The sequence below is a fragment of the Geosmithia morbida genome (assembly GCF_012550715.1).
Source record: "Geosmithia morbida isolate 1262 chromosome Unknown scaffold_11, whole genome shotgun sequence".
In the NCBI taxonomy this organism is placed as follows: domain Eukaryota; kingdom Fungi; phylum Ascomycota; class Sordariomycetes; order Hypocreales; family Bionectriaceae; genus Geosmithia; species Geosmithia morbida.
In genome coordinates this window covers 613106-746328 of record NW_023336198.1, presented here as the reverse complement: position 1 = coordinate 746328, position 133223 = coordinate 613106, and the positions used below count along the sequence as shown (strand labels likewise).

The window sequence follows — 133223 nt, the reverse complement described above, 5'->3', positions numbered from 1 at the left end:
GTTAGCAAAGGTGGAAGGTATCATGCTGCCCATTAAATCGGGTGACATGGAGGTGTAGCCCGAGCCATCGGTCATGTAGGTAGGCATCTGGTTCGGCATGCCGAGGTGTGCGTTGTCGACAGTTGGGAAACCTGGGGGCATGGGGGGCTGGGCGCCGAAGTGGTAGCTAGATAGGTTACCGACGTTTCCGCCGAAAGTCATGGTGTCGCCAGAGGTGGCAGTAGACATGCGACGCGGTATGGGCGGGGCGCCATCAGCGTATGCGTGTGGCATGCTCCTCCGCCTCATTATGGAGCTCTGGTTCATGTCGTTGATGGACTCGGCAGTCATGGACGATGCATTGTCGGGTATGGCAGGCGGCGGGGTCGATGCGTGAGAAGAAGAGAAGTCCATATGATCGGCAAAGGGCAACTGCTGCTGCTGTTGGTGTTGTTGCTGCTGCTGCTGCTGCTGTTGTTGTTGTTGTTGCTGTTGTTGTTGTTGTTGTTGTTGTTGTTGTTGTTGTTGTTGTTGTTGCTGCTGCTGCTGCTGCTGCTGCTGCTGTTGTTGTTGTTGTTGCTGCTGCTGCTGCTGCTGCTGTTGCTGTTGTTGTTGTTGTTGCTGCTGCTGCTGCTGCTGTTGTTGTCGTTGTTGCTGCTGGCGCAAAAATTGGCGCTGCAGCCGGCTTTGTGCGTAGAAGCCATCCATGACTGAAGCACTTGGCCAAGAAGGCCGGATGGGGAGTACGCGAGTCTGTATGAGATCTCACCCAGAGTGAGGGGTGGAGAGTTGTCGTCTTGTGTCAGGTTCGCGTGATCATGGAGCTTGAGTGTGGTCGTTTGGATATGACGATGATGGCATGTGATGGTGGCAAAGGTGTCTGTACGTGCGTCGTTTCGGGTCAGTGAGGGGCGGCACAGCAGGGGAAAGCGATGGCTTTCGTTCGATATGAGGACAAATGAGATGGTCAGGGGAGACAAGAAGAGATGATTGTACCGCTCACAAGAATATCGTAGCAGTAAAATGTACGGGTTGCAGGAAGAGTTCAGTACAGTCCGGGTGAGCAAGATGGGATGGGCGGGCCAAGGATTCCCGGGACAGCAAAATCAGGATCGAATTATTGGAAGGGGAAAAAGGGGGGGGGGGGGGGGGGGGGGAGGGATGGATATCAACGATGACGTGAGTGGAATAAAGGTGAGTGCCAGTTGTATTGTGTGGCTGATGCCGTTGAGTTCCCGCAACGGATTAAAAAGATTGGAAGGCTAGAGGAAAGCAAGGGTGGGGAACCCGACGACTTCTGTGCGACTGAGGGAGGTAGAGGCACAAAAAGGAGGGGGTGGTCCCGGGCAAAAAGGTACGTGCCGTCAGCCAGTCTGGGTCAGGGTCAGAAACCAATCTTGGTGGCAACAAATTTTTCACAATTCGTTGACAAAGAGATGGGGAAAAGAAAAAGTCGCTGCTGCTGACTTTGGTGATGGCAATGGCCCGGATTGTTCGCAATGTGGTTCCGAGGATCAAGGTGGGGAAGAAAGCGCCAGAAGATGAGGGGGGGGTGGGGAGGAAGTTGGTGGGACCTTTTCTTGTCGTTCTCGTGGCGATGGAAGCTAAGCAAAATCTTTTCTTTTCCTTCTCTTTCTTCTCTCTCTTTCTCATTCCTCTCTCCGTCTCTGTGTCTCTTTTCTCTTCGCCCTCTCTTTCTCTTACCCTCTCTACGATGGATTATCTGGTTTTCGTACTCTAGGCGGGGAAGGGGTTTCTTTTAGCAGCACGACTTTTCCACACTAGCGGGCATATTCCCGTATTATATTCGTCCATATTACGGTCGACCACTACGTCCATAACACTGACGTGGTATTCTAACTTGAACCACTGGTGACGCTCGTCTATTCTAGACATGGACGCCTAGCACACCTAAACACTGCTCGGGTCCTACGAATACTCCATACTAGTAACCTGAATTGGTCCATTCTGTCGAGTGTGGACTGCTACGGCTAGTATTATAGCGCTCACAGGCCTATTACTGTAGTGATAATCGCTTATGCTTAGTGCCCGGCCACTCTGCTGTTAGCCTATCACCGAGGTCTGGCTGCCATTACATACTGCATGTACGGAGTACGAATTCTTGCAAGGTGGTACTGTAGGTAATTCTAATGGAAAGCCTCCACCACCGATTTCCCCGCCTACAAGGACTACAGTCGATATCACCGCATGTACGGGTAGTCCATATCACTGTCTATATATATACCTATATTAAATATTTCGCCCCCGACTATATATGTTGGCACTTTTCGAATGACATTTTGAACGGCTTTTGCCTCTTTCCCTTTTTCTTCCCTTTCAAATCACACGCCACATATTATGACATCGAACATTTACCGTTGAGGCAGATGTCTATGGAGATGAATCCTGAGACCTCCGTACGCCCCCACCCAACCATCAAACACCATCTAGGCGTTGGGTACTGTAGAGTAGATAGACGGTCTTCCGTCAACAAGCTCTACAACCACATACTACCAACAGGTCTGTCGGCACACAACCTAGTATTTGCAAGTATAAATCTTACTAATCGATATCCCTACACTTTGAATTCACACTTTCTAGTATACATATATTGTTAGCTCATCATATTACTGCACACATAAAAATGGATAAGAGAGAGAGAGGGGGGGATGATGTCGAAAAAGAGAAGAACAAGAGAAGGAATGGAGAAAAAAGGCGGGTTTCTCCTAATAAGTCCCCTTTCTTAAGATCTATCCATCTAACCATCTGAGGCGGGAGATATTATCGACCTGAGAACTGAAGTGAAGGGAAAGGAAGGGCCCGGCTCTGTGACGTCGTTTTTCTCTCCTCTTTCTTCTCGCTAAGCCTCTCCAAGGAAAGAATGTGGCCAAAAGGAAAGAGAGAGAAGAAAGAGTAATAATATAAAACGGCCAGAAGACATGTACTAGGTGGGACTAGTTTCCATATATAATATCCACACACTCGCTTCGGTACACAACATGTTGACTTTCTCGGGTCCGTATTTTCTACAGATGACCACTGGGTCATGGATAGTAGCAGTACTGTCACTACTACAGGTAGTATGCCCTTACCATCCTCGTATCATTTCGTGTTGTGGTAATATTTCAAAAAGGTTTCCAAGCTGTGACTGAGAAAGGAGAGGAGAAAGATGGTGAACATAAATGTCTTGATTGGTCGCTACAAATACCTCAAGCCACATCCAGATAACCTACCTATCTCGACTAGCCTCGACTTATCCCATCATCCTGTCTTTTTTTTTTCTTTCGCGTCTTTTTTTATATATCTCGTTCTGTTTCCTACCAAAATACCCTTTTCCCGTTCCTCCTGCTTCCCAAGAAACAAAAGGAGGGAGGAGGGGTAGAGGTAATCTAAATTTCATAGTTCATACTGCCGTTCGTCATTACGCCGTGTGTGCTGTCCATCGTGGTCGATGTTGCCCAAGATTTGATTGCATCGTACTCTACTTTTATGCAAAGTATCCCATAATAGTCTGTTGCGCCTCAGGTGAAAATTGCCTCAGAAGAGGCGTCGGATCCGTGCTGGACGTCTGCAGGAGCGTCTTGGTGGCGGCGGCAACACGAGTCGCCGTCTGGCCCTGTAGTGCCTCGGTCTCAAGAGCCTGGGCGACAAAGACGAAGACCTTGCTGGCCTCGTTGACGACGGACGCGTGGCGCCTGCGATTCTGTGTAAGCATCTGCGGAGTAGGGGGGAAGCGATAAAGGAGCAGCTTACTGGTTCATCAATTCCGCCAGGTACGCATACGCGTAGGGGGCAGCCTCCTCATCGTTAGTGACAGGAAGGGTAGCCAGCCACTGCGGGACAATTTGCTGAGCGTCACCCACGCTGGAAGCGTTGAAGTGCAGGATCTTGGCAATAGCCGCGCAGGCATTCTCCGTCGCGTACACATTGTCGTCGTTGCGCGCGTCAGGCACCTGCGTCACCTGGAACAGGAACGGCATCGAGCTGCTCAAGAACTCCGACCAGGGGGCGCCACCTCGGTGAGCGGCGACACCGATGCCATAGGCCGCCGCCTGGCGGATGGCCGGCGAGGGGTCCCTGCAGCCGTCGACAAGGGGCTGGCTGATGTAGTTGGCGTACCGGATACTCTCGGGTCCGCAGTACTCGAGGACATCGTCCATGATGCACAGGCCCCACTGTCGCTGCGTCGGGTCGGGCGATCGCAGAAAGCTCTCGTACGTCGGCATCAGACGCTCCCAGGCGGGCAGGAATGCCACACCGTGGTACTTGAAGACTGAGTGGAAGGCCTTGTTCATATCCGAGAGAAGAGTCTGGTCGTCCTCGATAGCCATGAGGGTCTCCTCCGTCTCGTCCTCGGCGTCCTCGGCGCCAGCACCTTCCTTGTCCTCGGCACGTTGGTTCACGCGGTCCTTGTAGTCCTCAAGTGCTGAGTTAACAGAGTCGATGAACCGAGACATGCGGTCAGCGTTGAGGCAGTCCTTGCCGAGAACCTCGACCGACTCGTAGAAGCACTGGTACATCTCGGCAAGCGTATCAATAGCGGGCTCAGCGGAGAGAACCTCGAGGAGCTTGTCGACAGACGCCACCCACAGGCCTACAAGCTCATTCGACGGCGATCCGTACGCCTTCTTGTAGCAGCTCAGGAGCTGAGGCACCAGCTTGGCAGAGATGTACCGCACGGGATCGTGGAAGAAGAAGGCAAGTCCAGGCAAGGCAACCTTCTCCATGATGTTGGCAACGTAGGGCGCAAAGGTTCCCTCGAGAACCTGGGCGTAAACGACAAGGAGCTCAATGGCCATGTGCTTGTCATCCATGGTACTCGTGCGGATACCGATCATCTTGCCCTTGAGTGGGACCAGCTCCCAGCCCTCCTCGTTGTGCATCGCCTCAACCTGCTCATCGTCATCGAGAAGCTGGATGTCAGCCTTGGCCGTTGCGAGCTCAAGCAGCGGCGGCATGACATTGTCCAGGAAGGGAAGGAAGTCGGTTCCCAGAACACGGCACATGCGGCCCCAGCAGTGCATGAGGTACTGCGCCTGGGGGTCATCAGAGTCAGTGATGTTGGCCTGGATGCTGGCAAGGAGGTTAACCAGAGTCATAGCATCCTGGCCGAGACGCTCCTTCCCGACGGCAAGGGCAATCAAAGTCGCACACTCCATGGCCTTGGCACGCAGGAGCCTGTACTCCTTCTCGCCCTGGTTCTGCAGGACGTTGACAAGGAGGGGCATCAACGTGTCATAGTACTTGGAGAAGGCAGCTTCGGCGGCGTCGGCAATCGTTGCAATGGTGGACAGAGCCTGCTCCTGGACGTAGCGCTGCTCGCTCTGGAGGAGCTGGAAGAGATGGGACAGGAGATCGTCGAGGTACGGCTCCAGAACCGATTTCTCGGCTTCCTCGCAGAAGTTGACCAGCGCAGCCGCGGCGTGGGATTTAACACGGCCCTCGGGGGATCCGAGGACGGGGATGATGGCCTTGAGGACGCGGTCGTAGTAGTCAGTCTGCATCTTGGGTGCGAAGTCGGTGCTCATCTGGCCCAGGGCGTTGCAGCCAGCCCACCGCACGCGAGGGTGGGGGTCGCCCAGGGCAGGAATTACAAGGTCCAGGACCTGGCTGAGCTCGCCAATCATAAGATCGCGGCAGCCCTCCGAAATGGCAGAGATGGCCATGAGTGCTGCGTGGCGGTCGCGCCAGGCCATGGACGTCATCATCCTAGGAAGCCAGTTGAAGGTAGGAGCGAGGATGGTCTGACCACCCAATTTGTTGGCCAGTCTGTCCATGGTCTGCTCTCCAGCCACGTGGTTCTGGTCGCTCTCGTCCTGATCGAGCTGTGGGAATAACTCTTTGTCAGTAAATTCGCTTGAGTAGTCCGGGGTGTTCTTCTCCACTCACATCGTCAGATTCCAGCCATTCGGTGGCATCGTCATCGTCCTCGCCCAGATCAGTCATAAGGCTAAGACATTGTGTAATCATATCGTTCGTGTAAGAACTATCCTTGCGGCACATGGATGGCGCATAGTCGGCAAATGTGGCCATAAGCTCGAGTGCATTCTGCCTGCAGACATTGTCCAGCTCCTTGTCCTGGATGACGGAGATACTGAACTGCACAAGATTGGAGAACATGGGCTTGAACATCTTGGGGGCGGCTTCGGCAAGGTCGATAAGGGCAACAAGAGCCTTACTCAAGTCATCTGAGTCTTGGGAGTCTTTGATAGGCGGCAGGATGTTGAGGACGCTCGGGATAAGGTCGTAGTACTTGGCCTGTGCCTTCTTTCCGAGAGTGCGGAAGAAGGCAGCGAAAGCCTCCATGGCGGCAAGACGGACCTAGCGAGAACAAAAGGTGTGAGTAACCATGACGATCATTACAACACAAGTTATTGATACGTACAAGCACGGCATCATCATTGAAGCCCTTCTGGAAAGCCTCGAGGACCATGCTCTCATGTTGTTTCTCGATGATGGCGGGCGTCGTTGCGAAGACACGGAACGCGCAGTCTCGCTTCTCGGGATCGGCTGCCTGGCTAAGTTGAAAGAGAGCGCTGAGCAGCTCAGGCCAGGGGTCGTCTAAGTGGTGGAGCATCCATGTCAGTACTGCTTTACGCCATTTCGGTTCAACCCTTCAAGACTGACTATTCTCTGTGTACTGGCGTGCGACCTCTGCCACAGCATGGCTGATCTTGTTGCGGACATTGCGGTCAGTCTCGAGCCCGAGCGTCTCGAGGAGCTTCTGACGGATGGCGTGGGCCTGCTCAGCGGACAAGGAAATGAACATGTCCAGGTTGGCCCCGGATTCTACTTTTCGGGTTTTCGAGGCAATTCGACGGAAGAGAACGGCGGAGAATGTCCGTGTCTAGCACAAAAAAGAAGGCCTGGTTAGTCTCACGGCTTGCCAAGGCAGAGGGGAGGGGTAGAAAGAGAGGCAGGAGACAAAGGTCGGGTTCAGCACTCACGCCAGCATCTTGGATGACCTGGGTCTGCTCTGCGAGTCCCATGAGAAGAACCTCCGGGCGGGTGTTTGTCCAGTTGTTCTGGAGATGCTCCTCAGCCTGCGAACGGATGGCATTTTCGGGGGACTGGAGAGCCTGCAGGAGCTGGGTGAGCTCTGCGTGGATCTCGGGCGACAAGAGCGACATGGTTGCGGGTTCGGTGGTGTTCCGGTAAAGAAGGACCTGGAACAGCCGGTGCTCAAGGCCCTCGCAGGATTTGTGATTTCTTGTTGCTGCCGTATGGATCGAGAGAGTGCCGGACGCCTGCTTTGGGGGGGAGGGCAAGTCTGTCGGTCTTTGCGGTTGTTGTTTTTTTTTAGGTGGGGGAGGGGGATGGATGTAGCCACACAAACAAAACGATGCGACAGGGAGGGCTGGCCCGTGTTCGCCTTGTGAGTTTGCAACTGGTTCAGTGTTGTTGTGAGGGCGGTGGTATCGAGAAAGTAAAGAATGGCCCCTTGTAGAAATAGGAAGAGAGACCAGGCAGCTGGGATCTGTTGTGTGTCGTAAAGTTCTACAAGCCCATTGCTTTTATTTTTATTCTAGTATTATTTTAGGCCAGAGGGATAAGCGTATTGTAATAGCGGATTTGTTTTTGTTGTTTATGAGGGCCGAGAAGAGGGGGTCAGTGCTAGCCTCTAGGTCGCCATTTTCCAGGGTCAATTAAATTTTGCCCCTCCATTCAACTGGGCGCCCACGGCCATGGGCCATGCAACGCAGCAACGGGGGGCATACGGAGTATTATATTTACTATAGTGGCTTTTACGCTGATCTTGCATGTAATTACCCACTTGATCAGACATTTCCGACATTTATCGTGGCTTCTAAATTCCGAAAATTGTAGGAAAGTATAGCCTTTTTACTCGATCATACATTTCTCCTTTGTTTATGTCGTTATTTTTCTTTCTTTCTATCCTCTTCCCTGATACACTGCACTATCAGATATACATTAAGTCCCCGCATCGCCAGCATAGATACCTGCGTACATGTGTTTAGCATGGCTGGAGTTTCCCCCGCGTGCATGTGAAATTTGCTATCCTCAGAGCATAACTCCATCCCATTGCGTTAATCATTGAACCGAGCTTTCACTACTAGCACTACCGGGCAACTGGCGTCACGATGTGATTGCAGCTCAAGTTAATGACAACAGATCACCACAAGCATCGATTCCTCCCTCCAGAGAAACGTCGCTATGCCGCATGCATGGACAAGAAGCCCTTGCCAATCGTTTGCGACGCTGCGTCTTACACTCCAGGGTAACCACACGTGCAATATGCCAACAGCCATGCAATATTAAGGGAGTCCCAAAACAACAGGAAGCAGGGGGAGGCAGTAGATGCATTTCATCCTAAAAAAATAACTTGTTGATGTGCACGAGAAACGAGGTGGGTTTCATGGCTCGGAGACTGCCAGCAAGCTGGTATCATTAGTAGAAGATACTCTGTATGTATGTATACTGATAAGACTCCGTAGTAGAGTATGTAGCTTGGCATGGAGACACTACTTGGACTGACAATCATGGGTTGCGACCCCGCCGCCTCTTTAGCTTCGTGGGGTTGGCAATTGTCTGACGTATCGATCCTGACAGACAAGCGGAACCAACTGCTTGTAATGAACTGCACGACAAACGACACACAGCCTTGTCCGCAGCACACGCATTCTTCCGACCCAAGAACTTGCACCGTTTCCTTATAGTAATTGGTATGTAAGAATGACCCCCTCTCTGGGCCGGACCCCCTCCGGGTGGGTTGATGTTTCCAGGTGGCGGTTCCACCTTGGTCGTGCAACCTTCGACCCCAAATGCGAGGGCACACCGCTGCGTTGGGTCCTGGTTCATGGAACCGTAGAAAAATTTCTCTCTATTCTGACAGTGTCCGTCAATTCCCAGATAGAAGAAGCCCTCAGCCCCCAGGCTCTTCTCCCCATTGCCCCTCATGGAGCCCTCGCTCTCGGCCGCTGGTGCCTCCGGCGACAGGAAGACGTCTCAGGATTCCCGGCCGGTAAGTGGCATCAGCATCGGCTCCTCGACTAGCCGTACCGATAGAAGATCCCCCTCGGTATCGAGCATCAACCGGTCCAGCCACCGTCAGAGTTTCGCCGAGAACCTGCGCAATATCCCGCCCTCCCCGAGGCAGCGCCAGCACTCACTGACCCAATCCGCCGTCCAAGACTTGCTCAACAACCCGCCGCCCGCGCACAGACACCTCAACCCCCAGTTTGCAAACCGAGAATGGCAGGATATAACCGTGGGCGAGCTCGTCTCCCCCGGCGATGTCAAGTGGATGAGCATGGATAGCACTGTCGAGGAGGCGACAATGGTGAGCATTCCTTCCACGCCATAGAGAATACACGCTTGGGCTGGCTGGCTGACCTTTGTGTGTGTGTACCATCATTAGTTGCTCATCAAGGGGAGGCCCGATGTTGTCTTCATTCGAGAAAATACTGCCTCGAATATCGCCCTCTCCACCTTTGACTTCAAGGACTTGACTGCCTACCTTCTCGTCGTCATCGGCCTGGCTAGGCCCGAAGAGGATCAGGCCGAGGCTTTCAACACTGTTGCTACTAAGTCTCGCAACGGGGAACCCATTACGCTGCGGGAGATCCAAGGCCTTCGGCAGAAAGAGGGTTTGGTCACACTGCCCGGGACGAGCCCGCTTTCCCAAGTTGTCGAAACGCTTGGGAGCGGGGTCCATCGATTCCTGGTTACGGATCAGGAAGGGGACGCTGTGGGCATCATGAGCCAGCTGCGCATGGTTGAATTCTTCTGGAACGAGGGAGTCAACTTCCTCTCGATAGACCAGCTATATCCATCTATTCTGAGAGACCTCGGTATCGGCACCAAGGATACCATCTCGGTCAAGTAAGCAGAACCCCTCCCCCACTCCCTATGCCGGGTTCCCATTCTTTCTAACTAAAGCACGGCAGCTCCGACGCTCCCCTTTCCGAAGCTCTCGTCCTGATGCACAACGAAGGCTTGACGAGCGTAGCTGTGGTCGACAACGGGCACAACGTTGTGGGAAACATATCGACCCGGGACGTCCGCCACTTGACGACTGCGTCCAACGCACCGCTCCTCAGTGGCTCCTGCATGCACTTCATCTCTTTTATCCTGACGGAGCGCGGCGTCGAGAACGGCAGGGATACCTTCCCCGTATTCTACGTGAGCCCGTACTCGACACTCGCCCACACGGTGGCTAAGCTTGTTGCCACGGGATCCCACCGCATGTGGATGGTTGAATCGGCGTCACCTTCGCCCAGTGGCCCCGCTACACCGCTGGCCGGTCCGGGAAGCTTCGTCGGTGGCCCTCCACCCCCGAATGGCGCCCCGCCCTCGCCCCAGACAGCGCCGGCCGTGCCCGCGTCGGCCATGATGGGCGCGCGCATGTCCGGCAGGCTGACGGGCGTCATCTCCCTCACGGACATACTGAATCTCTTTGCTAGAGCTACGGGGCTGAGGCCCATGGAGCCTTCTTCGCAGCGCGAGAGAAGGCGGAAGAGTTCGACTAGCTCCATGAGAGCCAGCATCGACTCCTTTCGGGGGAGCAACATGGAGCTCAGGAGGTGATGGGCCGTGACGTGGCACTACTCTAGAAGAATTACTTCTTTTCCCTTCTTTCCTGGTACTCTGCTTCCTTGCCAGTTTCTTGTTCTGTCGGAGTCGAGATGGGGGATTGGTAACCTTTTTTTTTTTTTGTGGGAGAATAGGGGATAATACATGCGAAGAAAGAAAACGACATGAAAGAGCCATGGGTTGACGGTTCCATCCATCTACGGCACTGCCGAAATCAAAAGTTTGCCGCTATAAACGGGCATAAGCATCAACATTGTTGATTTCATATCGATCGCCCGAGAATCCTAGGTGATGGTACCATCAAAGCGCGGAGCGATACTTGTACTACAGTACTACTACAGTACTACTACAAGTAGTGCATATGACAGACAGCCTTTAGGTATCTATGCTGGCAGGTCGTGTCGAAAGAACAACAATGAAGAAGAGTGGTTGGTCCTGCACAACAATCTCTGTACCACATATTAATACCATACTAGGCACCCTACTGTGAGATGGACCCAATTAAAACCAATTGGCAGGGACCGCGCACGAACCTCTGTGTGATGCCGCCTTGTACCTCGATGAATGGACCGACAACGTAGCGGAGTGTCGCCTTTGGGTATTACATGGTCACCGCGCATAAGGGCCCAACGGGCACCGTGTAGTCAGATATTATACCACAAGTATCAGGATGCATTATTTTGTACCTTGGTTGAATATTTATTATGCATCGGTACTAGTAGCCTATGCAGCATTGCACCGCAATCATACTTGCAATAGTAGCATTAATCTCTTGTGCCTACCTACTACATGGACTAGGAATAGTACGAGATGTGCGTAGACGTAGCATTACGTGACTCGCCAGTTGAATCGACACTAGCTGTATTCCGTACAACGCTTTGGATTATTTCATCTGAGCCCCATCATCCCCTCGAGTCTAGCCCTCGAGTCTAGCAATGCCGAACGACACCGGCATATACTCTTAGTGAACTGGAGTCCACGCAGCTGGACGAGTATCCTTATTTACCCACGGATCTACACCTTGCCCGTTGTATAGTGCATTGACGTCTTGACTTCATCGTCATTCCGTTCCCAATTCTCCACCTCGACGTGGTTTGGCGTCCTGCTGCTGCCCTTCTTCCCCGCTGGTCACATTACTGTCAGTCAGGGCCCATCACGACCCCAAGCTAATATTGGAGCCCAAATGCTGCCGTCGGGCGTAGGGCTTGTTCCTATTACTGCCCGTGGTAGCCTGCATCAGACAACGCATTCGTCTAGAGACTCATATCTTTCCGAAAAACGCCTGTTCTCTTGCGTTGCAAGACATTGAGTTGGACCTTTTGTGTGTGCTGCGTGTGTGTCCCGCTAGCCGTCCTGACTCGACTCTTGCCACAACGCCATCACCACTACTCCTATCTTTCTCCCACCAACACCGCAGAACTTGTTCCCTTTATATACCTCGCTTCTCGTCACACGCAATCAACCACGGCTGAACCATCATCTGGTCTATCGGCAGCGTCTACCTCGATCCTGTGTTGTGGGCATCTCATCACCTCCTTAGCCTAGGGCTGCCCGGGCATTGAGCGAGCCTCATCGTCCTTTATGCTCTCGCCATAAGAACGCAAAGGAACGTCAAGGATATACCCTCAAACCTTCCAATGTGCCATAAAGCACATGATGTGCTTTTCGACGAACAGAGTTTCTCCACGATGTTCGACTATATAAAGCCCCCGTCTCTCCCTAAGGGGCCCCAGGACTCTTTCCCTCCTACATCGTACAAATCAACACCAGATCGAGCAGCTTTGTTCCAAGCGTCTCCAACACGCACTTACGCTTCAGGAAACAGTCAGCGGAAGCTTGGTGACTTTTCCAGTCTTAAATTTGACAACACGCCAAACAACTCGCGCGGATCACCTCCTTTTGCCACCGCCTGTACCAGATCTGATCCCGAGAGAGCTGTCAACAAACAAGATCAACATCATCATCAACAACTACCACCCAGCTCCCTGGGCGACTTCACGAAGGTGTTCGCACAGCTTGGACGACCTTCGTCATCACAGAGCACTCCAGCGGCAGAGAAGAATCTTCTGGAAGCACAGATTTCGACGCAACACGAAGACATCCTGCCCGAGCTTGAAGTTACTCTGAGAGAGCATAAACATACTCTACCCGAGCTCGGAGCTACTTCGAGGGAGCCCAAAGGCAAAAACATGGCCTTGGAGGCACTCCGACCTGTGGATCCGTTCCACAAGGAAGATATCATCTCACTCGTCCAGCAATTCATTATGGATGACTCTTCCGAAACTTCGTACCAACCTATCAGCGAATACAAGCTCAGTCAGAAGCCCTACGATGCCTCTGTCGGCGGGCGTACCGAAACCACAGCTACTAAGGACTCGACAGACTCCGAGTCGGGTTCTGAAGCCTCAGCCACCTACAGCACCCCAAAGACCAGCCTCGCACCCTCGTCACCTCGGAGGCGCTCGAGCAGCGACAAAGACGCTTTCCTTCTCAGTTACCAACTTCACGCCAATGGGCCGATTCTCTCCATCTCAGAGAAAGACAGGCGCCGGGCCTATCTGCCCACTAACATCTCTCAACTGTACGGAAAGGTGCTTCAAACCGACTCGTTGGTTCACGCCAAGTGCCAGGATTTCAAGACCAACGGTATTCACATCTTTCTCGACATGTCCAACGTCTACATCAGCTTCCTCAACACCATCAAGGAGAGGCTCCAGCTGCCTCCCGGGGCTCGATTCCCCAAGAACCCACACCTCAACCTCCGACGCCTAACCAAGCTTATTACCCGGAGTCGCCTCGTGGCCACGCGCGTTGCCGGCTGTTCCGTCATTCCGGACCGCTCGGAGCCCGTATTCGTCGAGCACCTTCGCAACTACGACTACCGCGTCGACGTCCGGGAGCGCAAGGCCGTCCAGAGCTCCAACCAAACAGGTGCCAGCCCTCCCAAGAGGAGCTACTCGCCCAAGGGTGTCCGCTATGTTGAGGACCTCGTCGATGAGACTCTCCAGACTCGCATCGGAGAGACTTTCATGAAGAGCGGCCACAAGAAGGCCACGCTCATCCTCGTCACGGGCGATGCTAAGCCCGCCCCCTACGCCGACGGGTTCGGCGAGTGCGCCAAGCGAGCCCTAGGCTGGGGATGGAACGTCGAGGTCGTGAACTGGAGCACCAGCTGCTCGTCCATATGGAGGGACATGGCTCGCGACGAATCTTACGGCAATCAGTTCCGTCTCATCGACCTTGACCATTACCTCAAGTACCTTTGGACCGACGAAGAGTAGCTTTACTCTCAAATTCTCAAAAATGATAAACAAGGCCTCCGAAGCTCCTCAGGCGACGATAAAAAAACCACGATTTCAACAAATAATCCGCCATTTTGGCTTCGATAGCGACAACAGCATATACTTTTTTTGTGCTTACAAGCACACACCACACCCCACGACAGCAATACTCAGTTCGATTCCCCCCTTTGCTTGTTCGGCATTCACCCACCGTCTATCTGGATATGGACGGTCTTGGTTTTATTTTGTCTCGTGTTTGTCCCGTTGGGACTATCATCACATCGAATCTGGATTTCAACTACATTACTGGAATTATCATGACGGAAGCATGTTAAAAACAATTGGCATACTGAAAAGGCCTGGAATGGCCCCTCATTTGTATTTGTAACTTTTTTTTCTTGTTTGGAGCTATCATATCATTCTGGGGCCGTGGATTTGGAGGGTTTTGTTTTTGTTCCTTTCTTCCTTCGGGAACTTTGAACACGCAGCAATGTCAGTCATCATACTCTGTACACATTAGCGGAATTAGCGACATTTCTGTTCTGTCTATATGTCTGATACACATAACTTGGCCATACTCGAACATCGCCGTGTCTTTTGAAGTAAATGAGTGCTTGTCTATGTACCTGAAATCTAGAGTGTCCGGAAGTCCGTAAACTTATGTACGTAGCATCATATTTGCTGCCTTGCCTGCTCGCATGATCAAAGCAGGGGGCTTCCAAAAGTATTGGAAATCATTTCAATTCGTATATTGCCAAATGTCATAACTATGGAGACTATAACCCCTTTTATATGATACTAAGAAGTTGGAACCGTTTGGAACCGTCACACATGTATGGTCGTCCTTTCCCTGGTCCTTGTTTTTTCCCATACAAGCCACCCTTCTAACCAGCAAACGCCGCCAATAATGGAACAATGGATAAGGTAAAGAAAAATGAATATCCGAAAAGGCATATAATCCTGTAGAAGTTAAATCAAAAGGAGCGGACGAACAACTGCGGTCCAGCCGTAGCTTGTTCGAGCAGATATATGCATACCGCTTTGGTTGTAGGTCCAGCGCCCTTAGCAACCCGCAAACGGAGAGAAAAGGAGGGAAAAGGAAAAGGATGGAAGAAAAGAGAAATAGGAGGTCCAGAATTGTCCTCAGTGCCGGAGTGTGGACAGGTGAAAAAAGAAAAGCAGAAAAAGAAAGCTCAAACGAAAGCAGCGTCGCAGGCGGAGACAGCCCCGTCGATACCCCAGTGCTGGTCGTTGGGGGCATCCTTCTTCCAGAGGTCGTCAAAGGCGGTAAACAGGACGATCTCGGCGAGGCTATCGGCAAAGGCAGCGCGGATGGATTGTATGGCCTTTTCCTGGTTGGCCCTGCCGGGAACGGCTTTGCCGTTGGTAGCGCCGACGGTCGGCCACCCGGTCTCGGTGATCATGACGCGCATGTCTCTGCTGAGCGCGGCCTTGACGGCTTTGACCTCACGGCGCAACCAGGTGCCCGCCTGGTCGGCGGTCATGGTGCTGTCGAAGTAAGGGTGGGCGTTGACGGCGCAGAAGTCGGAGCACTCGCACAGTTCGGGATTGGACTTGGTGGCGATGAAGGTGTCGACGGCGACGACGGGGCCTCTGAACCCGGCAGCGCGGAGCTTCTTGCGCGCCGCGACCACGGCGGCCTTGACCTGCGCCGTGCTAGCTTGCCCGTTGTTGACCAGCTCGTTGCCCACGCTGACCGAGTGCACGCGCGCCCAGTCGCCCGCCACACCCGCCACGATGAGGGCCGCCTCCGCGTCCACCTGGTTGATGTCGTAGATGCCCAGCATGACCTTGGCGCCGATCGTCTTGGCCGCATTCTTGATCTTGGGCACCTGACCGCAGTCAGTGCCGTACGCGCGCAGCAGCCCGTACTTTCCCTTTAGCCGCGAAATGTCGTCCACAACTTCCGCTTGGCTCTTGCAGTTGCCGTCGGCTCGGTACGGCGAGTACGAAACGCCAAATTGGTTGACTGAGCCTCGGGATTCGAGATCGGTCTCGCTCCCATCGTCATCCTCATCCCCGTCCTCGGAATAGATAGAACTCTGCCCTTCTTCTGACCCCGCACCGGTTGTCTTCGCCTCCGCAGCAGTGGTGTCCCGAACGGCTATGCTTGCCGCAATATCCGTAGAGGTTGCATCGTGGACGACGAGTGGCTTACCGTCTAAGAGGTGAGATTAGCAACGCGATATCCTCGTGATCGTGATATCACACCTTAACTTACCTCCTCCCACCATGGGCTGGCAGATGCCTGGAGCAACTAGGGCCAATGCGCCCAGCAAGAGTCTATATTGCACCATGTTGTCTAGCCCGTTCCGAGAAGTCAATGGAAAGAGAGCAGTGTAATCCGGCTTAATGAATGAATGAATGTAAGTTGGTAAGTACCACAGTAGTGGAGAGGGACCGACGGCGATGGTTTATAGACGTCTATACACACACACGGACACACATACGCATAAAGGAAGAGAATAAACAAAAGAGGGGAGAGAGAGAAAAAGAGGGAAGAAAGAAGGACAATCCTTTGACTAGACTGGTATCGGAGTTGACATTGACATCTGAACAAGACTCGGGGGGATGAGGAGAAAGAGGGCTAGGTATATCATTCAACTTACATTCACCTACTTACACACGCCAGAAACGTGCTAATGTGTAATTTCCCGCTATCCCCTCTCTCTTCTAGGAATGTTTCGCTTCCCAATCTCTCTGGAATGCTTGAATGCTTCAGGACCTTATGGTGAGACAAAATATTCAGGTTGAGAGACAGACAGTGCTCTTTTCCTCTTCTTCCCTTCCTTCCTGTCTACCACGAACGGTGCCTCTTCGACTCACTTACCCTCAGCTTCTTCAAGGACCTGCCTTTGTATAAAGGCACTTTACTTTGCTGGCCTAGCAACCGGACAACAGAAAAGAGATGTCATCTACAAATTCAGCCCTCAAAGATCCCGCCTCCCTCCCTTTCGCCATGTTACCTTGGGAACAATTGGCATGACCGGCAATACTCACTTGGGATTTGGGGGTTTACAAAAGGGATGGGCCTTTCCCCAGCCCCCCTTGTTTATATATCTCTTTCTTTTATTCCAACTTTTCCCTTTTCTCTTCTTTTCTCTTCTTTTCCTTCTATGCCCTTGCATGTACGGTCACATGGATTGCCTGCAGCCTTGTCTTACAATGTCACTCGGACCCTTAGTGTAGCTGATACAGCAACTCTTCTCTCCAGCTGGCGCTTTTGGGTTCTGGACCTACGCAACATTCGGCCTGGACCTTACGGGGCCCGTCACTGGATCATACTTCAAAGTGGCTGGAAGTAGCATCGCCAGACTTCACATCACGTACCTTGGCCACCGTGGCCTCAAACCCTCAATGTTCTCTCCCCCTCTCTCTCTCCCTCCTTTTCTTCTATTATTTTCCGCTCGAGGCACTAAGGTGGAGCATTCATATGATGATCGGGTCTGTCGCAGAGACAAACATGGCCGAGCACCCGATGCTGCTAATGTGACCACCCAGTGTCCATGTGTGCGTGGTGCGACTCGAGGGTTGATTTAAGCAGACCTGAGACTCAATGACTTCACTCTTATTACTCATTAATTATCTGTAGTGTAGACCTATTCAATAGCCACATGCATCCTCGTAACCCAGTTACCCCCCCGAAAGAAAAGTGTAAGGTTTCCAGCAGCTTAGGGCATGCTAGAGGATGAAACAATTCAATACACAGAAAAACAGAAAGAAAAAGCAAAACCTGCCACCATAACAGTGCCCCTATGGTGAGAAAAACATGAGTCTAGGAAGACTTGCTGGTTGATTTGCGCGTCATGACCTTGGTTATGGCGTGTCTGATGGTCGTTCCGGCCTTCTCAATATCCTTCTTAGATAGAGCAGTGGTGATGCAGACCTTCAGAGCGGGTTGGGGAATCGTGCCGTTACCGCCCTTGTCCTTAATAGAATCAAAGGGCTGTGTCTTCAACCTAGTAATAAGGACACCGTTGACCAGTGACTGTGTCGTCTCCATGTTAGCAGATGAGTTCATTACAGGGGGAGTGCAAAGGGAATTGTTGAAATTTTACCTCTTCAATGCAGTCTATGATAATCTTCTCCTGGTCCTCGAGGTCGAGTTTGCGCGAGCTGACAACGTCGGGCTTCAGGACGAGGAGCATGACGGGGTTCTCGGGGCTGCTGGTGCAGATGACCCAGTCGCTGCGAGGGTCGAGCTGGGCCCTCATGGCCTTGATGTTGTCGCGGCACTGGGTGAGGATGTCGGGGTTGGATTGGAGCAGGCTGACCGTCTCGCTAGCCGTGACAGCCAGCATGGCGGGGAGGGCGGCCGAAAAGGTGTAGGCGGTGGACGTGATGCGCTGGTGGACGACGACATCCTGGGCTCCAGCGCAGAAGCCGCCTCCAGCACAGAGAGGCCCAGCGAGGGATCCGATAATCATGTCGACCTGCTGGGGGTCCACATTCTGAGCCTCGGTGAGACCGCGGCCGGTACGGCCCAGCACGCCAAATGACCAGGTCTCGTCGAGGATGATGCGGAACTTGTACCTTTCCTTGAGCTCAATGAGGCGCGGCAGGTCTGTGGCGTCGCCGACAGTCTCAAAGAGTCCCTCAGTCACGATGAAACGGCGCGTCAGCTTCTTAGCCTTGGCCTGCTCCTTGACTACGTTTGCCATCACCTTCTCCAGATCCTCCATGTCGCCGTGGTCGAACCAACGAATATTGCAGCGGGAAGCCTCGAGGCCTTTACGGATAGAGTAGTTGACGGCGCGGTCGGCGACAATGACGTCGCCACGCTTGCAGAAGGAGGGGATCACACTGGAGATGGTCGAGAAGGCCTGAGCGTACACAATGCAGCTTTCTGTGCCTAGGTACGCGGCAATGTCGGCCTCAGCCTTGACATGGACGTCCTGGGTACCGTAGAACTGGGGAGGACCGCACGGCCCAACACCATAGGTGCGGAGCGTCTGGACAGCCTTCTCCTTGATCTGCTCATTGGCATTGAAGTTGTAAAAGTTGTACGAGGCAAGGTTCGTGACGGTACGGCCGTTGGCGAGTTTAGTCTTGGGTCCAGTAGGGCTGTGGGTACAAGGGGTCATGTCAGACAACGCATTTGGTGGGGGAGGGGAAAGGGGGTAAAAGGATGTGGAGGGAAGCGACGCACCCGACAATGACAGGTGTCCTCTCACTCTCGAGGAGCTCGGTTGGAGTCTGGTCTGCGAGAAGGGGCTCGGGAGTCCACTCATCAATTAACTCGTCGATTTCCTTTTGCAACGCATATTAGCATTCACGTGTCCGTATGGGGGAAGAGGAGGGCCACGGAAATGTCCAGCCAAGCCGGCCAACGAAAGGGAGGGATAGGACAATATATACATCTTCGCTGAGCTTGACAAAATTCTGCTTGTCGGTGGAATACGACGGCGATAGTAGGTAGCGGATGAAAAAGAGCACGAGGACCAGCTCGATGGCAGAGCGCACCGGGTCATTCTGGTAGCTCGACTGTATGTATCGTATCAGCACGGCCGAGCCGGGAACCTTGCGGAAGGCAACAGATGCTTGGTCGGCCAAATCACCCATCAGAGTCTGTATCGCATCTAGATCCATTGTGATGCGGTCGTTTAGTCAGTCACTCAAAGTTGTGCGTCCTCTTAAGCGCTTCTTTCTCTCTTCTGCCCTAAGGGGTGTGGTTGGGATATGCGTCGGGAGAGGGAGAAGATCATTCAACTTTTGGCGCCAGGGTGTAGAGATTACATCAAGGCACACAAAGCCCCCTAAAAGCCACATGAAATTTTGCACCGCCACATTCAAATGTCAGCCATAGAATGCCAAGGTCACCCTTTTCTCTCATCCCGGACGCGACCTTGAAACACGTCAAATGATAATTATCTGGCCATATAATCTTACCATGCATAACACTTCTCTACGAGTACGTGTACCAATACCGACGCATCCGAGAAGCATATTACAGAAGTTACCAGGACGTTTGAAAAAAAGAGCATTCTATTTATTTCCGTCTGTGCACCTCCAACTAATAAAAAAATAAATAATTGACTAACTATGCGTTCGTTTGAATCAGACACACAAGTTTGGTGGCAAAAGCACCAACAAATTAATACATGTATCGCTGCTATCCTCCTCGTCGGCAAGAATAACATTCAACGAGATTCCACAACCTCCGTACTACTTGTACAACAACAATCCCAACTTAGAAGAGCCTGACCTTGCCTGTGGATCCAGAGCCGCCAGAGGTGGAGGCCTGGTATATGCCTGTGTAGTCAGGGTTGCCAGTACCCGTCTGTGACGTTCCGTTGGTGTTGTCATGGTCCTGGCCGTTGGGCTGGACAAGACGGAAGCCGAAGCCGTCAATTGTGTCCGAGAGCGAGGTCATGTCAAGCTTTTTGCCGGCAACAGAGGGCCCGACTACAAGCGCGAGGAAGACAACAAGCATGACATAGTAGAGTATGGCGAAACGGATGACACGACGACGCCTCAGCTTCGACTGCTTCATTGTGTAAATAGGAGGTCGGATTTGACGGCTGCAAAGAATGCGGTGTTAGTTAAAGACTCTTTTTTTCATTAAGTCTCAACAGGAAGGGAGGATGGTTAAGCGTACCTGGGGCGAAGCCAAAAGAGCATAATAGAGTGCAGCATGTCCATCTTTGGGAAAGAGACAAACGGCATCATCATAAACAGCAGCCAGTGGCCAAGGATGAAGTCGCCAGCAAACATGCTAAGCTCCGAAATCTTGCAGAGGAATTCACGAGCGGGCTGCGAGACCGAATGCCAACCCATCGAGTACCATTTACCGGTCCAGAAGGCAATGTTGGACTGATCCGTCTTCATCTCACGCGTGAGTGTGAGCGACACGATGAGCTTGAAGATAAATCTCTGGATAGCGACGACAGCAATCATGCCGGACAGTGTTCTAGCGAAGCTGAAGCTTTCCAGGACAAACATAACCTCAAAGAAGATGAGCATGCAGACGACAGCAACACCGTGAGCAATACCGGCGAGAACGCTACCAAACTTCTTGCAGCACATCGACAGGAGAGGGCCCATAAAGCAAGCCATGAAGAACATCATGCCGAGGCAGCCAGCGTTGATGGCGATAGGAGCACAGGCAACAACGAGAAGACGGACCAGGCTGGCCGTTGGAGAAATCTCTTCATCGTCGTTGTTCTCCGGAAGCACGCCAGTTTGGGCGTTGATGAAGAGATAAGGGAGACCAGTGGCAACAACCATGAAGAGAGGGGCAAAGATCTCGCTGAAGAAAAGGTTGGTGATGGCAGCGCGGGGCACATCAGCACCCATCTTGGCCGAGGGGTCACCGAGGGCCTTGCGTTTGTATCCAGTGATGCGGGTACGCGATAGGCGGCAGAACCCGATCCACGAGGAGCTGTGCGACCTCGAATTACCACGAGACAGCCAACGAAGGAAGTCGCGGTAGTCGATGAAGAAGTCACTCCAGGCAAACTGATGAGGGTTGTACAAGAAGGGCGAGATTGTAAGACCAAGCAGAGTAATCCAGAAATAAGTCAGCGCAGCCTGCCAGATTGTGACGGTGGCAAAAAGGAGCATCATCAGAAGACGAGCGCCAAAGTAGATCGACGGACCAGCAAAGCGCGAGTACAGGACACCGAAGGGGATGCGGGCTGTGGCGAAGCCACGACCGGTACCAATGTAGCGGGCACCACCAAAAGACAGATCCTGCTGGACAGAGTTCGCGTAGATCTGACAGACGAACACCTCGAAGAAAGGTGACATAGAGCAAAGCTGCTTTGCAAACCGAGTGGCCGCACGCATGACTCCACGCTCCATGAGCTCCTGGACAATCAAGGGCACGAAAGACAGGAAGAAGACGAAGAAAATGGACATGATAGAGCGATAGACCCAATCCATGAGAGCCGGGGTATTGACGCAGCCAGTGGGGAAGATGGGATCAGTGATAGGTACCTTTCGGTCGTAGTCGCACTTGACCGTCTCGTGACGAAGCGCACCAAGGTTGATCAAGACAATCATGAACATTTGGACAGACAGGATAATGAACATGTTGTTGATGTGGAAGCCGGCGTGTGCATAGTAAAAAGAAAGGAAACGGTCGAGAGGGAGCTGGGTACCGAGGTAGTAGTACTCACGAGAGAGCATCTGCTCACCCATACCCGTACCAATCTTGGTGGTGAAGTTGAGGATGGAACCGAAACCAAGATCACGACCCTTACCGCACTGGTAGTACTCGCAATGCTTGATGCGACCACCACGGAGAAGAGCAGTCATACCAGCGAAAATATCCTCATTCAGGTGCAGACCCTTCTGAGCCTTGGATACGCCACCACGAGTAGTCATGAAGATACCGTTGAGGAAATCAGGATGACCGTAATGGAGCTTGCCACCAATTTGAGCCATGGTACGGGCGAATAGAGTACCGAATGTCTGTTCCTTTCCTGCAGCAACGTCACCAAGGATACCGATGTTCTCCGAGAAAATGTACTCGCGAGCACCGAGGATAGCGACGGGGGCATCACCCTCGTACTTGACACCAGGCGTATAGGGGTTGAGATTGTCGTTCTTCATCTCCTCGAACTCAGCGAGAACACTGCGAATTTTCAAGCACTCCTCGAGGTAATTGTCCTGGTTGGCATCGATGAGCTGGATGTACTCTCCACGATAGAAGATGATGGAGTGGTTCTGGTTATCCGATTTGCCGTCACCAAGGACAGGGTTTCCAGAGAGCTGGATCCGGAACTTGGGGCGACGCATGCCGTTCTCCATGAGTTCAGAGTGGCCGTCGATAATGGCAGAATACAGACGAGGTTCTTCACCCTCGGCGACAGGAGGCTCCTCGTCGAGGTAGGCAATTTGCAAGTCAGGGTAGGCACGGAGGAGGAACTCGGCATTCTCCATCTCCTCCTTCTTGAACTTGGAGTATCGCTGCATGGAGACAACAAGCTTAAACTTGCGACGGGCCATACGTTCGAGCTCGCGCTCGAGTTTGTCAGAGTTACCACCAAACATCTGGACGACTTCGGGGTTCTCGACACGGTAGAGGAGCTTGATGGCACGGCTGTAGTTCATAAAACCAGAAATGGTACGGTACAGGGTCTGAGAGCGGAGAGAAGCCCAGATACGCGTCCTGAGGGTGTACTCCGGAGCAGAAGACTTGAAACCGATGCAGTAAAATGGGAGGTCGTCAATCTTGCTCTTGGCAGTACCCTTCTCATTGGCATCAGGTTCGCCATTCATCTGAGACGTCTCATCAGCGAGAATCTTCGTGTCTTTGACAAAGCAGTCCCACTCATGGGGGTGGAGCTGCTTCAGGTATTCCAAGAGGGTAACACGAGAATAGGGCTCGTCCTCGCGAATGATCTCACGCAGAGAGAGGAGAATCTTCTCACTGTAGTGAGGGATCATGACAGTGAATGTCGGCATGTTGTCGACGGGCAGAGGCTCAGGAATGGGTGTCGACAGCGACTGGGCGAAGAAGGAGAGACGGCGCTCAGCCTCGCTGTGGCTGGGAAAGAACTCAGTCTTGAATGAGTGGTCTTCCTGCGAGACGAAGAAAGTGGGAGCACGGAGCGTTCGCTTGCCCTCCTGCTCAGAAGGAACCTGGTGGTAGAGAAGCTTCTGGACGTGGTCAATGGCCAGGAGATGCTCGCGGTACATGGAGATGACGATAGCGTTCCAAATCTGAGAGATGAGGACCTTGGGCTTGTACTTGATCTCCATGTCCGTAGTCGCAAGGATCTTGGAGTAAATTCGCTTAGGGAGACGCGAGAAGACGTTACGCCAGGGCGTAAGAATCGACGAACCCAGATAGAACGAGCGAGCCAGAGAGAAGGCAGTGTTGAGCAGGACGTAGAAGAGGTAGGTGTCCAGGAAGAAAAAGATGACATCGGTGATACCCATGAAGACGAGCAGGATAGCGGGCTGCCATTTGCAGAGGGAGTTGCCCATTAGCGTCTCATCGCCCTGGCAGCTGTCGACATTGGCTATCTGGAGGTATCGCATGGAGTCACGGAAGGACAACGTCAAATAGACGTATGACTCGCCAAACTTCAGACCAAAAACCACGACCCAGAGACCATAAGACATAGCGATGTCGCTTCCGCGAAGCTTAGGCCAGCTAGCAGTGAAAGTCTGGCTAGCCACGTACTGCCTGGAGTTCTTGGTCAGGTAGCTACCAAAGAGACCACCAAGAGGCATGACGGAGAAGAAGGCAAATGTTATGAGAGCAATGACGAAGTGGATAATGGAGATGATCAAGTCAATGTTAGGTCCATCCTTGATCTTCGTCGGCGCAGCGAACACCTTAATGCCGGGGGCAAAGTTGAGGACGAAGACGAAAAGCAGGAAGAGCAGTCGCTTAGTCAGATGCTGGGCACCGGCCCAGCGACGGGGGACGTACGCCCACTCCGCGAGTGTGGCTGTAATTTGGATGAAAGAGGCGAATGCACCACCAAAGGCGACAATGGAGAACATCTGGTAAGATGGGGGCTGATTGTTGACTTGCTGCTCGTACTTGCCCCAGAGGAGCAGGGTCGGAGCGTTGTAGGCCGTGTAGAACCAGAACATTGTCAGATGGATGACCCAGATACGGTTGAAGTTGACAAGAAGGTGGAACCAAGAACGAGACTCTTTGTATGTCTTGAAGAAACACTTCTTCCAGTTGACTTCGTTCAGCTTTAGGTAACGCTCAGCGGGTGGGAAGTCAATGAGCTTGGTTTTGTCATTGAGGACGATGCGCTCAATACCCTCCGGGTACCAGAAAAGTTGATTGCAGTCGTCGTAGCCAATAATGTCCTTGTGGTCACGCTCGCGACGAACGTAGTGTCCATCAAGGATCTCATAACACTCGTCACGAACGAACTGGTAGAGAGGAGTGATGACATTGTTGAGGAATGTGAATTCGTCGACAGGTTCCGTGAGGGCCTGGCAGGCAGGTGAAACGAGGTAGTCATGGGCGCACTTGAAGATGAAGCACAGGAGCTCGGGCATGAATCGGACCTGGTTGGCCTCACCCCAGCACAGAAGATATAGAGCGATCTGACGTACACGCTCATGCTGGGTCATCTTGTTCATGCGGGTTTTCCATCGGTACTCGGCAGCCTCGAGACTCTCGTCACCCTCAAGGTCCTGCAGAGTCTCCTCTTCGTTACTGCCCTCTTGGTTTGCTCCCTTCTTCTTCTTACTCTTCTTCTTGCGCTTGGAGAATGCGCCTGACTTGTTGGCGAAGCCAACAGAATCATCCAAATCCAGGTGAGCGGCGAAGTACCACTTGCGGTAGTTTGCATTCTCGCCACCAATGTAGTCGGCATGGAGGGACAGCAGAGCCTGGTTAGGGGTCATTCGTGACGACCTGGAGTCAAGAAGAGTCATCAAATGGTCGTACATATTGCGCATGCTGTCGCGCTGGAAGCCGAGCTTGGCGGTGAGGTCCATGAAGATATCCTCAATCTCCTCCTTCGACATGGGGATCTGAGCATCCGCAGTCCAGGCCGGGTAGGGTTCACGAGACCGCTGACCGGCGGGCAGGACATTTCCGTAGTCCATGCCATAGTTGGGGGTGGAGGCACCTGAAGAACGATTGCCACCATATGAGAACTGGGAGGAGGGAGGACGGTAGCCACGGCCACCGCCTTGACCATCGCCTTGGCCATCTCCATAGGCGTACTGTTCGTCACCACGACCGTAGTAGTCCATCTCAGCAGCTCGGGCCATGTCAGACCTCATAGTGAAATCGCTGAAGGTCTCAGAGTCCTCCTCAGATCCATGGCGACCGCGCTGGCCTTGCTGGTTGTACTCGTCGTAGTAGCCACCACCAGGAGCGCCACCTTGCTGTCCATCGTAGTAGTCGTCGCGGTACTGGTCGTGGCCGTCGTAGTAGCCACCGTCCTGGTGGTAAGGGTTGTTGGGGTCGGCGTTGTAGTAGCCACTGTAAATCAGTTAGCATGAATACCAAAGCCATGGCAATGGGTCGTGAAGGAGTACACCTACGATTCGTCGTAGTAGCCATCGTGGCCACGGGCAGCACCATCTTGCTGGTGTCCATAGTCTTGGTACTGCTGGTCGTCCTGGTAGTAGCCATCGCCGTGGGCATCAGGATGGCCTTGGGCATCCTGATGGCCGTAGCCATCTTCGTAATGCCCGGCGCCACCGCCTGGGTATCCCGACATGGTTGAAGTTGATGTTGTTTACCTGTAAATTTTCGACCGTTAGTTGAAATGCCCCAACGGAAAACCGTCGATTCCCAAACGTCTAAGCAACAAGGTTTGAGCAAAAAAAGCCACGGATAAATGGGCCTAAACGTACACGACAGGTTTCATGGAACCAATGTTGACCGTGGAGCGTAAACCGATGGCAAATTCAAAGAATGGAGGAAACTCCAACTGTTGTTGGATGCAAGAAATCCGTTCAGAATGGTTTGGAACGAAGGTGAGTGAGAGTCGTGTCAACACTGTGGTCTGGATTTCTCGATGGCCTATGCCTCAGTTGGAAAGAATGCTGTAAAAGGTTGACGTGGGGGGGAGGGAAGGGTCCTGGAAAGACTAAGGCTCTCCCGTAGCCAGCCGGACGTGGGAAAAAAAGAAAAGATGGTCGAGTGAACAGGAGTAATGAAGAAAGAAAACAGTGACAGCGAGTGGAAAAAAGTAAAAAGTCAAGCAAGGACGTGATGCACAGCAATTAGGCTCCCCCCTTGGCGAGATAAAACAAGAGAGGAATACGATTTCAAGGAGAGGAAGGGAGAGAAGGAGAGAGAAAAGAAGTCTGAGAGGGGAGGAGCAGCAGCAGTGGCCGAAGGGGGTTGGTTGGGTGGTGGGTGGTGGAACAGGGAAGTGCAGCATAGCACAAGTATTACAGCGCAACGCAGTTCCAGGAGGTGGCTGCGAGTAATGCCCCTGAGCATCAAGACCGCGTTGTGGGTACTTTGGGTCGTGGTAGTATGAAAATGTGGTACGTAGCGCTCTATCGAGGGCGAGCTGACATCTGGCTGCCTCTATTCTTGACCTTTTGCTTCCTTCTTACTCCTTACCTTCTCAAGGCAAGAAGCGAAATGGTAATGCGTGAGTGGAACCGGACCTGGAACGAGTCCCCACTCACTTCTCTTTCTTCCTTCTTCCCATGTACTCGTACGAGTACTCATACTTGCTTGTTAATACTCCCAGCTCCGTCGGCGTCCATGCAAAACCTGCGCACACAAGCTATTACTGCTGCTACCTGATATCATCATCACCCATATAGTCACGTTGTTTCCGTTTGACAACACACCATAACAACTAGGAAGCGCCTATTGTTTACTTTTCGATGCGGGGGGCTGGGAGCGAACATGTGCTCGAGGCATGTCAACAGTCGGAGCATATGGAAGAGGAGGCCTCGCCACGCCACACACACGAGTACATGGCAAGTACCCTTCTAACGCACAGTCAGGACAAGCCTTTTTTATCAGGACTAGTCCGAGGACGCGTTGCTGCTCTGTCCTGCAAGATCAGGGGTGGGGAGAGGAGGGGGCGAGAGCGCGGGAGGGCAAGGCCTCTGCACCAGTTAGGGGGCATCTTTCCAGAAGGCAAGGGGGTACCGTGGAGTACTGTATACCGGGGTGTTGGGAAGCACTGTAACGCACGTCCTGCTCTCAAGCAGGACTGGTAACAGCAAGACAAATAATCTGGAGGTATGTATACCCATGTACACATTGTCAGTCACTCTGTATCAATAATCTCCGTATTCGAAAAGTTGATGGCAAATCGCGGCAACACAGCAGCCTCACTAGTCGGATTCGTACTGGATGCGGTCGGCATTATTGGTTCAGTGTCATCTTGGTGCGTGGGGCTGTGCCCAACAAGTACAACGATACGAACGGAGCAACGGGGAAATCCTGCGGTTTAACGTATGTACAATGTACGACACGCTACTGTACAAGAGTTATAGGTAGGCTGTAGCTGTACTCGTCATTGCTGCTATTAATACGACCGCGTTGGTATTTGCCCACTGTCGGCATGGCGATACCACCACCATCGGTTCTATAATCCGTATCCAAGGGCAAGTAGTACAGTGACAAACAATCACTACTACTACCACCATTAACTCCTGGTATGAGTACGACGTATGTATGCTCGGGCATACGAGCACCAAGCCATATCAACCGTCGTACTATTGATACGTACGCAGTAACAGATCGCATTCGATAGAGTGCACTACGCCACCGCTGCTGCTGACGTCGCCAACCCTGCATTCGCAGCGGACTCATAGGAAGAAGCTTAGAAGTCCTTTAGCGCTCTCTCAACAGAAGTGGCTGTCGATTCCTTTCCCCAAACAAACATACACATATGCTGAGCTCTATGTATAGGGCCGGAGACGAGTAGAGGGGGAGAGAGAAGAGAATCCCTGAGGGGGGCCTCATGTGTCTGGCTTTCTGCTTTTGGGTCCAGCAATGCATGGCGCCCATGAAAGGATTTTGACTGGCGGCTCCCTACAACAAATATTCTGTAATACAATACAGATACTTAAGCCTCAAACCATATTTTGTACCAGCATTGACCCGGCGCAGCCGGCCCTGCTTCGATCGGAGTTGACCCCAGTTTTACAAAGGGAATAGTGCCATGATGTACGGAGTAAGTTACTCGTACCTGTACTTGTAGTGACCAGTTTGGCGTAGTCCTTCGTGTCCCACTTCGCGATCCCTGATGGACCGTGGTTAATTCGCCTCCCACTCTCCTGGCGTCGCTCGCCCACCATCTCTTATGGACGCGAACATGGTGCGTAACTTATTATTATCCCTCTTTTCTTTCTTTCTTTCTTTCTTTTTCTTATCAGCTTATTCCTCCCTTTTTCCCATCTTTTCCTCCCCCCCCCCCATAGTCTGGCCTAGCACAGCAACGTCGTCTGCCAAACGACGAACATATTCAATCCACTAGCCCAATTAAACATTCCAGGACTCTCTAGAAGGGGAAGATACAGAGGACCGGTATGAGAAATGGTAGAGATACATAATGCCCCTAAGCCCCATAAGCAATTGCAACGCTAACAGAGCAGTTGCCACACTCTTGTGATCGAAAGGCTGCCCCCCTGATGACCCCTACTCTTTCATTATTTCATACTTGAGACGGGCGGTGCCGTCACATCAATGCAGGTCTGTGCAAGCCAGTGCAAGGGGGAGGAGCCTTCCAACATTAGTTTGCCGTAGGTCATCAAACCGTCGATAGAATACGCCCCACGTACAAACTATATCACGTAATCAGTGGGAACAGGGTGGCAAATCCCATCATCATCCATTGGGCTGCGGCAGGCTCGCACACTTCGTTCGCTAACCCAACTGCCAATCCATCCTCTGTATCTACTCGTACCTACATGGTGTTAGCATTCCAACAACAGTTTGCACCACATCTCGTCAAATAATTCATCCTCGTCAAGCAGTACGGGTCTACGAGTAGTCGTGTTTTCACTACTGCTACAAATGGTCACATGTGCGACCATTACGGAGTATCTGCTGCAACCTATTAATTGAGCCGAATACCAGTCGCGATGTTTACTTGCGGAACAGTGTCCTTACTGCAAGGGTTTGTAGGATATGAATATAGCGATTGGATTATATAATACAAAATGCACCAAACCATTACTAGCGATGACGGACAGCCAGCATTTATTTCTATACAGTGATAATATCATTATATGCTCCCGTTACCCTGCCAACCACTAAACGAAGGGCTATTATTGTCTTCAACCCAACCGTTGTACCCCTTCCCACCGCTTGTCCTATACTGCGCAGCTCCAGCAACCCTCTATCTTCCTCTAACAGGACGGTGGAATACGACGCAGGCAATATACCCTCTGAACACCATACTTCCCATCGTTCATCTACCGGCTTCATATTCAACCATCCATCTACCTATACACTATTCCTCCATACCCAGTTCGCATCTTATTCCCATCCTTTCACCATGGCCAGAGTGGTCGACTTCTGCCCGGGCAGCGATGATGAGCTCCCGGAAATCAGCACGATTCTACGCAAACCCGGCGACAAGAGCACAAAGGCCACACTCAACCTGGTCTCTCCCAAGAAGGAAATGCTTGTGCCCAAATCAGCATCCAAGTCGGTGAGCCGCAGAGTTCGCCGTCTCGAAACCAACAGCAACATTACCGGAAATCTTCTCTTCCAGAGGTGCGACCCGGAGGACGCCCGAGAGATTAATAGGGGAGACAACAGCATCTTCCAGGGTTCCCCACGTAAGACGCCAATGAGGGCAAGAGAGCCCAAGCACCCAGACTCCGTCTTTTCTAATGAGTCTATCTTTGATGACTCGCCTCCTCAGACGGTTCGCACCGGTCGCGCAAGGCGTGTCAAGACAACCACCACCATTTTTGAGGACGACGAGGACGATGAGCCGCTTCGTCCTAGGTCTCGACATAGCCGCCAGGTGGGCAAGGACAAGCTGCCTCCGTTACGCCTACAACCAACGACCCCTATCCTGCGCCGCAACCGTGCAGGCAGCCGACCTGGTAGTAGATATTCTCGCCACGATGCAAACAGCTTTGTTCCCGACCAATCTACCATATTTTCCACGACCTCGGACGACTCTCAGTACCAAGACAAGAGCAGCGTTTCCAATGGTTCCAGCTCAAACGCATCGAGTCACTACCGCTCTGCTGAGGATTCGGTTTACAACGATAGTTCCTACTCCGCCTTCAGCAGCACTGGGTCTTCCCGATCCGGAAATGACTCAAGCCTGAGCCTCTCCTCTTGGGAGATGAGCTTCGGTCAGCGAGAAATAAAGCCTACATCAGCGAGCATCCTAAAGCCTCGCAACTCCAGCTCCATCAACATGACTCTTGCTTCGACCACCCAAGCACAGCCTCCAAAACTTTCGATCCCTCCGTCATTAGAGAGGCTTCCAGAGGAGAGTCCCGGGATGTACAACGAAAACTTCGGTCTCATTGAGCCTACTGCTGCTGAAGAGCTGACAAATCAGCTTTCCAAGCTACGTCTCCAGTTCAAGGAAACCGATGATAGTCAAGATGAGCCGGCCAAGAAGGAATCCCCTACAACTCCTCCACGCACCCCTACCAAGACGACAAAGTCAACGGGGCTAGTCTCTCCGCTCAAGGCAGCTCAAATTCCTAAAACGCCTCATGGGCCTAGCGCAGACGCCTTCTGGAGCCAGGATGTTGTTGACGGGTGGAATGAGAAGCACTCACCACGAAAGCCTATCCTTGCTCCCAAGCTTAAGAGCCTCAGCAAGAGCCCTCAGAAGGATGTAACGAGGAAGACGTTTGATTCAACCAAGCACGACGTTGCCGCAAAGTTCATCCAAGAACTTGACTCTCGGGTTACCGAGGGCAAGATTTCAGAACTTGCTGAGTCCACTGGCGGCGTCACGTTAGTCTGGTCCAAGACGCTCAACACCACTGCTGGGCGGGCAAACTGGCGACGCGAGACTGTTCGTACAAGCAAGCCAGACGGTACCGAAGTCGTCGTCCAGCACAAGCATCATGCATCCATCGAGCTAGCTGAAAAGGTCATTGACAACGAGGACCGGCTCCTCAACGTGCTTGCCCACGAGTTCTGCCACCTGGCCAATTTTATGGTCAGCGGTATTACTGGAAACCCTCACGGCAAAGAGTTCAAAGTCTGGGCGACCAAATGCTCGCGCTCCTTTAGCGACAGGGGCGTCAAGGTGACGACCAAGCACACTTACGAAATTGATTTCAAGTATATATGGGAGTGTGGCGAGTGCAGCACAGTTTACAAGCGCCACTCGAAGAGTATCAAACCGGAGAAGCACCGATGTGGTACCTGCAAGGGTACGCTCAAGCAGATCAAACCCGTGCCCCGCGGCGGCGGCAAGCCGAGTCAGTACCAGACTTTTGTGAAGGAGCAGATGAAGATTGTCAAGCAGGAGAACCCGGGGAGGCCGCAAAAGGACATCATGAAGATCATTGGAGCAAAGTGGGCAAACAGGACATCGGAGCCTGTTGAGGATCCGTCGACAATTCAGGATCAGGTTGACGAGCAGCTGGCTGCTGGTTTGATTGATCTCACTCTCGACAACTCAGCATAGATGATAACGGCGAAGAGGGAGGGGATCGCATCTACAGGGCGTTTCGTGTTTTCTTTTGGTTGTGTTTTCGTGTGCTTGTTCTTGTTCTTTTTTTTTCTCTAATGAAACAACTTATATACAAAAATTTACGCTCAGATACGTAAATGACATTATAGCATAGCCCTTTTAGACGCTATTATATGAAAAGAAGCTGCTTCGTTGCACGTGACAATCATGATTCGAAGAAAGGGGAAGAGCCAGTTAACAGGTGTTTAAAAAACAGTCTCAAGCCCAGTGCTGCATGCTATCACAGCTGGCAGGCAGGGTTATATCCTAACTTGACGCCGCATCACACCCCACACTGACCGCTCAGTGGTCTTCCCCAAAGAGTCCCCAGTCCTTGATATTGAACGTCTCCCAGATGCGCGCCGAGAAGTCGACGGCGTCGCCAATCAGTTTACCCTGCTTGCCGAGCTCGAGGTCGACGTCGTCCTCGTTGTACTGGCCCTTGATATGGGGCACGTTTACGGTGATGAGTATGTCGGTCTTTTGCTTTTCGAGGCGGAGGAGCGTCATGATGAGGGCTGTAAAGTCGGGGGAAGAAGCTGAGTCCTTTGATTGGGGAGTCTGTGTCGCAATAAGGGTGTATGCCGGAGTGCCAGACCTAGAAAAGTAGTAATGATGAAAGGGAAAAGAACAATTAACTTCCTCTTTCATTTTCATTTTCCTCGTAGGTTTCGCCGCGGGCTTCAATTCAAACATACGTGAGGCGCGAGAACTCAGTCTCAGCAGTGTTCCAAATCTTAAGGCCCTCGGTATTGTCGCCCACGAGATCCTCGAGGTGGTGCGTTATGGCGCGGCCGTCAATCTCCGGTCCGGAGCCGGACTCGCCGACGCGCTCGGTGATGTCGAAGATTATACTGGTGAAGCCATCCTGGTCGATCCAGACCTCCTGGTTGTCAGGGACTTGTCGTATCTTGCTATGTTACATCTCAGTCGGTTAGTTGGTTTCGACGCGAGCCGGAGGGCGGTTGTTGGTTAATACTAACCTCACGTCGTCAAAATTGCTGGGGAGCTCGCAGACGATTGCGCCACCGTAGAGGGGGGTAGCTGTGTATGCTGTCATGGTGGCGAGATGCGTAGTTTTGTTTACGAGGGGCCGCGACAGAACAAGTTTTGCGCAACGTCGTAGTGTTCGGGTAGGGTAACAGTTTTCAAGGTGAGGGGGAGCGGAGAGGACTCGCGCGCAATATATACAAGTCTTCTTGTTGTATGAAATAAAACGATAAGTGAAGATGCAGGAAAGGGAAAGTGAGGCGAATAAAAGGCTGAATAAACAAAGAAGAATTGCAAGGCAAGGCAATCCTAGCAGGTAGTGAGTGGCTAAGCCACCATATCTGTACGAGCTTCTGCGAGAGATGTGGTTCGCGGCGGGGTATTGGCGTATTGGCCCATGTGATAGTATGTCATAAAAGCTGTGACGATATCTGCCCACCTTGTTGTGTACTCATACCCCGCGCTTGACAAGGCAGACAAATGACCCGGCACTAGTTGTGGAGGATTGGAATTGTTCTACTTCATACATTTGTATAAATATAGAAGTTTCGGTTTATATCCATTGCTGTGCATCAATAGAAAGTCAGGACAAAATTTTTTACAATTAAGCAAAGTAACATATTTTGGAGATACAGGTGAAGCAGGAAGGGAAAGATTAAAAAAAAAGGTTTTTTGGAGGAAAAAAAATCAACAAAATGAGGATTCGAATCTGGGAGTTCCAGATGAGGAGGTTCCAAAGATTGGAGGAGTGGAGTCTTTTGGGCCATGCCACGGTCACATCTGGTAAAAGGCAAGAGGTGAGTTCGATGGTAGGTCCCACTCCAGGAGGAAAGGACAACTTTTTGGCTTTATATACCCTTCTTCCTGCCCTTTCACCACCACCATCACCACCAATCAACTGCACTTCATCGCGCTTGTCGCGCCTACGATATTGGCTTTGCCTTCATCCATACAATATGTTAATCAAGCTTAATTGTAGTTTTCCACTAAAGTATGCTGCTCTTCAAATATACAAGTCTCTATTGAAACTACAGTGTAAAGTTCGATATTTCACATAGTATTCACGCACTTCCTCCCAAAGGACATTATGAAAGAGTTCTAACTTAACATATGAGATATTCTGTACTTCGTCATGGCGTAAGACTCTCTAACTACTATAAAAGAAAAAAGCTTCTCCGATATTCGTGACTATCTCATTCCCAATATTTGTTCATCCTCTTTACCTATCTTGTTGTATGTAAGGACATTTTTTAAGAGCCTAATTGTGGATGGCTACAGGGTGATTTCCTAAGCCAGCCGTATTTAAAGTACACCACCGCACCGTGTATGTAAGAATATACAATTCTGGATATGATGTATATGATATTAGAAAAAGTGGTATTTTCAAAAGGCAATTGCCACTTAATCCAAGACGGGATAGAGGAGTAACATCCGCAGTCGGCTCGGGGTTCGACATCGCCTACGGGATATGGAGTCCCTCCTTACCAGAAAGTATCCCACACTGTATCAGTATTCACCACACTGTATGCATGCTGCTTTTCGCCTCATTTCATCGTGCGTAGTTGCTGGCAGAGTAAACACCTTACACCCCTCGTTCAAATAGACCCCACAAACTTGCTTTTTACACGACAACAAGTAATCGTCATCATGTCTTGCATCTTTTGCCGTATCATCAAGGGTGCGTCTACAATCCACTCGGAACACGAAGCCTCGGATCTCCCTTATCGGAACACCTTCTGCGAGGTTTGAGTGCGTGCAGTGTAGCTAACTGCCGATGTAGGCGAGATCCCTAGCTTCAAGCTTTTTGAGAGCGACAAGACCTTTGCCTTCCTCGACATCGGCCCCGTGTCCAAGGGTCACGCTGTGAGCTTACACGTATTCCATTCCAAATGAGGTCCTGTTCTCTGACTGCCATCCGGTTAGCTCGTCATCCCCAAGCACCACGGCGAGAAGCTTGCCGACATCCCCGATGACCACCTTACTGAGATTCTGGTTCGTACCCCTCCATGTGCTGTCTGCCTATTGGCCGTATTCCTTGTGCTAATTGCCGTGATTCAGCCCGTCCTCAAGAGAATTGTGAACGCTTCGGGAGCTACCGACTACAACATCCTCCAGAATAACGGTAGCATCGCTCATCAAGTCGTCCCCCACGTGAGTTGACTCGGGGACGAGAGAGAAGCAGTTAAAAAAACTCCATCCCAGTAGGATTAAACCGCAAACTAATGTTTCTCTGCTTGATTCTAGGTTCATTTCCATATGGTATAGACACCGCATATCATTATCCATAAACGGAAAAAAAAATCAAATCGGGCAGCTAACCTTATACGTGCAACAGATTCCCAAGCCTAACGAGACGGAGGGCCTCATCGTCGGATGGCCCAGCCAGTCTCCCGACATGGAGAAGCTCAAGGCACTGAGCGAGGAGATCAAGTCGAAGATGTAGACTTCGACCACTCGTCTCTCCGTAGATGATCATTACCATGATGGGCTGCGAAGCCCCTCCAGTCTGCTGATAACAGACATAATTGCAGTCTAGTCAATGTGGATGACAATGCACATATGCTCCTTTACCATCTATTCTCTTATTCTCCCTATGTAGTGAAGTGACAAAAACCGCCACGTTCCTTTTTCGACCTTCGGTTTCAGTGGCTTACACTTAATCTACATCATCTTGTGAAGTCTCTCGGGCGGGGGTTACGGTCGGGGCTGGTGTCGTAGCTGGAGCTGTGGTGCTGACCGTTGGAGCTGGCGTCTTATCCCAGCAGACTATTCCTCCAGGGCGGATGTTGCCCACTCTGTCGTACAACGACCGAGCACGCACGTACGGGTCCAGCTTCCAATAATTCTCCTTCAGCTGCTTGGCCAGATCGTGCCTTTTAACCTTGAGAGCCTGCGCCTCCTCAGGGTTCGTAGTCTTGATCCAATCCACTGTCGCGGTCTCGAATTGCTTCACCAGCTCGTCCCTGGCAGCCTTGATCTTGTCCCTCGTTTCGGTATCCTTCATGATATCATTCTCTCCCTCCTTGGGCTCAATGTACTGGTACTCCCAGTCCTCATCACCGCCAAGCTCCTTGCTTATCTTATCGGCGTCTATGAACTCCTTGAGGTCTGCCACAGTGTTGGTAAAGTGAACCTTTCCTGCCACGACGGGGTCTAGCCATCCGCGAATGACCTTCCAGATTCCTGAAGTAAAATATGTCAGTTGCAGGATCAAGCGCTGCTCTTTATGTTTTTGGATTGTACTAACCCTGAAAGAGCCACGGCGAGTTGTGGACCAAGACAGTTCCCAGAGACTCAGGGAAGTTGGCCTCAAAACATTTGATCATGAACTTGACAGGGGCGTAATCCATGTTGGCCATCGAAAAGCCTGTCATGTCGAAAATGATAGTCTGAGAGTTATCATTAGTGTACGAATCCTCGGTGCGTGGCATTGTACTGAACTCACAGCCGTGTCCACCGGAGGTTCAAGAAGCATGCGGGCGGTCTCGATTATGTACACCGTATACCGCTCCAAGCTCTCCTCGCTTTGGTCGCCTTGCTTGTGAAACCGAACTCTGACGGTGCAAATGGGACGACCAAACTTGTCCACATTGTGAAGAAAGCTCTTTCCCAGACGGAGCTGTTCCATAAAGTCCTCGCCGCTCTTCTTCGACTTCTTCCCTTCTCCTCTGGAGTCGGCCAGGGATCCAGCCTCACCCTCAAACATAATGTCGTCATCGACATGCATTTCGGTGTGTCTCCAGTTCATGGTAGACACCATCATGACAAGAGCTCTATCCACATCCCATTTGCGAGCACGGAGAAAGCGCAGCGCTAGCGCGTCGGGATGATCATGCTTAACCATGGACCATATAGTGTCCCTTATCTCCTCTGGGGTCTGTCGAGAAAGCGCTTCCTGGAACTGTTTATTTTGGCCGTACTTATCGTCCTCATCAGCGTTGTTCCCTGAGGCATCTGGGCTGAGCGGCGTGGAAATGCCCGACTTGGAATCCTTCTTGCGGAACATTCCGAAGCGCTTTTTCTTGGGCGTCTCTGTCTCAGCCTGAGAGGCTGAAGCCTCTGTAGCAGACGTATCAGTGGTATCAATGGTGCCACAGACTTGGAAAATAGCTTCCCACATCTTGCGAAGCTTCTCCTCTTGTTCAGGTGTGAGGTTGCCCGGCCTCCCTTCGGGAAGCTGCGGCAGCGACATTGTGTCGGGCGACGAGGAAAGCTCTGCGTTGTCGCTCGCGAGCTGAACCGAACCTTGGAATTTAGCGTAGACTAAGACGCCGGCAAGTGAACAAACGGCGAGAGTCAGAAGATGAAATGGATGAAGGCTGCTTTTGAGCAGAATATGACGAGTCGATTCAGTATGCGGGATTTGCCTAGCTTTCCCCTTTGAAGGCGCAGATCTAGGGAATTGCGCAATGGGACGAGGCGTGGAATAGAGACAGGAACTATTACTCTGTCCTAAATTGCTGGAGAATTTCCTGATGGTAATATCGATGTGCCGGACTTTAGGGGCACAGCGCCTAGTGAGAATGGAAGACCGACTAGGGTACAGCTCCGCAATAGACGGATGCGTCGGAAGCTGTCGTTGAGAGATGTGAACGAGTTTCCCACGACAAAATGCAGTAGGGAGGATATTTGTGAAAGGCCGGAGCGTCATGAATATATGGTGAGCTATGTGGGCAAATGCGGGTTTGGCTCTTGCTCAATAGGGAGTGCAAAAAAAGGGTGTGGCAGCGTTGACGAGGCTGTGTCGGCCTATGTCATCAAGTAAGGGAATGGCAGCGGCCGCTCTACAACGCCGGGGCCGTGGAAGAGTAGGTATTATCACCACGGGGCGTCGAGGTGTAGATGTCATCAAGAAGGCAGATCTTCGGGGAGGGAAAAGGGGGAGAACATGAGTAGTAGCGTAATAGCAGCAGCATTCGGAGTACTCGTAATCACCGCTGTGTTGTCCGGTACCAATTGGGCTGAGTGCTGTTTACGTTGAGTCACCCGGGTCGCATACAGTACTCTCGTCTGGCGGTCCTCTTCCTAATACCATAGGCATGCTATAATGCATTATATAGCCCCGAATTCACCTAAATCCACGATGGAGCAGTTCTTCATGTTAAAGCCTATCCACCTCCCAAGTCCTTAAAGCCCTGGACATGAATATGTGCACTCGTACGGAGGTTGTAATTTTCCACACAGGGCGGCATAGTGCGGGGTGATGAGGCAGTGTTGCTGCTGTACCTGCTACTGGCAGTGGGGCAGATCAGATGCCACCAACAGTACAGATTACTCGTATTCCGTACTCTACAGATATTATTGTTACTCCAACGCAACCTTCGCATATCAACATCACCAAGTCATATTCAGATCATATACCAAATCACCACAAACGAGTGGCATTAGTGTGATTGATCATTTCTATTCACCCTCGAGAGAAGCTCCACTTCATACAACATCCCACGCTTGGTACTGGCCCCTGGCCTCTCGATTACACTGCGACGTGACCACGATCAACATTGTGGCCCATCGTCCAAGTTAGCACCATGGCAGCCGAGACTCCTAGGTCGAGTGACAAGCGCTCCAACTCTCGCACGCGAACACCGCATCCCACAACACCTCTACGTCCAACTACACCACTACGCCCGTCGTCACGTTCGTCATTCCGCGATTCCGCTCGCAGCGCCGGAGGGGACGGCCACTCGTTCCCTCTCAACGCGTTTGAGCCAGCATTTGGGGAGCTCTCCGACGCCATGGCCGACCTCGAAGCAAACATGATGCACTTTCAACTGATGCACGAAAGCCTGGCCCGGTTTAGCGAATCTTTTTCCAGTTTCTTGTATGGTTTAAATATGAACGCCTTCTGTGTTGATTTCCCCGAGGTACGTGAGGTCTATTTCTAGAAGTTCTGATTGATGCCAAATGCCCTTCATGTACCTAACCGACACTATGAAACCAGGCACCCGTCGCCGAATCCTTTCGTCATAACCGCCCAGATGTCGAGCCTGCTCCTGCTAGCACCCCCCGCGCTGAGAACGATGGCGAAACTACGTTCATGCAAGCCTTACCTCCCATATTGACTCCGCTGCGCTCCACTAACAACACTGTAGGACGACTGATATGTCCTTCGTCGAAAACCCCCCCACATCCACCAAACCGTTGACACGATCCACAACAGCTGCACCTCGCCAGTCTCGACTGCCCTCGGTCAGAGGTGGTGCTGGAACTGCAAGAAGAGGAGCTGGCACACAAACACGCGGGCGCCCCAGCGGGCTAGCTAGGGCTCGTGGCCGAGGGCATCAGGTGAACTAGCCGCGCTATAGTTTTAATATCAGTCGCAGTTGATACCCCAAGGACCGCCTAGCAAATTTCTATGTGCGGTAGGTTACTATGTGATGTTTCTCGTGGTTCAACCAAGCCCGGCTTCGTGCGTTGGCGGTGAATTTCATGCTGGTAACAAGCGACCTCAGTTCAGGTCATCATGTCGACATCAACTTGAGGTCCGGCTTCGTTAGATGTTGTTTTCCCGTTATCAGACCAGAGGCCGCCGGCAGCGTTCGCCTCCTTGAGTGTGTATGCTCCTTCTTTCAATTGCTTGAGCCTACAGATAGGACAATTAGCGACTTGACCTGTGTCCATGCGATGTGTTGTGAAAAGTGGCACATACCTGCGCTTGTGAGGTTTTGCCCCACGGTGAGCAACAAGGGCTTGTTCTGTGTCGAACCATTTGGCACACTCTACACAGTAGTTCCGTCCAAGATCGGGGAGATCCTCAATCGATTTTGTCTCCTTGAATAGGGTAAGATGCCTGGGCGAGAGAAGGTCGTCTTTTATCTGATCAAGGTCTCTGAAGAGTGTCGTGTTAAGAATAGCTTGACTGTGGTGGGGTATTCGTTGCCGCCCTTACCTTGTCTTCCGCCTCGTCTTGGTTATCGTTCGCTTATTCGGGACACCCATTTTTGTGTTTGTTCTTTTCTCTGTGAACAATACCTCTTGTTGTTTAATAGTTCCGTGCAGGATAAAGATGGCGAGTGCTGCGGTCAGGATGATTTTGTCGATTACTGATATTGAACGATTTTTTTTCGGAGATGATAAAAAAGGGCAGCGAGGACGATAAGATAAGAACGGATGAATGATAACCCGAGAAGCGGCGCTAATATGAGTACCTATTAATAATGATATTACTGTTGGAATCTTAAACAAACGGCTCTGCATTACTTTTACACGGGATTCTACGTCTGACGACGTAGATCGTACTCCGTACAAGGCCATGCGTATTGTCGATTACTAGAACTACTACGAGCAGAGGTAGTATTAGTAGTACTGTGTCTCTAAAAATAGTTCCCTCCTGTATCGAAAGTAGCAGTTGCTGAACTCGGCTAGCCAACGTCATTTTGTGTCCGGAACGAAAACCCCTTCCCGGTATTGCCACGAGCCAGGACTAGAAACAATTTGCGAACCGGGAGGCACACAGATGCGCATTCATCAATATTATATAGCATTTACGGCCTGGTATTTAGGGGTGTGGTGAGACGCCGTAATTTGACGTAGTATTACTCGTACTCATCAGCATGTTGTTGGCAGTCTCAAGCTCTTAGTGGAAGAAGAACGAAACCGTCATAGATCCACTGCTTTGCAATACGCAGGTCCAGGTCAAATCAGAGCTTCTCGGTATCTGTGTGTCATCATGCGGATGTCAGATATGACATTATGAGTTCTAAGTGAACCAGAAGGCTGAAGATTCGTATTACGCAGCAATTTTTTTTCATTAAGGCCCAAGGAGTGGGGTGGACGGGCCCTAAGGCCATTCCGGAGTCCTCGGAGTCAACTAGCCGGATTTCCACTAAGCCATTTTGAAAGATATACATTCCCACGCACACACAGTACACCAAAATTCATGTATCTTCAAAACCACCAACCTTAACGCAACGCCCACTGCCAGGCAGCTGAGAAGTGAAGCAATTGGCGATGTACCCGTATTGCGGTTGGAGGCTACCGGGGGCTACTAGAGGCACGACATGATATGAGTTTCGTTGTAGTGCTAGATCAAGCGATACCATACAGTATGGCTTCAAGGTACGGCTTGATGTATCTCGTGTGTATTTATATGTATGTCCCAAACGGGGTTTTATTCTAAAAGGTACAAATGGCATAGTGTATCCCAGGTGTAAGCACATGTACCTCTGTAATCCGATTTTGTAGCAGTAATAGGTCACGTGTGAGAGTACAGAGGAGTTAGTGCACTATGTTAGTGTTTGAATGTACCTACTAAAACGGTTTAGTGCGTTGTTCGGCTAACGAAAATGCGTAGTCCGGCTAGCATGGCTCCTACTTTGTCCCCACGACGTAAAGCTTCGAACGTCACCCCCTGGGTTTTTGCTCAACTTCACGCGAGCTAACATTATTCGTCTTCATTCACCACGAGTGTTCGCTATTTGTCCCTCTTTCTTTGCTCCGGCAGCTCCGAATTTCGCATAATGTTCTCCAGGAGGATCGTCTCGGCGGCGCGCATGGTGCCGCTGCGGACTCGCCGTGTGCAGAACTCGATGGTCATGCTACCGTCGATGATGCAGACTGTCCGAAACTACGCCGACAAGGTCGTCCAGGTACCCCAAATGGCCGAGTCCATATCCGAAGGAACTCTCAAGCAGTTTTCCAAGGCAATTGGCGATTATGTGGAACAGGATGAAGAGCTTGCGACCATTGAGACCGACAAGGTATGTGGTCCCGTCGTAATACCGACCTGTGCTCCTGCTAATTTGCTGGTTATCTAGATTGATGTCGCTGTGAACGCGCCCGAAGCTGGTGTTATCAAGGAGTTCCTTGCCAGTGAAGAGGATACCGTGACTGTTGGCCAGGACATCATCCGCCTGGAACTCAGCGCCGCTCCCCCCGAGGGTGCTAAGGACACCAATGCCCCGAAGGAGGAGCCTAAGGAGGAGACTCCCGAAAAGAAGGAGCCTTCTAAGGAAAGCCAGCCGGAGCCCCTAAAGGAAACGTCGCAAAAGCCTGCGGAGCCGGAGCAGAAGAAGCCCGAGCCCAAGAAGACTGAACAGCCTGCCGTTACTACCCCCGGCAACCGCGAGGAGCGTCGTGTATGTTATCCCTATCTCGCTCACATAATGTCAGATTAACATGCTAATTCCATAACAGGTTAAGATGAACCGTATGCGACTCAGGATTGCTGAGCGCCTCAAGCAGTCCCAAAACACGGCCGCTTCCCTCACAACTTTCAATGAAGTCGACATGTCCAACATCATGGAATTCAGAAAGCTGTACAAGGACGACATCCTCAAGAAGACCGGCGTGAAGCTGGGTTTCATGAGCGCCTTTTCTAAGGCTGCTGCCCTGGCTGTGCGCGATATCCCGGGTGTCAACGCTTCGATCGAGGGCCCTAACGGCGGAGACACTATTGTCTACCGTGACTACATGGACATCAGCGTTGCCGTTGCCACTGAGAAGGGACTTGTCACTCCCGTGGTCCGCAATGTTGAGTCCATGGACATGATCAGCATTGAGAGCTCCATTGCCGATATGGGCAAGAAGGTATGATACCCGAACATTTATCGAATATGAAGTGTAGGGCTGACTATTCATTCTAGGCTCGTGATGGGAAACTCACCATTGAGGATATGGCCGGTGGCACCTTCACCATCAGCAACGGTGGCGTGTTCGGCTCTCTTATGGGTACGCCCATCATCAACATGCCCCAGACCGCCGTGCTTGGTCTCCATGCCATCAAGGAGCGCCCCGTTGCTGTGAATGGAAAGGTTGAGGTTCGCCCGATGATGTACCTGGCCTTGACATACGACCACCGCCTTCTTGATGGCCGCGAGGCTGTGCAGTTTCTGGTCAAGATCAAGGAGTACATCGAAGACCCCAGGAGGATGCTTCTGTAGACGGCATGTTCAACCCCTGTCAGTAGTACCCATTACGTGTACTTGTATAACAACAATACTAGAGACGAGATATTTCGTTGCTTTTTTTCCCTTTCGAAGTGGACTGCATAGAAGCAGTGTATCTGTCAATTCACACTACATATATATATTTCCTCTTATGTGTGCATGTAGTATGTGGTGACTTAATATACTTGTATTCTTCATTGCTCTTGCCAGTATTGTTTTGAACCCTCAACTTAAGGCATTGCTGATCCCGCGAGGCCGGCAGAACTATCTGCTGGCACGCACAACATCGAATTATCACGAGTTCCTTACCTTCCGGTAGTGACAATCAACGAGCATCAGAGTTATCACCACCTGCCTCATCGCACGTGTCATTTATCGAAGATACGTCAGTGCCCGAAGCCTAAGTAATTTGACAAGAAGAAGTACAGTATGCAGGTACCCCGGTTTGGGCGAAACCAAGCTATTAGTGGGTCTGCCTCACAGATCGTTTGGCACAGTACTGATGGCAGCGTAATCTCCTTTGTAAAGCCTTGAGTGGAATCGGAGATCGAGCTCGGATTTACGAGCTCGCAAATGCGAGCATATGGCGCCGGCAGCCGAGCAAAACCGAGGCCAAGAAGGCATGGCAGATTTTTTTTTGTGGCAGGAAGGTACACCAACGGACTTGTCAGTGGGGTCTAAGCCTTTTTTTCTGTCCAGGGTCATTTTATGACCCAGAACATGGTGGAAAACGAAAGCCTGCACTCGGTGGAGGCGCAAAGGTATTTCGTTGCAGCCGACCTGAGCCGAAAGTTCGGCCGAGATAACTAGCAAAAGGATGGCAGAATCTACCAAATGCACTCAAAATTTGACTAACCTGCAGCTTGGTGCTTCCTCTACTTACTTCAGTATAGTATACTACATTGCATGGTAGATGTATAAATGAGAACTGGGCGTATGGCTGGGTCGTTTACGAGGCGAATTGAAAGTCGGACGCAGTATTATTGCTATACGACGTGAAGTTCACATGTAACAGGGCGGGGGGGCTTGACTACGGCCGTGACCGGCGAAAGTGGAGCCTGTTCCCGCAGGTCGCCATAACCGGCGAGCCTCCTAGTAATATGCACACAGGCAAGAGGCGCAGAAGCGCCTTACACCTCGTGCGAGCACAAAAAGAAAAAGAAGAATGAATGTCACGCAAAATGAATAGGCCTCATTGCGGGTACGGATTCTCCGGCTTTGTGGCAAAGTAATACAGATGGCGATTTAGATTAAAACCCGAGGACCGCCCACGGCCCAGAGGAGCTTCGGTTGACATGACGAAACGGTACAACGGATTATTTTCTCATTGTCTGTGATTGGCCAGTCGGCTGTATCCTTGCCCCCGTCTCTTAGCCCAGACGGTGGTCTCCCCCAGGTCTCTTTTCGTACTGCAGAGGCTCCACCTGCGTCACCTCGCCGCTCCCTTCGGCATCTTGTGGCTGCCCCCAAAAACACCTCCTCCCACCTAAATTTCAACCTTTTCCCTCTTTTCTTCCTCTTCATACCTCATCCTTGGGTTTGACTGCCACCATATTTGAGCGTCACCCTATCTTCCCGGAGGCTTTTCGAGACTGACCATCTCCTCTCCAACCCTCAATTGATCACCATGCTTGCTACCAAGCAGCTTGCCGGCGGTCTTGCCAGGGCTCGCAGCCTTGGCACCGCTGCCATAGGCATTCGTCGTTTGGCCACCGTGTCGGACTCGCCTCTGGATCGCAAGGTAAGTTTCGCGTTGGCCTCTTCTCGTACAGTGTTTTCCTTCTATGCCACGAGACCACGCTGACCATGTCTTTTTTTCGTCTACAGGTTCGCCAGAACAACTGGGAGGCCAACAACTTTATCAACTACAAGAAAATGTCTGAAAACCTAGCCGTGGTCCGCAGCCGCCTCAACAGGCCTCTGACCTACGCCGAGAAGATTCTCTATTCTCACTTGGATGATCCCCATGGTCAAGACATCGAGCGTGGAAAATCCTACCTCAAGCTCCGCCCTGACCGCGTGGCTTGCCAAGACGCCACCGCCCAGATGGCCATCCTCCAGTTCATGTCCGCCGGCATGGATCAGGTTGCCAACCCCACAACTGTCCACTGTGACCACTTGATCGAGGCCCAGATCGGTGGTGAGAAGGATCTTGCCCGTGCTGTCGGCCTCAACAAGGAGGTCTACGACTTTCTTTCCACTGCCTGCGCCAAGTACAACATTGGTTTCTGGCGCCCTGGCTCCGGTATCATCCACCAGATCATCATTGAGAACTACGCTTTCCCCGGTGGTCTCCTGATTGGCACTGATTCTCACACCCCCAACGGTGGTGGTCTTGGTATGGCTGCCATCGGTGTCGGCGGTGCTGACGCTGTCGACGTCATGGCCAACCTGCCCTGGGAGCTCAAGGCCCCTAAAGTCATCGGTGTTAAGCTCACTGGCGCTCTGTCTGGCTGGACCACCCCCAAGGATATCATTCTCAAGGTTGCCGATATTCTGACTGTCAAGGGTGGTACTGGTGCCATTGTTGAGTACCACGGTCCCGGAACCGAGAGCATCTCTTCCACTGGTATGGCTACCATAACCAACATGGGTGCCGAGATTGGTGCCACCACCTCCCTTTTCCCCTTCAATGACCGCATGTATGACTACCTCAAGGCCACAAAGCGTACCGAGATTGGTGACTTTGCTCGCGTTTACGCCAAGGAGCTCCGTGAGGACCCTGGTGCCGAGTACGACCAGCTGATCGAGATCAACCTGTCGGAACTCGAGCCTCACATCAACGGCCCCTTCACTCCGGATTTGGCCACCCCCATCTCCAAGTTCAGCCAAGCTGTCACGGAGAACGGCTGGCCCGAGGAGCTCAAGGTTGGTCTCATCGGTTCGTGCACCAACTCATCGTACGAGGATATGACCCGTGCTGCTTCTATTGCCCGCGATGCCCTCGATCATGGCATCAAGGCCAAGGCCGCTTTTACCGTCACCCCTGGCTCTGAGCAGATCCGTGCCACCATCGAGCGCGATGGTCAGCTTCAAACCTTCGAGGAGTTCGGTGGTATTGTTCTGGCCAACGCTTGCGGTCCCTGCATTGGACAGTGGGATCGCCAGGATGTCCCCAAGGGCACCGCCAACTCCATCCTTTCTTCCTACAACCGCAACTTCACTGGCCGTAATGACGGTAACCCCGCCACTCACTCCTTCGTCACCTCCCCCGACCTGGTCGTTGCCATGACCATTGCTGGCTCGATGCACTTCAACCCTCTGACCGACAAGCTCAAGGACAAGGATGGCAACGAGTTTCTTCTCAAGCCTCCTGTGCGTGACGACGGTCTTCCCTCGCGCGGATATGACCCCGGTAACGACACCTACCAGGCCCCCCCTGCGGACCGCAGCACTGTCAACGTCGCTGTGTCCCCTACCTCGGACCGTCTCCAGATTCTCTCTCCCTTCAACGCTTGGGACGGCAAGGACGCCCTTGACCTTCCCATCCTGATTAAGGCTAAGGGAAAGACAACCACTGATCACATTTCCATGGCCGGTCCTTGGTTGAAGTACCGTGGTCACCTTGACAACATCTCCAACAACATGCTTATTGGTGCCATCAACGAGGCCAACGGGGAGGCCAACAAGATCCACAACTTCACCAACGGGGAGTGGGGTGCTGTCCCCGCTGTCGCCCGTGACTACAAGGCCAAGGGTATCCGCTGGGTTGTCATTGGTGACTGGAACTACGGCGAGGGCAGCTCTCGTGAGCACGCCGCTCTTGAGCCCCGTCACCTTGGTGGTCTTGCCATCATCACCCGCAGCTTTGCCCGTATCCACGAGACCAACCTGAAGAAACAGGGTATGCTCCCTCTGACCTTCGCCGATCCCGCCGACTACGACAAGATCAGGCCCGACGACAAGGTACGTACTTCCATTCCCCATCGTTACATCTGACACAAGTTAACTCTTGACGAACTTACAGGTCGATATCCTCGCTACTGAGCTTGCCCCTGGCAAGCCCATCACAATGGTTGTCCACCCTCATGACGGCTCCGAAGCCTTCAACATCAGGCTCGAACACACCTTTAACGAGCCCCAGATCGAGTGGTTTAAGAACGGCAGCGCTCTCAACACCATGGCCAAGTCCGCATAACCGCAACGCTAGCATATATAAAAAAGGGGAGAAATAATGAGCGGACGGAGAACATGTTTTATTTACTCTATCTTATTGTTTGGGTTTGAGACCCGTTGGGAAAGTAGGATATCCCTTGTCGGCAGAAACAGGGTGCTATCACAACGATTTGTTGGGTTTTGGGCTTATATCTTTTGTTTTGTTTTACTTAGTCTCTAGGCGCCCTGTTTTCCCCTCATTGTATAAAAATTCCTTTTGCTGAGTTCACATACAATTTTTAAGATGCGTGCACGATTCAGTGACGAAAACTGCTAGCATACGGCCATAATCCCTCGACCTTTTGCCTGTCTGTTAAGAGTAAATTCACGTACGCCCTGGTCATGTTCCAACGATACCTTATTTGGTAACACGACTTATCACCTATTTCTCTGATTGAAATGTGTATGGAACTACTTAATATTGTCCATAACGCGGTGTGCCGCAATTTTCAGGCTCTTCGGAGATTGCTTTGTTTGAAACCTGTATGGGCGTTGCACGCAATCACGTGGTGATAACGGTTTTTCCAACACCCACCCACCAACTTATCTGGCGTGTTCAGGCCATCTTGCCCAGTACAACGTAATACTCGTGTGCTCGGATACCGTGGAGAAGATCGTGTCCAACATAATTCCCAACGTCGCCAGGCTAGGATAATCTTACAGTTCGGGAATGAATTGAGCAGGATTATACGGCTTCCAGCGACCTGTTCTTGACACGAATCGAACCCGCCGTGAGTACACGGAACGAAGAATAGACTACCGACCCTCCAACATTTCGGGGTCCCCCCTGACGACTGGTCGAACGAAAACAAGGGAAAAAAGCCGTACACAATCATGCCTAGCATACAGGGGTTCAGCACGTTGCGAGCGCGCTCATACATTCTCAGGCTCCCGTTGTTCACGCGCATTACTATAGGCGTCATCTTCCTTGTCTGGCTGGCGGGAATACAGTCTGTTTTGGATATCAGGGATCTTGGCGCGCTTGTGCCGTCCAAGATCAGTCTGACATCAGGTACGGTTCAACGACGGTAGTGGTGAAGCTGCATTTTGCAGAACCAGAAGGACTAATATATCGTGTCATACAAACAGCCCACCGTCTTAATACTTATGCCTTCATCCACCTCAACCTCTTCCACGCCCTCATCAATGTCGTTGCTTTGACGCCACTCATGGAACGATTTGAAAGCGAACACGGGACCTTGACGACGCTGGCCTTGTTTCTCGGACGTGAGTGGACCATCCGCCGGCACAGGAACTGTATGCGATCTTATGCTGACTATCCTCAGCGATAACAACTTTTCCGGGTATTCTCTACTTGATTATTGAAAGATTCATTCTCAGGTTGGACAATGCGGTTATGGGTGCCAGGTAAGAGAACACGATACTACCATTCAAATCTGAACGTGATGTTAACCTGTCGCTTCCAGTATCTGGGTGTTTCTCCTTCTCGGAATGGAAGCCATCCGAACCTTCAAGTCCAACCCCTACCTGGTCATTGCCACACATCACATCCCGACATGGATTACTCCTCTTCTCATGATATTTGTTGTCGCCGTGCTGATGCCTGGAACGAGCCTTCTGGGGCACCTTTGTGGAGTGACAGTTGGATACGTTGGTAAGCCTGCAAGCCGTTCTTCTTGGTTGATATGGCCGCTCTTACTTACCACCCTTTCTAGTTGGTCTGGGATACATCAAGTACCTCGCACCCCCCGAGTGGGTGCTCCGTTGGGTCGAGTCGCGATTCAATCTGCTGGTCATCCTACCCCATTATGTCAGTGTTGACCAAAAGACGTATGGACGCTTTGGCGTCTTGCCGTCAAACAGCCGCGCCGGCGGCAGCGTGGCAACAGAGCTTGTGGGAAGTACACAGCGACTAGGTCCGTGAGTTATCGTGGCACATGGCTTTATCTCTGATAAACCAAGTGAAGATAGGGGGGCTTTGTGACAAAGCTGTCCTGTGTATTGTACGCTGATTGTTTACGCACCGTTGTTATACTTGGTACGCCCTGCAGCGTGTCTTGCATTGTGAACTGGCGTTGGGTTGCGCTGGGAGTCATTGGATGGTTCGATATTGACTAGGGCTGTGGCATTATACGGACCTGTTGTCTTTCTTTACCATGTATATGTAATATTGTTGGGCTGTTGAGATTATCTGCACTGCCAAACCACGGAACTCTCTGACGTCTCGACAGCATCATTATGTAGATTATGTTCATAAGGAGGATCAGAATTTTTCAGAATTTTACTACCATCTACTAATACTACTACTATATTAGATACAATGATATTTATGAAGATTCCATGACTATTCGACAACGCCATCAGCGCTAATACAAAGGACCTTTCCTGAGAACGCGTCCTCTCCCGCATGCAATGAAGTAATACTCGGCTCTGCCTGTTCCTTTCAAAGATGTTGTAGCTTGTGAGTTTTAGGTGAAGAACAGCGATTTCTTACATGCGGAAGCGCATTGAAAATACCTAAGCTATTAATCACCAAGTACAGAGGTATACGGAGTATTACTCGTACAAACAATCAGTAGCTATATTTGTTGCTGCCTATGCTGTATAGGTACCCATGCACTTCACAGGGCTATTGGTGACAGTGGGTGCTACACCCCTCTCTATGCAAGTCCCTTCTTAACCTCCACATGCCCAGGGTCTCCTACAACTACCATCATTTACTACATAATACAACCCATAGGATCTGGGGAGTCAGCGAGTCGCGCGATCTGGACACGATGCCACGATTACTGTGTAAGTTGATCACCTGATTAAATTGTGCAAGGAATAGGTTAGCTAATAAGAGAAACCGTGCAAAGCTTCGGCAATGTCATTGCGACGCGACCCGCGCATCCTCAAGCTCCCGCCTTACCTGTCCTTCCTGTGTGTCGTCGTAGGTGTCATCTGGCTCCTCGTTCTACCGCTCGACGACTTCTCCCGCCGAACATATATCTCGGAGAACGCCTTACTTCCAGGACAAGTCCATACTTACTTTGGAGGGACCGAACACAACGTCTTGCGAGCTTACCGGCATGAGGTCAACGCCTTGGTGGACAAGGACAACTACGAGTACGCGCATACCCCCGATGCACTTTGCATGCGGCCAGACCGGAACATATTTCACTGACGAGTCACAAAAATCCAGGATCAATGACAAGCTCGAAGAGGTACTCAAGGGTCTCGGCGTCAAGGTCGGTCGGCAAAGCTACGCGTACCGAGCGGGTGGCAACGAATACCGCGGCGAGAATGTATATGGAATTCTACAAGCCCCCCGTGGTGACGCCACTGAGGCCATGGTACTTGTGGCAGCCTGGAAGAGCATTGATGGCGATCTGAACCGCAACGGTGTCTCCTTGGCTTTGACTCTAGCCCGCTATTTCAAGCGTAAGCTTACAATCATACTGCCCACTCTTTGACTTGGCCTTGGAGATCTGACCCTAAGCAGGATGGTCCCTTTGGTCCAAGGATATCATTATACTTTTCCCTCCGGATAGCCAGACAGGCACGCAAGCCTGGGTCGACGCCTATCACGATGCCCATGACCCTAACCAGGTTGCGCCTCTACCTTTGAAATCGGGCGCTCTGCAGGGCGCCCTCGCCATCGACTATGCTCAGGAAAGACGCTTCCAGTACATGCATGTCATCTATGACGGCGCAAATGGTCAGCTCCCCAACCTCGATCTCATCAACTCCATCATCAACATCGCAGGCGGCCAGATGGGCATCAATAGCTACATTCAAGGCATGCGCCACCACACAGGAAACTACAAGCACCGCCTATGGACCCTGCTTCGTGGAATGTTCAGTCAGAGTCTGGGAAATTCCGCTGGTCCTCACAGCAGCTTCATCCCGTATCACGTCGATGCGGTCACCCTTCAGCCCTCCGGCAGGGGTTTCCACGACGAAATGGCCATGGGGAGGGTTGTAGAAGGCACATTCCGAAGCCTCAATAACCTGCTGGAGCATCTCCACCAGAGCTTCTTCTTTTATCTATTGGTACAAAGAGACCGCTTTGTGAGTATCGGAACGTACCTTCCAAGTGCCATGCTCCTGGCTGCAAACTTCACTATCATGGCCATCTTCCTGTGGACGAAGAGTGGACAGCTTCCCATAACCTCCGAATCTAGCGGGGAGAGCCCCGGGATCTCCAGCAAGGGAAAGGCTCGAGATGCAGATACATCCGTCGTAGGTGAGAGAGATCTCGTTCTTCCACTTGGAATCGTCGCAGCTTGCCACTCTCTTGCTGCTATTCCCGTCTACTTATTCAACCACCTCCCTCTCGAGGTATGCTATACTCAAGATACCCTCACCTCTGTTCATGATTCCGCAGGTCTGACGTGTACCTTCAAACACTAGATCCTCCCCGCTTCGTTTGCGGCCTTCTCGGCTCTATCAGCCGCCGTGCCGCTCATCATATCATATCTCATCCTGCCACGTTATAAGCCGACAGTCCAGCACTCACAGCTTACCAAGTCATGCTCTCTGCTCACCCTCGGCATGGGCCTGTCTACACTTGCCACGCTCAACTTTTCGTTGGCCTTCGTTGTCGGCCTCCTGGCTACTCCGCTCACATTTGTCAAGCCTACCAAGAGCCAGCCCGTTAAACTGGCCACTGCTGCTTTACTGAATCTCGTGGCGCCGCCAGTCGTTATATACGCTGTTACTACGATATTCGGGGCGGATGTTGCGTATATACTAAGAGAGGCTAGCTTTGGTTGGAACGTCTGGGGCTTGTACACTCCGGTTGCCGTGTGGGCTCTTTGGTGGCCCGCGTGGACTATCGGCATGGTCAATGTTTTAGGTCTAGTACCTGAGTGATAAAATCAGGGGGGGTAAAGCATTTGATCCATTTCACTAGAAAGGGTAAAGACCTTGAATGTTTACAGCGTTGAGATACCAACCGTCGCATAGGTCAATTAAGCAAGGGGCAAGCTTCAAGGATTGAGTCACATGGGTTGGTATCTATGATTTTTGTTGACAACCCCTTAGCTTAGTGTACATTTTTTTGTAATACCATGCTGTCTTTGTGCATCCACCGATCCTGTAATTGTATCTATGCTGCCCACACGTCCTTTCCAGCTCCTTCAATCCAGTTTCCAAGCTGGTTAACGCTTGAGTCCCAGTCCAGCAGACGGTCGCGCAGGTTAGACACCTGGGCCATGTCCAACACCTTGGGCTGAACCCAAGTAATGTGCGCGACCTCGTCTACCTGATCGATGGTACCGCGGAGCAGTCCCAGGCTGAGAGCCTTCATAATAAGGTGCTCAATTTCTTCAGGCTTAACCTTGGTTTCTTGCGAGATAGTGGCAAAGGTCATGGCACGGTCGTGGGGCGGGCGGCGAAAGACAGCCTCCGTCAGGGCTGCCAGGTAAATTTTCTGGCGCAGGTGCGCTGAGTGCTCGCTCAGGAGCCTGTTCTCGGAGATGTGGTCGGAGAGTACATCGTAGGCAGCGAGGTCACCTCGGTTGAAGGCGAATAAGAGATCGCGAAGCCAAGCATCGTCCTCACTTTTGGCGAGAACGTCGAGAATGGGGTGGAGCAGCAGCTCACCAAAGTTATAGTTGTTGTTAGAAACTAGGGCGGCAACACTTAGATAGTATGCCCTCTTGTGGCGCTCGACATCAGTCATGGTGTCGAGATCGACACAGGCAAGGTATAAAAGGGCAGTGCGGTAATAGTTGGCGAAGTCCATCTTACGCTGCACATGCAATACAGATTAGCATTGGCCCTCAAGTTATCATTCGTAAAGTAAAGGTGTCTTCAAGAGAGCGACGAACCTGATAGTAGCTGGCGTTAGCATCGTAGAATGCTGCGTGGACTATTGTCTCGACAGAATCGAAAGATTCGAGTTTCTTCTCAGAATCGTCCAGGTCCTTCCTCGCCCCATCAAGGTCGCCCAGGCTCAGCTTTACCCTGGCGACGGCAACCAGGGCATAGACCAGAGCATCCTGGGTGTTCTCATTGTCCACCTTCTTAGCTACGGACTGCATCAGGGCCAAGCGCTCGCGGTCTGCCCAGGGTAGGAAATAAATCAGCATAGGCTCTACCGTTCTGCATTCAGAAGAACACGTAGACTCATATCGTACCATCGCATTGTGTGGCAGCCTTCAGAGCGAGCTGTACTAGCTTCAGCTGGTTGATTTTGTCGGCAAACTTGAGGATGAAGACCCTGTAGAAGGCCATGCGTTGCGGGGCGCTGCCCTCGTGATTGAAGAAGCTGACAAGTGCATCGGTGAGCTGGTGCCACAGCTTGCGCTCCCAGAAGTCCTCAAAGTCGAGAATCAAAGGCTGCAGCTCCTCGGGCGCTTCATCCCGCTGCTCGGCAAGGAAGTCGGCGATAGTGTCGGCGCTCATCGTAAAAAGAGGTAGGTGTCAAAAGCTCGCCAGGTAACAGCACCACGGTCGAAAAGTTGCTTCGAATAGGAGGGCGTAGATATAGACGGCAGGCTACTGTTGCAAAATCTGTGCAATATGTCTGCGTAGCAGATCTGATTTCCAAGGAGCGGGTGAATGGTGGTCGTGGCGTTGATGTTAGCACGTTGCTCTAGAGCCGAAGCTGCGTGCCACAACCGAACAACAATCAGGATTCAGCGTGGTGACGCTCGTCACCGATGCCTGCGCACTGACCAGTTTGGCACCCCTCTGGTGGGGCGCGGTCAACCTATACGGACCTCAGAGATGATGACCAGTCACGTGATCTAAATCCACTTCTTCCCCGGCCGACAAGCGTCCCCATGCCCCATTGCCCCATGATCCGACGTTCGATCCAGTCTGGAGTAAGTCGGGAGAACAAATATCAACGACGTTCAAAATCTCCAGGATGGTTTCCTCTCTTTCCGCCGTGCGATCCGTAGCAAGGGCCATGCCCAGTCCTACCGGAAAGCGCTACCTCTCCGATATCTCCATTACACGAACTGGAAAACCCGTTATTCGAGTTGAGGGTGGCCGGTAAGTGGATTGCGGAGTAACTAGCAATTGAGCAGACGGTGACATACTGACTGCCTCTCATTCTCCAGATCATCTCTCGGCGGTATGGTGCAATGACTTCCATGGCCAAACGCACTCTGATTCTAACAATTATGAACAGGCCACACAGCGACTGTTTTCGGCGCAACCGGACAGCTCGGTCGTTACATTGTGAACCGACTGGGTGAGCGTGCCTGACCGGGTCACTTTCGCGAATTGTTCTAACACGAATCTGCAATTAGCCCGCCAGGGATGCAATGTTGTCGTCCCCTACCGTGAGGAGATGTCCAAGCGCCATTTGAAGGTCACTGGTGATCTTGGCCGCGTTACCTTCATCGTCAGTTACTCCCTCGCCTCCTCTCGGCCAAGCCGCGGCTCCAGTTTAACCGGTAATAGGAATACGACCTCCGCAACACCCCTTCGATCGAAGCCAGCGTCCGCCACTCCGACGTTGTCTACAATCTTGTCGGCCGCGACTACCCGACCAAGTACGTTTTCACGATCCATTGACGATACATAGCAGCAGTCTAAATATGCTTTAGGAACTTCACCCTAGAGGACGTCCACGTTGAGGGAACCGAACGCATTGTGGATGCTGTCGCCAAGTACGATGTCGACAGGTATATCCACGTCTCGTCCCACAGCGCGTCTCTCGACTCTCCCTCTGAGTTTTACCGAACAAAGGCGAGGACTACCACAAATATATCACTAGGATATAGCCGCTTACAATTTCACAGGCCCAGGGAGAGGAAGTTGCGCGAAGCATCTACCCAGAGACTACGCTTGTGCGCCCCGCCCCGGTGTTTGGTTTCGAGGATAACCTTTTGCTGAGGCTGGCTTCGGTCCTCAACCTGTTCACAGCCAACAACATGCAGGAGAAGTTCCGCCCTGTTCACGTCAGTCTAAATGCCACTTGACCTGATTCGCTAGAATCCCTATTGACGAAAACCATTTACAGTCAATTGATATTGGAATGGCCCTGGAAAAGATGCTCTACGACGAGTCGACTGTCGGTCAGACATTTGAGCTCTACGGACCCAAGGAGTACAGGCTGTCCGAGATTGCCGCCATGGTCGACAAGGAAATCTTCCAGCAGCGTCGTCACATCAACGTCCCTAAGGCCATTTTAAAGCCTGTTGCCGGCTTCATCAACAAGGTCCTCTACTGGAAGACGCTCTCAGCGGACGAGGTTGAGCGCGAGTTCCTGGACCAAGTCATTGACCCAGAGGCCAAGACATTCAAGGACCTGGGCATTGAGCCCGGCGACATTGCCAACTTTACCTACCACTACCTAGTAAGTTCCACTAACCCCGCATTATTTTGCTGCCTACTATACATAGCCTTCAAGATGTAGCTAACCCCCATTGCAGCAAGGTTTCCGTAGCCAGAACTACTACGATCTGCCTCCGGCAACAGAGAAGGAAAAGCGGGAAGAGAAAAAGTACATTCACGTGTTGGATGAGCTGTGAGGATTAGTGTATTGTGAGGTTTCGAGATCACCGTGGCCCAGGAATCTAGAAGTGCAGCATTTTTTCAAGATGGGTTTCGCAGGTGTTTCAATATTCGCGTTTAAGCAAATGTACAGTCAGTCCTTTTTCCCTTTTGTCCGTAAACGTCGACTGGGATCTTCCAGCTAGTATAGTAATATCGGCCGTCTGCTTCCCCCCCGTCGCATCGCTTACCCGTGTCCATATCTTACGTACACAACATGCGACAGTCTACTCACAGTGTTCACATCTTCCTGATACTCTATTGTAATATAAGGACATATCGGGGGGCTCTTAGCCATTTAATATTTCAATTGGGAGTCGTATGCAGAATCCCTTCTTTGCTATGAGTCTGGTCCCAAAAGGGGAAAGTGTGGACAGATACAATACGAAGAACAATCTCCAACTTCATGCCCACTCCATGATGCTCCCACGCTTGCACGTAGTCTTTTGTCTAGGTCGATTCTTTTATGAAGCATAGTAATTTCCCAGCATGGCCTCTGACAGTTTGAACTCGAACCTGAGTCATTTTCAACCAAGAGAACGGATAATGTAGAAAAGGAGATAGGCCTGGGCACCCAGAACCTCGGATATCGATGCTAACTCAACCTTGTGATCATTGAATTTAAACCACTGTGTACATTAAAGTGTTAACAACATACACAGATTATGGATTGGCATGCTTTTCCACATACCTGGTCACCAACGCGACAATACGATACGTAATGGCCAGTCTCGATCTCGCCCACATGAACCACGACGCTGAGCAGGTCGTAGGTGCAAGACCTCTCGAGTTGGGCACTCTCCCTGCCTTCACGACCACGAGGGCGATTTGTGTAAGGCAGCATGTTAAGCTGGAGTGGGAACCTTACGGGCGAATCAATCTTGGACGCTCGATCATGTCGGCCTTGTTTGTACTCGAACCGCTACAATGAGGGTAGGAAAAGGTGTCAGCAAACTATCGGAAAAATACTGTCTGCTGTCATCTTACCTTGAGCTGAATAGATAGCACATTAGGAAGGCATTTGATAGTCGTGTTGCGCCGTGCTTGCTGCAACGAGTTGCAGTTTTGGCAGCGATATTCGCACTTGTCTGAGCTGATGTATTCTTCACCAAGACAATCGTTGAGTGTGAGAGCCGGCGGGGGGCCGTTGAACTTCTTCTTGCGCTTCTGCACCAAATTCTCTAGTCCCAAACTAAGGTCAAGGAATGACTGTACAGCGTTGGTAGTACCAGAGCAGTTCTGGCATGTGGTAGTCGTCTGGATCTTGCCGTAGAATGTCTGGTGAATGATGCAATTGCAGCTGTGTTCGCTCCCAGTCTCGGGCTTCCTCCCATCCCCGTTCCTCTCGTGAAGATCCTCAGCAAGAAACTGAAAAAACTCGTGGGCGTCTTGCTCCTTGGTGGTGACAAGGTTCTCAAAAGCCTTTTTCTCTGATATCCAGAATCCGGAGAGGACGTTTGCTGCGGTGTAACCGTTGGTGTTCTCAAGAGCATAGAAGTCTTGGAACATGTCGTCCATGGCACAGCTGAGACAGTGGGGGACCTGGCACTCGCTACTCTGGTGGCCGTCGCTCAGGTAAAAATTACGCAGAAGCGGGTTGTGGAGCAGACTCTGGAGGACAACATTTTGATAGCAAGTTGCGCCAGCATTGTATATACCGCGAATTCCGTTCGCTCGGCATGACGATATCGTCGTGTTGGCGGAAATGTAACGAGGATCGTCTTTCGTTGATTCGCCGAAGAGCTCGTCGTGCTTTCTCTTGCGTCCTGCGGTCGAGTAAATTAGCACTTGCGTAAAGAGTGTCCTTTTTTTTCTCTGCAAAATCTTACCAGAAAACGATCCAGTGCCAATCTTCCTTACGCGAAGCTCCTCGAGTGTTGGGTCCCAGACGATGTCATCGCATTTTTGGCAATAGAGCGAGCCACTGCGCGACTCGACATCTGTAGATCCAATGTTAGTTCACTGCCTGAAAATCGAGCTTTCTCTCTAACCAATGACTAACAGAATCGATGTGACTTCTTGTTCCCGTGCTTTAGGCGGTCATCTTCTGCCAGAGTTGCCGGGCATTGCAAGCAAAGGTAATTTGACGTGAGCGAGGTAACGGGTTGTCCGTCTTCATTCGTCGATGTCTGGGAGACAAGGGGAACTGTGTCGAAAATCCCTCGAAGAATCATTTTGTAGTGACTAATGGAACTGTTCATGGCTTCCTGCGATTGGGAGAGTAGTAACTGTACATGTTCTGCGGGAACTGTCAGTAGGATGTCCCGGTGCCACCTAGTAGCTTGCTTTGGTGTTTGGGAAAGAGGCATACCGCAGCCAAACAAGGGCGTCCCCGGAACAGGTGCCTTGACTCTAACATTTTTTGGGGAAGCTGGTGTTGTAGGTCTGGCAGCCATGACGTGCTGTTCGACCTCGCCTATGCGACTGTATGATTGCTCTCGTTCGTCTGTCGGTCGAAAGCCAGGAGATGATCAGGAGGTAGGCTGGGGCGTGTGGTGTCCAGTCGCTGTTGTAGGTGTAAATGTTATGTCCTTGTTGTTGTATGCTACTGGAGGCGAGGCTCTCGACATTATTGGCGAACCTTACCTGGTCCGAGAAGCTTTTGAGTGCAGGAACTGTAAAGCAAACTGGTGGTGGTTGTGCTGGCGGCGGTGGCTTAAGGGATTGGGAGGCTGAATAACTCTTAGCAGTTAGACTGAACGATTGGCAATTTGCACCTTGTCGCCATCTGATATAACGTGCATTTGGCGATACCACAGTCCAATTCGGCTCGTGATGAATGTATCTGGCTTGTTTGATTTGTATTGGTAAAGGCCCGGGCTGTTGCTTTGTTTCTGTCCGTGATCCGTAGGGTGGAGGGAAACCTGCCCCAGAAATTGGATCCAGCGATCGGATAAGCAGGTGATAAGCGCCCTAGTGTCTTCTTATCAACTTGTGAGGCAGCGGCTTAAATTCAGCCCCGACGCCATGACATATCCCTCTGTACGAGCGACTATCATATATAATAATTATATTGTTCAAATCAAAAGGGTTTTTTCTCGATATATTGTCAAAGAAGTTCATTCCATTACACATCCTTTATTCATGGATTCTGCGCACTAAATCGGGACGCCATAAACATCATGACCGTATTGTTGTAGTCATCTGTCGTCCTAGCACGTAATATATGCCCCCAATCCAACTTATTGTGCTGAGGCAACAATAGGACCTGATATATAGGTCCAACCCCTCACAATAATACTTTAGCCAGTTCTCCCACCACTAAACAATCCAGGTCATCAACAAGTTGCGCATACATCCCAGACATCAAGAGTCAAAGATTGATTGCAAAATAAGCTTTCTCCAACAGGTGCCGTCTATAGGGTATATGCACACAAAAACAGCATTCGGCCATACCCTCACCCGCATCTGGGGATGACGACGTTCGCAGGTATCAACCGCCGGCCTCAGAGCATCCAATAATAGCGAACCGGAGGCACCTACTATTATTTCGGTAAAAGACGGAAATGGCTTCTCAGCTAGTGGCACTCCCGGCCGTGGAGAGACTCAGTCCGAGGTGCATTCGAATACTGGGTGGAAATCCCGGCAAGTTCACACTTCAGGGAACGAATACGTATCTACTCGGTACAGGAAAACAAAGAATCCTCATCGACACAGGAGAAGGTCGCCCTATATGGGTCTCCTCGCTGAGAGAGGTACTCGAGAAAGAGAAGGCAACTATTGGAAGTGCACTTATATCTCACTGGCATCCTGATCATGTCGGTGGTATCCGTGATCTCGTCGGGGTTTCCCCCGGGACTGTGGTCTACAAGAACAAACCAGACCTGGGTCAGTCGGAGATCATAGATGGCCAGGTGTTCCGCGTTGAAGGCGCTACGTTGACCGCGTCTTATACGCCTGGCCACTCGGTCGATCACATGGTCTTCCAACTCGCCGAGGAAGATGCCTTATTCACTGCGGATAATGTGCTTGGACAGGGCACTGCTATCTTCGAGGACCTGACAACGTACCTCGCGAGTCTCAGCAAGATGCGGACTCTCTTCAAGGGGCGGGCTTATCCAGGCCATGGTCCAGTGGTCGACGATGGGCCTGGGAAAATTACCGAATACATTGAACACAGACAACAACGCGAGGAGCAAATCGTCAGCACACTTCGGTCCGCCGAGAACGGGAAGGTGGTGAATTTGGGGGCTCTCGATATAGTCAAGAAGATTTACACAGATATCCCGGAGACATTGCATATGGCCGCTCGCTCGGGGGTGATGCAGGTGCTCGAGAAGCTCGAGAAAGAGGGAAAGGTAGTGCGGAACGGCGACGACTCATGGCGTCTGGGACGGTCGCCGAGCCTCTAAGACTGCGTATAAACCAGGCACGATGTACCGTTGCTAGATAGTAATAGTACACTGTTTTCTCTCACAGGGATGCCTCTGACCATGGTACACATGTATCCGTTTGACACGCGAAATTATCAATCCGATGATACTAAAAAGCTTCGCTTTAGCCAAAAGGTGATGTTTTACCAGAAATGGAACATAACTGGCAATATTAACAGCGCTCCCTTGTGTTGAATAGGGCTGCTGACCCCTCTACTGTTCGGTGACATCCCTCCACCAATCTTCCAACAACAGGAATTATTGGCGTATGGAACTTGTATGCACGCACTCATTATTATGTCCAATATCGACAAGCTTTCCAGAGCGGATAGCCCTCGACGAGAAAACTGCGCGCGGCTTGGAGATGGTGGTGTAACATGCAAAAGTGAGATCCGTAGTGCTCCAGATACGAATGATTGATTGTTCAACAACGGAGGGATGTAATGCTCGCTCCACTATACTAGGTCATACAGCGTCATGCGCAATGCTACCCCGACATTGACGACAGCATCGGAATTAGCAACTAGAGCTTGCAGAAAACGTGGTCACTGCGGGTCGTCAAAAAGAGGCCGGATCTTCTAGGACCTTCTAAGGTCGTTTTCGTCACAACGCGGAAATACGGAGAAGAAGCAAAAAAAGAGAGAGAGAGACTAGGGCTGTATGACTGGCTGTTTCTCGTTGGGGATGGTGTCGTCCCGGCCAGTGCATATGGGGTCATGGGTTGCCAAGCTCCGTAAGATCCGACAGAGGAGTCAGAAGAGTCAGGTGTATGAATGCGCGTGAGTGAGGAGATGTACACCGTGTGTACAGTACTATCGCCGAGGGATTATATCACAAACTGCCAATGCATGCGCCTGTGTTTGAGCGTACAGGCCTGTGGTCTCTTTACTCCCAACTTTCCAGTCAGGCCGCAGAAGAAACCCGATGCCGATGCCGGCCAACATCGTCGACCGTGGCCTGGGTGTTATTTATATACTGTAGAGGTGTGCGGGCGAGCTCCATGGCCTCATTAATATTGAAATAACTACGCATGTATATAAACACGCATATTACAATGTATACTTGCTGCCAAGCATACATTGTATTAACTAGCTACCGCGTATTACCTTCTGATACTACCCGTAAGGATTTATATGAAGGGCCGGCCCTCCGCCATTCAGCGGAGATAGCTGCGAGAACCGATTTTCATGTATCACATAGTAATACTAACGGAAGCCGGAGAGCAAACAAGTATAACCTATGCCGCAAAGATAAAAGAGCAACTTCGATATCATTAGTGAGGTCCTGAACCTTCCTCACCGGCCAAAGACAAGAAGCTATTTTCAACATCGAGCACGTACGACATTACGGAAAACCGGCCGCGGGAATTTCTGCGTCCGGGGAGGAGAGCATAGGTAAGAGATGATAGTACATGTACTGCACACATAGGTTGCAAGTGTCGGGCGGTTATTCCGGAGTAGCGACAGCCGTCGTACATCGTATTACAAGTTGCTTGTTAGGGAGTGAGGCTAGTCAGCAGACTTGTGATTTTCGTTCAGCAGGTCCGGATAACCCTGGAGGCAGACAAGGACACTCATCTATTGTCGGGGTTACTCGTTGTTGCCGCCATCCGTGTGAGAACGGCGTAAGTCGCAAGCGCGAGCGGGGCCCGGGGCGGAGGATATCCACACCGCTCGACGCTGCTCAATGTTGCGTGAGGACATATCTCCCTTCTCATCGATGGACATGGAGCTGTTGCATGGGTGTGTGAGAAGATTACTTATACGGTACAGGGTTAGCATAGACATACATGTACGGCCGATGATTCCACGTACCGTGGTCATCTGCTTCCTCTCGCGATCGACGATCTGCCTCGCCAGCAAACAACGCAGCTCTGACCCATGAGAAATACTACTACATGTACGAGACCAGTATGTACAGTACCATACCGGCAGCTCGGCAATGTAATTTCGTCTTACTCTTGGCAAAGAGAAAGACAACATGGGTCTCAGTCCACTTACGAGAAGATATGTCGACGTTGTTTCACTGGCTGAGGCTCGGCAGTGTACGAAGACGCGGGGCAGTGTGATGGGTGCACACCTGCGAGGAGCGTTATGTACATCATCTATTCGTGGCAAACATTGGAAAATAAACATGGAATTTGGAATGGCATATATTTCATTTGTTGCTTCTTGACATTGCCATGACCGTCCACAGCTGGAGAATGTGGGAGCAAAATGTGGTAGAGTGGGGAAGGGGTAGCAAAGCGGGAGAAAAAAAAAAGCGCTTGGGAGGGGTCATTGGCTCCTGCTGACAAGGACAGCTATACGGATTATTATACATAAGCTATTATTGTATTGGTGAACCGTTATGGGTGTTGATACCTGTTCTCGCACTCAGGATTATGGCTACTACATGTACTGATGCCAATGCTACTACTACTCATGCCCCACCCCACTTTATCGGTCACTCGGCTAACCTCGCACCACATTTAGTGGTGCTGGTCACCATCGCGGGCAGAAAATACGTATTCTATCAATTTATGTATCTACGCCGTATGTACCGCATAGAATAGCCCGCTTTAAATATTTCAAGCGGTTCTAGCCTTCTATTGGTGTTCCTTATTACTCTGCCTTTTTTTACGGGTTTAAAAGCGATTTTTTTTTTATTTTAGCTAGAGATAGTCTCTTTTTATATATAATTCTAATTCCAACACCCTCTTTACCTTTTCTAACAGAATATCCTCCCTTTTTCTTATAAATCGATGCCTATTTAACTAGTAAAACACCTCCTAATTATAGCTGCCTTCTTTTTTACTATATAACGAACCCAATTGAGCTCTTTAGTAGCTTTAGTGCGGCTAAGGTCCATCTCAACTTAAATAAGCTCTATAGCTATCGTTAACGCACTATAAATTCGCCCGCCATAGTGACCAGCAGCACCTTTAGTGGTGCGAGGTTAGCCAAGTGGCCAATAAAGTGAGGCGGAGCACGAGTACTAATACTATTCCTAATACTAAAAGTACATATATACACTTAGCGAGAGTCCCTAGGTCGATGGTTGAGTGCGTTAAATAGGATCACCCTACTAATAGTAAGGTTACTGGAGTACTGTAAGTGAATCGTTGATCTATCGCCGCCGTACTGGCAAATACTCGTAGATGCAACCATTGACACTCCTAGCTTACGCTCATATTGACTCATAAATAAGCACATACGCAGCAATATCATTTTTTTTTAACCTCGTACCAGTACACAGCATACGGGGTATTACGTCGTAATTAACTGCTGCCGGCGGGGAACATGGGGTGACGGGAAGCAGAGAAAGGTGTGAGAAGCTCCGCTTCCAACCTCTGGTTCAAAGCAATCAGCCCACACCCTGGGCTTTCGACACCCATCCGCGCTCTCTCTTTCATCAGATTGCCAGACTACTAATAAGACGCCGCCCCCTCTTGGCGATAACAAGCAATGTCGAATGTCAAATCACGATGCGACTAGTGCTAAACTACCATGCGCAACGCCCCTCTGGCCCGCACTATCCGCAAATCTGTTCATACCTGAGTAACATATACAGGCTACGGGCTACGAGTTTTTGATATCCCACGTCACTCACATGACCAGGGTTTGAGCTATCACAGAGCAGGCGAAATACCCTACCTAACCCATATAATTTTGCATTGCGGTGTATATAAAAATACGTACATGGTACGGAGTACAGATTACAGCTGGGTGAGAATCCGGGTACGCAGTGACCCCAGCGCGGAGCACGGCGTATATACATAAATTTCTTTGCTTCTACGGGTGTTAATATCGTATGATGTTGCACTCGTGCTACAGTGTAATAGTAGCAGTATTACTGGTACTCGGCAATACCTACATGTCGTCGCACGAGTAATATAATTCCGAAGAATTGCGGAACCATAGATGAATAAGGCAGTAGTACATTGTTTCCGGGAACAGGCCAGCGAAGCGAACTTACCCCGTAGCCGCGTATCATCACGATATTGCTCCTATATGTACAATTAACAATCGCCGAGAGATCACGGGAAGAGTCAGAGGAGAGAGGCCCGCTCGGATGCTTCGGAGACCTCCTTGTGATCTCTAGGCCGGGCCCTACCTACGGACATGCACGGACATGCACGGGGTACTGTAGTAGTGTGGCACATCCATGTACGAGTAGTTGTACGTCCCACATGCAAGTACCTCTTGCACTTTGGCACCTCCGGCGTCGTACCGTGCGCCGTCGTCACCTCCAGAGACCATCACTAATCCCCGATGGCCGCCGTCGGCTCCATGGCTACGGGGAATTGTTCTCACTCGTACGAGTACAGCATCGTCTCACGACGCCTGAAGGAGGGTTTCGGTTGCGCCCAAGCATCGCCAGTTTCCCTCTCTTTCCATGTACATGTTTGCATGTTGTACCGGTACCAATTAGTTGTTAGTAGTCTTCCATCACAGTACGTAATAATACTGGTAGTAGTACTTTCGCGCGGACGGGAATAGCACGCGACAGGCCAAGACCGAGCAGCATGGGTGTACGGCGCAGTCAAGTTCCCGCTGCGGGCCAAGCGCGAAGAACCATCAAAACGTACTCTAATATATATTACTCCGTAAATTGTAATACACCGCAATAATGAACAGAACCCGCGGGTATAAGAAACGGCCTCGCCCTCGAGTCTCCGCCAGATTCCGGCTCCTCGGTCCCGGCCAAACCCTACGTAATATTATATTCCCACACATTACGTATTATTCTTTCTATGCCGTCAAGGGGGTCTGCGTGCCGGGATCCTCGACTTCTTAAAACATTGCCATACCCGCTGCAAACATTGTTAGCCCCCGTAATCTTCGCTCTTACCTTACTCTATCTCTTCAATACCGCTCCTCCTCCTCCTCCCAAGACAGCCAGACAAACTGCACACACCCATGGGAGCACCGCGGGCCACAACGCCCAAGGCCTTTGCCGTCCTAGCCTTTGCCTTAGTGTGCGCCTCAACCGTCCTGGCACATGGCGACGAGCAGCATGGCAAGAGCGATGGCGGAATGGACATGGACACGGACATGGACATGTCGGCAGACCAACACAAGGATGATTACCCGCCAACTTATTTTTCGCACTCAGACCATGCGTCGCTCATGATCGGCCACATAGCCTGCATGACAATTGCCTGGGCCTTTATGCTCCCAGTCGGTGCGTTCTTGGAAATCCCAACCTTCCCCTTCATCTGTGGGAAGAAAACAACCCTGAAAAAAAATGTGGACCACCAGCTAACCGTGAGCCTCTTCGTCCTCGTCCTCCACAGCTGTTATGCTGTCTTTGGTCTCTTCTCGCTATACGTTGCTTACGCAACTCGTTTTTCTGGCTACAAATGCGCTGGGCCTCCTCCTGGGAACCATCTACAACGCTCAGACGCCTGATCTGTACCCAGGAAATGCACACCACCCCATCGGCTGGATCATTACCTGGGTCGTCTCGGCCCACATTTTGGTCAGCCTCGTTGGCCGCGTCGCCGGCTTCATAAAAGGGTACAAGGGCGCCAGACACCAGCAGACTAGTACGCAGGAGCACCAGCCCTTTATCCCCGTCTCCAATGGCGCCGAGTACGACGAGCGGCAGCGCCGCTCGTCTGATGACAGCGCCCAAGCTTCAAACCACAGCGCTGAGTCTATGGGCAGTAACTCCGTATCTACCCACGTTGCCGACGATGAGATGGGCGCGGAGCATCACAAGGAGTACACCGATGAAGACCAGGAGTTTGAGGACCTGCCCCTTGTCGACTCGCCCATACCCAGCAGCAATCGTTTAATCCTGAAGATCGCCCAGGCTATTTCGCAGCGCATTTGGAGGTACATCCGCCTGGGGTATCAGATCGTCGATCGGATTATCCTACCTTTTGGCTTCGTTGCCTTCACCACTGGAATCGCGACTTATGGTCGCTTCTTTGTAAGCTCATCTCTACATCATCAGCAGAGAAAGAAAGCCGCAGCGTAAATAATGCAGTACTAATGCGCTATACATAGGAGGGCCATGCAATTTTCGGTGGACTAGCACATTGGATCAAGGGCGGAGTTTTCTTCTGGCTTGGCCTGTTCAACCTCGGCCGCTGGTCGGGTAGCTTCGCCGAGCTGGGCTGGGCTTGGAACCTTCGTCCTAGGCAATCTCACCAAAAGTGGCACCCTTCTTCCGAGTTCGTGGAGAGCGCTCTCATCTTCTTTTACGGATCTACCAACATCTTCCTCGAACATCTGGGGAATTCCAATGGCGGGTGGAGAGCACAAGACCTGGAGCATGTTTCCATCACTGTGCTCTTCATCGGTGGCGGTCTGGTAAGTCGAAAGCAGACATAAAGGTGGTGATTGTAATTACAAGCGCTAATTGGCTCATGTGTAGTGCGGTATGCTCATTGAGTCTACCTGGATCCGCGATCTGCTCAGCATGAGTGTATCCGATTTGGGCTCCGCGGATGGCTACACAGACTTGGAACGAGAGGAGGAGCTTCAACCCCCAACAACGTACCAGATCTCACTTAACCCCATCCCAGCACTGGTCATCATGCTTCTCGGCATCATGATGAGCTCTCACCACCAGGAGAGCATGACATCTACCATGGTCCACGCCCAGTGGGGGAACCTTTTCCTGGGAGCGTCGTTTGCCAGGGGCCTCACCTACGTCATCATGTATATCAAACCGCCCAAGTCTGTGTTTCCTTCGCGCCCGCCAACTGAGCTGCTCTCGTCGTTTGGTCTCATTGCTGGTGGAATCATTTTCATGGCTAGTGTAAGTAATAGCTCACAAAAGGAACAGCCACCCCTTGAGCCGTTTGGTCCGGATCATTGACACACTTACAGAGTAGCGATACGGTCGATCGCATGATCCGCTATGAGCTGGATGCTATGTTCATGTACACTGTGACCATGGGCCTGGTAGGAATCTTGATGGCGTGGGTACTGGCTGTACTCGCCATCAAGGGCTGGGCTCTGCGAAAGGAGCGCCGTGCATCGATGCACACATGAGCTTGCCTCTACGGGTTGTAAAACTCGACAGAAGAGAATCCATCAAGAGCTGAAAATAACAAACAGCTCCTACTCGGTGCTGACAAGGCTGTCAACGTGTCACGACAATTTTGTTTTTGAACTTCAAGATACCCTTTTAGATATACACTTATTTTATCACACCATTAGTCGAGTAATGCGAGGGGGCGGTATAATATGTCTCTAGATGCAGTAGGTTGGACGCCTGGATGGATAAACGATGATATGCTTGGAAATCTTGCCATGTATGCAGCGATAGCCTAGCAACACTACAGAGATTTGATATGGCTCTAGGCGCGTTTATTAGAATGAGGTGTTGGAATGGATGTTGGTATATAATATTATGAGCCACAGACATAGCTCATGACCGTGTCACTGGTACCACATTAAGAGCCGTATTGCGACGTCGCAACACTCTCCATAGACTGTCCCAATGCTAAGGAATCGTTCCTCCAAAGGGTGGTTCACACACAGTTGCGCCCAGAGAATGGCGTTGGCGGTGATTCTTGATTTCTCTTTCGTTGTTTTTCAGAGCTCGCTCGTGCGGAGGATGTTGTGGCGATCATGGGTAACGTCGGAAATGACAATTCTGATGAATTCCAATTGCACTCGGCTCAAAGTAGAACAGGTCGAAGGGTATCGGCATAGCCTTTTTGGGTAGCTTCAGACGCTGGATCTGCATAACGCCCGCGGCTGTGGTCTCGGTAGGAGTCAAATATCGAGTGCAGGGCTCTTCTCTTGAGCACTGGTCGGTGAAGCGCAACTGGTGAGAGCGGCAGCCATTGAGATCTCGCGAAAATAGCACATCAGACTTTTTTCCCATCTCTGAGAATGCCTGTGACACGCTCACGATCAGCCTGGCTAAACTGAACGGTTCCTTGTTGGAGAGCATGGACGAGAAAAGGGATCGAATCTGCCTTGAAGTCGTCTGCGCCGCGCACTTTATCCAGGTCTTCAGCAAGCTCCTGCGTCGACTTCTGAAGATAGTACGATTCAAAAGTGGCCCGAGGCTGGGAAGATTGAATGCCGTCTTCTTGAGGCATAATGGTCAGCGGTTGAATGTGTATGTGTTGTAAATTGCTGCTGTGTGAAGGGAAAACTCTGTAGCTGTGGCACGAGTACTTGTAATAATGCTCTTGTTAGGTGGAGATGGGCGGAAAAAAAACATTTGACGTCTGCCCTCATTAGCCCGCCCCTACCTTACTCAACAAAGGGCCTCGCTCTATCATTTATTTCCAGCGACAAACTACCAGTAATACTACTAGTCACTAAATTTACGATGAAGATTCGAAACGGTTTCCTACAGAAAAAGTACACATCTCATAATTGAAACAATGCTATAAAACTGTAAAACTGTTCTAGCTACGAGGTTCCTTGCCAAACTAACGAGTTCCTCAATGAGATATGTACTGGAACACGGCAGAAATAACGTCTTCCCCGCACTCCTGCCGCAGCAGCAAATCTTGGATGGATTTCAAACCGCTGTTAACAAAATGATTCCATGTGCTGGTGTCGCCGTATAGCATGGCCGGTGCCTTGATGTACTGTCTACCGTCCGGCTTGCATCTCTTGCATTTGAAAGTGTCATGTGTATCGGATCGGGTGTTTGCCTGGTACTGAAACAGCTCACGTAGGCTATCAAGTGAGAAGTGCCGCTCGACATCCTCTGCTGAGTCGACCAGACACGAGGACAGACTCTGTTTGTGAGATTGACGCTGGAAGATTTTCTCTTCAATGGTTCCCGTCGCGATGAATCGGTAGACGAAACAGTCTTTCTTTTGCCCATCTCGCCATACACGAGCCAAGGCTTGCTGGTCAGCCGCTGGGTTCCAATCCGGGTCGAAGAGAACCAGTCGGTTTGCACCAATGAGGTTGATACCACAGCCACCTGCTTTGCTACTCAAAAGGAATACAGTTTCGGTTCCTTCTGGGTTGTTGAATCGATCGACTAGTTTCTGTCGCTTGTTCACGTTCATCGTGCCATCCAGGCGGAGGCAGCCGTACTGTCGGGCTCGACAAAGCCTCTCAAAAAGATCCAGTGTTGCAGTGTAGTTGCTGATAAGAACAATCTTGTCGTTCGTATCTTGGTGGATTCGGGCTAGCATCCTGTCGAGAACTCGCATTTTCCCGGAATACCACGGTTTCGGTTCGCGATCACGACCACGTGCTTCCGGGGGGATAAAATCCTCCGGGTAGCATTTCTCTGAACCAGGCAAGTCTTGGCTCAGGTTAAGAAGATCCGGATGGTTGCAAAGCTTTTTGAGTATGTTTATTGCTTTCAAGGGTTGGCTTCCCTTGCCCCTTAGCAGCGCCTGAATCTCCGGGCTCTTGATGAAGTAGTTGTACAAATCGAGTTGAAAGGGCGCGAGATGGCAAAACACCACATGCTCGTACTTGACAGGGAGGTACTTCGATAGGATATCGTTCGTTCGACGAATAAGGAACTTGTTAACGATGCTCAGAAGCGATGCCGTACACTCATCTCCCTTTTTGCGATCTTCTTCTGACGCCTCGGAGTCTCGACCTCTTGTGATTGGAAGTTCAAACCGCTTGCGGAAGTCCAGTCGTGTGCCGAGAAGGTTCGGGTTGGCGAAACTGATCAAAGAGAAATATTCGGTCAAGTCGTTCTGGATAGGTGTGCCTGTCAAGATGACACGCCTAGAGACATTTAAGCTGTTGAGACTGGAAAAAGTACTACTATCGCCGTTCTTCAGACGATGCCCCTCGTCGCAGAAAAGAAGGCCGATCTTGGCGTTCTTCAACTCCTCGACATTGAGTCGCAATGTTTCATACGAAACAATTATTACAGGCCGGGTAACCGAGCGTCCACTGGACATAGCCCATTGTCGCAGTTGTCGTGTAAGCTCTTCCTTTGAAGATTTCCCATCGATGGCAAATGGATGGATGGCATTAGCACCAAGCCATTTCGTGAGCTCGTTCGCCCAGTTCTTCACGAGACTGGCAGGACAGACAACAATAGCTTTCTGGATCGTCGACTTCCCAGCATCAGGAGACTGCTTTAGCAGCGTCCACAATAATGTGATGCACTGAAGCGTTTTCCCCAGCCCCATCTCATCGGCCATAATGCAGCCATTGGCATTTTCGTCCACTTTTCCAGTCACACATTTGTACATGAACTTGACACCCTCCACCTGATGTGGGCGGAGTATTTTGGCCAGTTTTGGGTCAATAACAACAGGCACTCGAGGGTGATTCTCTGTCACGTTTTTCCTGATCCCAAGGATTTCTGCGAGACTCCTGTGAACAAGAGGGGCTCCAATCTTGCCCGTTTGATCAGCGTGCGCCTCTGCCTTTGGCTCCTCCGCTTTGCATTCTGCTTTGGGTTTATCATCCACCGTCGGGTCGTGGAGAACAATGGCAAATTCGCCACTTGGATCGTGTAGTGCCTTGGGTACAAATACCCTGCCTTGTCTGAGGCCAAGTGTTGGAGGTGGGCGATTTGGATTATAGGTCGTATCGCCCCTGTTCTTGAGTGGCACTGAAAATGCTTTGCGGAAAACGACACCCTTTTCCTTCGCTTGAAATATGGGAAAACGGTTCGCGTCCCTTGTTGCAAGGGCCAGTCTTTGATCATTCGTGTAAGGGCTGCCTGCATCCATTGCACCATCGGCGCCTTTGTAATCGACCTTTCTGCGCTTCCGAGCCGGTCTGTCGGCTGATGGCGTCGGGGTGGCAGAACCAGGACATTTGAATGGCTTGTGAAGTTTATCCATTGAGCTTAGAGAAAAAGGTAGTCTCTCAGGTATTTTGATTCAACAGAAGGTTGCGTAGCCCGTTGGTGGCTGTTGTATGGCGAGTGGTCGAGTCTAGCGTCTTGGGGAAGCCGGCGAGCAGACGTTCCAAGAAGAATAAGCTGCAATCAGAGGTTGGTTATATTGAGATGTGTCCCGGTTTGTGATACTTCCATATGCTGGATTCAGGACTGTAGTGCGTGGAAGCTGAAGAGGCGTCACGGTGTTTTGCCACGGCGAAATTGTTATTTGCGCTCTAGTGTTGCAGGTGGAAGGCGCGAGGGAGCGCGTTCACCGTCACGCGCTCTCACGTGATTGTGCTAGCGCACACCCTCCACTTGCTTTAACCACAAAGTGCATACTAGTAACAATACTGGTAATAACAGCAATGACAATGCTACTATTGGTAATTACACAAAAGGAAGAAAGCTACTGTGCATATTTGTCACATATTTATCGTTTCCTCGTCTCTTCCCAATAAATAACTCGGTAGGTGTCTATATCAGTCATATGCTGTACCACGTTGGAGTTCTGTTAAACGCTGCACATACCGAATCAAGTGCACTTACATCATTATTTTCTTTTCGGACCCCAATCGCTCAGAAAATTATTTATTTCTCTACTCGACTCCGCGCAAAGGTTCCCCTTCAAGGTGTCAAGAGCAGAATCGGTGTACGTATCGTGTTTTCAAAAAGCATCCGAACTACGACGTTGACAACGGGTAGACGATTAGTTCGCGAGGTAAACAGGGCACCGAAGGTCCTCAACCGCGGTTAAAGGCTTTTTTTTTCGCCTTTCAATACACGTAGCTTCTTATCCTTTCGAAGGTCCAGAGGCTACCATGTCGGCTGACTTCTGGGCGGGATATTTGAGCGGCGCTTTGGGGATTGTGGTTGGTAACCCTCTCGACTTGATCAAGGTGCGTCTGCAAGCGCAGGACAGACCGTTCGCTAGAACCCCGCTGCGCACCGTCACTGCCTTGACAGCCGGGACTGCCGCCCCAATCATGGGGTACGGAACCCTCAATGCATTGCTTTTTGTGACATACAATCGTTGCAAAAAAGTAATGAATGATGGCCTTTCAGTCGACAAAAGCCTGTCCACAACCTGGCTTGCAGGTGCACTTGGCGGCCTTGCAACCTGGGTCGTCAGTACTCCAACCGAAGTGATCAAGTGCCGTGCCCAAGCATCAGCTACGCCACTATCAAGCTCAGGTATCTTGCGACGTATATTAAAAAAAGAAGGACCGAGAGGCTTGTACCTAGGTGGAACAGTTACTGCATTACGGGACAGCATAGGCTACGGGTTCTATTTTTGGGCATACGAGTTGACAACCAGTCTGTGGCCATCAAATGTACAAGACGGATCACCATCATTTCTTCGAGAGGCCCCGAAGGTCCTCCTGTGCGGTGGACTGGCAGGAGTTGCCACTTGGGCCAGTGTGTTCCCATTGGATATGATTAAAACACGGGTCCAGACACAGGGCATGATGGAGGCCATTGCAATGGACTCTTCCGCCCTCTTGCAGTCCAATCAACAAGTTTTGCGCCACAGGCATCACGCAGGAGCTTGGCAAATAACCCAGGAGGCGTACAGAAAACATGGCACAGCAATCTTCTTCAGAGGTTTCACGGTTTGTTGTATTCGGGCATTCATAGTCAATGCCGTGCAATGGGGTGCTTACGAGACACTCATGCAGAAGTTCTCCCAATTTCCAGAATGAGGACTCCTCAGTACCATTAAAGCTAGAAAATATCTCGATAGCTTCAAGAGGTTACAGTTGCATGTCAACGACATAGCTACAATACCACTACTGTATTAGATGCGGACTGCGCTCAAAACTATGATTTCGAACAAACTCAATTTATTAATATCCGACATAAAACATGCACAACAAGAAAACCCCTATGTAAATATACATATACCAGCTATGCCTAAACGCGCGCATGTCTTTCCCAACCCTCCAAACCTGCTTGAGCCCGCCACCTGGCCGTGTCCTTGTCGAAATCTTGAAACCACTTTTCCAATGCGCTCGTTGCTTGTTCTGTGATTGATCCTTCAGTAGTGAAATCACGGCCTTGCTGATGCGCAGGTTTTTTGTTCAAGTGTGTCCCCAATTCTCCGTCACGAGCCTTTCGTTTTTTCTCACGCTCAGCCAGCCATTCCCGACGTCCTTGGATAAATTTGGCACTGTGGCCCAGGCCTGCGTTTTCAGGCGACAGTCCAGTGTGCGACCTATCGAGTGGCGGCGCTGTAAAGAATATAACCCTTCCGTTATCGTCGCACTGGTACTGGTGACGAAGCACACTTGAAAAAACCTCATCGGTAGTATCAGAGAGTGTATAAACTTCTGGTGGCCGGGGTGGGTTGTACATGTTGTGAGGCGTATTTCCCGGGACAGGAACCATCGAAGATCTTGGCGTTGGGGGTGGTGGTGCCTGGCCGTAGCTGGGCGTCAACGGGTTTTGGAAAGCTTGGTGATGCATGGCTGACGCCGGAGATTGCGAATAACCGCCCTGTGCATATGCCTGTTGCTGATAGTTGGGAGGGCGAATAGGAGCCTGAGGATGGGGTGAGTGCTGGGGCGCTTGAGGCAGAGGCATGGGCTGATGAACAGGCGTGCCAGCCATCCCGGGAGTAGCAGAAGGAAATGTGGGTGCAATAGTCGTTTGATATTGGTTGGGTGAAGGTGATAGGCCTAGACCCGGAAAAGAGGTCGATGTGCCTCGCACTGTCATATCGGCTGGAGTATCTTGAGCCACCGAAAGCATAGACTGGCGCCGGCTCGCCTCCAAGGACGCTTGAGTAGTAACTGACGCCGGGGGCAAGGGCGATGGCTCTGGGGGCGGAGAGTCCTATAACGAAATTGTCGTTAGGAACGTACCAGTATATGATTTCGATCGCGAGAGACAATGATTATGCTAAAATCAATTCCCAATCCAGTGTACCCTTTAGATATACTTACGTTTGCTTCTCTTGGTCTTCGATGTGTAGCACCGACGATTGGCGGTGCGTTTGGACTACCCCATGTTGGTTTTGGCAGGTTGTCGGTCTCTTTGGCATCTTCGCGTAGAAGGTGCTTGATGGGACTGGGCTTTTTTTGCATCCGATGAGGCGGAGCGTCGAATAAGTCCATTTCGTAATCTCTGTCACGAACCTCTTCAGGGAGGCAACTCGCCCATGTTTTAATTTTGTTGAAACGAAACTTTTCCTCGTTATAGCGCGACTCGCAGATGTAAATTTCCTTGTCACGCGCAAGCCCTCTCGGCCGGCCTCGGTTGAAACGTGTCACGAACATTACGAAGCAACGGTCCAACACGTCCTCGACCCGGTGGTCTCGATATTGTCCGGTTTTCACGACCTCGTGGTCGAAGAAATGCTTGTCAAATCGATGTACCGTCTGCTCTGGACGATAGTACCAACATGCATTGATCCATTTTTGGCCTTCCCGGTCTTGCCACGTCCTGAATATTTGTGCAACGATAGGCTTAGCCAGATCATTGGGGTTTCGAATGTGAACCCAGTCCCCTGATACAGAGTGTCAGACGGTGAATTGTAAGTGCAAGATATTCCAATATAGACTTACCGACTTTCCACTTCTCGCCGTTGTAATCGACTTCATCCAGTGGCAATTTTCCGTCCTCGTCTCGGAAGTCCTCGTCGGGCCGTGCTTTTTCCTCTTCAGCTAGAGTACGGGCTTGTTTCTGGAGCTCCACAGCCGCATTGAAGAGGGGGCTGTCGTCTTCGTTGTACGCCTTGGCATTCTCAAACATCTTTTCAATGTCCGCCAGTACGTGATCCACGCTCTGGTACTTCTTGCGCCTCGCCTTCTTCTTGATATGGTCCAGCGCGATGGGATCTGCGATCGTTTCGTAGTAGTCGGGGACCACTGCCTTATCGGGGAGTTTCTCAAAAGGTAGTATGAGTGGGTTGCCTTGATCATCCTTCGCCTTCCTTAGGCTTCTTATCAGAGACGAAATTCGAGCTTCGGTAGGCGTCAGGACGCTCGGCGGACGGCCTCTTTTGTGAGAATTTTCGTCTTGGTCTCCGTATCGACCGCGGCCGCGAGGAGCTATCCCCCTCCTGTTACCGCGACCTCTCTGCCGGCCACTTGCTTCGTCGCTCGAGTCGTCATCTTCATCCTCGTCTTCCAAATCATCTTCTTCATCAACATCGCTTTCTGGTGGCGGTGAATCCTCCGCAGGTGGAATATCACCCAAATCGGGTATCTTCGCATCGTCCGAGCTAATGTGTCCCTTTACGGCCATCTCCTGCAGTTTTTCCCGAAAAACCTCTCTTAGCCGAACGGCTGCGCCAAATATAGGCGCAGAGGGGCGGTTGTAGACCTGTGCATTGTGGCATATCTGGGCTACATCTCGGACGAATTCAGCAAACGAAGTGTATTGTTTCTTTTGTATTTTCCCCTGGGAATTGGTCAGCAACGAGCTAAAATTGTCAGATGTCTGTATTCGCGGTCAACTTACGCGAATAGTGCTGAATGCAACTGGTTCGGAGATGACCTCAAAATAATCAGGCAAGACTCTTCTGTTCGGAATTCGCTGGAAACCGGCCGCAAGTTCGTCGCCACTATCCAGATACGAGTTAGCGAGCGGGACGAGTTAGCTGAAGGGGCATTCTCACTCTTCCTCTACGCTGCAAAGATAACTCGACAAGTTGCTGATTGTTTGCAGCATGTCGTGACCACTGTCAACTTCTGGCTCGCCCTCAGCATCGATGTCTGAGCCAGCGTCGTCAGGGCGATCCTCCATCTCGATATCGCCATCCTTAACGTCGGTCGCCGATGTTTTCTGCGCCTCCGATGCCGCAGCGCGCCTCGTCGACATGATTCAAAAAGTGCCGCAAAGAACAGAGGAAAATGGATGGATAGCCCACGCTACCCGTAGGCGCGAAGTGGATATGAGGTAATGTTGCACTTAAAACCAACCTGGAGCAGCAGCCAGATTGACGCGTTCATGGTCTGTTCCTAGTCCGTCGGTTGGTTTGCGACGCGCCCTGCTCGTTGTCAAGTAATGGTGTTGCTGACTAACGTTCAGTACAGACTATACGTACTTTATTATTGCTGGAGTGTATCTTTCCAGTACTTATTTGATGACTCCCATAGCACATAGTTAGTGCTGCTACAGTAATATACTATACTATAGCCTGTATCAAACAGCATCCCGCATCCAGAGGCTTGCGCTCAGTCAAATTCCTTGTTATCGCAAACCGTTGCATATCGACAACTGTAGACAATGAACTGGACTAACAGTTGAAGCGTTCACCTTAACCGACTTCAATAACATTCGCAATATACGAATCATTATCTCTTCTAACGAATACATGACCAACACACTATACCCACATGCGTAAAGCCCTCACAAGCCGTGCCGGTTTATTGAGGTGCCTTTCTTCGACGCCTGAGGCACATTGAAGATCCATCATTCTCTTTAAAGTGAATTAGGCCTAAACTACCTTATCGGGTTCCGTACCGAGCTTCAAAAAGACTGCAGGCGTGAAGCCCTCCCCTCTTCTGCCAACAATTATCGACGAGACCTTACAATCCAGCGCACTCGAGAACACACTTGTCTGTACCGTAAACACCGCTGTTATGAAAGCCAGATTCAAGGGCCCTTCTGGCACTGGTGTCATCGAACTTGATGACACCGCTGGAGTGGAAAATCTGTGCAAAGAATTAAGGGAACGAACAGGCATACAAGAATTCTCTATAAAATACGGTCCACCTATGGCCATGCGAACTCTTGACACGGCGGACAAGTTCCAATCAGTCAAATCACTAGGGCTCCACGGCGAGACACTGACGATCGTACCTAATGAGTCCAACTCAAGCCCAACTACTTCAACTCAGAAGGCCGAACCGCATCCCAGGTATATCTCGAGAAACCAGCGACAAGCAGAGTCGAAGCAGGGCCCAGAAGAAATAACCGTTCCTTGGCCTGAGCGGGAGGGGACTCTCTGTGAGTGACAGCCTGTCCGTTTCCACGTGCAGTCATCTACTGACCAAGATCTGTGCAGTACTTCGAGTCATGCCTAGCGATAACAGTTGTTTGTTTACAGCATTTGGGGGCGCTTTGCAAACCCAAATTCCAGCAGCAAAACTGAGAAAGATGATGGCCGATTATATATCTCAGCATCAAGATGTGTACACCGAGGCTGTACTTGGAAGCCCCCCCATGCAATACTGTCGAAGTATACAAGATCCGGATCGGTGGGGCGGGGGTATTGAACTCAGCATCCTCTCCTCTATCTTTGATATTCAAATTTGCACATATGATGTTCAAGTAAGCTCGTTCAAAGCCACCATTGCGACCACTTCTCTTTTTCTTTCTCAGCTTACCATATACTAACGCTTCTAGACACAAAACCTCATCAACTTTGGAGAGAACAAGCGGGACCGTTGTGTTCTTGTGTACTCGGGTATTCACTACGATCGCGTAGCGTTCACTTATTCCGAGTTTCCACACAAAACCTCCACCTTGCCTCCCGAAATGGATCGTACATTGTGGCCTACTGAGGATGATGAGATTTTGAACAAGACACGAGACCTTATTGAGAAGCTTAACAAAGCCCATTATTACACTGATACGGAGAGTCTCGTTCTCAGGTGCGACGTTCCCGGCTGTGATTGGATTGGAAGTGGACAAGCCGAGGGCAGTAAACATGCACAACAGACAGGACATGTTGAGTTGAGTGAAATCCATGATACAGAAGAAGACAATGTCCTCCGACAGTGTGGCATACCAGGCTGTGATTTCATAGGCCAAGGGAGCAAAGTTATGAGGCAGCATACCGCAGACACAACGCACGATCGGTATTCCGTCATCCCAGACTGGTAACTGTTCAACGCCTGTATTATCACCAATTGTTAGAGTGTTCATCCTCACGCCTCCAGTCCGGTCGTGAGAGAAACAGGTTGCATTGTACTATTAATAGTACTATTAGCATGGCTATACCAAAGTGGCCCAAGTACCATCTATAGTATAGAACACAACAGTATTTACAACAAAAGGTCCACGAGAAAACAGCTCCAAGTCTTAGTCCCTTCCAATTGATAATGTAGTTGTATAACACATTCCCAGCTTCTCGGTTGACTTCATTACTAGTTCAAGCCCGGACACTGGGATAGTAAATAAGCATTGAATAGCCAGTATCGATGCCCAGTTCGGTTCCTATTCAAAGAAAACCGCAGGGTGTTTATCTTTAGTTGCCCCCCCTCCCATTCATTCATTACTTTTTTTTTGAGGACCAGCTATAGTATTTTGTTTTCTCGCTTACATATATGGTCAACTTTGCCATATATATTGATTGAATATTGAATACGGAGCCTGAAGCAGAAGAATCACGCTATTAATAACTCAAAGGGAAAAAAGAAATGACATGAATAATTTGATTGAACAAAAAAAAAGTATTTTATAAGTGTACTAATAATACTACCAGTAATACAGTAAATAAAATACATTGTTATTTTTCATATGTTTATAAACTCATTCAATCTAATAATTTGAATTGAGTTTTTTTTGATTTCAGTAGCAGTGACGTATTATCAATAGTGTCAACTACAATAGACAGACTACTTACTTATCTTATAGTATTCTTATTTCTACTTCTTACATACTTGGTCGATATTGAATATAGAAAGCGAGGAACCAAAACCTAAAGTCTCCATGGCCTCCTATATTTCTCTGCCTTGTTAACCGTACGAGTATTTATTGAATAATAAATAAATGTAAGTCTCATCTCACGCATTTTTTTTCTTTGAATACAGTTAATACTACTTATCAGCGGTAGGTAGGTAAGTGAGATCAGATATTACAGTATCTTGTTTCCAGGTATTAATGGCAATGTAATGTCCTGCTTGATACTACATTGAATTAATCGATCCCTCTAGAATTATTCGAGCATTACTACTTATTCAACTTCTACTCCAGCTAATTAGGTATATTCTCATAGAACACAGAATACGAATTTTTATCCCATGGTCTTTTGCGTTGTTTTGAATATAGCTCTATTCCTATTATGATTATTATTTTTCAAACGGCGATTATAGTTGGATATTGATGTTTTGATTTATTTTCCTCTAGCGAATAATAATGAGCCAAAGATCCGCATGAATTAACAGAGTAGAAAACTAAAGTGGATATCAACGGTAGCGTCAGCATTAGTGTTCACTTTTAGGGTCGACAGCTAGAGATCCTTTTCGCCGGCCATATCAGAGCCGCCGAAAGCATTAGGTTGGTTGATATTATCAGGTAGGTGACATAAGAGAGGCCGAAAGCTAAAGTCACACCAAGATCCCTGTTTTTTGGAATATATACCAACCAAGCAAGTATCTTAATGAATAACAAACAGATATATACGTAGTATTGATGGCACTATCGCATATTTCTTGTGTATATTTATTACATATATGCGTTTAATGCGCATCATAGACTACGGTATCGCAATATTTTTACTCGTGATCTATTTTTGCTAGCTGGTATGTTGGCCCATGAGAAGATTAATACTGTAATATGCAACAACCAGCTTGTGTATATGCTTACCAGAACCAATAATGGTTTTCACAACCCCTCCAAGACGAAAGATATCGATGATCATAGCTTTCTCAGCCAGCTCTTCTTATGTGCCTAGACAACAAGTGCACACTAGGCTTCTATATATCAAACTCGGAAGCAGGGTTTCGATATTGATGGCACCTTGTAATAATTCACCATAGGAAACCGTGATGGTTGAAATCGGATCACTCAACTTGTGCATGTTTGTAGCTTTCTGTAGCTTGATACTCGCATTTGTAATAGCCATCTCTTCCCCCATCCCTCGGGTAACCGTTTGTCCTTAAGCTGCAATACAAGTATTCAGCCATTCGTTATATGGTTCCTTTTCCAATGAGGCCGATACTTCTGTCTATAGTATATGTAGCCATTTGTGCTGTGCTTGTCTAGTGTGTATCTAATTGCCGTTGACTGACGCATATAGAGAATACGAGGCTGCCTATATATTTGATGCCTCTATGACAGCGGGGATAGATCTGAAAGTTGACAGGACCCTACCAGGATGCAACGGGGATAAATAGGAAACATAGTACAGGATTATTCCTAGTATACAATAATATTGGAGTTATGTGGCGTTCAGAAACACTGCCAGGTATGATGCTTGACCATCTTACGCAATTTTCCAGTAATGAACCAGGCCGGACGAGACGAAGGTGATTAATAAAGAGGAATATGGTAAACTCCTTTGTTTGGGGCATAGAAGTAGTAGCTCCCAACAACTTGGGCTGGCAGGTTTGGAAAGTATGACAAGGCAACGGCGTTACTTGCCAAACGGACGGCGCCTTAAGGCTGGCTAATCAAACTGTTAAACGACTCGATACGACGCCCTGTGTTCCTGAATGCTGACAGCAACAGCTAGCTTAGGGTTCGTCGTATTAGACCAGTCAATGCGGTCCCGTCGCTCTGTAGGTTGACACGGTCCGCTTGAACGGTCAGCATCATTTGGGAGCACTTGAGCTACAGTCTATCACGGGGCTTCAGATTCATATAGAAACGAGTCGTATACCAGTGGAATTACAGTGGCTTGAAATACATCTAATTAAACAGTTACGGAGCCTTGTCCATCAATTGCAACCACTTGGGGACACAAGTAAAGGTAACTTACACTCGCCGGTCCCCAAAAGAGCTCAAGACAGTTGTAGTGCAATGGTGGATGATTCCATCAATCACTCATGTCATCTTCAGAGTAGTCCCATTGAACTCGTATTTGTTCGCCTCCGCTATCGTATCCATAAACTTTGCCTCTCCATTCGCCAGCTGAGAGTTTTGCCGCGACCTTCAAAATTATAGCAATAAGATGCGCTGGTGGGGTGAGAAGCGCATCGTAGGTCTTTTCTATGAGGAACAAAGGTATGCTTCTCTGTCTGGACAAGTTGTTGCGTTGTTGTGGCACGGACAGGCTCGTTTCTGGTGCACGGTGGAAATGAGATGATGAGCCTTTTGATCCCCATTCATCATCATCGAAATCGTGAACAGGACTTCCCGTAGATGTCGATTTTTTGGTTGACTCTTCAACACTAGGCGTGGATTGTTCTGCCTTCAGTGATGTAGCTTCTTGTTCATCTGACCCTTGTTGCGGATCAGAAGAAAAGGCTGGGAATGGCGGCCTCTGGTCGTAGTTTGGTTGCCAAGACTCGACGCTTTGGAATGAATTACGCGATGGGCAGCTGGATGATTCGGAAAGATTCTCGCCAGATTCTAACAGGCATTGTTCCTTGTTAGGCCCTTCCCATCCATCAAACCTTCTGTCGACGTATGTGGTAAAATGACTATCATCCTCGACAGGATAGGAGGGATGCACTGTTGCGCCCTGAGAACTCCGTCCTTCTAAGTCCTCAACCTCGTAGGCAAAATGCTGGACAGTATGTTCCTGTATCCCGCTAACACGTCTTGTTGCATCCGGGGAGTGTGCATGGCTTGAGAGGTCGGCCCCCGCCGTGACTATAGACGCCTTAGGATTCTTTGGGCATCGAATACGATTTGCCTCGCAACCACCTTGGGGTCTTTCAAGCAAGCGACTAGCCACGGGCAGATCCTCTCGGTCCAGACCATCTTGAGTTTCGTTCCGAGGGTGTTTGACGAGAGAAGTAGGACTTGCTTCATCTCCTGTTGAGGCTCCCATAGGAGACATGATAAGATCTGAGGTCCAGAGTCTTGGTAGCGAGAAATGCCGAGCTTTTCGTACTTCGCCATCATTCTCGAAAAGCGGCAGTATACTGCCCGGAATTTTTGGGCTCGGTGAGTTCTTGGGTGTCCAAGGTTTCTTCTTTATGGGAAGCGATGGCTCCTCTGGAAGTTCGACTGTAAAACTCCTCTGAAACGGGCAGGGTGTTTTTTCGAATTGCAAGATTGAGTTCAGGACTTCTTTCAATTCTTCTGCCTTCTTTTCATGTTCCTCATTCGACAGAGGCATCTCGATCCTCCAGAAGCTAGGCCATCGTATTTGTAGTACAAACTGTGAGTTGTTCTCGTTGATACACCAGCACTGGCTCTTGGGCAGTATTGGTTGAAGGGCTGAGCCACAGCTCAGGAAGGCCACGGAGCCAGGGGCACGATATATGCGAAGCAAGCCTGTGCATACGTGTCAGTGATTGCATATCTTATTGTATCCAGAGCTAGAGTGGAGACTTACCCATGGCGATTGTCCTTTCCAATCGGGAACCAGAAGCTAGAGTTCCTGCTCGCTGGCGGGCGCCCTCTGTCTTGGGAAGCATTGGTTCCAGATTGGTTGTAAACGACACGATTTTGATGTCAGGATAAACGAAGAGCGTCTCTATCTCCGCCGCTTCACTGGCCTTGCTGCATGGCTGCTGGGTTGCTGACGCGCTGCTGGCACGGCGCAGACCCCTGGTCGACCGCGGAGAGGACTCCATGCTATTCATGGTGCCGAAGGCCTCGTGAGATGGCTGAGATGGCGTCTGATATCTTTCTTCGGGGACAACCGCAGCTATTCATATGTTCCCATATTGGACCAGTTGGACATTGCCTCACGCCAAGAGTATCGGAATAACTAAGCTCAATTGTATGGAGAGCAGAGGATGCACATAGCATGTACAATATCTGCCACATGCGCATGCCAAACAAAACTCAACCGATGTCTCTTCAAGGCTGCAATACCAAGCTCTACTGACAGAACATGAGTGGGGCGGTCCAGTGCAGGCGCAAGGGGTTTCGCGTAGAGCCAAAGTGTTGAGGCTTTCTGCAAATGCTGCTAGTACGTGCTCCTCCGGATAAGCCGCAAGCGATTGTTCGTTGTGGGGGGCAGTGCAGCTGAGTTGGGAGCTAACTGACGTCAGATACCCTGTACGACAGCCCCACCATCCATGGTAATGATGGACACGCCTCGTCAGCCTTTGCACCGCACGAAAACACAAATTAACGAGCTATCACCAGTGCCATTTCCCGACGACTGGTAAACGAATCGGACCGGAAAACTCAGACAAACGTACAAGAGATTTGATAGTGCACAACAGCCGTTGCTCACCCATCATCTCCGACATGGCTACTCAGGCAGAAAGCAAGGAAGGCCCGGCAAAGCAGGTGAAAGAGTTCATAGACGACAATATCGACAAAGAAAAGCTCAAGGAGAAGCTAGATTTTTCCAACTTCGATGCAAATGCCATCCTCCGAGGCGCGCAGTTAACATTGGTTGGAGGTAGGGCTGACAAGCGTTGTCCTTCTTGACTGTAACCACTCTTGCTAACAGTGCACCAAGCTCATCGTGCCTTGCAGAACCCTGGCATCTTCACAAGTGACCACTACAGGCAAGCTGCCATTGCCGTGGCCGCCGGCTTGGGAATCAGGCTTCTTGTTGGCTTACCCGTGAGTTGAACGATGCCCTTTATCACCAAAGTCGCACATTGTTGACGCGTGTGTTCCAGGGTCTCTTTATTCGAATTGGGCTTTGGATACTGTCCTTCTTTATTTCACTTGAGTCGGTGCAATGGGACGATGCGATCATAAACGGCCTCGAGTTCATTGAGGAATACGTTCTCCAGATCCCTTTTTTCCTGATGTCGCTGATGCGATACATTGTTCCTACCCTGGACGATCTGTAAGCAGATACTAGGCTCCTAACACATTGCCATTGCTAATGTATGCATATACAGGTTCATGCAATCCATAGAATGGGTGGACTTGACCTACGTTAAGAAGCATGAACGGGAAGACCCCACCCGTCTGAGAAAGCTTTATTCCCCAAACTTGAAACTCTATCACAAGGGGTCAGGCAAGGGAGGAGGCAATAGGGATTCGCGATCAAGCAGCAGCATCTCAAAAAAACCCGTGTTTCAATTTCTTCAACGTTTTGCTCGCAAGGGCGCGATATCGCTTGTTATCTTTGCTCTGTCCTATACTCCGGTTGCTGGTCGATTTGTCTTGCCTGCTGTGAGTTTCTACACATTCAACAAAGCTGTTGGCACCGCTCCTGCGGTGATCATATTCGGATCTGGGATCTTCCTACCGCGGCGATACCTTATTATCTTCCTACAGACATACTTCTCTTCGAGGAGTCTGATGAGGGAGCTCCTGGAGCCATACTTCTCGCGGATTCGGTTCACTAATACCCAAAAACGACATTGGTTTCGGAGCAGAGAAGGTGTCTTGTTTGGTTTTGGCCTGGGTTTTTATATCCTCGTCAACGTACCCCTTGTCGGTGTTCTCATATACGGCATTGCGGAGGCATCCACAGCATATCTGGTGACTAAGATAACCGATCCGCCGCCACCGCCTGATGAGGTTGAGGAATACACCTCCAACCAGCAGGTTTGGAAAAACAAGCACGAGTTCCTCAGTCTCTCACTTTGGCATCTAGACCACCCCCATTACAAGATGGATATGAAGGAAGGAGTGAAGGAATAGTATGAATGGAAGCATATCTGGTTCTATTTGCCATGATAGCACCCATTAGTTTATTAGTCCAGCGTACGGCGAATTATAGCGGATAGGAATAGGTAAGAAAGAAGGAAAGAAGGAAAGAAGAGCAATTGCAATGAATGGGAGGGTGATTTCATAGAAAAGGGCGGTAGATAATGCAGAAAAGAAAAAAATACAATGCATGGGCAATATTATAGACACACGGAGTCCGATTGGAGACAAGTTGATGTTTGTGGAGAAGCCCCAGGATGCGTAGGCTCTGTGATGCGGGGGTGGATGTGAACCCCGTATTAGTCATTGTTCTAAGGCGCACCAGGCAACAAGGCAACAACAATATCTGGAGTTTCCCCAACCTGCCGACCCGCTGACTGCCTGAGAGAATACCACTGCCCTGTTTCAACAGTTCATCTTCTTCCCCTTGAGAAACCAAGAGGCTAGAGTCAAATCGTCAATTAACTACGTTACTGAAGTGTGAGTGTTTTGTCCAGAGCGCTGTCGTAAAGGGGTCCTAACCAGTTGTCAATAGCGATTCTCAGACCACCCCAGGAACCACTTACTACGAAAGCAGCCAATTGCTCCACCGATATTTCCAACCCACACCTGCGCATAGTCGACGAGGTTTACCATCAACGCGTTTGAATCGGCGCCGTACATCATCACTTCTCGGTCACGATTCACCATATTTCATCATGTCTAGTCGGCAAGCTGCTCTGTCAGTAAAGTCTTCCCTGTGACCAATTGTTGGTTCACGTTGTTGTTTGCCTGCTGCCCTTATCTCAACACGTGCTAACAAGGGAGGCGCTACCAGGTCACTCTATCGCCGCTCCCTGAAGCTGGCACTAGACTGGGCCGTCCATCGCCATCTCTGGCGCGGCCAGGCGCTCTACATTCGATCGCTATTCGAGGCCAACCGTCATGTTACGGACTCAAGGCAACAAAAAGTACGAGCTCGAAACCCACTGACCCCAGAGTGGAGTGATACTAACAGGCGATTGAAAGGCTTTGTTATCCGAGACGGAAAAGTTGCTCAACAACTGGAAGCACCCTGATCCATACACGGCGCCGACTGCGCCGGGAGGTATTATTCTTCTTCTACCATCTCAAGACGATTGCGATGAGACTGGGCTGACAGCATACAGGATCCAAATACGAGCGCAACCTGCCTTCCCCAGTTCTGGACCGTGAGCGAGCCCACACCTAATTCTCCCCCCCCCCTTGTGTGGAGAACATGAGCTAACGAGCTACGCAGCCCCCTCCGCAACCCCCTCCGCATCGAGCCACTGATTTCAAGATCGAGCAATATTAGATTGAGAAACAGGAATATCATTTGTATGTTGGTTTCATAGAGCAATACAAAAGTCTTAAGAACCTGTCTGCTAGCACAGAAAACAGTTCTGTTTTACGAACCTCGGTGCGAGCACCTCCATATAGCTCCGCCTCGCTTTGTTAACGGGGACATACAAATGCAGGTAGGATTTTATTGACCCTTCAATGTGAAATCAGGCATGTTAGACATGCACCGATACGTATTTGTATGGCGGAGCATATATGACCGACCAAAGGTCTTACCTAGCGTACAAGAGTACGGTAGATCGGATGCATCAAAGACAATCCGTGAATTGCAGGATGCATCAGTTAGAGGACGAGACCATTATCACCTGAAAACATGTGGTATTAAAACACAATTTGCGGAGTGCTTTGGAGTATAAAATTCATTCATGACCATAGCCGTGGGGATTATTGTACAACCCAAACGCATAAAAACAAAAGCAACCGTGAACCCTGAACCGTTACCCCAGTGTCAACCCAAGACAACCATCGCAGAAAAATAAAACGCAACGCAGAATTTACAGATCCTGGCTGGGCTTGCCGGCCTTGCTCGTCTTCTTGGGTAGCAGATCTAGGATATTGTCAGTATAATGTGTAATTTAAAGTGTAAGGCGGAAGGCTTACTCTGGTGGATGTTGGGCAGCACACCACCCTGAGCGATGGTGACGTGTCCCAGGAGCTTGTTTAACTCCTCGTCGTTGCGAATGGCAAGCTGGAGATGACGGGGGATAATACGGGTCTTCTTGTTGTCACGGGCCGCGTTGCCAGCAAGCTCGAGAATCTCAGCGGCGAGGTACTCGAGGACAGCGGCGAGGTAGACAGGAGCACCGGCACCGACACGCTGAGCATAGTTGCCCTTCCTCAGGAGACGGTGAACACGACCGACAGGAAATGCGAGGCCAGCCTTGGACGAACGCCTGTTCATGTGTAAGCTTGGAGTCCAGATTGTTCTTCTGCTACGCTGTAGCGGGTGTCTTGAGGTACTTACGACTGCGCATTCTTGGAACCAGAGGCCTTGCCGCCAGACTTTCCGCCGCCAGTCATTTTGAATGTGGTTTGTGAGGTTGAAAAAGTGGGAGAAAAATAAGGTGCTTATGCAAGAGAACGCAAGTGGCGGATGGCGAAAGCGAAAGCTGATGAAGGACAATTAGAAGGTGAAGAAAGCAAGTGTTGAATTTGGCGGGGACTGTTGAGGTTAAGTACTTTTCGGCGCGTCGTGGTTGTCAACGCGGATCACCCAGCAGCAAAATGGGCCGACATGATTTGAGCTAAGCCTATTTTGGCAAATGGGCGTGGCTGGACAAAACAACCACTCTACAAATCAACCACAGCTACTCCGTAGTTAGTGCGCAGACCGGACACGGGCAGCACCACCCATGTAGTATTAGCAGCTTCCGCGCTCTGTCCCACATATTTCAAATTATTATGCCAATTTTTGGTTTCTCGGTCGATTATTTTTGTTGGTTGCCTTGAATATCATTCGGTTCCATCTTGGCAGCCTCGAAATCTTGGAGCAGTTACCCTATGACGTGGAAATGCAGTAGAAAATGCTGCGTCTATTGCTCTTCAGGTTGAGATATAGGTGTCCTATGATACTTTCGTGTTGATGTCGTGAGTGACTGAAAATGGTAAATGTGATGCATTTCACCTCCAGTTAGAGTCTTACAGCGGAAACCTACATTTCTTTGTTTGCACAAGTAGCTGAGGTTTGTCACGATACATATCCATAAAGGCGGTCGAGAACTACCGATATGAAAGCCTCATCGGTTGTCCTCTCATCTTCAGAAAGGAAAATTACTTGCTTGTAACATTAATATCTATACCACAGCCATTAGTAATAATACTCGTATGCTTATATTTAGATACACTTGTCAAATTTAGGGCTATGTATTTTGTGTCGAAGTTTATTCTGTGTCGTAGAGCAAAGATATGCACCTTTTGTCAAAGGGATCCCCATATGATGCGGATCTGACTACTCGTACATAACGACGCAGACAGTCTATGGGGTGTTATTACTGATCGATAAAGTAGAAGTGCGGCTATATAACTGCATACTTCGCAGCCATAATAATTATGTGCAACTGTACGAGTGCTGTGTACGGATGTGCTTCAAAATATCCGCTATTAGTTAATACTACGCCTTGCGGATACAGAGGGCGGTCTGTGGTTCACCGTTTATGGCATGAGAATTGTCAACACAGAGGCATCTGTACAGTATGAGTATAATGGAGTGACTTGCGCAAATGCGAATCATCAACTACAACCAGGAGAAGAAAAGCACTGGGATACTTCCTGAGCACCAACTCAAATGCCGTGGGTGCGAGCATCGCTTGTACCTGCAGGCTGCATTTTTAGAATGAGGTAGTGGAACCGCGAAAGTCGCGTCATCCTTAAGATTGAACCCCTTCTCCCCCTTCAATAATGACGTTCCATATTGTGGTTATTGTGGTAGCCATCGCGACTTGGGGTGTGGGGAGCGTGTTTGACGAATCAAAAAAATGGATTCGTGGTAGCAGGGGTAAACAGAAAACTATCCTGGGCAAGCACTGATCGTGGGCCCCTCTTTCTCCCTTGACATGGGCAGTCGCGTAACAGTGAGCAGAATCAGCCACCCTGGGCCCAGCGCATGTTGCGCGGGTGTCCACCAGTCCGGACCACCCACAGCCAAGTGTCCAGCCACCAGTGTGAAAGTGGGGAACTGGCCAGATCGACCAACCACGCACTTCCTGATACTTGGCCATGTAGTGCGCGGTGCGCAGAAATCAGTAACTCGACGTTGGCGCAACGCGTCTAGCTACAAATACCCAAGCCCACCCCCAACACTTCTTGTTCCTTCGTCATCCACTTTCCATCATCACCCGCTGTTCCACGACTCATCACTAACGCGTCCACGCAAACACCAAACCCTTTTCGGACCCCTAAACTTTTAAAACCAGCCCTTTTAACATCACAAAAATGCCTCCCAAGGCCGCCGACAAGAAGCCCGCCTCCAAGGCCCCCGCCACTGCCTCCAAGGCTCCCGAGAAGAAGGATGCTGGCAAGAAGACGGCTGCTTCTGGTGACAAGAAGAAGCGCACCAAGACTCGCAAGGAGACTTACTCCTCCTACATCTACAAAGGTAAGCTTTTAGGATACAGCAACACGGTACATTGGAATATATACTAATATTTGCATACAGTCCTCAAGCAGGTCCACCCCGATACTGGTATCTCCAACCGTGCCATGTCCATCCTGAACTCCTTCGTCAACGGTTAGCCTCTCCGAGACGCACTGCCCCAAATTGCTTCAAGCACTAACATGCGCAATAGATATCTTCGAGCGCGTCGCCACCGAGGCCTCCAAGCTTGCCGCCTATAACAAGAAGTCCACTATCTCTTCCCGCGAAATCCAGACCTCCGTCCGCCTGATCCTGCCCGGTGAGCTGGCTAAGCACGCTGTTTCTGAGGGAACCAAGGCCGTCACCAAGTACTCTTCCTCTACGAAATAAGCTACTGTTTGTCGTTCATAATTTTGGGCATTTTGGTTCCTACAGCACGCGCAGAGCGCAGCGTGATGCGGGATTAGTTGGCGAGGATGGGCTCTACAACCCTTGGATTCTCTTTAATGCGTTACGGATGGTTTGCTTTTTTTGGGGTCAATATCTTCAATGGTCAACGGGGTTTTGCGGCTGTACAATACATTCGAGATTTTTTTTTGGGCTCGAAGCAATGAGAATTATCACATGATATCCCGACCCTCCTCCCATCCAGTGAAGGCACAGGCGAACCACAAGACACCAGCGTATTGGTAAACTAACTGATACACATGTCCTACCCCAGGCCCGCCCTGGATTTCTTCATTGTCTGGGGAACCGGTTGAAGGATTCCTTTGTTATCCATTGCCCCGAGCGCGGTGCCTTCGCTCCAACCCATCTTTTCAAGCATCGCACGCCCACGGTTTTCTACGCCAAGCTCAGGTGCTGCCGCGCCCACAATCTCACCATCGCGATAACTGGCAGCGGCGTCGTTGCTACGCCCCGGTTGAGATGGCCGCTTGTTACGTTTACCCTTGGTATCCAGGCGTGGGAAGTACCGGCGGTTGATCCGGGCCACGGCGTTTTCGAACGGACCTTCGACGAACGGAAGTGTTCTGTTCGTCCTGTACAGCGTTGTTCGTCGTTGATCGGCCTTACCAATGGACTTGGATTTGACGTTGAATTTGTTCGCCAGTTCGTGTATCATTTTTCGGCCATGTGTGTCCATTGGCGGGAAGGACATGCTGTAGAAAGTGTTAGTCTATGGTACTGCGAATGGGGACGGCAATGGGTTGATTGGAAAGTGTTGATGATTGCCACATACTTCTGGTCGGCTCCGCGAAGGAAGTCTTTGATCTCTTCTGCCACTTGCTCCAGCTTCATGCCATCAGGATATTTGACTCTTGGATCATTTGGCGTGCCAGCGTTTTTTCCTAGCATTCCTAATTCACGAAGCTCTTCGCGTCGCTTCTTTCTCTCGGATTTCTTGAAACGATCATTTTTCCAGGCGGCCTGCAAGGTTTGCTCCAACTCATCGTCGGATACATCAAAGGTGGGCTGAGACTGCGCAGCCTTCTTGTTCCTCTTCTTTCTCAGACTGGGCCGCTCCCAATCCATGACATCGAAATCGTCGATATCAAATTGATTTTGTGGGGCCTTTTTATCATCAGTCGAGTCGGAAGAGCTGAAGTCGAACTCTTCTGGCCACGCTTGATTGGCGTTGTCACTCAAATCCTGGCCAGCGATAAGTTTGGCCAGTATCTCGTCATCAGCATCGCTCTGCGAAGAATATTGGTCATTGACAGAACGGAGTTTGGCACTGCTGGCTTTGGCGATCGCATTGTCGCGTGTATGGCTCCCCGGGCTATCCAGCTTTGTGCCGGCAGATAGTACATTTTCGGGTGTCGCTTCCCGAAGCATATCTTCTTCATCTTGCGAACCTCCAAGGTCCCTCATATTTCGAGAATCAGGAGACATAAGCTGCTCAATTTCCCCGTTCTCTTGCATATTCGCAATGTAATCTGCAAGGAAAGCATCGTCATCATCCCTCTTCTGATAACGCTTTCGTCCTTTCTCTCTAGGTGGAGTGTGCTTGGGTCGATTCTTAGTTGTATCCTGACCGCCATCGTTCGCAATCTTCTTCGGGAGATACTCAGCTACCACTTGAATATCTGTTGCCATGACTGTCCATTTTTGTTGAGGCTTTTCTTTGTCAGAGACCTGAGTTGCTGCATCGCGGCCTTTGAAGAGAATTACTTCCTCATCGCTGGAGCTGTTTCCCAGGTTTGTGTCCCGTGGAAGCTGGACGTTTTCTCCCGTTGGTGCCATTGACGGCGGCAGAGCCTCACGCCCCAAGTCGAAATAAAATAAGCCATCCGGAGCATTGCCATGGTTTATTTTTTGACTCTCTTCCTTCTTGGCGTTCATGACATGTTCGTATGCCGTCTTGATTTGTGCATTGAGTGGCATGGCGTCTGCATCCATTCCGGAGACATTTTGAAGTGACTCATCCTCAACCTCAGGCTGTGACGGTCCTGCTTCATTGAGATCGTCCGTGGGTAAGACATCATCGCTTCGCCGCTTCGAGGATAATTCACTCTTAGCTTCACGCTGTGATGGCTTGGCTTCATTGACATCGTCCGTCTGCAGTATGCCATCCTCAAGCTCCTTCAGAGGTTCGCTCGCGCCAGCACTGACAAATGTTACTGGTTTATTTCGCAAATTGCTGCTAGAGTCCCAATGGTTGTTTTGTGACGTGTTTCTAGCCTCATCAGCTAAACTGAATGCTCCTGTAAAACAACAATAATATGTTAGCACTGGTCATGATATGATGAACATGTCAATCGACGAGGCGGGAAAAAGATCATTCACCGTTGTTGTTGGTGAGAAATGTAACTTCTCTACCAGAAGTAGCTTTGAGCCGGCCACCTCTCTGCTGGCCTCGTCCTCGCCCACGTTTCCCACCTCGGGGAGTGGACGAGCCTCTTTTACTTCCCCGTTCCATAATACTGAGGAAAAATGGGCATAATGGTGTCGAGGTTTTCGTGCAAGAAAATTTCCGTCTCAAGTCGTAGATTGTTGTTGTAATGTTGTGAGTGTGGCTACCCCGACCCTCTTTGGCTGGGCCTTCTCAGTCTGTGAATGGGCAAGTATAATACTCAGGCGCACATTCCGTGCTTCTTATTGCCTCGCAGCTTATATCGATGGTTGGAGGTTGGAGGTTGGAGGCTGGAGACCGCATGAGCTCTCTCCAGTGTTTGTTGATAGAAGGTAGTACTAGTAGTGATGTCAAGGTTAAAAATGCCACCCGATATTTGCGGTAGCTCGTAAGCAGGCTTATCGATAAACTCTAGAGTACTTCTAAGCACCGAAGGTACAAAGGTACAGGTGGCGGGAAAAGAGGCGGGGTTCTTCCTCAATGGCCAGCCCCAAACTTACGTCAGGATTGGACGTCATGAGCCAGCTCCCGCGTCTCCAGGTCACCAGAGCAGTCGGATCACAAACCCTAAGCGACCGCTCTTACCACATCGCATCTCTGTCTTGATCATACAAGGGCAGATGATATTTTCTGGTGATTTCCAACGTATTTAACAGCGTGGTCTGCACGGTCTTTACCCCACTCCTTTCCCTCATGAGCTGGGCCCATACTGGAGCTAGCAATTAGTTGGCATAGACCCGTCTGGTAAGTCTACATACCTTGAGCAGGGTCTGATTGAATACAGAAGGTGATTTATAGATGAAACATGAAGACTCCATGAGGCTTATAAAAATAGAAGTCGTGATACGCATCAACCATACCGGTTGCGACACACCTTTGACCGCTCGGCCGTTTGATTTCGCCTGATACAACACAGCGACAGGAGTTCCAGGCTTCTTGAAGATACTTCAGTCGGTACAGGAAGGTCCGTGGTTGCTGAGTGCAAAGCTGAAATCTCTGACAGCGATGGAGAATACGTTGGCCAGTGTCGATCTTGGACGGTATCGCCGAATCGTACAGATGTTTTGGGATCCTGAGCCGATAAACGATCCCGCTACCGATCAGCCAGTATGGTGCCTGGGATGCTCATACCGTCTTGTAGATAGCAAGACTCTGAGGAATGAGTCTGTGAAAAAGGCTCCGCGCTCAAAGGAGGAGGAACAACAGGACACAACGACCGATCCGCTATCGGAAGATGCAGCTGCGCCTCAGCCAACTTCATATGGAACACAATCAGAGTCCACTCCTAGCAGCTTTTCTTCTTCCCTTGCGTATGGCGAAGCAGTTCAGGACGGTGGCTGGCCGCAAGGATTCATCGATGACTTTGAAGCCAGATTTTGGATGACATACAGGTCGGACTTCCAAACGATACCGCGGTCAAAAGATCCGAAAGCACCCTCTGCTATGTCGTTGTCCATGCGCATAAAATCACAACTCGGTGACCAGACCGGATTCTCGTCCGATAGTGGTTGGGGCTGCATGATACGGTCTGGGCAAAGCCTCCTAGCTAACGCTATAGCCCTTCAACGTTTTGGACGAGGTACGAATTCATCGAAACTTGGTCTGTGAGACTTCCGAGGGTTGGCTAACATGTTCAAAGATTGGCGCCGCGGCGCTCTGCCCCAAGAGGAACGCAAATTGATTCGTCTTTTCGCCGATGACCCGAGGGCACCCTATTCCATCCACAACTTTGTACGCCACGGTGCTGAAGCGTGTGGGAAATATCCGGGAGAATGGTTTGGCCCTTCTGCTACAGCACGTTGCATCCAGTACGTATAACTATAAGTCGGCCATTTCTACAAATATTCTTACACAGATCGATAGGGCCCTTGCCAACCCCAACGAACCGTACCTCAAAGTATATGCCACAAGCGACGGCCATGACGTTTACGAAGACAGTTTTATGAAGATTGCCAGGCCTGATGGCAAAACATTTACACCGACACTACTTCTCGTGGGTACACGCCTGGGCATAGATAAGGTCACACCTGTATACTGGGAGGCACTCATCGCCGCGCTTCAGATGCCTCAGTCTGTAGGCATTGCCGGGTAAGCTTGTGCTCAAGTGGAAGAAGGGAAGAGCGAGAGGCTGGTGCTAACCCAAATTCATAGGGGTCGACCCTCTTCTGCACATTATTTTGCAGGTAGTCAGGGGTCTTATCTTTTCTACTTAGATCCGCATCATACCCGGAAGGCTCTGCCTTACCACGAGGATCCCGCTTCATACACGCAAGATGAAGTGGATTCATGCCATACCACACGTCTGCGACGCGTTCATGTTCGGGAAATGGACCCGAGCATGCTTATTGGTTTCCTCATCCGCTCCGAGGATGATTGGTCGATTTGGAGACGCTGTGTGAACCATGTGCAAGGAAAGGCCATCATACATGTTACAGACCGTGACCCGGCGCCTCAGGGAAGTGATGGGGCCGAAGGTAGACATGGTGCTATCGACGAAGTCGAGACTTGGAGCGATGACGATGACGAGAACCTTATTGTCAGCGAATAGGATTTTCGTTTATCGGTTTGATGTTTAAGTAATGGGGATCTTAGCAGTACAGAGCTTGGCTGAGAACCTGAAAGTCCTTCTTGTAACGTGATTATCCAAATGCAGGCGTCAAAATGATTTTTTTTTTGAGACAGTCAAGGGCCATAGGTTTTTATATTGGCAATACATGTTATTTTCTCTTGGATTTTGCGACAGGTGCCGCGTGGCCTTCTTGCTTTATATGCAAGAACAGCTTGGAACGAGACGTGAATCCCTCGTGGCAAACGCCGCAACGATTCTTTCAAACGTTTCGAGTTAATATGGACATGAATATTGATGATTGAGGGGTTGTGTGGGAGGATCTTTCTAGCCCCGGAAATACTCACCATTGTATCCGCGCCTTTTTGTGCAGCCTTGGAAGCCTTCTTCTCCCGTTTGGCCTTTGCCTTTCCAATTCTTTTCGGGGCAGTGGTGTCATCTATGGTGACATTTTCTGTTGCTGCCGCTAAATCATCATGAGCATTGTCGTCCCCTCCGTCGGAGGAGAGCTCCTTCAGTACCAAGCGGCTCTGGACTATGCTGCGAGGTGCATACTCGTCGTCTTCCGATGAATGATCTGCGTCTTCGCCTGGATCCGGCAATGTCTCCTTGTCTTCAATATTGGACGGGCTCTCCCCTGTATGCCCATCTTTGCTGTCTTCCGGGGTCAGATCTGGCGAAACACCCTCATCCTCGCCCTTCTCTTCTTTCTCGTCTGTGCTGACTTTAGGTCCTTGGTGCTCACTCCTTCCGGTATCTAGATTCAATTCTGCGCCTTCTTTTCTCATCTTCCATTGAAGCTGCTGTACTGCTTTCTTGTGCTTTTTGCTCTTCTCGTGAACTTGTAGCTGTTTCTCGCTCTTGAAGGATTTGTCGCAGACGACACATTCAAGAATCTCCATCTCCTCCTCTTCCTTATCGGCATGCTCCTCGTCGGACTGGAAGTAGACTTCCCCAGCATCGCTCCCCTGGGATTGCGCCCACGTCGGTACCTCGTAGGTCGCAAGCTTCTCTCGATTTGCGGCTCGAGCCTTTGCCGCCTGCGACGCCGCGGCAAAACGCATGGTCTTTTGACGTTCCTCGTGTGTCTGAGTGTTGGGAAGGTAGCGGGGGTCCCTCTTCCGCACAAAAGTCACGAGGAAGCGCACGGCATCGTTGAAGTCGCGAATGGCGTCCTCTCGAGTCTTTTTGTTATCTTTTTCCATCAGGCGGCGAACCCGACGGTCTGGAGCATCCGATAGCCGGTACTTATCCTTCCATGAGAATGTCTTTCGGGTGGAAAATCCGGCCCAAACATTGTAAAATGGCTTCACGACTGAATCGTAATCGTCGTTAGACGAACCAAAAGTTGGATAGTTTGGGAGGTCACGGTCGTTCATGTCGGCTGCAGCCTCCTCCTCTAGAACCAAGTGCTCAAAGGTTTCCCTCGCAATGCCATAGAATCCCGAGGGGTCATCAGTGAATGGTATTGTCGGGTTGAATCTCCTCATGAGATTGTGGATCTCTTCGGTGGATGTGAGGCGGACATTGCGAAAGGTAGCGGGCTGATCATCCTGGTCGAGCCCGTCTCCTCCCTGGAGTATAGACTCGCGATGTGAATCATACCATGCTCTTTCCTGAGGGTCAGACAAGACCTCATAGGCGGTTTGGACTTCTGCAAATCTTTGCGTAGCGATGGCTACGTTGTCTATGTTGCGGTCCGGGTGTAACTCGAGAGCTTTCCTGCGGTACGCCTTTTTTATTCTTGGTTGTGTCAGTATATAATATACCTTATTGTCACATAATATATCCTAATTTTAGTTGCCATTTTTGAGGTTACATCTCCCACACGGAACGTAAACGACAAGGGCACTTACTCCTCATCTGATGCTTGTCTGTCTACGGCGAGCAGTTCATAGTAGCACGTCCGGGAGAGTGACGGGTTGCTGGCCTCCTCCTGCCCGGTGGAAGATGACTGCTGTGCACCCATCGTGGCCAGGTCCTCGATTCCGTCAGATTAAGCCTTTCTCTGGTGATGTGATAAGACAGTTTGGGGATCGCCGAAGAGAGGAGCTGATGGGATGAGAGTATGCCTGAACGGTGCCTGGACGATGCTAGTCCGTATCTCTGAGTTCTGTGCTAATCAAACCCAGTGGAAGTTCCATACATGCGCCTGGCTGAGATTTGACCGTAGCAAAGTATTGCATTCCGAGGTCTTGCATGCGACGATGCGGGACTCTTTTGTATGTTTTTGTTTTTTTCAGGCCAAAGCCAAAACCACTAAGATTTTATCTTACCCTATGTTCGCTCATGTCGTTTTTTAGGTTTGAAGTATGCGCATCAACGTTGGTACTTTCTACTTACATATACCAATTTGAGAACAAGAAGCCGTTCCCTTTCTTTTGCATTTTTAGTCCTTGGAAATTAATGCAGAATGTTCCAAAATGAAAAATAAAAATGTTCTGATCGTTTACTATTGTTTGCTTTACTCTCAAGGCTAACGGTGAGCGATGAGTTCATTGGTGGATGCGGTGGCAAGAACCTAAAAAGTCGTGTTGGTTAAAGGGGTACGCCTTGTAATACTCATAATCATTGGCAGTTGGTATTGAATAATGAAATTCGTACACGGAGAAAATATATTTCCAAATCACTCGAGTTCTAGTGTGCATGTTGTCGGAGTATACTGACTCGATGTAGAGAGAATATCCATTCAAGAGGTTCTTATAAGGAGGCGGTTACAATGGTGGCCGTCTCCGACAACGGAGCCAATAGGGGACGACCCGGAGCAATAGGCGAGGCAAGGGCAGGGCGCGACAGCATGTGGCATGCACTTCTCCAGACGTAGGAAAAAAGGGGATGGACACGAGTAAAGAGCAATGAAACACAAGAAAACACTACAAGAACGGAGTGTGACGTCTACGGCCTTCCTCGTCTTCCCATTGCTGAACAGCGACAAAGTATGTGTACCAGAATTAGTAATATATGTAGTTTTGTTCACAGACCAGAGTGGCAAAGGCCTAGAAGCAGCTACCCCCCCTTCTCTGTCAACGGGCGAGGACTGGATTATGGGTCACGGAACCCGAAATATGGATCGGAACCAGTTGCCGATAAAAATGTAGTATTAGAGGGGCAAGCCAAAATTCCAAAGTCTAATATTTCCCCTGCGCTTCTGCCGTGCGGCATAATATTACTTATTACCTGTAGTACTTGCCTGTGTTGTACGTACGAGCATCACGACTCGACTCGCTTTCCTCTTGCTGCTTGAAAACAGTTCCCATACTCGCCTTTTGCTGGCTTTCATCCTACCAACAAGGATGAATAGCGCCACCGGTTCCATCCCTCGTCACCCTCGTCGCAGACCTGCCAACGAACTACAAGTGTATCTTTTCGTTCGATCATGATTGTCTAGGCCGCCCACCCTCGTTTTCGAACATATGTTGTCCTTTTAAGAAAGGCAGAAGAGAGATTTGGCCTGTTTCTGCACAATGAAGTTCGCCAGGGACTTCAAGGAAACACTTGCGAGCCAGGGTAGGTTCCGTCCCAGCTGCCATGAGCGAATGTCGCACATGTACCCCACTGTTGACGCGACCATCTGAGACCCCACGCTGACAATCTCTCCGTGATCAACAGGCTTCCCGTCTCACTGGGTTGAGAATGCCATTCCGTATGGTCAGTTGAAGAAGTGCTTGAAAAAGGTGCAGAGAGAGCTTCAAGATCTGGGGCTCGATCCCGACACCCTGAAGGCCCTCTCGGACCCCAAAAACACCTCGCCGGTTGCGCTCAAGTACCGTCTCCAGACGTCGAGTGATTCGAACCTCGTCCGCCCGACCCTCACCGTCGATGTACATTTTAGAGATGGTATTGCTGTCGACGCATCTCTGACGCAAAGCACGCGGCGCTTTCTCGAGAAAATTGCATCGGAGCTTCCTGTGAGCCGACAATCATCCGCGCCCACCAGCCCGACCGAGGAGAAAAATGAGAGCCTGGATGCCACCATGGTTGACGGCTCTGCTCAGTTCAACGTGGAAGAAGCCAACGCGCTGAAACGACCGGGCTGTGAGACCATAGAGGTGCCGCTTGTTTTTGACAATCAGTTTTTCGAAATGTTGCAGAGCGATGTCAACAATATCGAGGCACTCCAGGCCAGTGAAGAGGCCAACATGACTGACGAGATTGTCCATATCCGAGATCAAGTATCCGTTCTAGCGAAGCCGCGCAAGTTCTCCAAGACCGATCTTGCCCGGTGGAGAAACATCTTCGAACTCTATCTCGATGCCGAAGTCTTCTTCTCGACCCACGAGCGGAATTGTGGTGTTCGATCAAGCTCTGCAGCTCTCGAGAAACTTAGCTGGTTCCAAAATGAAGTAAAGAAGCGCAACCTCGCCCAGAGCTTCAAGTTGCCCCAGAGCCATGCTGCATTTGACCGATTCCTTAGGTTGAATCTTAGTCTGCTCAAGAACCTCCAGTTCCAGGAATTGAATCAGACGGCAGTCATGAAGATCCTTAAGAGTAAGGTTTCCCCTAAAGAAAGGTCTGCCGACATTGCGTAATCAGAATGGATCAAATTAACGCTTGGTGTGCTTTGCCAACAGAATTCGACAAGAGGACTGCGCTCGGAATCTCCAAGTCGTTCCGCACGGCCGTACAGCCACACAAGCTCTTGGCCGGTAGCATGGCCAAAGGCGTGTGCTCGCAGTTATCCCAAGAGCTGGTATCCATTGTGCCCCAGATAAATGACTACCTCTGTCCTGTCTGCTTCGCCATCGCTTATCAGCCCGTGCGGTTAGATTGCGAACACCTGTTTTGCATCAGTTGCGTTATCAATCTGCAGCGTCACAAGGACAACCACTGTCCGCTGTGTAGAGCCTCCGTCGTGGCGAACGCTTCGTCTGGTGAGTGACCAACCCTACCCATTTCTGTCTTCAATATCCATATATTTCTCTTTCATCTCTATGTACGGAACTGATACATTCGCTAGGTAATATCGATACCGGGGTCGCGGCCTTTATGAGAAAATATTTTGCCAAGGAAGTCAAAGAAAAGGAACGAGCCAACGATATCGAGAGGGGAATCGAGGATTTCGGCCCTGGATATACACCCAAGGAGTGCATTGTAATGTGAGAGGGAGGAAGGCACAGACGATTAAACGGATTTCGCATGATATCGTGTATAACGAGCAACGAGAAGACACATGGCGCCCAAGCGACAACATTTGAGATACCCTTGACATATGTTTGCACTTTTCCCATCACTCATATTATCACCGAACGATTAGCATGACATGAATAATGAACCGTTTATCCATTTATCTATTGTAAAAAACTTCTCGTCTTGAAAAGCGGGACCTACATGCGTATATGGAGAACACTACTGAGCAGTAGTAGAGCCTTGGCCGTTTACTGGCTTTGCATTCTCAGCGGCCTTGAGAGCCGTCCAGAAGACACTTTGTAGTCCGGAAGTCTCCTCGAGGCCGACACTCAGGCGAACCAATGAAGACTCTACACCGAAACTGGCCGCCCACTCAAGTTCGCAGTAGTGTGCCAGGATAACATACGGGGAGCCCAGGGTGAAGTTTGTCCCTAGACTGGGACCCTTGGCTACATCGAGGGCATCGTAGAATGCGGGAGCACGCTCGGGTTCGTGGAAGACGACGGAGATGAGACCACCGTAGCCCGCGCCGGGTACGCGGAAGGAGTCATATATGGGACGTGAGGGGTTGTACTTGGGATAGAAGAGCGATTTGACGAGGGGGTGGGTGCGGAGAATGTCGCATATGGCTTCTGCGTTGGCGTTGACGCGGTCGACGCGCGACTTGAAGTCACGGCTGTTACGCTCCAGGACAATGGCATCCTCGGGCCAGTACGTGTCTTCGACCTCGGTAGCCATGAACCTCTTCAGAGAGTCGTAGTATCGACTGTTGGGGTTCAGGATGGCGCTGCCCCCCATGACGTTGGAGTCTCCCGAGAAGATTTTGGTCAGGCTGCTTACGACAATGTCGGCGACGGGGAGGACATTGATGTTGGCAAAGGTGCCGATTGTCTCGTCGACAACGACGGCAAAGTCGAATTCATCGGCGAGCTTTCGAATCCGCTGCAGGTTGGGACACTTGAGAAGCGGGTTCCCGGGGAACTCGCAGAACAGAGCGAGGAACCGCTCGCCACCCTTCAACGTCTTCTCCAGCTCGTCCAGGTCTTCGTCTTCTCCACCACCGAGGAATAGACAGCCCGGTCCAAACTTCTGGAGGATTTTGAGCGTGTCCACGTAGGGGAAACCGAAGTTGATGCTCTTCTTGGCCCCTCTGGCCGCTAGAAGGACCCTGTGAGAGTTAAATATGGCATTCATTCCCGTGGGGAAGAGGTAGACGTCATCTTCGCGGAGGTTGCTGAAGCCGCGCGTGTTGGTAGCCATGTCCGCGGCCTTATGGTCATCATCCGAGTCGACGTCGCTCACAATGGTACCAGCGATGCGCCTGCGGATTGCTGACTTGGCCCTCGAAGCAAGAGAAAGATCCAGGTTCCTGCCGAATCGCTCCTCAAGGAACTGCTTGCTCTCCCGGGACTCGTCAACCACAGTTGGCTTACCGGGCGGGGACGCTGGGGTGCTGGGCTTCGGTGTAGAGGTGGTTCCGTCAATCGATCCGCCCCTTTGGTAGCGCTTGGGGCCCCTGAAAGGCCTCGATGTAGTCCCTGGGGACGTCTCTGGCGAACAGGGCCGGACAACCAAGATGCCGTCGCGGAAAAGGTCATGGCAGAATTCGGCACGTCTGCTAGAGACTCCGTCTCCGCTGTGCTGCCAGTACTGCTTAGCAAGCGGCTGGCAGCTCTCGGGGTAGATGACAGCTGAGATGGTCGGTGCCAGCTGCGATAGCATGAGGGACAATTTGCGGGAAGAGTCCAGGGCCAGGTTCACGACTGAGAGAAACGACAGGATGTCGGGCGGCGCACGTTCGCGGATGAATTCCAGACACCGTCCGGCCGACCGTACAGACGGAAAAAGCATGGCATTCTGGCCTGCAAGACCATGACGTGCTGCAATATCGGCGGCAAATGCCTGTATAGATTTGTGGATGAAGAACCTTGCGACGCAATGCGTAAGCCTCACGTACAACCTGGCAGAAGGATGGGAGCGACAGAAATTAGGAACCGTAGAATTTCGAAGACTTACCGAGGGTATCCCGTCACCATGCGGCTGGTAACCCATTCCTGACCTTCTTCGTAGCCAATGTTGGATTGCCAAGTAGGAAGGGATACACTGACAGCCTAAGAGCCACCACGACGGGTCTCTGTCAGCACCGGGCGACGCGAGATCGACCGCTGTAACTTCATAGGGGAACTCACATGGGCTGTATCAAGGGGGATAGACTCTCCCACCTCGAAGCTAGGCATGGCGTATGCGGGTTTCCTTGAAAGGGGGGGGGGGGGGGCGTATGAAGTGACTGTTGTGAAAATCTCTCCCACACGATGCGAGATGACGAGGAGAATCTGGTACTGAGGGAACTAGACGTTAATTGCTGATCCATAGACATACCTTTCTACCTGGTGGTATAAATGGACGCTCTTACAGTATGTGATGTGGTATGGGCCGACCTTTTAATTTTTTTCTCACACTTGGTTCCCGTTGTGAGCGTTATGAAATTGGAGCCGACAATCGGAGTGTGTGTTGATGGTGGGGGGGGGGCAACCAAGCGCACCAGAAGTTGAAGAGCCTATTACCAAACATGATGGTCCCTCTTTAGGTCCCCGCAAGAAAGTGAGTCAAACACACGCCTAAGTGGAGGCTTTGATTGGCAAGTTTAGTACCTTCGTTGTATAGACTTGGGAGACGGATACTGTTCCATATATGTCGGTGATATTATTCTTTTATAGTATAATTACGATGACTGTGGCATTGCTATATCAGCAAACAACATAATAACGCTGCTCTGATCCTCCTTCTACCCCATTCTATGCATCACCACGAACGTAGTCCGACAAGAAATTTCCGTGCACAAGAGCCGGTTATATATGGTGGCTGTCCCGAAATGCGGTGCCTATTGTAAGATGATCCATATAAAACATGCAGTATTATCGCGTTGATATTGAAACAATGATGGGTTAACATGTAATGATCTTGGGAGTAATCTTAAGTGGGAAGTCGCCGAAATTATGTTAAAATGACGACTGGAATCTATCTTGGTTATTCAAGAAAAAAAGAGATAAAAAGAAACAGAGACACTTATACATAAACACCCATAGCTGGACAACATGATTGGCCACCCAATGCAAGAAAGGAAATGCAGATTTAATGCCTCTTGCGACTCTGGCGACTGCTCTTCATGCCCACACAGCTGACACTATCATCGGGAGCAAGACTTTCCATGTCGTCGGCCCAGTCGCCTTCATCTTTCCCGATTCCACTATTGGGGAGGGGGACATCCCACGGATCCCAGTTTGCATGGCTGCTACCGACATGGCTTTGGGGGAGGGGAACGTCGTGGGCATCCCAGGGGGCGTGGCTAGTACCTGCCTCGCCGTCGGGAAGGCGCGCACCCTTTACAGTCATCTGGCTGGGAGCTCTGCTGCGAGTATCCTGCGAGTGGGCATAACTGCTTCCCGCCCTGCTCTCTGGGAGGGGCACACCCTTGGCCGCCATGCGGCCAGTCCTGCTGCGGGCGTCCTGCCAGTCTGCGTGGCTGCTAACGTTACGGCTCCGGGAAGGCGGGGGTGCGTCGTAGGAGTCCTCCCAATCTGCGTGGCTGTTGCCGGCATGGCTTCGGGGAATCGGGATGCCTCGAGGGTCCCAGTTTGCGCGACTGTTTCCGGCCACGCTTTCCGGCAAGGGAACACCCTTGGCGGTCATCTTGCTCGAACTTTGGCTGGCATTGTCCCAGTCCGCCACGCTATCAGGCAAGGGGACTCCCCTGGCTGTCCTTCGACTAGCCCTGCTAGAGTTATCATGCCAGTCACTGCCGGCCACGCTCTCGGGTAGGGGAACGCCCTTGGCTGTCATGCGGCTGGAAGCTCTGCTGCTATTGTCATGCCAGTCGCTGCCTGCAACACTCTCGGGTAGGGGAACGCCCTTGGCTGTCATGCGGCTGGAAGCCCGGCTGGCGTTGTCGTTCCAGTCGCTGCCCGCAACACTCTCGGGTAAGGGAACGCCCTTGGCTGTCATGCGGCTAGAAGCACGGCTCATGTTGTCGTTCCAGTCACTGCCGGCCACGCTCTCCGGTAGAGGGACGCCCTTAGCAGTCAGACGGCTGGAAGCACGGCTCATGTTGTCGTCCCAGTCACTGCTAACTACGCTTTCGGGCAGAGGGACGCCCTTTGCTGTCATACGACTGGAAGCCCTGCTCGTGCTATCGCTCCAGTCACTCCCGGCGACACTCTCCGGAAGAGGGACGCCCCTGGCGGTCATACGACTGGAAGCCCTGCTCGTGCTGTCGCTCCAGTCACTCCCGGCGACACTCTCCGGAAGGGGGACGCCCCTGGCGGTCCTGCGACTGGAAGCCCTGCTGGCATTGTCGTTCCAGCCTGCGTGGCTGGTTCCCGCGACACTGTCCGGCAGCGGAACCCCCCTGGCAGTCATTTGACTTGAAGCCATGCTGCTGGAATCATCATCCCAGTCTGCCATGCTGCTTCCAGCCACACTGTCCGGCAGGGGGACTCTCCTTGCGGTTGAAGCTCTGCTTTGGGAATCGCGCGAGCGGCCCCGCTGGTTGGCAGGACTTGAGTAACTCGGCGCCCGGCTCCGGGAACGAGCCCTGGGCTGCTCTTGGTACTGTTGGGAATCCCTTTCTTGGCGTGTGGAAGACGAAGAACGCGCAGTTGACGACGAACGGCGGCTCCTAGTGGAGGAGTAGGATTCAGCATTCTGGTTGGACCGGTGAGACTTTGAGAGAGGAGGCCTGGATACTGTTGACTCGACGGTTGCCTTGGGCGCAGTGCGACGGGATGTTCCATAGCTTCGACGGTCCCAGTCGTCGGGAGCTCGGTCGCGAGTCTCGCTCCGGGAACGTACGCTAGCTGAGCGACTGACACCCCGGGATGACTTGCGGCTGCGCATGTCGGGCTCCTCTACAGTTCGAGGCATAGGAGGCATAGGCATGGACCGCGCAGGGTCACGACCCCGGACGGGGAGCGACCGAGGCTCGAATTGAGCTGCAGGCATGGAGTCCACGCCATACTCAACATCGTCGTCCTCCTGACCGTAGGGCTCCCGCATAGCCAAGCTGTGCAGGTGGGGCTGGGGAATCCTTCGTGGGGTTTCGTATTCTCTGGACCTGAGGTAGTGTTTCTCGTATCGATTCGGGTAGTACTGGCCGGCCACTGGCTTCTCCGTGAATGTCGCTCTTCTGGTCAGGCCCGAGCGGTGCTGCACTTCCTCATGTTTTTCGGGCTCCTCCTCCTTAGAACCAGATATAAGACCATATGTGACTGCAGCTCCGGCAGCGGCACCGAGGAGAGCTCCGACGACAGTCTGGGTGTTGAGACCAGTCGTACGGGAACTCTCCCTCGGATTTGCTAGTGAATCAGAGTCCTGGGAAGTGGCTGAAGTCATGACGGGACCGGTGGTTGAGGAGGGAGTCGAGGTAGAGCTCAAGGATTGAAAATGTGTCATTGGAAAGAATCCTCTGGGAATAAAGGGGCTGTCAACGGCCACAAATTTTGCTAGAGGGTTTTCTTGAATGTCGAAGTCCCATCCGAGAACAGAAGCCTTGCCTCTATTCCGTCGCGATGAAGATCCGTGATATTTGACTTCAAGCCTGTTGCCGACGTGGTCGTATATAAAGGCTTGGGTTACGGGCACACCGTCTTCGTTGGTAGTCCAGGGTCCTTCGAGAGCCTGTTGCCGGTCGTTATAAACTCGCTCAAGACCTCTGTTGTCTCGAAAGGGCGACCAGGTGGGGGGATCTGCTTTCAACCAGCAGCGGTAAAAGGCGGTAACAGATGCTCTTGTCGGAGCCGAGAGAGTGAGGGACGATACTCTCGGGGATTTAAGAGGATTCTCGGACTGTCGAACCTCTAGGAGTATTTCAAACTGGCTCAGACCGTAAGCAACGGAAGCCTGCAGCTCCTTGTCTCTGGTAGGGGTCGGTGATATACAGTATATACCGAGGGGTTGAAGAACGGCAGAGTAGAAAGAGCTCGAGGATGGCAGGTGCGAGACCTCGACAAATGGAACCATGCCTCCTTATAGATGCGTAGCAAGGACAAGGGCTTGAATTGGGGGGATGTTGGGAGGCGGTCGGGGATGTAAGGGATTCTGTGGGCCGGGGGGGTCAAAGTTGCTTGCTAGCTGCAGAGTTGGTCGTGGGAGGAGGCGAAAGTGAGGGCGCGTGAAGTGGCAGCAGCGCTTACCGCCCTCCGAAGGCCTGATGTGTCAGGTGGATGTGACTGTGGGCCACATGAAGCCCAGACAGAAAGGCGTCTTGCAACGAAAAGCCCAGGAAGGGTGAGTCTAGCTTTACTCGTAAAAGTAGGCAGTGGTGTTGACTGGCGTTGGCAAGTTGAATGTGAGGGATTGTTGTTGTTGTACCGAAAGGAGAGGTTGAAGGCCAGACACATAATATGCGGCGTAACAGCGGCGGTGCCGGCATTGACCTACGAGGGGGGCAAGGCGGGGGAGAAGAGGAGAGGGGGGGTGTCTGTCATCCAAAGTCCAACAAGAGGTATTGATTATTTTGTTCCAGAGCTGCAGACCAAAAAGACTCGATCCATCGTGCCTCACCTTCTTGGGCCGTGTGCCCACCCCCGAGTGGCTCTCGGGCGCATCTGTGCTATGCACGTCCGTCCTGGTGGGTATGTAGTCCGACCTTGCGACACGGCCACCACACAAGGAACGTCGTCGGCTGCGAGACTGGATCAGTCAGCTCCATTCTACTTGGTAGACGCTCGCTGGCGGCATCGAGCTGCTCTGCCTGCCTGCCTGCCTGCCTGCGGCGTGCTATGCGTGCGTGTCTGCTACCCTTCTCTCCCTAGTCGCCTGTGAGATGGTCCAGTAATACTGTGTATGAGTAAAGAACATACTTGAACACCATAGACAGGCCAGTGAGTGAACACTGTGTGTGTGGCTTTTGACAGGCATCTTCACCGCGGCTGGACATGCATCCATCTGCGTTGTCGTCCGCTACACTGAGTCAACATTAACAAAGGAGCTGACCCACTCAAAAGGTCCCACCTTGTTCACAGTGAGAGATGGACAAGTTCTGGAGGTGAGAGTGACGTGGGAGCGACATGCATACACTACTGTTGATTGAGCGAATCTTGGGCAGCATTTCTTGGCCGTTGTTACAGCGAGCTGCCACGTCGAGGAGCACACCCCACTCCCATATTGGGCATCCAGCAGTAATACGGAATATTACAGAGTACGAGCACATTGTACGGAGTAGGAATAGTAGGGCCACGAAGTACTACTTGTAGCCCTTCTCAGGTAGAAGAGGGCCCATGTGCTCGTACATACGGAGACTCCGTATATCGCAGGGACGAGGATGTTTGAAAAAAAAAAGAGCAAAGATGTGGAACGAGGGCACGACGAGTAATAATACTGTGCCTGTGTACGAATATGCAAGTACGCCGTACATTATCGTACTCCCCGGACAGCAAAGTACGATGAAAGCTCCACTGTCAATTAATAACAGGCACATTGCAGCCCAAGCAACCTGTCGACTGCTCATCGGCTTAATGTTCATTAGTCGTACAGTATTGCTACTGAAAAATCTGTTGGCATCCTGGGACATTGAGTAATACGACCTGATGGGAACTTGGGAAGCATGTGCCTCTTTGTTGAGATGTTTGGCATTCAACGGTCATAAATTGATTCCAATGGAAAGAGAGAAATGTCATTATATATAAAAACATATTGAAAACAAACACAATGGACAACCAATCCATAAAGTCGTTGATTCTATTACAATTCCGGCCGATGTCGACCGCCTCAATCGTTAGGGTTTTGAGGTGACCCTTGCAGTACTCGTATATAGAGGGAGAGGGCCAAGACCCTAAATATGCCCTGTCTGGCATATTCTCTATTACCATATCGTCTTCCTCCCCTTGGTACCGTCTGATACCAGGGACGGGTCAAGCAATTGGAAAACCTGACCCGAATGAAAAAAAAACGTCGTAAATGCAATTTATATACATATCCCCCCCGTCTTTGACAGGGTACTTGATGGGAGAAAGGCCGTGAGTCAAGTTTTGAAGTGACTCGTCGAGAGCGACTTGAAGAAGAAGGAAAAAGAAGTCAAAACTCTCGAGGATCCGATGTTGAACGCCTCCAGGTTTTGGTTGTAAAAACAAGCGACAGCGTAAACTTTGATAAGATCCCGGCCTTTTCCGGCTGCCACCCCAAGCAACGATGTTGTATCGAAGGCCAGAGAGGCAGACCGAGGTTCTAGAGATAGGAACCACATACCCAAGGCCTACTGCACCCCTTCGCGCCTTGCTCCAATCAAAATTCGTTACATTGGCCAGCCAGCGAAGGGGCTATACCGTGCATGTAACTCACCTAGCACATCACAGGACGTCCCAGACGTCCTCGACGGCATGGCAAAACTTGCTGCAGGCAACACTAGCCGACAGCGAGTAGTTACTGATGGCAATTTTCTCATCGACGAGAGCATCGGCAAAGGTGTCGTTGCCTTTCGCCATGGCACCGACAAAGACGCAGATACTTTCCTTGGGCTCCAGGGTCTCGATGAAGTCGCGACACTTGACGAGGGGCGCATCGAAACTCAGCGTTACCTTGCGGCAGTTAGGGGGGAGGTGGTCAGTAATGGGGTTCTGGATCACGCGCAGTAGCTTCTCGTTCGAGTTGGTAGACCGGATGGACAGCCTGTGCAGGAGCTGCACCATCAGACCGGCGAAGCGCTTGAACGTTCGCGGAATGCGGACTGAGGGCGACACCTCAATCAGTACGCCCTTTGCTGTGTGAATGTAGATTTGGAGCCTTCCAGCCTTGTTGATGGGAGAGTCGAGCAGCGTCAACAGGCACTATATGTGAGAAACACGCAGAATAGACACAATCAGTTAGCCGGCTGTGCGTTGTATCTCGGCGGACAATGGGGCCAAGAAAGAGGAGTGGAAAAAACCTGATGCGTAATGTCCGGTCGAGCATCGCTGATGTCGCGGTTCATCTTGCGCAGCACGCCGATGTGTTCATCGCTGTTGAGCAGAGAGTACTTATCCTCGCGGTGCATGCCCGAGCGGCTGGAGCCACCGTGGGCAGCCTTGTACGTCTCTAGGCTGGCATTGGACAGCACGACAATCAGGCGCTGCGTGTCCTTGTCTGTCGGAGGGATCGGCATGTTCTGCTCAGCGACAAGCTGAGGTAGAGAGGGAGGAGGGAGCGATTGAGTCCCTATCATCATATAGTCGGTCAGCAAGTGGCAACATATGTGGAGAGGTTCCAGCTGGTGAAGAGGTCCCAATTGACACTTGGTCAACGGTCTTATGGTCGATTTCTCCCCTCAATAGGGTCATGCATGGGAAATATCCTTACTGGGGCGCTTAACACCAGTCGGACACTCGGTGGAAGAAGACATTTCAATTGCTGTTGGTGTTTGAGAATGCGGGGTGGTTTGTTGAATCGACTCGTCCGTCGAGAATTTGCGTGTGAGGCAGTTGGAAAAATAGTAAGAATTGAGAGACGAGATGAGTCCACTGATCAGTGAGAGATAAAGAGGTTGGGAGGGGCTGAATATAATAAGAGTGCAGAAGCGGGGAAAAATTGAGAATATGTAATGTTCGGCGACTTATGAGTCCAGCGAGTTGACGTTGCAGTCGAAAAGCGAAGTGTTTTTTTTTGCTCCTTCCCTCTCTTTTCGCTTCGTCCCTTGTGTGGCATGGGATTGAAGCCCCCGAGAGTGGGGCACAGTGGTTTCTCCCCTGGATGTGATGACATAACAGGGCTTAGCCAATTATTGACTTGTCTGCTTACGCCAACGAAATCGCGTGCCTTGGCTGGCCTCAAATCGGTCTCTTGGAGAAAAAAGCCCAATACCAACTACGAAGCAGTATTAGCTGCAGCATCGAAAAGAGACAAGACACACTCCCTTGACTCCGCACAACAACAGCGGCAGAGGCGGTATTCGATTAGATATCGTTAAGCATGTCTACTCCCGTGGCAAAGGCTGCTCGTCGTGTGACCCACGAGCTCCGTGGTGTCGTGGTGTCGGCAGGTTTGATGGACAAGACGGTTAAGGTCCGCGTTGGTGGACAGAAGTGGAATAAGATTGTTCACAAGGTTTGCCTCTCTACTCCCTCCACATTTTGAGTGTACGAGCCTATTTGTACACAATACTGACTCGATTGTTTCTACTACAGTGGTTTGCCGACCCCAAGCAATACCTCGTCCACGATCCCAACTCCTCCCTGCGATCAGGAGACGTCGTCTCCATCAGGCCTGGATGGCCAACTTCCCAGCACAAGCGCCACGTTGTAAAGCAGATAATCGCGCCTCACGGAGTCCCTATCGACCAGCGACCCCCAGTCCCGACACTCGAGGAGCTCATTGCCGAGAGGGAAGCCAAGAAGATGGCTAAGGATGAGCGCCGGGCTGCCAGGCGACAGGAGCAAGGACCCTCAGCAACTTCTGAATAATGTGCTTGTTCAATGATGAGAAGAAAAGAGCGCTTATGCGGAGGAGGAACATATGTGGTATTGTAAGAATTGTTTGAGCGTTGTACGCTTTTTGTTTGTTTGCAATGGGGTTCTATTTCCAGGGAAGAGAAAAGAACTGGCTGTATTTTATGTACTTTTTTACTCACATCGTCTTCTGCACTGGCTGGTTCTGCAAAGATCTTGCCTACGGCGCATGGTTGCAACGGTGATATATTAGAAATGCAAATATTTTGGTCTCGTAATATCTAATGTGATACTCCCTGCTTGTTTCCTGCGTAATGCTTGTATTCCCTGTGCATACGGTGACTACACAGTAGTATGCTCATTTGCTCTTTGGTCTAGCCTCCCCTTTCGCCAAAGTCTCTAGCCCAATCCTCATACTCCTTCAAGCCAGACTTACTTACGCTGGGACGAATGGACTTGAGGCTCCTCTCAAAGTCTAACAGAGAAATAGGCCTAATGTCGTCCATGGTCATATGTAATAATGCGTCCCCCAACGATCTGAGCGGGCCCATTGCCGCATCCTTTGCCAGTGCCGTGACGTCAGAACCTGAAAAGCCTAGAAAGAAAGAACAGTTAGACCAGGCATGTATCGATACTGAGGTACAACGAAGGATTCAACTCTTACCGTCTGTCAGATCAACGAGCTTCGCTATATCCTTGTTCGACAGGCTGTGCTTTTGCTGTCCTAGCAGGGTTCGTAGTTGGGTCTCACGTGTAGACGGCTCTGGGAGTGGGATGTACTGTCGCCGTACAAAACGTCTGCGCGCCGCTTCGTCGATAGCCCAAGGTAGGTTCGTCGCCGCTAGAACCAATACTCGATTGGCGTCGCCTCTCTCTCTGTCCTTTTCGGTAGTCTCCCTCCCAGCTGCCGCCCTCTGCAAGTCGCTCCATTGGATAAGGAACTCTGTCTTGATTCTCCGTGTTGCTTCATGCTCACCCGAACCTGAACGCTGAGAGAGCAGAGAGTCAATCTCATCCACAAAAATGATACTGGGTGCGAGGATTTTGGCCAGCCCAAAGAGAGCTCGCACAAGCTTCTCTGACTCGCCTAGAAACTTGCTTGTCAGGCTGCTAGCTGAAATGGAAAAGAAGGTAGATCTCGACTCAGTGGCCACTGCCCGGGCAAGCATTGTCTTTCCTGTCCCAGGAGGCCCAAACAGCAGCATACCACGAGCTGGTTCGCGCAAACCCATGAATAAATCGGGGCGGAGGAAGGGGTACACAACCGCCTCTCGAAGTGCAGCCTTGGCGACATCCAAACCAGCAACATCGTCCCAATGAACTTCGTCGCCCTGAACAACAACATCATTCAGAATCTGTTTTGCAGCCGCCTCGTCGACACCAGGGGGGAGACTTTTGATAATAGAATCCTTTCGCTTCTTCCAGGCTGACTCCTCGCTGGGAATTTCCTCTGCTTGAGACTCGTCTGACGTCTCATCACTCATGCTGTTACCAGTGACATTTGCTGACCTTTCCCTTTGGGACGATCGTCGAGGCGACGGGAACCCGTCATCATCAGAGATGTCTGCTTCCTGAATCGGGGTCCTGGGTTCACGGCGGCGGGACCGGTTCGCCGTCTCTGGTACCTTTTTTGAAGGAGATCTCGGGCTCTGAATTGGGGGTCGGGGAAGGTCTTTGGTTTTCAGAAGCCTTTCAGAGACAAGTCTCCTCTCTGGCCTATGCAGGGGCTCGTAGGAACTATCGCCGTCGATTTGAGGACAGCTTCTGGGAAGCTTGCTGGCTGGTACGGTGGCTGGTACTGATCGAGAGCCAGAATTGCGATCCGGGCCACTTGGTGTATGAGGTGTCGAAGGAAAGGGGTCGTGAGATGATGTAAGCGCGCTAGAAGCCGCACTCACCGACAGGTTAGACGGGCGTATGTGCTCGTCAGAGTATCTCGATATGGTAGGGACATCTCCGCTGTTTCCAGCCTCAACATTGTGAGGCGAAACAAGTCTCCGAGAATGGCTGTCCCAGAGAAGTTGAGAGGAAAACCTCCGTGGAGACTCTAAAGAGCTTCGTTGAGCAGCAGCCTGGGAGGCGGCATAATCAGGAGAGGCGACAGTACTCTTCCTTCCTTTCTCACGAGAGTTCAACGTAGACCATGCAAGCGTGGCGGCTTTGCTCGGACCTTCAGAAACTGGCTTGGGGGATTTGCGACTGTTCTTGTGCTTGTCCCCTGAAGTCCCGGACCGCAAAGTGGTTCGCATCGTATATCTTTCGGGGCTCTGCGTGCGCGAAGGACTGTTCTCGTCAGACGGTCGTGCCAGTGAGGGGTGTTTCGAGGTTTGCAATGGAGAAGCCTGAGTTTTCGATTTGGAGTGGTGACTGCTGTTGTAACTGCTGGAAGGAGTAGCTGGTTCAGCAGCTGGGCGAGGAGGAAGAGCTGGGCGATGAGGAAGTGACGGGCGAGAAAGGTCCGAGTAGGAAACAGCAGGAATGGTCCCCTGGCCAATGGAACCTCTCGGATGGCTGCTCAAATTGGATTTGTAGGGATTAGTAGTCTTGGAAAGTTTCCCACTGGCCTTTACGCTTGAACTGTCTTCCATCGATGCCTTGAGTGCTTGGAGCAGGTCTATCCGCTCCTTGCATTGAAGCTCGAGCTGCTTCAGCGCATCGATCAAGGCCTTTTCCGTGTCGGAGCGGGGGGTATACATAGGCAGAACTTTATTTGCATTGTGGTCGTAGATCTGATCGAGGGCGTCTTGCCAATGCCGCATCGCCTCTAACTCGTTTCCCTATATTCACCAAATATCAGTCACCAAGAAGCAAAGCATATGGGGCCGGGTACGAGGCAGAGTTGGTTCAGGAACACGAACCCGGTTGGCATTGCGATTCTGGATTGGGAGGGGGAGGGATACTACTGACCTGGCTTTCATGATAAACAGCCGTGGAACAACTCAGGTAGCTGTCATCGTATGTTTTTTGGAGAAGTGTCAAGGCCTTGTTGCGCGACATATCCCCGACACTGATTTCATAATAGGCTCGCATTCATTGCAGGCCTACCATGGATATGTTTGTTGTTGGGCTGCTGCGCCGTGTCGTATGCGTAATTCGGTCGGTTCAAATCAGCTCCGTTGACGATCGCCCGGAACACCCCTCGCCTATATTGGGGGGGTTTTGTATTATCGGTTCGTATTTCAACAAGATCGTGATGGAGAGGGTTGTGGCGAGAAATCGAAAGTAGTCTGCTTGTATGCAAGGAAGAAAGTTGTTGTCATAACAAAGTGCAGTGGTGGTGGTAAAGTTCAAGAATGCCTGGGGTCGGTGGGATGTAATATTACGTAGGCGGTACTCGGTTGGCTCGCCTACGAAGTACATACCAAAAGCGGGACAAACGTGTGTGAGTACTACCATGTCAATGTCCTAGACTACGGCAACTAGTTCTACAGAACAAGAAAACTCCCTGGGGAGAAAAGTCATAGACATCCTATACTTTGGTATGCTAATGGGTTCAGTATTGTGTATTGGGTGGGAAAACTGTATGTGACTATTCAGTGTTGATCGTCATAGTGTGACGTAATAATAGTAGAAAGACTGCGATCCTGCCAGTGGACTGTTGTTCCCTAAGGGATTTTTGTTTCGTTCGATCATGAGGATCTATTCCGTAACTAGTCCAAAGCTACTTCTACGAATCTCCTCCAAAGCATATATAATAATGTGCATGTCAACTTTGGCTTCATATCCAACGGGCGGGACGTTTATGTCTTAAGTACCAGGTTTCAGACCTACACCGTCCACTACGAACAAGAGACACAACCAGACGTGAGCTACTACGAGCTTATGACGGGCCATAAACGTCGGTTGACATTCTGGCAGTTTGATTTCAGCTTTGGCTGATCTAACTATACGACACTGAACTCTATGATAGTAGCACCCGAATCTCTGCGGTTGTTCGTTGAAACGCTGAGCGTAATTCACCCAGAGTTTCCTCGTCGTCGGTTGAGTCGCCATCAGCCTCGATAATGGCGTCTTCAAGCTTTTCAAAGTCGGCACAGAATAGCTCGGCAGCTTCCTCGGTAATACGATGTGCCAGCCCTGAGTCTTGGAGGTGCCTCAGTGTCTCCATGGCGTCCATCCAAGCCGAAGGCAAGAAGTCATCTAGGCGCTGGCTAGCCTCGGATAGCCTGCTGATCTGTAGTGTGTCCTTTGCTGTATCCTTTCCTTCTGATACAGCCTCAAGTATGGAGTCTAGGCCCGACATATTTCGGAAATACTGATGTTGGATTTCCACCAGCTCCTTTGTTCCTGCGTCCGTCTTGGCCTGTTGTTCGCGGAGCCTCGATTGTGTGAAGTCAAACTTTCCGAGGGACACAGATGCCATGAGGCGGCAGTTGATGAGGAAGATGGTCGCGTCCGGGGTCTTCATAGCACTGGCCATGTTCTCGCATCCGGCAATAAAAGGGTCGAATGCTTCTGCAAGGATGCTCTCAAAGCCAGCCTCACGTTCTTCCACATTGGCTAACGACAGGTCGTACGTTTGCATGTACGCATCCAGCTGCTTGAGAGATTCCTGAAGGAAAGAGGGCGGCCCGAGATCGGAAGGTGTTTGTTGGAACTCTGCTTGCAAAGTTGCAATGTGTTCGCGGACGAGGGCGCGAAACTGTCTCATGGCCTCTGCTTGAAGGGCCTTCATGGACTCTAGGAGATTCGAATCCGGACCGAGGAGTTTTTGGAATGTGACAAGGTAGAATTCAAGGAGATTTGCAAGCTTGTAGGCTGGAACAATCTCCTCGTTGCTCTGTATGACCTGTTCAACTCTCTGGCGCAACACGCGGGAAGCACCCAGGATATCACGGTCGACAAGATTGTTCAATGCCTCGAGGGGATTGAACTCAGCAGGACCACCGTCCTTTTCATCGTCCTCTGCCACGAGTCGCCATAATTCAGCATCGCGACCCGATCGGAGCCCTTTTGCAAGCTCATCACCATCGGAAACAAATAAGGACTCGAGCGCTTCGCGCTCGCTGACTGTTGCCGAATGTATCCAGGCCAGCATGTCTCCCACGTAGCGGAGGGGGTCGTGGGCAGTCAGATCGATAGGCTTCGTTGAAGGGTCTTCCACTCCGGATGACGATTCCCCTGTCAGTGCTGTGTAGAAGGAGTCGGACATGATTCTTTCCCTCGACTCAGCAAACAAGTCTAGACAGTTCTGGAATAGTGACGGTCGCTCAGCAAGGACCCTAAGCGCTCGACGCATGGAAGCGTTCATGTGAGGGTTCTCAAGGTTGAGCGTTTTGAATTCACGCTGTACCCACTTGTACAGCTTTTGGAATCCAAGGTTGATGCTCTTTGAAGTCTGCTCCATCAATTCAAGGCCGAGAGTCTGCTTCTCGAACCCAAGGAGGACTTCGCAATCCTTGTTTATCTTCTTGGCCTTCGCCAGAGCATCGAAGTAACAGTTGTCCACAGGTTCAGCCGTCATTGTTAGGGCAGCCAGCTCATCGTCCGACATGGTAAAGTGGTGTGTAAAAGCCTCGAGCAGCTCTTGCTTTGTCTCAATCTGCTTTCTCTGGCCTAAGAGCGAGTTGGCCTCGACCAGAGCGGGTTCCGTATCTGAGTGTGCGGAAACAATTTGTTTCCTCATATCGTTATAGCTCGCGTTCAATTTATCCACGGTCGCTTTTATTTTGTGTAGTTGCTGCACAGTGTGTTACAGATGAAGCTCTTTATGTCATTGAGGAGGGAGACTGACCTCTGCAACTCGGCCAAACTCGCTTATAATCTCACCATTGCTGTCAATCACCTCTTTCTGGAGATCCATACGAATCCGGCGTCTAGTTTCGGCAGTGTTGCTGACTCCCCGCTGATCCAGAAGGGATAGAGCATCTCGAAATTCAGTATCGGAGTACGAGGTTGACAGCACGGATGTGACCTTGGACGCTAATGGCGACGCCCCTTTTGCTGTTGAAGAGCTGGTCTCTAGAGGAGATGAGAAGCCCCCTGCCGCAGAGCTACGCGGAGGGAGATTCCTCAGTGTCGAGGGCGTCTCGGATGACATGGCCTGAGTAAAGGAGTGGCGGGGAATGTTGCACAACTTGACTGCAAATTGACTATGGCAAGCCCCCGAAGCTGAGGCCTGCACAGGCCAGAGATGTAAACACTCTAAGACCAAAGACAAGGCAGGGAAAAGAGATAGAACAACAAAGAAAATAGTGTCTGGTGTAATACAATGAGATGTGGCGGATATAAAGGATGTAAAGAAGCCAACCGAGTGTCGTGTTCATAAGCTTATCAGCATTAGGAAAGCGGTGACGCGCTGCCTTTGGTGGTGTGGGGAAAAGTCCGGCAAAAAGGTTAAGCAAGCGTCATGGTCCCCGGCCACCGCCGGTCTTTGTTCTGAATGCGTTCAACAAGGAGACAACGACATCTCATCAGGGCATTTTCTATCTTGGCCTTCTCTTCGTCATCTTCTCAGCTCTTCTATCGCTAATACAAGCCACCATACTTCAAGAGTTGTCTGTCTGCCACCCGATTATTGTGTGCCGCACTGTTAGCTCCACCTATTGGGCGCATGGTACTAAGGTCACGCTTCCTGGGGTCACGATACCTGTAGAAGCTTGTCAGCTTGTTTTAGAGTGTGCAGGTATAATCATCCAACTTTCATAACACATCGTAGGATACAGACTGACTCTTACAGAACATAACAGCTGTTCGAACGCATCTACCATACTTTTTCTGACAGTTTAGCGACAGCCTGTTCGTCAGACCGATAAAGCAACCGACCGCCCCGAACCTCGATAGGGTGCCATCCGCACAACCGCTTGGAGCCCCGGGGCGAACGAAATATGGGCCTATGAAGTTTTGAAGCCCAAGACTTGTCAAAACTATTATGTCTTCCAACGTTTTCGGGCGATTTGGCCCGGAATCCAGAGGCACTCGCTCTTTCTACGAGCAGCTTCGCTCCCGTGACGATGACGACGACAACGCTAGGGATGATGAAGACGTCGAACAACAAGCGGGGATAAAGATAGACGAAGATAACCTTAGGCACGCACTTAACGACTTCAACACGGAGGACTTAGGCGGCGTCGATAGCAGGATCACGATCGGAAGCGGCGCTTTCCCCCGGCAACATCAGACGGGACCGTCACACAGCCCTTCGGCTCGGTGGAAAGGGCACGATGAGGACATTGACAACGACGTCCCAGCATCACTACTAGTCGAGAACAACGACGCTGACCACGCCTCCCCGTCTAAGACGCGACGTAATAATGGTCGACGCAACCGTCGACACAACCCCCACGTCCCATCAGCAGACCCATACGAGCCTCGCACACAGGCGCAGTGGGCATCCGCCACGGCACAGCAGCCACTTCACACCGGGGCAAACGACCGTCTTCCTACGGCTGTACAACCAAGGTCTTTAACGGGTGGTAGGGTTCCTGCTGGACCCAAAGAGAAGGCCATGTGGCGATGGGTCAATACTTCCAACCTGGACAGCTTCATGCGAGACGTCTACGACTACTTTGACGGTGGTGGGCTGTGGTGCATTCTCTGCTCAAACGCACTGTGGCTGATGTGAGTAGGCAATCAGTCCGAGTCTCTACCATCCATATAACTAACTTAGCTTGTGTATAGGGAGACGCTGTTTGTAACAGTCCTTTTGACATTTCTGACACAGTGCGTCGATTACAGCAAGGTGCCCCACAGCAAATCGTTGGACCAAGTAGTGATACCGCAGTGTACGGGGAGAATGTCCGGATTCTGGAGTTTAGCCATCTGGCTGTATTCATTCTTCTTCATCTGGAAATCGGTGCAGTACTTTTTTGAGATCAGACGATTGAGCCATGTTCGCTCGTTCTTCATCCATCTCCTCGATATACCCGAACAGGACATGCAGACTGTATCATGGCAGGATGTGGTAGCCCGTATCATGGCGTTGCGCGACCAGAACCCAAAAACGGCAACTAATATACCGCGAAGCCTGCGCCGCTTCATGGGGAGCCAGTCGAAGGAGAGGCTAGATGCACACGACATCGCTAACCGTTTGATGCGCAAGGAGAACTATCTCATTGCTATGATTAACAAGGATCTTTTGGACTTGTCCCTGCCATTCCCCCTTTTGCGAAACCGTCATCTTTTCTCGAGGACGATGGAATGGAATCTGCAATTTTGTGTTCTTGACATGGTGTTTAATGAGCTGGGGCAGGTTCAGCAAGACTTCTTGCGCGCGGATCGTCGCGGGGTGCTCAGCAAGAAGCTCCGGCAGCGCTTCTTCTTTGCTGGGTGCCTAAACCTGGTATTTGCTCCGATAGTCTTGGCCTATGTGGTTATTGTCTACTTTTTCACCTACTACAATGTAGGCCGCACACCCAACACCCCTTGGTGTATCGTTATTTTTCAGTGCTAACTAATAATGCTTTGCAGGAATACCAAAAGGACCCCAAGCTGGCGACAGCCCACAAATATACTAGGCTCGCGGAGTGGAAGTTTCGCGAGTTCAACGAGCTGCCGCATATATTCTACGAGAGAATTCACATGTCGATTCCGTTTGCAACGCGCTACGTGGACCAGTTCCCCAAACGAATGACGGAAGACATTGCTCGGAGCATCGCCTTTATGACGGGTGCGCTCGCGGCGGTGTTGGCCGTCCTCACAGTGTTTGACTCGGAGCTGTTCCTCGGATTCGAGATCACCCAGGATAGGACGGTTCTGTTCTATCTCGGTATCTTTGGTGCGATCTGGGCACTGAGTAGGGGAATGGTCTCAGATGAGACGGCAGTGTTTAATCCAGAGTACGCGATACGCAACGTGGCAGAGTACACGCACTACATGCCCGAGCATTGGGAAGGGCGGCTGCACAGCTTCGAAGTCAAGCAGGAGTTTGCGGAGCTCTTTAAGATGAGGGTGATTATCTTCCTGGAAGAGGTCATGGGTATCATCACGACATCGCTGCTGCTACTGATTACGCTGCCCAAGTGCAGCGATCAAATTGTCGACTTTTTCCGAGAATTTACGATACACGTGGATGGACTGGGCTATATCTGCTCTTTTGCCGAGTTTGATTTCAAGAAGGGCATGGGTGACGGCGCGCAGCAGGGCGCCGGACATGATGTCCGGGAAGATTACTACTCGACGAAGCATGGCAAGATGGCAGCATCTTACTACGGATTTCTGGACAACTACGTCATCAATCCTAAGACGGGGATTCCCGGGCATATCCCCCCAGCAGCGCGGCATAGCTTTCAACCGCCGCCGGCCTTCCCAGGGCTGAACTCACCAACGCTTGCAGCCGAGATGCAAAGCTCTCATTTCCTACGGCCCGAGGGTGGCAGGACAAGGGACAGGATGGCTGGCGGGCTGGGGCCGCAGCGTGGTCCTCCTCCGGCACCGTCACCCATGGCATCGATGCTGCTGGACCCCCACCATCAACCGTCGGGAGTCAACCACAATGGCGGCCCAGCAGCAAGGAGCCTTTACGGATCAGTATATCCACGCGGGGGAGGGGGAGGTGGCTTCCGGGGAGACAGTCAAATCATTGAAGAGGGTGCGGAGGTTGGTGTCGGACATAGTCGGAGACTGGGGCCGGAGGAGGACGGCGAAGGGGATCTGGGGGAATCGGCGTGGCAGACGTCGCCTGGACAGGGACTCGGTCGCGAGAACAGTGCGGCCAATGCCGACGAGCCGGAGGCGGGTGTTTTGGGTATGATCTACCAGTTGAGGCAGACGCAACGCAACCGAAGAGGAGCAGGGATGATCTAAGTATCTGTTCTGTGTTTTTCATTTGTCTTCATCTTCATGAAGGCTCGACAAGTATTATAACATTATCTGCTGGTTGGCCGTCGGTCCGATCTCTAGCGGTACGAGTACTTGCTCGGAAGGCCTTTGGATGCAGTGCGATATATATATATATATGTGTGTGTGTGTGTGTGTGTATGCATATCTGCATCTGAGCATGAAATGAGTGGTTGCAATTGGGTGATTTGGATCTGCATCTGAGGTATCATCGCCATGTATTACGGAGTGTTCGTAATACTATATAGTATTATCATCTATCTACAAGTAATATGTCGTACACCATAATCGAGATTATCTCGGTGGGGACTAGGGAGAAAGGTGAGAGGTGAGAGGGAGAGAAATATCACTCGTACATGATGAAACAACAACTAGTAGTAGTAATATTAGTAGTAGTAGTAGTAGTAGTAGTGATAGTATGAGTAATACTAGTCACAAGTAATACTATAACATGTATTACTCCGTAGAAGAAGAAAACGCCTAGAATGTATATATGTACGAGTACGAGTACAAAGGAGAGGGATTTCGGGGCTTTGGTTCAAGTGACGCTCGTAAAGAAAGACAGTAATTTAAATGTCGATAATTACCGGGGGACATGATCCTCGTTCCTTGGCACCTGGCTCCTGGATAGTAAGGGAGTATCATAATATGTATTTAACGGAGGAGGCTGGATCATCATTACTCGATATTAATTATCATCCATAAGAGAGTGTCCTCTCTCCTCTCGTACGAGTACAGGGAGAGTGAGAGAAGCGAGAAGCGAAGCAGGAAGCGATCGCGGAGCAATGCAGCAAGGACAGCTTATTACTCCGTATGCGGGATGGGGGCAGGAGCCGTAGGATACGACGCAAGCAATCGTAGATTGTAATAGGACAAGTATATTAGGAATCATGATAATTGTGACGGCAGTAGCAGACTGGCAGCTTGAGCGTTAGAAGACTGCATAGTACTGTAGTACTACAGATTAGTGCAGGAAGAATCACTAAGGCTTGAGCCCGTAATAGTGCACAAGACCCGGGACTACGAGTACAAGTAGACACATTTTAACAATTGACAGCCATTATCCACGGGCCACGGGCCATACGTACCGTACTAACTCGCCATAATACCGCTGTGGACACAAGCCTGTACAAATAGACGCACGCCTGTGGACGCAGACGCACATTTCCCTCTCTTCCGCCGGAGCTCCGAAGGCTCTCTAACTGATCCCCGCCCTTTCAGGGCCGAACCAGTCAGCAGTTGAAGACCAGAGCGAGCGGTAAAATAATAGAGCGACGGACCTTTCAGAGGGGGGATTCTGTGTGCGTAAAGGAACAAGATGGTTCAGACAATAATCAATCGCCTCTAACAGACGTCTATATATATAGGTAAATACATATATTCGGATTTTAAATTGAATCTGTACATGTGTTCGAATTTAGACCTGAGAGCATCAGCAAACTCGAATCGCTCTCCCTTGTTGCCGACCACGTCCGAGCTCGCGCGAACGTGTCGTCAGACCAGAGGGAATTTCCGAGGTACACACCCCAGTTTGGCCCTTCTCACTTCCTCTTCCTCTCTCCACGAGTTAAAACTACTAGTACGGAGTAAACCTCTCTACCTATACTTGTACTAGTAGATTCTAGTACGGAACACTCGTACTAGATAATTTTTTTTCCCTTTATCTGATCTTGGCCACAGACCTTCAGCTTCCAACATTTGTATGCCTGCTACAACAAAACCTCCAGCAGCTCCTTCCCCAACACGTTCGACCGCAATTTTCATCTTCAACGAACCCCCCCCTTCTCTCTATCCGTACTTTGCAGGCTCTTCCCCATCCTCCGCAAAATAACAATCTCTGTCTCTTTTTTCTCCTTACCGTTCAGCCGAGAAGACCGACGATACACAAAGGAAAGACGTACCTGAAGAAACGAGAAATCCCCTTCCTGTCGACTGCGTCGCTGCGCATTGCGAGGCAGCCCGCACGTCAGTCAACCTGGCTGCATTCGACCAAAAGGCCGCCGGCGGAGCGTCTTCTGCTTTGGCTGTGATGGCCCAGCCCATAGCTGAGCCTGTCGAGGATCATGAGTGAGTGCTCTTTTTTTCCGGGGGGGGGGGGGGGGAGGGAAGAGAAGTGGATACGGAAAGAAGACGAAAGAGAAACCAACCACGCATCCTTTTTTGGAGATGCTTGCTGTCGGAGGAGAAGGAGAATGAGATGAAAAGCATGGCAGCTAACGTCAATCAGCTACGAATCCCTCCCGCCAAATTTCTCCCTCGTCCAGAACATGACGGCGGGGGCTTTTGCCGGCATCGCGGTACGCTCTCCTCCTTTTCTGGCACCCACCTCCCATGCCGTTTTATAACTGACGAGACTATCGCTTGCAGGAACACGTAGCCATGTATCCCGTCGACGCGATCAAGGTACACACATGGACATCCTACGCTTACTTAACGAAATATTCCTGGCCGAGCCCGCTAACACCAGCACCGATAGACCCGAATGCAGATTCTCAACCCTAATAGCACACCCGCCGCTACTGGAGTCCTGCGCAGCACATACCAAATGGCCACCGGCGAGGGTTTCTTCAGCTTGTGGCGCGGCATGTCCAGCGTCATTGTTGGCGCCGGCCCTGCTCACGCCGTCTACTTTGCCACGTACGAGGCCGTCAAGCATGCCATGGGTGGAAACCAAGCTGGCGTGCATCACCCCCTTGCCGCTGGTAGGCATCCTTTAACCCAACACATGATAGGACCCGTGTTTAGCCAGCTAACAATTCTCTTCCTACAGCTTCCAGTGGAGCGGCGGCGACGATTGCGAGCGATGCCTTCATGAACCCTTTTGATGGTATGGCCCCTATTCCCCCCTCTAATGCACAAATTTCCGGGTATCTCTGCTTCATATGAATGTCATGTATCTAATGCGCGCGCGCAACGATAGTTATCAAGCAGCGCATGCAAATTCAAAACTCGAGCAAGATGTACCGATCCATGGTCGATTGCGCCAAGTATGTCTACAAGAACGAGGGCCTCGGCGCATTCTACGTCTCCTACCCGACCACCTTGTCCATGACAGTCCCCTTCACCGCGCTCCAGTTCCTCGCATACGAGTCTATATCTACCGCCATGAACCCCCGAAAGACCTACGACCCCGTGACGCACTGTCTTGCCGGTGCTGTCGCCGGTGGTCTCGCTGCCGGTCTTACCACCCCCATGGACGTCATCAAGACGATGCTGCAGACGCGCGGCTCATCGCTCGACCCCCAGGTCAGGCAGGTCAACAGCTTTGCCGGCGGCTGCCGATTGCTGTACCAGCGCGAGGGTTTCCGCGGCTTCTTCAAGGGTGCCCGTCCTAGGGTTATCACCACCATGCCGAGCACTGCAATCTGCTGGTCGGCATACGAATTTTTCAAGTATGTCTTGCCTTGTTCAACTGGTCCCAAACTGTGTTCCGATCGCACCAATGTGCTAATCACTTTCCACAGGGCTTACTTCATCAAGCTCAACGACACTTCTCTGTGAGGCTTCAATGTACTCGAAAGGCATAAAAGGAGGGAGTGACGTACACACATGACGCCGTGTGCCTGGTCAGACAAGGCATCTTCTGCGAACTGGGGCCCATATTCGACTGTCCAAGACCTGCCATGGTTGAACTCTCGCCTTGCCACGGCATGTGCTCCGAATCCCCCCGCCTTCTCCCTAGTCTCTTGGACCGTACGAAACCGAACGAGCCGGCCCATACAGATCCGCGAGGGAAAATGAGGACAATGTCAACACAGAAACACGATTCTTTTGGACATGGACAGCACGTTAGACAGCTGGACATGTGTGTATATATATGAGTACACTGGGGCGGGATTTTTTTCGATCTACTCTTTTTACTCAAAGAGCCGCCGAGGGGTGGAAGGGGAACAAACAAAACAAAAAAAAGAATAGGGAGTCATACATGGAGCATCGTCAACAAAGCAAAGACAAAAGAAGTAAAAGGGCTGGACATTTAAAGGGGGTCGTGTGTAAAGATAATAAGGCGATGGCCGGCGTCAAAAGAATTAAAGGGTCTCTAGTCTTTTTTCCTCTTTCGGATGGAGTCAACTGTTTTTCTTTTTGGTTTTTCTTTCTTCTATTTCACGGTCTTGTCGATTACTGCACATGGATGGTTCATAGGGGAAAACTGAGATATCTGGTCGTTGAGGTTCTCTTCGTCTTCACCAGGGAATACACACCGGAATGCCAAACATGCATTGATCCATTGTTGAGGCAATACGGACTGAAGAGTTCGTTGCATCGATGTAGAAAGATTGTGACATGTCATTGTAGAATTGGAAAGTTTGCTACACCTAAGTAATACTAATACTCAATACAACAACGCCTTATGAAAAGAGAACAAAAAAAGAATGCACGACACCACACTTTGTTCTCCCCCCTCTTTTTTTTTTGTTTGTTTGTTTCGCTTTGGAGGGACATAGAAAGACAGAGACGGTGGAGAGAACAGAGGATATAATATGTACAAGGGTTTTTTAAAAAGGGGGATACGTGGTATGTGTTTAGAAGCCAAACTGAGCGCCAAAGGGACCGCCAGGACCGCCGCCGCCAAAGGGCCAACCGCCCTGACCACCAGCTTTGCGACCGCCACCCTGAGTGAACTTGAACTGGGTGTGGCCTCCCTGGAAGTTGAATGGCGAACCGCCCTGCTGGAAGGGGTGGCGGTGCTGCTGCTCCTGGGAGTTTGGGTCGTCGCCGTTGTCAAAGCGGGCCTTAAGCTCGGGGTTGCTGAGGACCTCGTATGCCTCGTTGATAGAGGCCATCTTCTTCTCGGCCTCCTCCTTGGAGATTCCCTGCTTAGCGGCCTTGTCCGGGTGGAACTGCTTGGTCTGCTTGCGGTAGGCCGACTTGATCTGGCGCTCGTCGGCGTCGTGAGACACCCCGAGGACCTTGTAGTAGTCCTTTGTCTTGCTGCGCTTCAAGCCATTCTGTGCCTTGTGCAGGAGCCGGTCCACCTGCTCCTTCTTGTCCGGGTGCGCCTCCGCCGCCTCCTGCAGCGTGCGTATCGCCGCCTCCCAGTCTTCGCTCCGGAGCTGCGACTTGCCCTGGTGCAGTAGGCCCCAGAAGGACTTGGCGTCTAGGTCTATCGTCTCTGTGCAGTACTTCGTTGCATCCTTGTGGTTGGACTGTTTACGGGTGTGTTAGCAGTTGCTGTGTTGTGGAGGAGGGTCTTGTATAATGGGAAAGAGGATAGAGGAGAGGGGGTAAGTAAAACTCACCTCTGAGTAGGCCTGGCATGTCATCTCGATGGCATGCTGATATAGACGCGAGCTGACGGATTCGGGGATGCTGCCAGCCTTGCGCAGGGCAGCAATCTGGTCATTTATGTCATTGATGAGGCCCGACTCCTCACCGTGGCCGACGAGGGCGCGTCCGGCAGTCGTCATCTGGCCCCGCTCGAGTTGGGTGATAATCTTAGCGTAGGCCTTCTGGATGGCCTTCTCCTGCTTGAGGAGCTTCTTGCAGACCTTGGACTCAGGGTCCGAGTGCAGGCACTTCCTGGCCTGGTCGACGCCCTTGTCCAAGGCGTCGAGCCCGTAAAAGGACGTGGCCGAGATGATGACGTGAGGATTCGTGTCGCCCGGCCGCATGCTGAGCAGGTGCTGCAAGTCGGCTATGCCCTCCTCGACCTCGCCACGGGCGAAGCGGCAGCGCGACCTAAGCTCACGCAGTGGGGCCGACCGGCCGGCGACGAGGATGGCGGCACCCGCGTGGCTCACGCACTCCTCCCACTGGCCCGCGGCGGCGGCCGCCTCGGCTAGGTCGACGGCGCCTTTGGCCTCATCCAGCTCCTGCATCTCGATCGAGTCGGCACCCTTGCCAGCGGCCAGGTATCCTGCGCGCGCGCCTTCCCAGTCGGCCGAGCGGGACTTGATTCTGGCCAGCTGTAGGTGGGCACCCTCAAAGTTGGGCTCTAGAGCCAGCACCTTGTTGAAGTCGGCCGTCGCTTTGTTCGTCTTTCCCAGTGACAGGTACGTGGCGCCACGCTTGAACAGGCTCAGGTAGTTGGACGGGTCGCGGGCGATGGCGGCGTCGTAGTACATGAGGGCCTCGTTGGTCTCGCCCCGGGTCAAGTGGCCCTGTGCCGTCGTCAGGATGGACGACACGGGGACGTCTGTGGGAATTTCCTGTGGTGATATCGTGGCGCCCGTGGCGATGAGGCTGGCCGCCATGGCCAGCGTGCAGAGACGGAGAGCCATTATGTGTCTTTGTCGTCGTCGGTGGCGAAAGCGAAGGTCGCGCGCCCTTTCGGAATTGAAAGAAGGAAAAGGAGGGATAAGCGAGCGCGAGCGAGTGTATATGTAGAGGCTAAGAAATGTATGTCAGACGGAAGGGAAAAGGGGTGAAGCGACCGATACGCCCAACAGGAATGAAGTGCATGAGGAAAAGACCACGCTTTTGCTATCCGTGCGAGGCTGTACATACCAACAAAATATACAACAACTCTTACGAGCCAGTAATGCTAGCACACATGTGCACCGCTACGGGAAAGGAGAGAGGGAGATAGAGACGCGAATGGCTCAGCGAGTATGTTTATCAAATCCGGATGGGCAGACAGGATTATGTAGGATGAGGATCAGGGGGAGAGAAGAGAGCGTGTACGAGTAGATACGAGTAAAGAATTGAAGCATCCGTGATGCCAATAATAAATCCACGCTGTCCTTTGGGGGGGGGAGGCAAATGGAACATGACGGAATTCAGGCCAATGGATGGAAAAGCTACAGTGGCCGGGGCGTTGACGACCACTGACACAACCGCTGTAGGCCAAAATGGCCGTTGCGGGCAGTGGCCCTGTAAGTCACTGCATAATAGTGGATTAATTCCGCCTAACAGCGGCTGGTGACAGCGGGTGGGCGCCCGCCCCTTCTCCCGTCCCCATCCCCGCGGAATTACCCCGCCAAGGCTTGGACATGTACAGGTGGTCCAGTAGTAGCACTCCATAATACATGACCGCCAGATCTCTTGCCTACATTGAAACTCGAGAGTAACTTTCAAATCATGTCTCACCACAGACACCTATCCGAAGACGCAGCCATCTTCTCCCCCTCCGTGGCCCGACAAGCCGCCTCTGCCGCTCGTGACTGGTCCTACATCGACTCATGGCTATCGGCCAAGTACGCCGGCCGTCCGGTGCCGTCGTTCGAACGCAACCCCGAAACCCTGCAGGCGCTCCTCGCGCTGGCGGCATTTAACGAAGTCGCCGACGAGGAGAGACAGATGGTCTCCCGCGCGGAGAAGGATGCCCTGATTGAGCTCGAGAGTATGGACGGCAACAAGACGGATGGCAACAACAAGTTGAGGGATGCCATCCTCGCCGCCGTGGAGGACGAGCTCCCCCATGAGGGTCAGACGGCCCTCGATGCCATGGCCAGCATGGCCGTGCAGGCCGGCATCGCCCACCCGGAACCCGAGGACCTGGCCCGCAGCCTCATGCAGGCCCAGCGCCGTGTCCACGCCGCGGAGCAAATGCAGGCTCGCGTCGATGCGCTGCAGGGCTACGTAGAGGCCGATGTCGACCGCATGGCCGACCTGGTGCGCGCCCTCGACACCCGCGACGACTACAGACCCCCGGCCCACATGGCCAGGGAGAACCTCGACCTGCAGCGCAAGGTCAAGACCATGACGGCCCAGCTGCCCGAGCTGCAGGGCCGCGTCGCCGCTGCCCAGGCCTCCTCTGCCAACCCACGCGCCACCATCGAGGACGTCTCCCTCCAGGAGCAGGCTTACCTTGACCTGCTCGCCCAAAAGAAGCAGCTCGACGCCCAGATATCCGCCTTTGCCGGCCTGCCCAGCGATCCCGACCTGGCTCGTGACGAGCTCGATCATCTCCGATCCCAGCTGCGTCGTGCCACGTCCCAGCGCGATGCTGTCTTTGAGGGTCTCGTGGAACGCGAAAGTCCTGTCAAGCGTCGGCATTGAGATAACATTTTCGCCCTCTCTACATCAATGTTCCCTATTTCCAAGTACAACACACAAAACAGCATACATATTTCCATACAACATTCTCTCTGGTTCCTTCCTTATCCAGCATCCTTTCGTCAGATAGAAATGCGCGGTATCTCTTCCGCGGCAAGAAAAGGAAAACAAATTTTACATGCATGGGGCTGCTCAAGATGGCGACGTCCTTTCCGGGGAAGCACACAGGCGCTAGCGACGGTTCTTCCCAGAGACAGCACCACCCAATCGCCCGAATTGCCTTCCAAGCCCCGACCTCTTTGGCGCCGGTGCCGGCGTCGGTGCTGCCTCCTTGGGCGCCAAGACGGGTGTATTAGCACCGTATCCTCTTCCATCCTTGTCCCTACCGTCCAGCGCACCGTCTCCTATCCGGAGCTCGCTGACCCCCAGCGGCGGGATGGTGTCCCCCTCGGCATCCTGGTTTTGGGCCCTCCTTGCCCTCTCCTGGACGCTACGGAACTTCTCCAGCAGATCGACCCAACGGATGGCGTTATCATCACGACTCTTTAGCCTGTTTGGCCTGTCATAGCTGGAGGTGCTTGAAGTCATGCTCGTACTGTTCGTTCCTGGTCAGCATCTGAAAACGGTTCTTAGCTCCGGGGGAAATCCCGGGAAGGAATGCTGAAGGGCTTACCTCTTCGGAGCCATGTGTAGATATCCTATAGAGCTGACGCTGTTTAGGCGGTTCTTCAGGGCAGCAAAGGCAGATGATTGAGGGAGGAGCATGAGAATACCGTACATGCACTTATACAGGTACGGGTATTTCTCCGGCTCCAGCAGCTGTAGTCGGAGGTCTGTATCAACCGAGGAGGGGGGGGGGGGAGTGAAAAGTCAGCCTGTGTTCCATATCATACGTGGCAGGAGGGCCTTACAGGTGAAGACGGGCGATTCAATCAGCTGAACCAGCTTGTCGACTTGAATTAGTAGATTGACCGTCATATCCAGCTCCCCGCTGCAATGTATCGGTCAGTCATATACGTTTGACGGAACAGAGCGGAAGGAGATAGAAAGAAAAAGAGTGGTCGTACAAGATTTGTAGCAAATGGTATGCCTGTTCGTAAGCCTGGGCAAGCAGACACAGTGAAAAGGTAGCCACGGCGTTGTAGCACCACGAACGGAACAAGGTGACGAAGAGTGTCTGGCCGTCCTTTAGATACGAGAACGGATGTGTTAGCTAGACAATCGATAGCCAACTAGTTTCTCCCTACTCCGTCTCCTTTCATGTTATAGAGGTGATGGTACTTGCCCTGCTATCTAGGTTGCGCAGACGCTTGCGCATGTCGGCCAGCTGAGGCGCAGTGATGAGGTTATTGTTGAGGTTCTGGACCATGATGGAGGCAAACTCGAGGTCCTCCTCCCTCTCTATACACTCGGCCATTGTGCGGTATATGCGCTCGGGGCTGAGGTTGAGAGACAGTTGGCGGATTATGAGGTTGCCCCTGGTCTCGAGAAGCTTGCGGTCGGTCGAAAATAGCGACAGGAGGTTAACCATGAAGGTGTTGAAGTAGGCCTCCTCGCTCGTGCGGGCAATCTGCGACAGCAGCTGGAGGTCCTTGGTGACGACAGTGTCCGAGGGGTCGGATAGAGTCTTGAGCAGGGCCGGGAAGATGCCGTCGCCGTAGGCCAGCACCTTCTGGGGCGCCTTGCGGTGCAGCATGATGAGCCAAGTCATGGCGGCGACGCGTGTGGCCTCATGATCGTTGAGGAAGAGGAGAGTCAACGAGCTCACGGCGGCCCCGTAGTCCAGGCCGGATTGCGACTTCGGGGTGGTGGTGACGGTGGTGGCTGCACCGACTGCACCGGCAGTCGCGGTGGAAGCCGAGCGGCCATGCTGAACTTCAGAGGACCTACGGGTGACCTCGGGCTCGGACATGCTCTTCAGAGACGTCCTGCCGCTGCCTGTGACATCGGGACGAGAGGCCGTCGCCTGAGCGAGTCCATGGATATTTGCCGGAGCCTTGGTGCTTGGTTCGTCCGACAGCGAGACTACATAGTCCATCAGACAGCCGTTTACGCGCGTTGCAGCGAGATGAATCGTCTCGTTTGGGCTGGCCATGGCGGGCAGCATGTGTGACAGGATCTTAGGAGTGGAGGGAAGGACCTCCTCGGGGCAGATTTCGAGGAACTCGACAATCCACCGTAGAGATTCAAGCAAGCAGTCCTCTTCTACAGGATTGTCAGCAACAGTACATAGATAGGCAGAGGACGAAGTAGAGAGAAAACGTACCCAAGGGTGAGTCAAGCGTGGATGTTAGAATCTCCAGGATTTCCTTGTAGTTAATCTCGACATCCTGACCTGGTATCCAGTCCTCGTCGAGATCATCGGGGTCGTCATCAAGTATGGCATCGGAGTCGAGCTCGTCACCCTCTTCCAGGGGAGCACGACCACTGCCACTGTCAGCAGAGTCCTGTCGCTTACGCTTGCCGCCATCCCTCTGCTTCTTAGAGTCGAGTATGCCCTTCTTGACGCGCGATATACGCTTGATCTCGCTGAGAAACTTGTCAAGGCAAGTCTGTGTGGAGGCGCGCACATCAGCGGTCTGGTCCCCCAAGAATTTGAGGAGGCCGCCAAGGAAGTCGGGGAGGTAGGTGACGAGCTCCAAGTCGGGGATAGAGTCGAGAAGGGTGAGCCAGCCGACAAGAAAGTTTCGGGTGAAGGGGTTGATAACGCATATACGCTCCCTCAGCAGGGGGATGAACCTGGGGAGGGAAAAGGCCGTTGGCAGTGTGATGGCCGGGTCATCAAAGAGGCTGGCCTTGTCGTCTCCCTCATAATCCGATGGCAGTTCCATGACCGAGACGTAGGAAGCCGCCGATTCAGATACAATATCCTTGACGAGGCGGTCCAAGAGCTCAGCCCCGTTCTTGACGGACAGCTCCGAGTCCGCAGCAAGCTAAATGACGTGGAGAGGTAAGCAGCCGAGACTACACTGTTATGTGTTGATGGGTATTCCTACCTTGCACAACTGATCAAATATGCTGTTAAAATATATGAGTATCTCGCCTTTCCCAACCTTGGCGATGTTGTACATGGCCTCGCATGCATAGTACCGCACCCTGGCATCCTGGTCCGTGAAGCACGCCAGTACGGGAGGAACTATCCTTGACAGATATTTGGGCAGATCCTGCAAAAAGCAAGGGGTCAGCCGCCGGGTTGTGAGTTGAAAAAAGATGAACAGGAGGGGGGAAGAGTTTACAGGTCCAAGTGCGATAGCAGCAGCGGCCAGACCGATGAGACCTCCATTCCTAGCATGGGGCTGATTAACAGCATATGCGTAATCATTGCAGAGCTGTTCGATAATACACAGCACCTTTTCCGAGTTGCCGTCCGTAGTAGCCTCACGGATAATTCTCTCGAGTCTGTAAATGTCAGTCTTATCTCTCCAAGTTTCGATGAGTCTCAAGAGATGGAGGGGTTCAAACGAGAGGAAGGGGGGGAAAGGTGGGGGGAAGAACGCTGGCAGTTGGAACAGCATAGAACGATGCGGCCCGCTGCAAAAAAAGTGAGACCTAGGAGGGCGGGGGCTCTGAACATACTCGAGAGCTCCAGCCTTGCGTTTATCGTAGAGCTTGTCGTTGAGAGCGCGCTGGATATTGGTGTCCATGACGGGCGGTCAGAACAAACATGCCGGGGATGGCCGACACCGGCTTGGGGGACTGGAAAGATACTATCGGAGTTATTGTTGTTGTTGTTGTTTCTTTTAACAAGAGCGACAAATGTATATATATGTGTGTGTGAGATGGGGTTTGAGGGAATAAGAAGAAGAAGGAAAGAGATGCTGCGGTGGTGAAGGAGGGTCGTCTGTTCTTGTTTTAGCGATGTGGGACGGGAAGAGAGAGACAGCAGCAACGGTTTAGCTCCATGCTACGTCAACACACACACATACACACACACACACACCTAAGCTTAGGGACCTGACCGTAATATCATACCATACAAAGCCAAAAAAAAGGACTCCACCACCACCAAAGAAAGCACAAGGCCCCAACTACCGACGCGTCTGATGGCGACTATTATACAACATGTGCATCGTTGCTGTTGTGCATATGAAAATGGTCGTACCCGTATGGCCGCTACTGACCGTTTTCTACTTACGAGATGGTTTCGTATTACATTATAAACTCACGCTTTCTAGCCACTTTATATATATACGAGCAAGTGCTGTACGTGCAGTCTCCAACATAAAATCATTCTTATTTTTATTTATCGCTACCCATAAAAAGAATCCATCGTTCATGTACTAGACAGAAGCGTTAACGCAGCACTGCCAAGACATATATGTAGTGTGAATCTAGTCGATATCAGACACGCTGTAAAGAAATTACGGAGCGAGAGAAAAGAGACGAAAGATGCACACAGTTCAGTGACCGTGTCCGAAGATGTCGCCGCTCTGCGACACCGCCTTTTGGCACTTTGCTAGAATGGCCGCCTGCCTAGAGACCTCGGACAACCTGCCAATGACCTGCTTGTTGCCGTCCGTGAAGCCGTAGAGGGCATAAGGGATCCCAACATCGTTACAGAACTCCTGGACCATGGACTGCATCCTGCGGAGGTTGTGACGTGGTACGCGGGGGAACAGGTGGTGGATGGCCTGAAACTGGAGCCCACCGTGGATGAAGTCGAGCCAGGGAGGGCAGTCGACGTCCATGGTCGTGCGGAGCATCCTCTGGGGGAAGGACTCCTGGGGCCCCAGGTCAGCCGTGCTCATGGCAAAGTGCGACAGGACGATCTGGACGTGCAGCGGCGACGCCGTCATGTTGCTGATCATGATGTAGCCGAAGCGGGTCCAACCGTCCGGGAGCGACTTGTAGATGACCAGGTAGCCGTACCAGATGTAGAAAAAGACCTGGCCGGTGAGTTCTAGCCAGCGGAACCAGGCGGCCACGCCCTTCCTGGGACCCCTCCCGGCGAGCAGATAGTCCCACGAGAGAACGTACAGGTTGAAGCGCGCCAGCGACAGGATGGGGTAGTATGTCCACGACTGGACGCGCAGCATCACCTTGGCGACGGCGTCGTACGCCATCAGCCGGTCGTAGTACGTCGACTTGAGGTTCGTCAGGAACCGGTGCGAAATGGCGAAGAAGGGCAGGTGCTCAATGTCCGGGTCGTGCTCGGGCGCGTTGGTCACGATGTGGTGCACGTTGTGGCTCGACTTCCACCACCCCATCGACAGGCCACCGATGAAGTCGGCAATGATGATACCAATCACGCTGTCCACCTGGAAGTTGTGCGTGATGCCTATGTGACCCGCGTCGTGCGCCGTAAATACCAGCTGGTGCCACAGCCCACCCAGCGCGAACGCGCTCGTCATATACCACCCCGCTCGCAGGCACACCAGCGACGTGATCGCCAGCGCCAGGTACCGCGAGCATTCCACCGCGTACGCCCAGTAGTTGCAGTCGTACAAGCCCGCGTCGCGGATCCGCTGGTGCAACTCTCGGTACTTGGACATCACCTCGCCCTGCGTTTCCGGGTCCTGTGCCGGGTACTTGTTCAAGTCCAGCGTGATTCGCTCCCGCGTGAGTGTGTCGAGGAACGTCATGCCGTCGTCTTCTATATCAGTCGCTGCTGCTTCCACCGACGGCTTTGGCCTGCCTTCCTCCAGACATGTTGTCACCGTCGTCGTCGTCGCCGTCCGCTTCCTCATGCCACCTGCAACCTTATCAAACACTGGTGACGGTGCCCTCGAGTCAGCCGAGCTGGCCGTGTCGACCTCGTGTGCGCTGTCCGTCTCCTCATCCTGTTCACTGAGCTCTGCTCGTGATCGGAAAGTCCCTCCTTGGATGGGTGGCAAAAAGTTCTTCCAGTAACCTTCGATGCGACCAATTCGGTATCGAGCCATCTGCTCCGTCGCTTCGTACGAGTGCAGCCTGCGTCCTTTGTCAGCGTGTTCCTGCGTGATTCTGATCCAATTCAAAAAAAAAGAGGCCGACAAAACATACGCTACCATTTCGTCGGTTGCATCCTTGCCAACCATGTGCAGTATGGCCTTGTCACCACCTGGGTGGAACTTGATCCACCCATCGACCCTGAGGACATGGCCGTCGAATATGATAATCTTCCGGCCCTCTGCGATCAGGGCCTCAACATCCTCGCGAGACATGAGGG

The 133223-nt window shown here is 51.2% G+C and overlaps 47 protein-coding genes across 47 annotated transcripts in view; 22 read left to right on the top strand and 25 right to left on the bottom strand.

Annotated features, from left to right (window-relative positions):
- GMORB2_2022 (PAS fold) overlaps window positions 1–330 on the bottom strand; it is a gene marked incomplete at both ends in the record, with an annotated part of 3004 nt that extends 2674 nt beyond the window's left edge. The window contains one exon of the mRNA XM_035464002.1: window positions 1–330. This exon is cut by the window's left edge and continues 2238 nt beyond it. Coding sequence (XP_035320266.1) covers window positions 1–330 — 330 coding nt within the window.
- Window positions 331–3466: 3136 nt separating this feature from the next.
- On the bottom strand, window positions 3467–7109 carry GMORB2_2021 (importin-5; the record flags this gene model as incomplete). Its single annotated transcript, XM_035464001.1, has 6 exons — window positions 3467–3674; window positions 3733–5804; window positions 5869–6300; window positions 6365–6540; window positions 6607–6826; window positions 6927–7109. 6 exons carry the CDS (start codon window positions 7107–7109, stop codon window positions 3467–3469), a joined length of 3291 nt encoding a protein of 1096 aa, XP_035320265.1.
- A 1787-nt stretch (window positions 7110–8896) lies between these two features.
- On the top strand, window positions 8897–10527 carry GMORB2_2020 (CBS protein; the record flags this gene model as incomplete). Its single annotated transcript, XM_035464000.1, has 3 exons — window positions 8897–9280; window positions 9359–9822; window positions 9888–10527. The coding sequence occupies 3 exons, from the start codon at window positions 8897–8899 to the stop codon at window positions 10525–10527; spliced, it is 1488 nt and encodes a 495-aa protein (XP_035320264.1).
- Window positions 10528–12722: 2195 nt separating this feature from the next.
- GMORB2_2019 (Conserved hypothetical, protein) lies at window positions 12723–13814 on the top strand (the record flags this gene model as incomplete). The annotated part of the gene is made up of 1 exon (XM_035463999.1): window positions 12723–13814. One exon carries the CDS (start codon window positions 12723–12725, stop codon window positions 13812–13814), a length of 1092 nt encoding a protein of 363 aa, XP_035320263.1.
- A 1193-nt stretch (window positions 13815–15007) lies between these two features.
- On the bottom strand, window positions 15008–16132 carry GMORB2_2018 (Glycosyl hydrolases family 17; the record flags this gene model as incomplete). Its single annotated transcript, XM_035463998.1, has 2 exons — window positions 15008–15996; window positions 16057–16132. 2 exons carry the CDS (start codon window positions 16130–16132, stop codon window positions 15008–15010), a joined length of 1065 nt encoding a protein of 354 aa, XP_035320262.1.
- Window positions 16133–17610: 1478 nt separating this feature from the next.
- GMORB2_2017 (serine palmitoyltransferase) lies at window positions 17611–19424 on the bottom strand (the record flags this gene model as incomplete). The annotated part of the gene is made up of 4 exons (XM_035463997.1): window positions 17611–17823; window positions 17894–18899; window positions 18985–19085; window positions 19194–19424. The coding sequence occupies 4 exons, from the start codon at window positions 19422–19424 to the stop codon at window positions 17611–17613; spliced, it is 1551 nt and encodes a 516-aa protein (XP_035320261.1).
- A 601-nt stretch (window positions 19425–20025) lies between these two features.
- GMORB2_2016 (1,3-beta-glucan synthase) lies at window positions 20026–25990 on the bottom strand (the record flags this gene model as incomplete). Its single annotated transcript, XM_035463996.1, has 3 exons — window positions 20026–20356; window positions 20434–25749; window positions 25812–25990. 3 exons carry the CDS (start codon window positions 25988–25990, stop codon window positions 20026–20028), a joined length of 5826 nt encoding a protein of 1941 aa, XP_035320260.1.
- Window positions 25991–29749: 3759 nt separating this feature from the next.
- Window positions 29750–31867, top strand: GMORB2_2015 (SprT; the record flags this gene model as incomplete). The annotated part of the gene is made up of 1 exon (XM_035463995.1): window positions 29750–31867. One exon carries the CDS (start codon window positions 29750–29752, stop codon window positions 31865–31867), a length of 2118 nt encoding a protein of 705 aa, XP_035320259.1.
- A 348-nt stretch (window positions 31868–32215) lies between these two features.
- On the bottom strand, window positions 32216–32972 carry GMORB2_2014 (Ran-interacting Mog1 protein; the record flags this gene model as incomplete). Its single annotated transcript, XM_035463994.1, has 3 exons — window positions 32216–32510; window positions 32611–32826; window positions 32896–32972. The coding sequence occupies 3 exons, from the start codon at window positions 32970–32972 to the stop codon at window positions 32216–32218; spliced, it is 588 nt and encodes a 195-aa protein (XP_035320258.1).
- A 1577-nt stretch (window positions 32973–34549) lies between these two features.
- GMORB2_2013 (HIT domain) lies at window positions 34550–35345 on the top strand (the record flags this gene model as incomplete). Its single annotated transcript, XM_035463993.1, has 5 exons — window positions 34550–34645; window positions 34667–34765; window positions 34826–34894; window positions 34961–35053; window positions 35238–35345. 5 exons carry the CDS (start codon window positions 34550–34552, stop codon window positions 35343–35345), a joined length of 465 nt encoding a protein of 154 aa, XP_035320257.1.
- Window positions 35346–35558: 213 nt separating this feature from the next.
- GMORB2_2012 (SEC14) lies at window positions 35559–37094 on the bottom strand (the record flags this gene model as incomplete). The annotated part of the gene is made up of 3 exons (XM_035463992.1): window positions 35559–36085; window positions 36150–36291; window positions 36348–37094. 3 exons carry the CDS (start codon window positions 37092–37094, stop codon window positions 35559–35561), a joined length of 1416 nt encoding a protein of 471 aa, XP_035320256.1.
- Window positions 37095–38430: 1336 nt separating this feature from the next.
- GMORB2_2011 (DASH complex subunit DAM1) lies at window positions 38431–39161 on the top strand (the record flags this gene model as incomplete). Its single annotated transcript, XM_035463991.1, has 3 exons — window positions 38431–38766; window positions 38844–38990; window positions 39063–39161. The coding sequence occupies 3 exons, from the start codon at window positions 38431–38433 to the stop codon at window positions 39159–39161; spliced, it is 582 nt and encodes a 193-aa protein (XP_035320255.1).
- A 194-nt stretch (window positions 39162–39355) lies between these two features.
- Window positions 39356–39841, bottom strand: GMORB2_2010 (bud site selection protein 20; the record flags this gene model as incomplete). Its single annotated transcript, XM_035463990.1, has 3 exons — window positions 39356–39485; window positions 39552–39731; window positions 39792–39841. 3 exons carry the CDS (start codon window positions 39839–39841, stop codon window positions 39356–39358), a joined length of 360 nt encoding a protein of 119 aa, XP_035320254.1.
- Window positions 39842–41361: 1520 nt separating this feature from the next.
- Window positions 41362–42783, top strand: GMORB2_2009 (2-oxoglutarate dehydrogenase E2 component (dihydrolipoamide succinyltransferase); the record flags this gene model as incomplete). The annotated part of the gene is made up of 4 exons (XM_035463989.1): window positions 41362–41601; window positions 41659–41979; window positions 42038–42430; window positions 42487–42783. 4 exons carry the CDS (start codon window positions 41362–41364, stop codon window positions 42781–42783), a joined length of 1251 nt encoding a protein of 416 aa, XP_035320253.1.
- Window positions 42784–44416: 1633 nt separating this feature from the next.
- GMORB2_2008 (aconitate hydratase) lies at window positions 44417–46927 on the top strand (the record flags this gene model as incomplete). The annotated part of the gene is made up of 3 exons (XM_035463988.1): window positions 44417–44530; window positions 44617–46695; window positions 46757–46927. 3 exons carry the CDS (start codon window positions 44417–44419, stop codon window positions 46925–46927), a joined length of 2364 nt encoding a protein of 787 aa, XP_035320252.1.
- A 1186-nt stretch (window positions 46928–48113) lies between these two features.
- On the top strand, window positions 48114–48823 carry GMORB2_2007 (Rhomboid protein 2; the record flags this gene model as incomplete). The annotated part of the gene is made up of 4 exons (XM_035463987.1): window positions 48114–48171; window positions 48231–48312; window positions 48372–48559; window positions 48621–48823. Coding segments are annotated over 4 exons (531 nt in total), but the record flags the coding sequence as incomplete, so codon positions are not given.
- Window positions 48824–49771: 948 nt separating this feature from the next.
- GMORB2_2006 (GPI-anchor transamidase subunit GAA1) lies at window positions 49772–51762 on the top strand (the record flags this gene model as incomplete). Its single annotated transcript, XM_035463986.1, has 4 exons — window positions 49772–50013; window positions 50090–50328; window positions 50390–51228; window positions 51301–51762. 4 exons carry the CDS (start codon window positions 49772–49774, stop codon window positions 51760–51762), a joined length of 1782 nt encoding a protein of 593 aa, XP_035320250.1.
- Window positions 51763–51997: 235 nt separating this feature from the next.
- GMORB2_2005 (26S proteasome regulatory subunit N9) lies at window positions 51998–53298 on the bottom strand (the record flags this gene model as incomplete). Its single annotated transcript, XM_035463985.1, has 3 exons — window positions 51998–52642; window positions 52722–52954; window positions 53031–53298. 3 exons carry the CDS (start codon window positions 53296–53298, stop codon window positions 51998–52000), a joined length of 1146 nt encoding a protein of 381 aa, XP_035320249.1.
- A 466-nt stretch (window positions 53299–53764) lies between these two features.
- GMORB2_2004 (NADH dehydrogenase (ubiquinone) 1 alpha subcomplex subunit 9) lies at window positions 53765–55379 on the top strand (the record flags this gene model as incomplete). Its single annotated transcript, XM_035463984.1, has 8 exons — window positions 53765–53885; window positions 54032–54094; window positions 54153–54247; window positions 54307–54398; window positions 54453–54540; window positions 54648–54806; window positions 54869–55204; window positions 55281–55379. 8 exons carry the CDS (start codon window positions 53765–53767, stop codon window positions 55377–55379), a joined length of 1053 nt encoding a protein of 350 aa, XP_035320248.1.
- Window positions 55380–55928: 549 nt separating this feature from the next.
- Window positions 55929–57797, bottom strand: GMORB2_2003 (ubiquitin carboxyl-terminal hydrolase 22/27/51; the record flags this gene model as incomplete). The annotated part of the gene is made up of 5 exons (XM_035463983.1): window positions 55929–56030; window positions 56093–56323; window positions 56389–57167; window positions 57231–57341; window positions 57713–57797. 5 exons carry the CDS (start codon window positions 57795–57797, stop codon window positions 55929–55931), a joined length of 1308 nt encoding a protein of 435 aa, XP_035320247.1.
- Window positions 57798–58907: 1110 nt separating this feature from the next.
- GMORB2_2002 (Flavorubredoxin) lies at window positions 58908–59753 on the top strand (the record flags this gene model as incomplete). Its single annotated transcript, XM_035463982.1, has 1 exon — window positions 58908–59753. One exon carries the CDS (start codon window positions 58908–58910, stop codon window positions 59751–59753), a length of 846 nt encoding a protein of 281 aa, XP_035320246.1.
- A 4922-nt stretch (window positions 59754–64675) lies between these two features.
- On the top strand, window positions 64676–66763 carry GMORB2_2001 (Protein of unknown function (Ytp1); the record flags this gene model as incomplete). Its single annotated transcript, XM_035463981.1, has 5 exons — window positions 64676–64940; window positions 65053–65693; window positions 65771–66076; window positions 66141–66527; window positions 66599–66763. The coding sequence occupies 5 exons, from the start codon at window positions 64676–64678 to the stop codon at window positions 66761–66763; spliced, it is 1764 nt and encodes a 587-aa protein (XP_035320245.1).
- Window positions 66764–67587: 824 nt separating this feature from the next.
- Window positions 67588–67824, bottom strand: GMORB2_2000 (ribosome assembly protein 3; the record flags this gene model as incomplete). Its single annotated transcript, XM_035463980.1, has 1 exon — window positions 67588–67824. One exon carries the CDS (start codon window positions 67822–67824, stop codon window positions 67588–67590), a length of 237 nt encoding a protein of 78 aa, XP_035320244.1.
- A 351-nt stretch (window positions 67825–68175) lies between these two features.
- GMORB2_1999 (DNA repair and recombination protein RAD54 and RAD54-like protein) lies at window positions 68176–70515 on the bottom strand (the record flags this gene model as incomplete). Its single annotated transcript, XM_035463979.1, has 1 exon — window positions 68176–70515. One exon carries the CDS (start codon window positions 70513–70515, stop codon window positions 68176–68178), a length of 2340 nt encoding a protein of 779 aa, XP_035320243.1.
- Window positions 70516–71539: 1024 nt separating this feature from the next.
- Window positions 71540–72256, top strand: GMORB2_1998 (solute carrier family 25 (mitochondrial carnitine/acylcarnitine transporter), member 20/29; the record flags this gene model as incomplete). Its single annotated transcript, XM_035463978.1, has 1 exon — window positions 71540–72256. One exon carries the CDS (start codon window positions 71540–71542, stop codon window positions 72254–72256), a length of 717 nt encoding a protein of 238 aa, XP_035320242.1.
- Window positions 72257–72467: 211 nt separating this feature from the next.
- On the bottom strand, window positions 72468–75377 carry GMORB2_1997 (chromatin structure-remodeling complex subunit RSC1/2; the record flags this gene model as incomplete). The annotated part of the gene is made up of 5 exons (XM_035463977.1): window positions 72468–73388; window positions 73499–74061; window positions 74120–74957; window positions 75018–75120; window positions 75175–75377. The coding sequence occupies 5 exons, from the start codon at window positions 75375–75377 to the stop codon at window positions 72468–72470; spliced, it is 2628 nt and encodes an 875-aa protein (XP_035320241.1).
- Window positions 75378–76141: 764 nt separating this feature from the next.
- GMORB2_1996 (uncharacterized protein) lies at window positions 76142–77387 on the top strand (the record flags this gene model as incomplete). Its single annotated transcript, XM_035463976.1, has 3 exons — window positions 76142–76508; window positions 76609–76832; window positions 76908–77387. 3 exons carry the CDS (start codon window positions 76142–76144, stop codon window positions 77385–77387), a joined length of 1071 nt encoding a protein of 356 aa, XP_035320240.1.
- A 2875-nt stretch (window positions 77388–80262) lies between these two features.
- Window positions 80263–81982, bottom strand: GMORB2_1995 (uncharacterized protein; the record flags this gene model as incomplete). The annotated part of the gene is made up of 2 exons (XM_035463975.1): window positions 80263–81671; window positions 81733–81982. The coding sequence occupies 2 exons, from the start codon at window positions 81980–81982 to the stop codon at window positions 80263–80265; spliced, it is 1659 nt and encodes a 552-aa protein (XP_035320239.1).
- Window positions 81983–84784: 2802 nt separating this feature from the next.
- Window positions 84785–85176, top strand: GMORB2_1994 (NADH dehydrogenase (ubiquinone) 1 beta subcomplex subunit 9; the record flags this gene model as incomplete). Its single annotated transcript, XM_035463974.1, has 3 exons — window positions 84785–84916; window positions 84975–85053; window positions 85115–85176. Coding segments are annotated over 3 exons (273 nt in total), but the record flags the coding sequence as incomplete, so codon positions are not given.
- Window positions 85177–85822: 646 nt separating this feature from the next.
- On the bottom strand, window positions 85823–86348 carry GMORB2_1993 (histone H2A; the record flags this gene model as incomplete). Its single annotated transcript, XM_035463973.1, has 3 exons — window positions 85823–85875; window positions 85929–86221; window positions 86293–86348. 3 exons carry the CDS (start codon window positions 86346–86348, stop codon window positions 85823–85825), a joined length of 402 nt encoding a protein of 133 aa, XP_035320237.1.
- A 1911-nt stretch (window positions 86349–88259) lies between these two features.
- Window positions 88260–88791, top strand: GMORB2_1992 (histone H2B; the record flags this gene model as incomplete). The annotated part of the gene is made up of 3 exons (XM_035463972.1): window positions 88260–88422; window positions 88483–88554; window positions 88613–88791. 3 exons carry the CDS (start codon window positions 88260–88262, stop codon window positions 88789–88791), a joined length of 414 nt encoding a protein of 137 aa, XP_035320236.1.
- Window positions 88792–89113: 322 nt separating this feature from the next.
- Window positions 89114–91343, bottom strand: GMORB2_1991 (R3H domain; the record flags this gene model as incomplete). Its single annotated transcript, XM_035463971.1, has 3 exons — window positions 89114–89561; window positions 89642–91009; window positions 91309–91343. The coding sequence occupies 3 exons, from the start codon at window positions 91341–91343 to the stop codon at window positions 89114–89116; spliced, it is 1851 nt and encodes a 616-aa protein (XP_035320235.1).
- Window positions 91344–92260: 917 nt separating this feature from the next.
- On the top strand, window positions 92261–93803 carry GMORB2_1990 (cysteine protease ATG4; the record flags this gene model as incomplete). Its single annotated transcript, XM_035463970.1, has 4 exons — window positions 92261–92834; window positions 92895–93063; window positions 93119–93325; window positions 93593–93803. 4 exons carry the CDS (start codon window positions 92261–92263, stop codon window positions 93801–93803), a joined length of 1161 nt encoding a protein of 386 aa, XP_035320234.1.
- A 169-nt stretch (window positions 93804–93972) lies between these two features.
- Window positions 93973–95790, bottom strand: GMORB2_1989 (DnaJ-like protein subfamily A member 5; the record flags this gene model as incomplete). Its single annotated transcript, XM_035463969.1, has 3 exons — window positions 93973–94017; window positions 94169–95564; window positions 95678–95790. 3 exons carry the CDS (start codon window positions 95788–95790, stop codon window positions 93973–93975), a joined length of 1554 nt encoding a protein of 517 aa, XP_035320233.1.
- Window positions 95791–97285: 1495 nt separating this feature from the next.
- On the top strand, window positions 97286–98921 carry GMORB2_1988 (SPX domain; the record flags this gene model as incomplete). Its single annotated transcript, XM_035463968.1, has 4 exons — window positions 97286–97328; window positions 97431–98309; window positions 98393–98692; window positions 98779–98921. 4 exons carry the CDS (start codon window positions 97286–97288, stop codon window positions 98919–98921), a joined length of 1365 nt encoding a protein of 454 aa, XP_035320232.1.
- Window positions 98922–99167: 246 nt separating this feature from the next.
- GMORB2_1987 (cystathionine gamma-synthase) lies at window positions 99168–101185 on the bottom strand (the record flags this gene model as incomplete). The annotated part of the gene is made up of 3 exons (XM_035463967.1): window positions 99168–100908; window positions 100965–101059; window positions 101138–101185. 3 exons carry the CDS (start codon window positions 101183–101185, stop codon window positions 99168–99170), a joined length of 1884 nt encoding a protein of 627 aa, XP_035320231.1.
- An 895-nt stretch (window positions 101186–102080) lies between these two features.
- GMORB2_1986 (uncharacterized protein) lies at window positions 102081–104963 on the bottom strand (the record flags this gene model as incomplete). Its single annotated transcript, XM_035463966.1, has 3 exons — window positions 102081–103461; window positions 103514–103623; window positions 103692–104963. The coding sequence occupies 3 exons, from the start codon at window positions 104961–104963 to the stop codon at window positions 102081–102083; spliced, it is 2763 nt and encodes a 920-aa protein (XP_035320230.1).
- A 2327-nt stretch (window positions 104964–107290) lies between these two features.
- On the bottom strand, window positions 107291–108141 carry GMORB2_1985 (rRNA small subunit pseudouridine methyltransferase Nep1; the record flags this gene model as incomplete). Its single annotated transcript, XM_035463965.1, has 2 exons — window positions 107291–107767; window positions 107866–108141. 2 exons carry the CDS (start codon window positions 108139–108141, stop codon window positions 107291–107293), a joined length of 753 nt encoding a protein of 250 aa, XP_035320229.1.
- Window positions 108142–108884: 743 nt separating this feature from the next.
- On the top strand, window positions 108885–109375 carry GMORB2_1984 (small subunit ribosomal protein S17; the record flags this gene model as incomplete). The annotated part of the gene is made up of 2 exons (XM_035463964.1): window positions 108885–109019; window positions 109100–109375. The coding sequence occupies 2 exons, from the start codon at window positions 108885–108887 to the stop codon at window positions 109373–109375; spliced, it is 411 nt and encodes a 136-aa protein (XP_035320228.1).
- A 359-nt stretch (window positions 109376–109734) lies between these two features.
- GMORB2_1983 (AAA+-type ATPase, SpoVK/Ycf46/Vps4 family) lies at window positions 109735–112357 on the bottom strand (the record flags this gene model as incomplete). The annotated part of the gene is made up of 3 exons (XM_035463963.1): window positions 109735–109946; window positions 110025–112137; window positions 112268–112357. The coding sequence occupies 3 exons, from the start codon at window positions 112355–112357 to the stop codon at window positions 109735–109737; spliced, it is 2415 nt and encodes an 804-aa protein (XP_035320227.1).
- A 904-nt stretch (window positions 112358–113261) lies between these two features.
- GMORB2_1982 (conserved oligomeric Golgi complex subunit 6) lies at window positions 113262–115400 on the bottom strand (the record flags this gene model as incomplete). The annotated part of the gene is made up of 2 exons (XM_035463962.1): window positions 113262–115040; window positions 115095–115400. The coding sequence occupies 2 exons, from the start codon at window positions 115398–115400 to the stop codon at window positions 113262–113264; spliced, it is 2085 nt and encodes a 694-aa protein (XP_035320226.1).
- Window positions 115401–116231: 831 nt separating this feature from the next.
- Window positions 116232–119104, top strand: GMORB2_1981 (autophagy-related protein 9; the record flags this gene model as incomplete). Its single annotated transcript, XM_035463961.1, has 3 exons — window positions 116232–116920; window positions 116981–117701; window positions 117770–119104. 3 exons carry the CDS (start codon window positions 116232–116234, stop codon window positions 119102–119104), a joined length of 2745 nt encoding a protein of 914 aa, XP_035320225.1.
- Window positions 119105–121166: 2062 nt separating this feature from the next.
- On the top strand, window positions 121167–122638 carry GMORB2_1980 (solute carrier family 25 (mitochondrial iron transporter), member 28/37; the record flags this gene model as incomplete). Its single annotated transcript, XM_035463960.1, has 7 exons — window positions 121167–121204; window positions 121365–121434; window positions 121505–121540; window positions 121614–121839; window positions 121908–121964; window positions 122058–122529; window positions 122602–122638. 7 exons carry the CDS (start codon window positions 121167–121169, stop codon window positions 122636–122638), a joined length of 936 nt encoding a protein of 311 aa, XP_035320224.1.
- Window positions 122639–123660: 1022 nt separating this feature from the next.
- On the bottom strand, window positions 123661–125358 carry GMORB2_1979 (DnaJ-like protein subfamily C member 3; the record flags this gene model as incomplete). Its single annotated transcript, XM_035463959.1, has 2 exons — window positions 123661–124284; window positions 124378–125358. 2 exons carry the CDS (start codon window positions 125356–125358, stop codon window positions 123661–123663), a joined length of 1605 nt encoding a protein of 534 aa, XP_035320223.1.
- A 799-nt stretch (window positions 125359–126157) lies between these two features.
- On the top strand, window positions 126158–127078 carry GMORB2_1978 (HAUS augmin-like complex subunit 1; the record flags this gene model as incomplete). Its single annotated transcript, XM_035463958.1, has 1 exon — window positions 126158–127078. The coding sequence occupies one exon, from the start codon at window positions 126158–126160 to the stop codon at window positions 127076–127078; it is 921 nt and encodes a 306-aa protein (XP_035320222.1).
- A 228-nt stretch (window positions 127079–127306) lies between these two features.
- On the bottom strand, window positions 127307–130719 carry GMORB2_1977 (uncharacterized protein; the record flags this gene model as incomplete). Its single annotated transcript, XM_035463957.1, has 9 exons — window positions 127307–127670; window positions 127749–127908; window positions 127969–128066; window positions 128143–128288; window positions 128323–128330; window positions 128357–129280; window positions 129342–130008; window positions 130072–130474; window positions 130652–130719. 9 exons carry the CDS (start codon window positions 130717–130719, stop codon window positions 127307–127309), a joined length of 2838 nt encoding a protein of 945 aa, XP_035320221.1.
- A 756-nt stretch (window positions 130720–131475) lies between these two features.
- The window catches only part of GMORB2_1976 (sphingolipid 8-(E)-desaturase), a gene marked incomplete at both ends in the record, with an annotated part of 1794 nt that continues 46 nt past the window's right edge, over window positions 131476–133223 (bottom strand). Inside the window, 2 exons of the mRNA XM_035463956.1 lie at window positions 131476–132985; window positions 133058–133223. The exon at window positions 133058–133223 is cut by the window's right edge and continues 46 nt beyond it. Of these exons, the coding sequence (XP_035320220.1) occupies window positions 131476–132985; window positions 133058–133223 (1676 nt within the window). The remainder of the gene's footprint in view (window positions 132986–133057) is intronic.